This window comes from Motacilla alba, chromosome 17 (genome assembly GCF_015832195.1).
Source record: "Motacilla alba alba isolate MOTALB_02 chromosome 17, Motacilla_alba_V1.0_pri, whole genome shotgun sequence".
NCBI lineage: Eukaryota > Metazoa > Chordata > Aves > Passeriformes > Motacillidae > Motacilla > Motacilla alba.
The window spans coordinates 8,431,431-8,568,177 of NC_052032.1; the positions used below are offsets into that span (position 1 = coordinate 8,431,431).

General features: G+C 55.0%; 6 protein-coding genes, 1 long non-coding RNA gene and 2 other non-coding genes across 12 annotated transcripts; 6 read left to right on the plus strand and 3 right to left on the minus strand.

Moving 5' to 3' along the window:
- Positions 1–49,767: 49,767 nt before the first annotated feature.
- Positions 49,768–59,069, plus strand: PPP1R26 (protein phosphatase 1 regulatory subunit 26). Of its 2 annotated transcripts, none has more exons than XM_038156496.1 (2): positions 49,768–50,286; positions 52,951–59,069. In XM_038156496.1, the coding sequence occupies exon 2, from the start codon at positions 53,012–53,014 to the stop codon at positions 56,957–56,959; it is 3,948 nt and encodes a 1,315-aa protein (XP_038012424.1). In that variant the 5' UTR covers positions 49,768–50,286; positions 52,951–53,011; the 3' UTR covers positions 56,960–59,069. The 2 variants fall into 2 exon arrangements, with proteins under 2 accessions (XP_038012424.1, XP_038012425.1); XM_038156497.1 differs by lacking the exon at positions 49,768–50,286 and adding an exon at positions 51,807–51,945.
- A 2,331-nt stretch (positions 59,070–61,400) lies between these two features.
- C17H9orf116 (chromosome 17 C9orf116 homolog) lies at positions 61,401–62,427 on the minus strand. Its single transcript, XM_038156500.1, has 3 exons — positions 62,225–62,427; positions 62,078–62,156; positions 61,401–61,935 (listed from the first exon to the last, which is right to left on the minus strand). The coding sequence occupies exons 1-3, from the start codon at positions 62,287–62,289 to the stop codon at positions 61,735–61,737; spliced, it is 345 nt and encodes a 114-aa protein (XP_038012428.1). The 5' UTR covers positions 62,290–62,427; the 3' UTR covers positions 61,401–61,734.
- An 89-nt stretch (positions 62,428–62,516) lies between these two features.
- On the plus strand, positions 62,517–64,276 carry MRPS2 (mitochondrial ribosomal protein S2). 2 transcript variants are annotated; one of them, XM_038156498.1, is made up of 4 exons: positions 62,517–62,559; positions 62,639–62,704; positions 62,828–62,957; positions 63,410–64,276. In XM_038156498.1, exons 1-4 carry the CDS (start codon positions 62,532–62,534, stop codon positions 63,951–63,953), a joined length of 768 nt encoding a protein of 255 aa, XP_038012426.1. In that variant the 5' UTR covers positions 62,517–62,531; the 3' UTR covers positions 63,954–64,276. The 2 variants fall into 2 exon arrangements, with proteins under 2 accessions (XP_038012426.1, XP_038012427.1); XM_038156499.1 differs by having other exon boundaries at positions 62,642–62,704.
- A 457-nt stretch (positions 64,277–64,733) lies between these two features.
- Positions 64,734–68,079, plus strand: LOC119709167. The gene is made up of 4 exons (XR_005259290.1): positions 64,734–65,027; positions 65,283–65,391; positions 66,064–66,184; positions 67,906–68,079. It is a non-coding gene; the product is annotated as an uncharacterized LOC119709167 (long non-coding RNA).
- On the plus strand, positions 65,627–65,760 carry LOC119709251. The gene has a single exon (XR_005259309.1). It is a non-coding gene; the product is annotated as a small nucleolar RNA SNORA17 (small nucleolar RNA).
- On the plus strand, positions 66,535–66,664 carry LOC119709252. The gene has a single exon (XR_005259310.1). It is a non-coding gene; the product is annotated as a small nucleolar RNA SNORA17 (small nucleolar RNA).
- A 1,262-nt stretch (positions 68,080–69,341) lies between the features above and the next one.
- On the minus strand, positions 69,342–75,874 carry DIPK1B (divergent protein kinase domain 1B). The gene is made up of 5 exons (XM_038156577.1): positions 75,652–75,874; positions 73,229–73,363; positions 71,917–72,024; positions 71,613–71,789; positions 69,342–71,104 (listed from the first exon to the last, which is right to left on the minus strand). The coding sequence occupies exons 1-5, from the start codon at positions 75,712–75,714 to the stop codon at positions 70,292–70,294; spliced, it is 1,296 nt and encodes a 431-aa protein (XP_038012505.1). The 5' UTR covers positions 75,715–75,874; the 3' UTR covers positions 69,342–70,291.
- Positions 75,875–86,288: 10,414 nt separating this feature from the next.
- Positions 86,289–94,660, plus strand: AGPAT2 (1-acylglycerol-3-phosphate O-acyltransferase 2). The gene is made up of 6 exons (XM_038156353.1): positions 86,289–86,513; positions 89,995–90,128; positions 90,542–90,717; positions 90,861–90,956; positions 92,446–92,518; positions 92,976–94,660. Exons 1-6 carry the CDS (start codon positions 86,326–86,328, stop codon positions 93,125–93,127), a joined length of 819 nt encoding a protein of 272 aa, XP_038012281.1. The 5' UTR covers positions 86,289–86,325; the 3' UTR covers positions 93,128–94,660.
- A 482-nt stretch (positions 94,661–95,142) lies between these two features.
- EGFL7 (EGF like domain multiple 7) lies at positions 95,143–113,583 on the minus strand. 2 transcript variants are annotated; one of them, XM_038156354.1, is made up of 11 exons: positions 111,716–111,881; positions 110,414–110,717; positions 107,276–107,344; positions 102,255–102,420; positions 100,635–100,751; positions 100,399–100,511; positions 99,714–99,809; positions 98,331–98,495; positions 97,487–97,551; positions 97,057–97,213; positions 95,143–95,414 (listed from the first exon to the last, which is right to left on the minus strand). In XM_038156354.1, exons 4-11 carry the CDS (start codon positions 102,332–102,334, stop codon positions 95,392–95,394), a joined length of 816 nt encoding a protein of 271 aa, XP_038012282.1. In that variant the 5' UTR covers positions 102,335–102,420; positions 107,276–107,344; positions 110,414–110,717; positions 111,716–111,881; the 3' UTR covers positions 95,143–95,391. The 2 variants fall into 2 exon arrangements, with proteins under 2 accessions (XP_038012282.1, XP_038012283.1); XM_038156355.1 differs by lacking the exons at positions 95,143–95,414; positions 97,057–97,213; positions 97,487–97,551; ... (2 more) ...; positions 100,399–100,511; positions 100,635–100,751 and adding exons at positions 113,141–113,241; positions 113,518–113,583 and having other exon boundaries at positions 102,341–102,420; positions 111,716–111,909.
- Positions 113,584–136,747: the final 23,164 nt, after the last annotated feature.

Consider the following 136,747-nt stretch of genomic DNA (forward strand, 5'->3'; position numbering starts at 1 on the left):
GCTGAACCTGAAAAAATAAAAAGTTTGGGTTAAAAACCTTCAAAATGGCTTCAACTTTTCCTCAGCAGTAAAAAAAAATCTCTGTATTTCTTCCCCTAAAAAAGCAGGTGGTGTTTGCCATGAGGGTGCAGACTGCAGCGATGTTCCCCAGCCTGTGTCTGTGGCAAAAAAAAATATGTTTGCCAAAGACATTTTTATTCTGCTCCCACACAAGCTCCTTCTCTGCTCGGCAAAAGGGAAATTTTCCTATTTTACAGGAGGAAAGAAAAGCTCTCTGCTGTTAAATCACCCCAGCAGCCAGACATAAACACACGAGCCGGCAATTCCCCGGGATGGTCCCTCCAAAGGAGGTGTTGGTGTGACACAGAGTGTTGGCTTCCTCAGCTCCACGTGGAAAGGTAATGAGTTATGTTAATTGAGCTCATCTTTGCAAATTGATATTGCTCCTGCAAACAGACAACAACCACAACAACAAAAAAAAAAAACCCTTAAATATGTTTGCACATCATCCGCGTGGAGCTGGGATGCGGCAGCAGCAGGGTCAGCAATGAGGGGAACGGAGCAGCTCTGCCCTTCATCCCTGCAGGTGATGCAAAACCCCACCAGCATCAGGGACCTGCTGCAGCCTCCACCCCTCCTGCACCTCCCAAACCTGACCACAGCCCCCTCCAGGCTGGATCGAAGAGCTGAAAATGCTCCTCGGGGTGACGAGGGCTGGGTTTGTCCCCCTCGTTCCGCTCCTGCAGCCTCAGCTTTGCGTGGCTCAAAGTGGTTTTGGTGCCCTCCGGAGCTGGGTCACCCCTCTGCCAGCAGAACCACCCCAATTAGGGCGCCTGAGCGCAATTAGCAGCGTGTGAACTTTCCGAGGGTGTTCGATTGAAGGCACTTGAAGGACACACGCCTGACTGGAGCCTGCAGGCAGCGCTGAGCATGGATCATGAATTTTAAGGGCTTTGCCAAGCCAGGAGCCTCCTGCCCCCAGGGCTGCTGCAATCGGGAGATTTTCCTGTGGATGTGAGCCCTGGGAACCTGCCCCAGCCTGCATTTGTGGGGTTTGTTTCTGATATAAACGAGGAAAAGACACACGGCAAAAATTAATATACAATCAGAGGATTATTTGGGTTGGGAGCTGAAAGCTCATCTTCTTCCACCCTCTGCCACGGGCAGGGATATTTTTCTCTATGCCAGGTTGTTCCAAGGCCTGTCCAAGTGGCCTGGAGCACTTCCAGGGGTGGCACAGGGCACTGGGAGGTCACTTTGCAGTGCCTGTGCCCTCCCTGCCCTGTCTCATGACTCCATTCCTTCCTTGGAGCCCCTGGTCCCATCTTTGTGAAGCCATGGAAGTTTGCCATGAAAACTGCTGCTCGCAGATCCTCTCGATCCGAGGGCAGCAGGAGAGGCAGCAGGAAGGACTGAACTGGGGACAAGCGACTTTCTGTGCCTGTGACACCCGATAAACCCCCAGCAGCACCTCAATTCCTGGTCAGAAACAAAATAAAACCAAAAAACCAACCATTTGTTCAATCGGTCATTAATGAAGGCACAAATCATTAGGAGAATAATTCTCCCCAAATTGAATTACTCCTTTCAATTACCTGGCTTCTTTTTCTTTTCCCTCCTTTCCTTTCATGCCTTCATTCCCCAGGGAGCTGAGCAGAGCCGTGAATGGGAATTAGGCTCAGCCAGGCGGGTGCTGCTCCAGCACTTGTTGCCTTCTTTCCCTTTTTCTCCTCACACCGTGGCTTGAGAAAATGAAAACCGTGATGCCAAAGCCCCGTGGCTTCCCAGGAGAATTTGCAGGAAAGGTTTGGGGCTTTATTTACCTTCGCAAGGAACGAGTCCTTCTGGAAAACAAAGGGTCTTTGATTTTATCTTAATGAACATTACTGATCCTGCTCGGAGCCTTTCAAACCCTATCAGTGCCTGAGACAGTGCTAAAGAGACACAGCCAAACGAGATTTCATGGATTTCATCTGCCCAACATTTCTGCACCGCTGCCTCATCCCTGATGGAATCTCTGCTTGTTTGCAGCCTGGCACAAACAAGGAATGTGCAGCAAAAATCTCCTCCCGCTCCTACCCTGCCACTGCTCCCTGGGTTATTCTGAAATTTAAAGGGGAATCCCTGGGGGTTTTTAGGAATTTCCTTTTCTCCATTTCAGGTTTCCCCCTGTAACATGTATCAGCTTCTCCCCAAACCCCTGCAGGTGCTGCAAAGCAGAGACTTGGCCATGACAGATTTTTTTTCCCCACAAATTCCTTTTCCCCCTGACATTCGTGAAGGGATTAAAAGCCGTGTCTCAGTTCCTTTCCTTGCCCTCTGCACTGACCACCACCGGCTCTCCCAAGTTAACTATTAATTAAGCTCTTCCGTTCTGTTTGATATTCATTATTCTTTTCATTACTTCTTAAATCAGCTGAGTTTCTTGCCTTTTTTTTTTTTTTTTAGTGCAACTCAGCCTATTCTCCATTCACTAAACCCTTTGAATCCCTGAATTGCATTTTTGTTATCCTTGCTGTTATTGCTTACATCCTGTCTGGGCCATCGTGGCATTTAGGGTTTGGTTTTTGGGGTTGTTTTTTTCCCCCTGAGGCTTGGATTTGTGTATGTGATGTGTGTATGGATAAATAATCCAGAATTTGCTGAGCAGCATGCAAATTGCAGTCTCTGGGAGAACGACAACCTGCACATTGCCAAAATGAGCATCAGTGAAAGATGGGAAATTCATTTAGCCCCGTGAAGGAGATAATTACTATTTTGCAGATTGAGAAAGTGGGGCATAAAGAGATTAAGGCCTAAGGACCCAATCTAGCCAAAAACCCAATCATATGCTTAATTTAAAGGAGATTAGATAGTTCCCTCAAAGCCAGCAGGAGCAGCCACTGCCTCGTGTCAGGCACTCCTGGAATGTTCTGCTGAGCTGGGATGAGGGAGGCAGGGCCAGGGCTCAGGTCACACCCAGGGCTGGAATTGGCAGCCCAAACCCTGGCCTGAGCTGCTGCTGATTTCCCAGATTAATTGCTATTACCTCCTAATGTGTGTTAAACGCGTGGAGGTGCTGAGTTAAGCAGCTTTAGGAAATTGTACAAGAGTTGATATATTACAGACTGCTGCTCGCCCGGGTTAATCCAGCCGCGGCCGTGCTGCCCCTGAAACAGCAGGGAAATGTGATTTTCCCATTTTCCCTCCTCCCAGAGCCCTGGGGGACAGGGAAGCTCCCTCCTCTCCATCCTGCCTGCTGTAGCTCGGGGCTGGGCTGGTTTCCCTGCCTCCTTTCCAGGAGGAAGCTGCAGGAAGCAGGAGCCCTGGTGGCTGGTCCCCTTTTGCCACGAGCCACCACAGGGACAGAGGGGGCTGAACGTGGCACATCCAGGAGGGAAACCCTGCTGGGACCAGGGATGGAGAGGGTCTGAGCAGCCTGGCCAGGAGGATGGAGGGGGAGGATGCAGGGATGAGGATGATCCCACTGAGCCAGAACGCTCAAATGCCAAACCTGACACGCCGCTGACACATTTGGTGGCCTCTCCCTGAAGTTTCACCTCAGCTTTGTCAGGAGCTGGCCTGACATTTTAATGCTGATTTTTTTTTTTTTTTTTAACACTTTGAGAACAGCTGAAAGCACAGAAAGGACATCTCCTCCTCCTCCTCCTCCTCCTCCTCTGGGTGCACATCCCAAGGAATCCACGTGTTCCACCTCGCCCTCTCCACACGCTGCTCCTCGAGCTGCAGCCCTGGCCAAGGCTGCTGTGGTCCATCCAACTTGCCATAAATCTTCCAAACTAATGTGCAAATACAGGTTTCCATAAAACACCAGCACAGGAGAGTTACGCCAGTCTTGTGGGAAAGTAATACCCATCTAAATAAAGTGTGTAAATACATATTTATTTGCTAGACTGGAACCAAAGAAGCTGTTCTGGTCTGCTGGAGAAAAGAAATACACATTTTAAGACTGTCTAGGTACATAATTACCTCAGAGAGAGAGCAAAATAAATCATCAATGTCATCCTGCACTCTGGGAAGGAGCTGCCCTGAGCTCTCCTTTCCCAGCAAGGAGCATCCCCCGGAACTGAGCAATCCCACCCAGCGCTGGTGAGTGGAAAATCCGTGTACAAAGGGGTAGGGCAGACCCCTCCTTGCCTGAGCTCTGGAAAGCCCCCAGCACAGGATGTATTTATTGCTGCTGACAGGAGGAGATCCCAGCCCTGTGGAGACAAAGTGAAGCGAAGGAGAATTGATTTGGGAAGGATATCCTGGCTTTACCAGGCTGCCCATGGCGCCTGGGAGGGAACTGGAGGCTCCAGATCCCAGCTTGGAGACAGAGTTTGGGGCGTATTGTCCAAACCCCCCTCCATCCATCCATCCATCCATCCATCCATCCATCCATCCATCCATCCATCCATCCATCCATCCTCCCTCTGCTCCCACTCAAAACATAACCCTGAGTGTGAAAAGCAAAGCTCAGCTTTATCCTTTTTTATATGAAATCCTGCTCGCTGTCCATGAGGACTTGATGAATAGGTGGAATCACAGCCTTAATGTGAGGCCTGCGAGCTGCTCCAGGCCACCTGCAGCAGGAGCTGCCCGTGTCTGCAATATGCTTAGAACCACTATTCATTATTTATCAGCCTTTTAGAGAACGTTTCCAAGCGGGTCCCAGAATAAAAGGCTGCTGGCTCCTCTTCCCTGTCTCCTTTCTCCCCCTCTGCCCCTCCAGGGATGAGCTGAATCACCCCAAACCCCAAAGCTGGGGCCAGCCAGCGATGGGGCAGAGGGACAGAGCCTTGAACGAGCACTCATCCCTATTTTTGTCATTTTTCAAAGCCCTTGGCTCCTTGCTGAGCTGCTGGAAGCCGGCTCTGCACGGGAGATTCACAAGGAAAGGCTGGAGAGAGGGGGATGTGCGGGGAGGACCAGGGATAAACTTAGCACAGCCCTCGCCAGACTGTCACAGCCACGGGAACGCCGAGGGGCCAAGCTCCCTGCTCACCCAGATGCCCAAAAAGTTGCTTTTTCCGAAGAGCTGGGAGGTGCCAGACTGGGCTGGGTTCTCAAGAAACATGAATTATGCATCACGGCCCAGCCTGGGGATCCTGGGTGATAAATAATTCTAAGTAGGAGCTTGCTGCATGCCTCAGCTGCAGCCTGCCCCTAAAAGAGCCGGGGTTTTCTAATTTTATAAATTTTTTTTTAGGAGTAATATGGATTAGGGAGCTCAGTTTGACGGGATAAGTAGTTTTTGCAGTGGCTCTTTAGGCTGGAAGTTGCACCTCGTTCTGCAAGGCTGCTGGGAGTGACATCCTTCAGTCCTTGCTACGAGCTGTGGGTCAAAGCACAGCCCACAGGATCCAGACCCTGGGATTTGTTCAAACCAACGAATTTGGTGTTGTTTTGATGGCAAAAGAGGATTGAGCTTTCCTCCAGCTCTCCCCTGCCTCTCCATCCCACAGCTCAGGGGAGCTCAGCCCTGGCTGTGCAGCCCCAGGTGCTCAGAGATGCCTGCAAAGGGTTAAAAAGCATCGATTTTAATTAATCCCCCCTAATGACCACTTGGCAAATGAAGGCACAGACGGTGCCCCCCGTGCCCAAGCTCTGGCAATGCCCCAGGAGCCCAAACCAGGTGATATAAACCCTGCGTTTGCTCAAAAGGAATTTCTGCAGAGCTGTGGAGGTGCAGCCCTTGCCTGGGCGAGGCTCTGCTGTCCCTGCGGCCTCTGCCATTTGTGGTTGACAAATGAGCCCATTTCCCGAGCTCTGCCCCCACTTCTGCCAGCAGAAAAGCCCAAAGGGGCGAGCAGGGCAGAGCTCAGGGCAGCTGTAATTCCTCTCGCTTAGAGAGAGCCCCAGGGCTGCAGCCCCAGGCTCGGGAGCTGCTCCTGCCCGAGGGTTTCCAAACCAGCGGGGTCTGGCAGGAGCGGCTGGAGGGACGAGCTGGGTTTTCTCCAAGGGGAAGGGCAGCTGGGCAGGGAGGGGCTGGAATTGCACCTCCTGCCTGTCACAGAAACATTTTATGAAAATCCTTTCGCCAGGATTTTCTTCTCCTGAGAAGCTGAGGAGCCTCAGGGAAGAAATGTAACCAATAACTCTCTGCTGCTGTGGAATGCAACAGATGCTTCCTTGATTGGTCCACATGAAGTATTTTTATTTAAGGATCCAGCTGTATCGACTTTCTGAGCAGTCACAAAACTTTGTTATTTATTTTATTCTATTCCTGTCCAGCCTTCTGATGAGTCCTTTCTCTCTATTCCTTTAGTACAGTTTTAGTTTAGCATTTTTAATAGAATACATATGATAATATAATAAATCAGCCTTCTGAAACGTGGAGTCAAGATTCTCATCTCTTCCCTCGTCCTGGCTGCCCTGCAAAGACCACACCTGCCTGCTCTCCATCGCTGCTGGTGGAGCAGTTACCTGCTCCTTGTGGGGGCAATTGGGAACAAAGAGGAAATGCCACCTGCCAGCCTGTTAGACAGGGCCAGCATGCTTATGGGGACGGGGCTGTGCCTTCCCTGCACTCCCCAAAGCCACCAAATCACAAATCCCAAACTCTTGCAGGTTCAGCAAGCCCCGAGGCCATGGGGACAGCAAGAGTGTGGCACACCGGGGCTGTTCCTGCAGCTGTGGATAAGGTTTGGACCTTGGCAGTGCCCTGCTGGGGTGAGGGCAGCATCTCCCTCATTTCAGAATTATTCTGAATCGCTGAATTCCCTTTTATTCACCATCCCAGCCAACCAGAGGAACCCAGCGGGCTCCTTCCCACAAATCTGAATAAATTCCTCCCCAGCACCGGGCAGCAGAGCTGTGCATGCAGGAAAATGAGGCAGAGGATGCTTTCCAGGCTGTGTCTCCAGCTGGACCTGTTGTCCCCGCTGACGTCAGAGAGAATTTGGAGCCTGCACCGGCTCTGAGCATTTAATCAGAAGTGACCTCTCTGAAAAAACAGCAAATTAGGGGCAGAGTCAAGAGCAGAGCCCAGGAGTGCTGATCCCCACCTCCCTCCTTTAATCACAAGGCCAAGCTGTGTCCTGGTGGAGAGCGAACAGAGGAGGGCAGGAACAGAGCTTTGGTGAATTGGAAATGCTCTGCCCTTTGCTCGGGTTTGAGCTGCTCATCCCAGGTCCTCTTCACTCGTTCCCACACAGATCTGGCTCTGCAGGAGTTCCTGGGTGTTGCGACCCTCAGCATGGAGGATTTTGGAGGATTTTGGAAGCCCAGTCTCAGCCATCCCCTCCCTGCCATGTGAGTTTCTTTCCCCTCGAGCAGGATGTGCTGCTTGCTGGGACTGGGGCATCTTCACCCCCACAGATTTTAAATGCAGCTTCACCTGCTCCTGCCAGAGGAGCTGGGCCTGTCCAGAAGGGTCCCTTGACCCTGGGGTTCCCCTGCAGCCCCAAACCAGCTCCATAACCCAGAATTAATCTGGGACATCCCACTGTGGCACTCACAGAGAATCACAAAATATCCTGAGCAGGAAGGGAGCCACAAGGATCGAGTTCCTGCCCAGGACACCCCCAAAAATCCCATCCTGGCTGGTTTGTAAGAAAACTCCCCCGGCCTGTGGGTCACCAGATTTGGCACTGGGATAAACCCCTGACCCTTTGGGGATGACTCTGTGTCCTGATGTGCTAAAACATGAAACAGGACACATTTTCCTGGAGGAATCTCCACCCTGGGTCAGAGCCGGGGTTGAGGAGGCTCAGAGCACCCCACACAGGCACAGCCTCCCTTCAGGAGATGCGTCCCTGCCGTGGTTTGTCTTGAAGAAGAAGCACTTGGCTTTTCTCTGCATTTCTGTGCTGCAAAGCAGGGAACTGACGCCGCTTCAGCTGCTTTAATTAAACGGAGTTGAAATCCATCGGTGCAAAAGTTTCCTGCCATGCCTACACAAAATCTGTTCCACGAGAAAGCAAAAATACAATGGCTCTTACTTCTTACTTTCTGTCAAGTTCTACAGGATTTTCTTTTTTTTTTTTTTTTTTTTTTAAGAGAGGCTGAACAGCTCATCCTGCAGCAGTTAAATTCCGGCTGCTGCTGCTAAACGTTTTATTTCCGATGGATATATCTTTGTTAAACAAGCCAGGCTGAAATCCTGCCTTCCCCATCCATCCTCTTGAGGAGCTTGAGGGGTGGAACTGCACCAGCACAGCCCAGGGAGAGGGATGGAGGGAGAGGGAACGGGGCAGCAGGGGGTGGGAGGGGAGGCAGGAATCCTCCCAGGCTCAAATTGAAGCAGCCCAAAATCCTGAGCATGCCTGCAAACCCCCAGGAGGGCTCCCTGTGCTCCCTGCACAGTCCCCCAGCACTGGTGCCTCACCTTTCCGGAAGAAAGGCAGGAGCAGCCCCATCCCTCAGGGCCCTCAGCTGGCAAGGAAGGCTCTGCTGGCCTTTCCCAGGGATGTGGCTGCCCGAGGACATGGAGCTGCAGCAGGACACGAGTGGGAACAACAACAGCCTGGGAGTCTTCTGGAGAAGCTGATGACCAGCCAAGGCCTCGCTGCCACACTTCTGGCAGCGATGAGCGATGGAATGAGCGATGGAATCCCCCCTTTCCCAGCAGAATGGGGGCTCCGTGTGTCACTGTGCACCCAGAGCAGGGCACTGTTGGTCCCCAGCACCATTTAATGCCTTCTCCGAGTGACAACATCACTCCCAAGTGACTGATCCATGGATGCAGAACGGGAAGCTGCTCTTGCCGCGCTCAATTTTTATTTTTTTGTCTCTTTTTCCTCCAAAGAAAGGCTCATTTATACACCCCAAGCTGTACGCGGGGATGGAGGAGGTGTGATGGGGGCAGCTGCACTCTCTGAATCCCCATGGAATGCCCTGGGAGCCGTGCAGGGAAAACCTCTTCCAGGCATTAAGCTCCATTTGCTGCTCTCGGCGTGAAAGGTGCCATTTCCAGAGGGGGAAAGGGCAGCTCCTTCATGCAAAAAAGAAGCACGTGGGGCTTCAGATACGCCAAGCACTGTTGCTGAGCATCTCTCGGCATCATCTTCCACCAGCAAGCCCTGATGGGGAGATTTCCAGGAGGATTAAACTGCAAAAACCCTTTTCCAGCATCTGCTGCTCCAGGAGAGGGGGTTGCTACGGCAACCACATCTGGCCTATTCGCACGAGTTTCATAAGGAGAGAAACAAATAAAAAACAAAGCGAAAACAACACTGGGAGAGGTGACTTTGTCTGCCTGCATCAAAGGGACAATCAGAGCCGCGAGGAATCCTCCAGCCTGGCTGTTTGTTTGTGTCCCTGTTTGCCACCAGCGCTCCTGCCTTCCCTCGAAAGCCAGGGGCTGGGACGTGGGGAGTTTGGCAAGGGGAGGAGGATCCAGGGCTGGAATTGGGGTGTCTGTGTGTGCTGTGGGTGCCTGGGGGTTCTCTGGGGATTCCCTGGGGGTTCCCTGATTCCCAGAGGAGGACCCAGGGCTGGAATTGGGGTGTCTGTGTGTGCTGTGGGTGCCTGGGGGTTCCCTGGCTCCCAGAGGAGGATCCAGGGCTGGAATTGGGGTGTCTGTGTGTGCTGTGTGTGCCTGGGGGTTCCCTGGCTCCCAGAGGAGGATCCAGGGCTGGAATTGGGATGTTTGTGTGTGCTGTGGGTGCCTGGGGGTTCTCTGGGGATTCCCTGGGGGTTCCCTGGTTCCCAGAGGAGGATCCACAGCTGGAATCAGGGTGTCTGTGGGTGCCTGGGGGTTCTCTGGGGATTCCCTGGGGGTTCCCTGATTCCCAGAGGAGGATCCACAGCTGGAATTGGGGTGTCTGTGTGTGCTGTGGGTGCCTGGGGGTTCTCTGGGGATTCTCCAGGGGTTCCCTGATTCCCAGAGGAGGATCCAGGGCTGGAATCGGGGTGTCTGTGTGTGCTGTGGGTGCCTGGGGGTTCCCTGGCTCCCAGAGGAGGATCCAGGGCTGGAATTGGGATGTTTGTGTGTGCTGTGGGTGCCTGGGGGTTCTCTGGGGATTCCCTGGGGGTTCCCTGGTTCCCAGAGGAGGATCCAGGGCTGGAATCGGGGTGTCTGTGTGTGCTGTGGGTTCTCTGGGGATTCCCTGGGGGTTCCCTGATTCCCAGAGGAGGATCCACAGCTGGAATTGGGGTGTCTGTGTGTGCTGTGGGTTCCAGGGGGTCCCTGGGGATTCCCAGGGGGTTCCCTGATTCCCAGGGCATCCCTGGCTACACTGGGGTCTCCCAGTTCCAGCCACGGGGTCCCTCCATCCCCTGCATCCCCCAAATCTGACCTGTGGTGAGGCCTGTGGCTTCTCTCCAGGGCTGGGGCTAACAGAGCCCAGGGGCTGCCAAAGTGATGAAGTTTTCCCAGGCAAAAGAGCTGATCTAGATGGGAGGATCCCAGGTGTTCCCAGGCTGTTGGAAGCCTGGTTACTGTGAATTTTAGACTTTCTGTGCTGCCCCCCAGGAGGACACTGCACTGACCTGAGGCCGTGGAGAAGCTCCCAAAATGGAATGACAGCACTGGGATTGGGGGTGTGGAGTTTGACTAGAAGTGTGTGACATCACAGGGGGGAAAAATTAGAGCTTTAGAGTTTAGAATATAATAATATATATAAAACAAGATGGAGGTTTTAGGGCAGAGGCTGGTCTCTCTTTTTCACCTTCTTCTCCATGGCTTAGGGCGGCATTGTGTAATCGGATTAAAAAGTCCTCACCAAACCAGAGTGAACTCTGGCGTTCCACACACGTTAAGGAGCATTTCCTGCTCCAGCACAGCCAACACGGGGCTGGGCCATCCCTCCTCCCACCCCAGGGCTGATGGGTTCAGGGGATGGGTCTGCCCTGGCTCAGGCTCCTGCTCTTCCCACCTTTGGGAGTGGTCTCACTTTTGTTTTTTTAACTGGACAAATTGTGCTGGGCGCTCTTGGAGCCAATCTTTCCTCAGCTTCATTTGCATTTCAGGGCAGAGCTGCAGGTATCTGTGATGGTTCCGAGGCAGCACATTTGGAGCAGGGGCTGGAGAAGCTCCATGGTGGAGAGAGGCACGTGTGAACCTCTGGCACGGCTCTTCATCATGGCAAGGCACTGGGGACAGGCTGAGCTTCTCCAGGACACACAGGAGGTGCCTGGAAGGGCAGGATTTTCGTGCCAGGGGCTCAGAGAAGCCGAATCCCAAATCCTGGCAGCCCTGCTGCGGGTCTGCTCCACACTGGGCACAGTGGTGGGACACAGCAGGGCAGTCATTTACTCAAGGACATAAAATACAACTGGATCAGGGGATTGATCCCCGCTGGATGAACATTCCTGGGGGGCTGCTCCGCCTCCACATCCAAAGGCAGATCCAGAACCCTTTGCCATGAGGCACCAGGGCTTGTTCCCAAGGCCGGGCAGGCAGGGTCATCCCCAAGACCCCCCAGACCACCCCAGCCCCATCCAAACACAGAATATTCCTGTCATTTTCAGGAACACACACACACACACACACAATTTACCATCTGGCCTGGAATTCTTTATGCTCTGAGCTCGATGCAAATCAGCCCAGCTCCACTAATTGCTGGGATGTTAATGATGCCCACAGCGAGGCAGGGCTGGCTGAGCAGGGCAGCGCCAGCTCTGCACCACGCTGTCCTGCAGCCTGCCAGATGCCCTGCTCCCCGCCCTGCCAGGCAGGAATCACACGCCTTGGGATGCTCACGGAGCCCGAAATGTAAAGGTGACGACAAAAAGAGCTGGGGAAAGGACAGAAGAATGGTGATGTGAAGCAGGAATTGAGCCCTGCAGATAAGCTGACCTATAAATGCCTCGGAGTGGAGAGGGTAGGTGCGGAGAGACCAGTGCTGGGGGAGTGTTCTCTGCAGCAGATGGGCTGAAATCCTCATCAGCAGATGCAGACAGGGAAATTATGGGAGTCAGGGCAGGGAAAAAGCTGCTGCCTGTGCAGGGAGGCTGCACAATCAGCATCAGGCAGGATGGACCCTGACCCTCGTGCCTGATCCAGCTCCCAGCATCTGCTCAGCTTCACGGGATCTGGCCTCTCACCAGGCTCCTGCTCCTCCAGGGCTCATCCCTGCAGCCAGGAGGGTGCCACCAGCCAGGCTCCACCAAACCCCAGCCAGCTCCACGCAGGAATGATCCCAGGAAGAGCTCTGGGCTGGCACCAAGCCGGTGCCCGGCTCTGGTGAGCCCTGCCCAGCCCACAGCTGTACAAGTGGCTCTAAATTTCCTGTTCTGCTCTTCGCCTCCTTTTATTATTCCTGATTCATCAGCAGTGGCAGGAAATCCTTGAGGAGTCTTCCCCAGATCCCCTCGGAGGATGAGGCAAGGCCAGCGGGCTCTGGCACTGCCCTGGTGTTTGCCCAGCCCTGATTTACACCTTCCCAGAGAGCGCAGAGCGTGGAGCAGGGCCAGGCTCGTGCTGCTGACCACTGCAGCATTTCTCCCCTTTCCCTGAACCCTGTCCTATTTTGGAGCTAGCAAATCCTCCCAGCAGCCTGCCAGCTCCTTCTGCTCAACCCCAAAGAGTGGCAAAGGGAAGAGGGGAAAAAAAAAAACCAAAACAGGGGGAAAAAAAACCCCAAAACAACCCTGGCATCACCATGGCAACCTGCTCTATCTTGGAGCTGCAAACCCTGAAATTCCCACTCCCCATTTTTCCCTTGGATTGGCTGGGGCAGGGATGGCAGTTGGCATCACTCTCTGTGTGGTGTCAGATGGAGCTGTGCTTCAGAGCAGGTTGGCTTTGGACATCCTCCCTTTAGGAAGGCTGCACCAGGTCTCTCCAGGACCCTCCCGGGGTGTCTGTGTGCTGTGGGGCAGCAGGACCCTTCCCGGGGCAGGGAGTGCCTTGCCAAGCCTTGTGCCAGCTGGGCTGTGCCCCTTTGGCCCCAGTTCTCCTCCCCAGTGGATGCTGCTGCAAAAAGGTTTGGTTTTCAACCCCGTCCCCCCTTGCCATGCTCCTCGTTTACCCCCTCTTGTCCAGGGACAGGCCTCTCCAGCTCCACGGGCTGTTTGTCCTTCCCACACCCACTCAGCCCAGGGCTGGAGGGGCAGGATGATCCCAAAACCCTGCAAAAGCTCCCAGCCAGCACAGCAGGGGCTTGTGAGCCCTGTGACATCCTGTGTGGGGCTGGAGCTGCCCCACTGCTGTCCCTGTGCCCTTGAGCTCCAGCAGAGGGGACACGGCAGGCAGGGATTGCTGCAGGAATGGGCTCTCCAGAGGGCAGTCGGCCCTCGTTTTGTCTCATTTATTGCTTATCACGGGCCCTGCTGTGCTGGGAAAAGTAGCCAGAGGTGTAAAGGAGTTGGCTGTGCCCTCTGGCAGAGCGGTGGGATGCTGGATTGCTCCAAACCATCCCGGCCTGGGAGCAGGAGCAGGGCCGGCTCATCCCGATGGATCTCAAAGGATGAGTGGTCCCAGAGGATCTTCACCCTCAGAAGCTTCCCCTTCCTCACTCAGGGTCACTCACCGGGGCACTGCCACCACCCTGAGCCATCTTTCATCCCCACAGGAGGAGATGTTGCTCTGGGAGCTCAGCAGATGGGCCCGAGCAGAGAGAAAATTGCTTTTGCTTTATAGCTCAGGCAGCAGGGCTTTATTTCTCCATTTATATCCCATTTATATCCCACCCCCATCACCTGCAAACCCGTTCCCCTCTCGGGCAGCACAAAGGCAGGCAAGTGTCACCAGCTGGCCCCCGCTGTGCCCGCAGCCAGCTGCCCACCACGGGCCCAGGATTTGGGGTGCATGGAGCTGGAGCCCCATCTTCATTTGGGGAAACGAGATGCTGGGTGTGCCCCGCTCCTCCAGCAGCCTGGCAGGGGCTGCTTGTGCTGCAGGTTTGCTGAGCCCTCCTGGGCAGGGCGCAGATGCTGCAGGTGCCCCTCCAAGGTGGGTGGGTGTGGGAAGCAGCCCCGGAGCCGTGCAGGAGATTGCAGCTCTTTAACTGCTGGTTTGAGTGAGGGCAGAGCCTCGCTGCCTCCTGGCACGGGCTCTGCAATGAAGGCGTTGGGAACAGCCCCAAAATGAGCTGGGTTTGCAGCGTGTCAGGGGGCTGGGACAGGTGACCACAGGGCTGTGGAAAACCTGGCAAAGGGCAGCTCTGAGGAGAGAAATATTGCATTGTTTTCTCCTGGGAGTTGTCTGGTCCAACATTTCGTGGAATAAACTCTTCGGTAATGCCCAGGTGGGGCAACACCTTCTCCCTGGAGCTGCTGCTTCCATCAGGCCTCAGCACCTCTGGATAAATCAGCCCACAGCTGGAACTCCCAGTTTGGCTTCTAGGTTTGTTAAACCCCCAGTTTGACTTCTTCCACAGTCCTGCAGGTCAGAATTCGCTCCCAGTCCCCTTCTGCATGGAATAGTTGAGCTGTCCTTTGCCAGCAGGGAAACTGAGGCAAGGCTGGACCTTCCCCTCTTGTGAATGACGCCACAGAGCAGCCCCTTCCCATCTGTTCCCCCCACTGTGGAGAGCAGAGGCTCCAGCCCATCCCGTCCTGCCCCAGCAGCCACCACATCTCCCTCAGGATTTGCTTGATGAAGATTAAAGAAGTGCTGCTGCCAATGCATCAGTCATAAAATCACCGGAAATAACACAAGGAGCAAAGCGCCGTGGCTATCAGCCCGAGTGGAAGCCTCAGTTAGCAAATATATCAATCACTGGTGACATCTCCAGTAGCATTTGCAGGGAGAGCATTACAGAAATGATCTGCAATCACAGAGCTGCTGGGAGCAGAACTTCCTGGGAAGTGGGGCTGGATTCAGGGTGATGCCCTGGGAAGGCTGGCCTGGAACAGAGGCTGGGCAGAGTTACAGAATAAAGCAGGGGTTTATTCAAAGCATCTCCTCCATGGATCCACCTTGGGCAGCACAAGAGCCCAGCCAGGGCTGCACCCAAGATGAACCCAAATGGTCCCAAAATGCACGAGCGCTCCCGGGGTCTCTCCCTTGGCTCAGCTCTGCTCCATTTGCACCTTGCAGTTCATTGTCCAGTTCCAGCTTTAGCCCAGGCACTCCCACCCTGCTTGTTTGTCTCTCTCCAGCCCACGGTGTTTGTGCTCCTGGGCTGAGCTTTGGATCATTTGTCCTTGGTCCCCAGCTGGAGCAGGAATTGTTTTGTCTCCCTGCTCTGTGCAGAGAGCTCAGCATCCCTGATGTGAAGCTCAGAACTGCACACCAAAGCAGCACAGAACCTGAAACATATAAAAGATACAACCTGAGGCATCAAGGGAAGCACCATCCAGGCTCCCAGGGGATATTTGAGGGTGTCTGCCACCCCAAGAATCACTGTGACCTTATCACTCTCCACAGCTCCCTGAGAGGTGGCTGTGCCAGGTGGGGCTGGGCTCTTTCTCCAGGAGCTGACAGAGGCCGAGGACACAGCCTCAAGGGAACCACGGGAAATACAGGTTGGATATTAGGAAAAAGTTTTTCATGGAAAGAGTGACGAAGTTCTGGAATGGTCTGCCCAGTCCCCACCCCTGGGTGTGTTTCACAAAGCCTGGGTGTGGCACTGGGTGCCAGGGTTCAGTTGAGGTGTTGGGGCTGGGCTGGACTCCAAGATGTTGAAGGTCTCTTCCAACCCCGCGGTTCTGTGAGCTCTGTGTGAATTGCTGTGTTTAGATTTGCCAGGACAGAGCTGTGCAGGATGTCCTGGCTGCTGTGGCACAGCTCCATGGAAAAGGAACATCTGCTCCTGCCTGGGGCTGGGCTGGTGCTGCAGCCTGGGCTGGGGACAGCACTGCTGGGTCACCCACCAGGGCTTGGCTGTGCAAAGCCTCCAAAAAGCCACGTGGGCAGGTCCCATCTGCCACAGAGCCCTGTGGCACTGAGAGCAAGGAGGGGATAGTGGTGCAGCAACCCTGGCCAGCGTCACCCCGCTGGTGGCCACCAGCTGGCCGTGCCCAGGCCTCTGGGGACAGAGCCAGAGCTGATTTACAAGGCCCGGGATAAAGAGGGATTGGGAAAGAGCTGGGACATGCACAGGGAGTTATGAATATTACTGGATTACAGCAGTTTACAGGCTCCAGCTGGGAGCACAGAGGTGAAGGTGCAGGAGGAGCAAAGTCGCTGCCAAAGCTCCTCCAGCCCTGGGATGTGCTTCTGTACACACACACACACACACTCAAAACAACAGCCACGACAAAAAAAAATAACAAAAACCTCACTGCTTGTTTGTTTTAAAGGTGTAGGATTGGTGTAGGATTGATGTCACCCCTTGAAGGTGGCATTCCTGAGCTGACAGCACCTCTGCAGCCTGCCCAGGCTCCCCAAAAGTCCCTCAACACCTATAAAAGAGATTTCTTGGTCCCAGCTGCATCTGTGCATCCCACAAACTCCCCAAAACCGCAGGGCTCCCATCCCACGTCGCTGCTGGGGCTGATTTGATTTCCAGGCCTGAGGAACACTTGTCTTGTTCGGGCTGGTGAATAATTTATAATTTGCTTATGAGCAAAGGCGATGGGGAGCGTGGGGAAGGGGAGGGAGAATAAATATATATTTATAAAATATGGAAAAAGCTAAAAAAAAAATCATAATAATGCCCAAACCAGCCCTGTAAACTGTTCCTTTGATCTAATCCAGAATAAATTATACATAATGGAGCTGGATAGGTTTGCTTGCCGCCAGCATGAATAAAAAACCAGAAAGCAAGAGAGCAAGCCAAATCATCTGAGCTAATAACAATGTGCTCGCTGTAGATGCTTCATCTGGGATTATTTTGCAGCAGCCAGCACAGATTTCCATGGAAAAGAAAGTCATTTTTTAACTGGGAGGTGCTGCGCAGGCAATGAGCTGTGGTAATGCTCCAGGATGCCTGGAGCAGCCGAGGAGATTTTTCTTTCTCGTTCCCTGATTTCTTCCACTAAGGGATCTGGAGTCACCGGATCTTTCCAGCTTTGCTCCGGGCCGTGGGGCAGATGCATCTTCCAAACTTCTGGAATTCCATTGATCCAACAAAAAAACACTCGTGTTTTTATTTACAAAGCAGATGCACAGGAAAGTGTTGAGAACCCCAGATAATTTTCCCAATGCCTTCACCCTTGCTCCTCTCTCCTCCTTCCCTCTCTCATGGAGTGAGGCAGCTCCTCAGGACTGCTGTGTCCTGCAGAGCTCAGCTGATGGCTCCGGGACGCAGATCCATCAGGAAACACAATCTGTAAAGAACCCCCAGCCAGCTCAGGAGCCAATTCCCATCCAGAGGCTCAGGGAAAATCACTCCCATTCACAAATCCTGCTGCACGCCTGCACTGACTTCCTCAGGAGGAGGAAGGTATTGACCCAATGGCCGATACTCCAAAAATAAAACGATTCCCTCAGGCCTTGGCTTCAGCATCCAATTAAAATTCCTGCCAGAACTCCCAGCCCTGGGGAAGGCGCGATTCCAGAGGCAGGGAATGAGCCGGGTGCTGCTGTGGCACAGCCAGGTCAGCCACCGACCACAAATGCCTCCTCAAATTGACACTTTTCTCATTCAATAAGAGACAAATGGCCAATGGGAATGAGTTTGGGAAGAACAGAAGGTCCCTGAAGGGCTGAACTTGGGCCTCTCCCAGCAGGGCCAAGGCCGAGGCCTTCGAGGCCCAGAAGAAATCATCAAAAAACCCTTTTTTTTCTTTCTGTTTCTGAAGCAGTTTTCCTTTTGGCCGGTTATTTTGGGAGCAGGGAGAATCCCATCATCCGGCGGACGGCCCCATTGCTGTGGGGACAAGCTCAGGGTCACCCCCTGCTCTGGGAGCTCCCCACAAGCTCCTCTGCCCTGATCACCTTCCAGAAAATTCACACCCACGCGGAAACCCGGCAGCAGAGGGGGCGGGCAGGGTGTTTGGGATGTTTGGCTGTGAAGTGGCGCTGCCCATCAGCACTCTGCACATCTGCACGAGGGGAATGTGCTGCTTCGCAGCTCGTTCAGCTGTGACCCCCTTCTCTCCTCTGTTTGTTTATTTGTTCACAGTTCTCTGCGAAATCCACCTGGAGGGAATTCTCCTCCCTCCTCCCATCCCAGATCCAGCAGCGAGGCTGAGTCAGAGGAAAATGGGAGTCGCTGCCTCCATCCCTGCTCTCTCTGGAGCATCCAGAGGGCAGGAATGCTCAGCTTCTCCCCAAAAGTGCTCCACCATGCAGGAGGGGGGAAAACCATTTGGAATAATGCTTAATTCCTTATTCAGATTCCTTATTCAGAAGGAATCTGAGCTATTCTCATCATTTTATAGCGGGCAACCAGGGTGTGAGGGGGTTTGGAGCTCATGACTAATGGAAGTGGAGCGATTTAGGAAAAATGAGTAGGAATAATGCAGGGAAAATAGCTTTAAACTGCCAGAGGTCAGGGATAGGTGGGATATTGGGAAGAAATATCCCTGTGAGGGTGGGGAGGCCCTGGCACAGGGTGTCCAGAGAAGCTGTGGCTGCCCCTGGATGTATCCGAGGTTGAACAAAGCTTGGAGCAACCTGGGATAAGGGAAGGTGACCCTGCCCATGGCAGGGGGTGGCACTGGGTGGATTTTAAGTCCTTCCAAATCCAAGTCATGATTCTTTAACAAGCTTTGTCCCATCATCACCACACCACAACCTCAGAGCTGCCCAGGAAGGACCAGATCAAAGCAGTGCCCAAAACCTCCATGGGTACGAGCCAGGGAGGGCTGGCTGTGCTCCAGGACCATCCAACTGTGTGTTTGCCCAGCTAAAACACCCTTGGAGCCACCCAGGGAATTTCCACTCCCTTCAGGCTGAGGGGTCCTGCTCTGGAGCCAGAGACGTGTCACTAATTGGTACCCGAGAGTGCTCAAAGGAAATTTCAGCTCTGAAGTCAGGGCTGGAGGGGGAAAAAACCTCCCCTGGATGGAGTGGAGCTGTGGAAGGAGGTGAGCAGAGCTGCAGAGCCTCGGAGATCAATCACAATTATAAAACCAGTTAGAAGGAGAGGGCTGCTCTGAGAGGTCACTTCAGGGTGCTCTTATTAGGGAAGTCTATTAGGGAAAAGGCTGATAATGGATGGGAGGCTGCCACGCGGGCTAATTATAACCACCACAGGGTGGCTCAGGCTCAGCACTGCCTGCCAGGGCCTTGCTCTGCTCCAGACTCCAGCTCCTGGCTGCAGGTGCCACATTTTCCTGGAGAAGCTGCAGATATTCCTGCAGCATCCGTGGGTCGAGTTGTGCCCGTCCTTTGTCATGTGCGACCTAATGAGCAGGAGATTGGCTTCCAAAATAGTGAGGGGTGAGAGCTTCTCACTGCTTGTGGTGTGGCCTCCAGGATCCATTTAGCCCCATTTGGGGTTTGGCTTTCTTTGAAGCTCTGCTTTTGCTTTTTGACTTTGTAACAGCCTTGGTTTGGATTAAATGCAGTTTTCTCCAAATTCCTTGATCCGTTGGGAAAATGTGCCCCAGCAGCAGGCTGGCAGCAGCCAGCTCTGCTCTTTTGTGCCCTCACAGCCCTCCATGCCCATGCAGCATTGAGATGGCTCCAGCCTGGAAAAGCAGGGTGGATCAAGAGCTTTGGCCGAGTTCTTCACACGAGGAAGCTCCAGGGTGAAGCTGAGCTGGCTGCAGAGATCAGTTTAACTCCCACACTGTCCTCAGAGCAGGGAGCACGGGGCAGAAATGATTTCTAGGCTGAATTTTTGCCTTATCGTGAGCTGCACTTGCTCTGTGTGCCTGGCACGGGCTCAGCACGGGAACAGCACGGGAGCCACGGCCCGGGTTCCTGAGGACAAGGAATTGCATAACTCCCACCCCAGCCAGGGCTGGATCAGCTCCCCAGCTGGAATAAATCAGGAGAGATCCATCGAGGTCAATCCTGGCCAATTGTATCCACTTAATCTTCTCTCGGGAAGCACCACTCAATCGATGTGCAGAGCTCCTGCCTCCTCCAGGGCCACTCCAAACCTCTTCCCAAAAGTACTGGAACAGAAACCCCTCGTGCAGTGGCTCCTCTCTGAGTGCCTGAGCCACAGCCCAGCTGGGGCAGAGCCAAGCTGCCCCAAAAAACACATCTGGGATGGGCATCCAGTGGGAAACCGAGCTGGCTGCCCTGAGAAACATCCATTTATTCCAGAGGGACACAGGGTTTATTTCCCATTGTATTTGCCTGAAGTGGCTGGGGGCTGGGGTGGAAAGAATGGACATCTGGGAAGAAGGGTTCTTGATAATTCATATTCCAGGATGGTCCTGCTCCCAGCCCCAGCAGGGTTGTCATATTTAATTAAAAACTGTGAAATATTTATCTCTGTTAAGTGCTCTCCTTCCTCAGCCCCTCTCCCCATTTGAGAGCGAGGGGGATGGAGCAGGGCAGGGATATTTGTGTGGATCCTTCACAAGCAGTGAAATAATCAACAAATCTGAAGTTTAAGGCTGGGTTCTTTTTTTTCTTGGGATGTTTCCACACCTGTACCTGCTGCAGCAGCTCCCAAACTTACAGCAGAGCACAAAACCAAGTGGTGGGGAGTCTCGGGGTGTCCCTGGGGCAGAGGGGTGACCACAGGCACCACTCCCATCCCTTTCCCTGCCATCAGCCCCCAGCCCTGCTTCCACCAGAGGCTGGCCCCAGTGCTTTGATGGAGACATCTTTCAAAGAATCCTAACCAGCTTTGTTAGATGTTTTATTCAGTTTTTATAAATGTTCCTTGCTCTAAAAGAGTAAATGAGGAGTTTGGGGCAGTGCCAAGGGGTCTCTTTTCTGTTTCTCTTGGCAGTAAATCAGCTTTCAAATTATTATTGCCATAAGGAAACACAATATTCCAATGCGAGCCTCTCTCCCTTTTATCTCCCCCTCCCCTCTCCTCTTCCTTCTGCTGATTGTCCCTCTTTTAAATGCAGATCAGCCCCGGCCCTTCTCATCACTCCCTCCCAGTTTTGGGGAGGTGACACTTGGATTCTCCATCACTCCCTCCCAGTTTTGGGGAGGTGACACTTGGATTCTCCATCACTCCCTCCCAGTTTTGGGGAGGTGACACTTGGATTCTCCATCACTCCCTCCCGGTTTTGGGGAGGTGACACTTGGATTCTCCATCACTCCCAGTTTTGGGGAGGTGACACTTGGATTCTCCATCACTCCCGGTTTTGGGGAGGTGACACTTGGATTCTCCATCACTCCCAGTTTTGGGGAGGTGACACTTGGATTCTCCATCACTCCCAGTTTTGGGGAGGTGACACTTGGATTCTCCATCACTCTCTCCCAGTTTTGGGGAGGTCACACTTGGATTCTCCATCACTCCCAGTTTTGGGGAGGTCACACTTGGATTCTCCATCACTCTCTCCCAGTTTTGGGGAGGTCACACTTGGATTCTCCATCACTCCCAGTTTTGGGGAGGTGACACTTGGATTCTCCCTTCCTGTGGAGGATGGAGGGGTCCTTCTTCCTGCCCTTGCTTTTCCTGTTTCAGGGCAGAGAAAAGGCAGAGAAGGAGCAGATGAAGGCCCTGGAGCATCACCTCGTGTGCTTGGCTCCGCACACCTGCCCGAGCTGCTGCAGAGCAGAGCTCACAGCAACAGGAGAGGAAAAAACCAGGTGGCACGGCCAGGCAAGGAGTGCTAAATCCCAGGGGCTGGAATTGCAGCAGGTGAGGATCCGACAGCAATCCTGGGGCTGAATCACGGCTAAAAACAGACAAGGTTGCTCTGAGGAGCATTTTTAGACGATTCACCAGGGGCTGGGGGTCACGTTCCCAGGGGACATCAATTGACAGTGGTGGCATTAAATCCCAGGCAGCTCCTCGCGCCCCGGAGCGCTGACCCGCTCACCCCCAGCTCCCAGGCTTTATTAAACCCAGCTCCCAGCCTTTATTAAACCCAGCCTCGGGAGATGTGGCTGGCATGCCAAAGCACTGGAGATTTGCATGTATAAAATTGCCTGAAACAAATGGCGTTGCTGGGGCAAAAGTTCACGTCAGAACGGCCCAGGGGTGACTCGGGGGAGGTTTCAGCACCGTCAGCACTGTGCTCTGCTGCTCCCAGGGATGAGGCAGGAGCAGAGCTGGGCTGATGACAACGGGAACAGCCTCTCCTGGGAGCCCAGGCTGCTGGGGGCCAGCTGGGCTGGCAGGATTTGCCATGGGGCTCACACCAAAGGGAGCAAAGAGGGAATGTTTCCACCTGCCTCAGCCCTCTGGGGCTGCAAAAGGCTTTGCTGGCCACTCCAAGTGGCTGTTCGTGGCCTGTCAGCCTGGGGGGCATCCAGAGAAGCCTTCCCCAGGCTGATTCCAGCCCGGCTCCCTCTGGAGCTGGTGGGATTTAGAGTTTGTCCAGCAGGATCAGAGCGAGCTCCCAGCTCCTGGAGATAGCTCCTCCAGCAGCCCTCCATCGATGGCATCCCCTGCACAGCCAGTTGCTCTTTGTGTTTCCTCCCAGCGCACTGCAGCACGTGTACATACACAGAAAAACACAAACGGGGATAAATTACCTTCCAGGCAAAGCCTGAGGACTTCGAAATTGCTGAAAAATCAAAGCACATTCCAGGGGGGAAACGCTGTAAATCGGAAAGGGGAAAATGCTCAGAGAGGTTTTTAATAAAAGCAGAGCCAGAGAGGGAGCTCGGAGCCCTTTCAAGATGTTCATGAAGTGAGTGCCAGCACAGCCCTGGGGGGCACAGAGGAGTTAATGCCCCCAACCATGTTCCAGATGGATTTGGATGTCAGAGCCAGCTGAAATCGCCCATCCCACGGAAGGACAGCATTTGGGGTGCCCTCCTGGGGTGCTGGAGAAGCAGAGATTCCTCAGCTCTGCTGTTCTCTGAGCAAGGCAGGAGTCAGCACTGAATGTAGCTGAGCAAGCCAAGGATGCCTCATCCGGGTGAAGGAACAACAAAAAAGGTGTTTTCTAAATGAAAAATATAAATCTAAAGTGCAACCTCAGCCTTCTCCATGTCAGAGTGATGAGGTTTTAATGTTGGGAGCTGGAAGACAACCAGCAGGTGATGGAGAGGAGGAGGCTCAGGCTGAATTCCCTGCTGGGACCACAGAGCCTTTCCTGCTGCCCTGACACCAGGACTGGGATCAATACCCCCAACCCTGCAGCCAGGGTGGCTGGAAAACGCTTGCTTTAATTACTCACAGCCAGCAGCACAGCAGCCAGCCCGGATTAAAGACCTGCAGCCTCCCAGGGTTGAGGTGGGACTTTGGGAAAGGACCTGGTGGCTTTGTCCCTGCCTACCCTGACAGGGTCACCAGGCACATGGACCTGCCCGGGGCCACCACGGCTCTCAGAGCAGCGTGACCGTGTTTTCACTCCAGACCCAGCCTGCTGCTGCATTCCCCAGCCAGCCACAATATTTTCCTGGGTGATTTTAGCCAAGTTGGAGTTGGGATGGAGATGGATGCGTGGAATGGAATATGTTGAGATATATTCCGCACGCGTTGCCGGGAGCGTTTCGCGGCGGGAAGGCAGCAGTGACTCCAGCAGTGCTTTTCCCCAGCCTCAATCTTGGCACACTTTGGCTTTTCCTCCCAAGGACCCATTAGTCACTGCCCTGAATATAAACCAGCCCAGGCAGCCAGATCCTTCAGTCTTGCAAAGATCCCCCACACTGTAATTCCAAAATAACACCACGCTCCTTTAATGATCAATAGCAATTACTAAGTCATTTATACCCAATAAAGGCTCCAGCAGGAGGTCTGGGTGATATATTACTGTATAAATTCACACTATGAAGCAGATTAACAAAGCATTATGAAAAGCAAGCTTATTATTTGCATGAACATGAGGCTCAAGAGCTAATTGAAGCAATCCAGCAAAATGTCAATGACTCCTTTTGTATATGAAATATTCATTAAAGGCGAGCACTTACTCGTGAGCGATTGTTTATTTATACCTTTTCATTTGCATTCTGCTATAAAACTGGCTGCCTTTCCATTAGGCCACAGCCAGCATCACTTTTCTTGGGGATGGCTGGGACTTGGAAATTGCCTGCTGTCTGCAGGGAGCAGTGGGGGATTTTTCTTAGGCAGGGGATGCATCCCGTGGATCAGGGCTGATGGGGAGGGAAGTGATGAAGATCCTCGTGCTTCCTCATCCTCCCGCTGCTCTCTGCCCCTGTGCTCCTGAATGGGGGTGGCTTTGGAGGAGCCTCACTTGGACATTCCAAATCCTTACAGCGAGACCTGGGGGAATTGCCAGCCTTGGCAATTTTTTCCTGGGCATTAATTTGATGGTCTCGTATTTATTTTATTACGCTTTTATTTCTGTATTTTACATTTATTAATGCTAACAAGCAGCATTTTCCCTGCTCTGGGGTGAGGGACCCCTCTGCTCCCTCCTGACCCTCTCTGGGCACAGCCCACAGGGATGGATCCACAGTTTTCCCTGGATTTATGTCCGCTGAGGATGCTGTGGGTGACACCACGAGGTGCCACCCCTCTCTTGGCACCTCCCCGTGGGGTGAGCCTGAAGCACAGCCCTGAGAAGGAGCCATTCCCATTCCCTCTCCTCAAACCCACTGGATGTGACTGGAAATGGGTTTGGTTTCAGTTGGCATTGTGTCCAAACACCAGGGCAAGCAGTGATGGGGGTGCACAGGGACAGCAAAGATGCCACAGATCCACAGGGAAAAGCACCCCAAAAAAAAGGGAAGAGCCCCTCGTGCCCAGGGAGGAGGCACAGTGTGATCCAAAGCTCTGGGCACCCTTTGCCTGCTGCTTTCTCCAATTTAAGCCCCAAATGAAGTTTTTCCCAGCCCATCCATTTGCCAGGACAGCTCCTGGGCTACAAATCAATGCAACACCGCATCTTATTTGCTCTGCAGCCAGCTGAGCAAAACAATGTAGCACCAACAGAGACATGAATCTCCCTCATTTGTCTTCCACTAGAAAAATTTCAAGGCTGGAGCTTTTTTTCTGGCTCTCTGGCAGCACTGTCAGGAGGGTGACGTGTTGGGAATGGCTGGATGGGGGCTCAGGATTTGTTTTCTCTGTGATTCCCTCAGTCTAAATTGCAGCTTTACTCACACACCTCCCCAGGTGCCAGAGACAAATGTTTGACCAACTGCTTAGGGCAGGACGTGAGGATCAATCCTGGATCCTGCTCCCAGGGAGGCTGCAGGGGAGATGGAATTATAATTACACCGAGGGGAAATGCCTCTGAAAGACCCCATGGGTGAGGATTGGCTCTCGGGACTCGGGATTTGTTCCTCCACAGCATTAGAAGACGCAGGGATGAATTTCCCTGGGGGAATAAGGCCCATTCCCTGCTCCTGAGCAGAGTTCTCCCTCTGCCTGCTGTACCTCACCCCCAAATCCCGCTGGACAATCCCTTTGCCACAGCCCCTTTTGGGGACTGCAGCCGCAGGCATTTCTGGGAGTATTTTGCTGTTCCCCTGAGCTCTGTTCCCAGACCCCATCCCACCCCTCCGCCAGCCGCAGAGCCCATCAGCCTCTCAGCTGAGCCTTCCCAAAGGCAGGGAATGCAAGCCCAAAGCAGCCCATCAGGGAGCCCAGAGTCCTCACAGGTGGGAGCAGAGCCTCCGGGGTCCCAGGAAACCCCAAACACCGCAACCCCCGCACCTCCACCCTGCCCTCACAGCCGCTGCTGCTGTCGCTGCCCCTTTCCCAGCAGGGATCCCCAGCAGCGGAGGCTTCGCTGCGTTTCTGGGAGCCCCCAGCGAGCTCTGTGCAGAAATGGAACCGGGCAGGGCAGAGCACGATGGAAAAAAATCCCTGTTCCTGCCGTGGGAGCCAAGCCCTGAGCAGCAGCCAGCAGCAGGATGCTCGGGATGAGCCTGAGAGGATGTGCCAGGGAAAGCGGGGGCTGAGCTGCCCAAGGATGCCCAAACCCGGGGATTTGGGGCACCACGCTGTCCCCTGCACCGCCAGCCCACCTCACCCCCGGCCCCTGGCAGCTCCCGATGCTGTTGGGGGCACAGGCGTGGGAAGGGAAGGATGGGAGAGCCGCCGAGCAGCAGGAAAGCGCTGACAAAGCGCTGGCTGCGCCCTTAATGGCTTTTAAATCACCGAGGTTCAACAGGAAAAAAAAAAACCAAAACAACAACCCCTAATGTTTACTCACACTTGCGCAGCTTCTTATTTGCATGGAATTGCTTCCTGTCACAACATTCCAGCCAGAGGCTCTTAATCCCGGCGATCAGAGGAGCCCTGCGCAGGGAATGCCAGGAATAAATCCTGGGGTGCCTCAGGAGCACCCCGGGATGTGCTGGGGCAGAGCAGGAGCGACAGGGACATGCCAGCACGGGATTCACTAGAGAGAGGAACGCGGGCAGAAAGAAATGAGGCAGGTGAAAGCACTGCTTTCCCTTGGGATTTGGATGGTTTCATTTATTTTTTTGGTATTTATCAATCCTGGGAATGCTGGGGACCCTCACTGAGCGCAGCTCCCTCCCGCAGCCCTTTTTTTGTCCCTGGAACTCACAAACCCCCGTCGTTCGTCTTCCAGAGGAAATGAAAAGATCCCGATAATCCCAGAATGGTTTGGGAGAAAGAACCCCTGCCCAGAGCCGGGTTTGAGGTGGGCCGTGGATGGCACGGGATGGCTCCGGGGATCCAGGGTGTCCCCACAGCCCCAGGTGCCCGGGGCAGCAGGAAGGAAGCGCTGGCACTGCCCGTGCCTGTCCTACTTTCCTGCTCATCCGATGATGCACTCGCCATGCATTTTTTAAAAACCTCCGTCTGTCTGGAGGATTTAACTCCAGGGACAATTCCTGAGGATGATGCTAGGGATGTTGGAAAACATGATTTCCAGGGAGGGCTGAGAACCAGCTGAAACCAGCCCTCTGTGGATCTCCGGAGCTGTTAATTAGACAAGAATTAACACCCTGGGAAACATTTGATTCCTAACAAGGGCACAGCTCCCTTTCACTGGGATTAGCCTCCCTTGGACTCCTCAAGCTTTACATCATCCTCCAGTACACAGATCTGCTTCCCCACTTGTCCTGGCATCACCTGCCTGTGCAAAAAGTCCCTCCCCATCTTTTTTAATCAGCTTTTTGTAAGTTCTAAAAGGCCCCAATGAGGTTTTTTAGAGCGTTGCTTGAGTCAAGCTTTGAAGGCATGAGGTTCTCTGCGTGCCATCTCTTCCAGCATTCCTCCAGTTCGGGGGAGGCTCCTCATTCCCCAGGCTCCAGCATTTTTCCTGACAGGCCACCGGATATGCAGAGACCATGAAATTTTAACAGAGTTCTGTGTTTTCCACACTCCAGTTCAGCAGAGCAGGAGCAGGGCACGGTGGATGGGCTGAGGAGACACAAAAAAAGGGAGCAGATTTCAGCTGCCACGCTAGAGGAGGTTGAGAAGAGCTAATTAAGCTCTTGGGGGGGGAAAGTGCCAGATATTTTGTTTTATTCCCCTTTATTTCCCCCCTCCCCAGTCCCACGCTGTCCCCTCACAGACGTCACTGCGGGCGAGCACACGTGTCGGCTCCGATGATTTATTCAGGAGCCACATCGGCTCTGCCTTCCACTCCAGCGAGCACAAATTTCAATATTTCATATGGAAATCTCCAGCTCTCTGTCCCTGTTTCTGCCTAAAGCTGCTGCTCCTCTCTGGGGCGCAGACACGGGGTGGGTGCAGAGCTCTGCTGCTGCTCCAAAGTTTTTCCCTCAGAAAACCAAAACTTTCCCGAGTTTTCTGGATGCTGTTGAGTCTGTTCCTCTGTGCAGCAGTGCGGCAGAGCATGTGACAAAGCCGGGGTGGCACCGGGTCCCCTGCCACTGCCACCAGCTCTGGCTGTGCCCGTGGTTCAACCATGAGCCTGGAATTCACCTGTTAGTGAGCCTTTTGTTGAGTCCCTGCGTAAAGGAATTATTTCCTGAAGAATGAGGAGTTCCTGCCTGGAATTCACCAGGATTTACCTGTTAATGTCCCTTTTTTTTGAGTCCCTGGGTAAAGGAATTCCATCGGTGGAGAATGAGGAGTTCCTGCCTGGAATTCACCAGGATTTACCTGTTAATGACCCTTTTGTTCATTAGAGAAATTCCTTCAGAGCAGGTGCAAGGGACAAGGTTTTTTCTTTCCCTGCAAGGATTTGCTTTGTGCCTGGAAAACCACGCCTGGGATTTGGGGGATGCCAAAGGTTCTGCACTCCCAGAGCTTCCAGAGGCTGAGCCTGACTGCCCCAGCCTGGCTGGCACCCGGGACACCGAGCTGGGCTCTGGTGGCACCTCCAGTGACACTTCTCTGGGCTGGTTTGGGATTGAAAACTGCTCTGAGGAACACGGCAGAGCAGCACGTCCAGCCTGATTCCTCCCAGGGAGAGGGCAAGAGTGTTAATTAATATTATTCTCCATCCAATTAATATCATTCTCCATGACTGGCTTTAATCAGCCTTGCAGAAACACTTGGCAGCAGTGCTGCATTTGCAGGGATGAGCTGCCCTAAATCCACCCAAACTTTGGGAGGAGAAATGGGATGGAGGGGTCAAGGGGTGCTGGGATGAGCTGCTTTCTACCCCCAAAACCAGCCCAGAGCCTGGCCCTGCTGCTGCTGCTCCAGATGGAGCAGAGGGGCTGAGACAGCTCCCTTCTTAGGCTGAAATCTGGGGGCTTTTTAATTTTGAGATCTGCAATACTCAGAAAATAAATAAATTTCTTTTCCAAGCCCGCCCCAAATCCTACCTTGCTCCAGCTTTTGAGCTGCTTGGCACTTTTTAAACTTTTTGAACCCAAATCTGGGGTTTGGTTGGAATGAGGGATGTCAACCAGCTCGATCAGAGCAGGAGGCTCATCCTGCTGCTGTTATCCCATGGAATGTCTCCGGGATAAGGGGGAGCAGCACGTGCAGGGGGTGAGGATGCTCTGGCAGCTGATTCCTGCTCTGCACTGCCATCCCACTGCATCCCACAGCATCCATATGGAACAGGGCCCACGGAGAGGGAGATGAGAGCCACCAGAAAGTGATGGCTCAATTGGAGAGAATAAAGGAAACAACCGAGATGATAAATGCATTCCAAGAGGGGGGGAAAAATTCATGTCTTTTATTGCTCTCCCAACAAAAACATGAAACACAAACAAATCAAAGGGCTGGAAGTGCTTCCAGTCTGCGACATGACCTGACTGAACAAGAGGCTTTAATGTGGAGGGAGCTCCCAGGAGGATTAAACTGCTGATAATAAATTATTGAGAAATATTAGGTGGCGAATGGGCCCGACGCCAGATTGATTCACAGCGACATCCGCGAGGAACAAATGGGAAAATGCAAAAAAAAAACCTCAAAGCAAAGCAAAGCTGAGAGCTTGAGCTGAGAAAAACAGAGTGAAGGCATCTCCCAAAGGCTGTTTCAGGGTGCAGAAGGGAGAGGTTTGCGTGGATCCGTAAATCCATCGATTTTCCTCTGGGTTCTCAATTTGGCTGGAAAACTTCTTGGGTGCCAGTGGTGCCTTGCACGTCCTGGAGGCAGGAATATCCTGGGACTGACCCTGCCTGCTGGAACGAAGGGAACAAAGGAGCCAGACACAGCCATTAAAGGCAGCTCAATGGCTTTAATTTAATATTTTTTTCTGTTAATGCTATTAATCACCATAGGCACACGTCAGGAGCTGCTGCATATTTAAACTGGGCCAGGAGCCAGTGATTTCTCCTGTGCGATTTCCTAATGTTAATAATGTTTCCATTAACCATATTCTGGGAATCTGCCATTTTTTGTCCTCTTCTGGCCCCTACTTTTTGCTTTTAATTATGACCCGGTGTCAGCTATTGAATAGGTCGTCGCATTTGAAGCATCTGCAAAGATTTCTTTTTAATAATGCAATTTCTTGGCTGTAATAGCCCTGTAACAGGAGTAATTAATGAACCGCAGCGTGCTCTCCGAGGCTGCCCATCCATCCGCAGGAAATTCTGCTGGTGGGAAAGGTGCCTCAAAGCAGGAGAGAGCCAGGAAAAATCCAGCAGGGACTGCTGCTACCCCTTTCTGCAGAGGAGCAGAGCTGGGGGCCACGGGAGCTCCCTGCAGCTGCAAAGGAGGGGTCTGAGGCCACTTCCACAACCCCCAAACACTCCAGAAATGAAGTGTCAAGGAAAAGTGGTGGCAGGAAGAGTTCAGGAAGTGACTCCTCAGAGCAGGATTTATCCCTTCTTTTGTGAGGACGGGGCAGCTCATTGCACTGATGGGACACGAGGAATTCCACCTGCTTCTTTGCTGCTGGGAGAAATACCCAGGAAAACAAGGAAGGTGCCAAGGGAAAGCTCTGGGGAGTTGGAGGGTGTGGGAGTTTGGGAGATGGGAGTTGCCAGCACCAAATTCCCTGTAGGATCAACCCTCCTTTCCCCTTTTCTCTCCCACCAGCTCATGTGTGTGAGCCAGCTCATCAGAGCAGCTGAGGTCTGAGCAGAGGAGATGATCAGGTTGTGTGGGAGAAGAAATAAAGTGCCCAAAGAGGCTGGTTTGGGTTCACAGCTCTCCCTGGCGTTGACACCACAATCCCAGCCTGAGCTCCCACTGGAGACTTTGCCCACGGAGCTGCAGGAGCAGCTCGGGGGGGTGACAACCCCTGGGGAGTCAGCCAAGGCTGCTGCTGTCGTTGCCACCAAAGTCACCAGCCAGGGTGACACCAGCACACCTGAGCTGCTGCTTTCCCCAGCTCCGAGCCCACGGTGGTGCCCGGAAATGCTGCCATCCCTCCTGCCAGCCCTGATCCCACTGCTGGGTGGGAAAACTCTGATAAACAACCCGATCAAACACATCAGCTGTGGGGACAGGCCAGCAGAGAGGCAGAGCATCCCGCTGCGTGCCACATCCCACTGGTCCCTGCATCCCACCAGGTGCCTGCATCCCACCGTGCCCAGCACCCAGCCTCCTCCCGTGGGGCTGATGGAACACGACAGCAAGCACAAAATTAGGCTTTGGGGAGCTAAACGGGGCTTTTTGCAGCAAAGAGCCATGAATCAGCCTCCTTGTTGGGAGCTATTAGTGTCTCCCTTGCCCTACTTTCCCCTGCTCCACGCAGAATTCCACGGCTGGATGTGTGTTACTAAACCAAAAAGGACATTAATAAATGAGGAACCATGCAGTCCCCCTGCCTGGCTTAAAAAGGAGCCGGGTTTGCAGGGCTGAGGTGTTCAATAAAATCCATCCCCTCCCCCTTGTCCTTCCCCCGCTGTCCCCTGAGCCACAGCCCTGTCCTCAGCAGGGCCAGGGCTCCTCTTGATGAGGAATTGGGATGAAGCAGGCAATTAGCTCCAGCAGTGCCTGGGAGATGCCAGCGCTCTGCTGCTGCCCCAATGCTCTCAGCTAATAAATGTTTGCAGGAATTTAATGTCACCGGCAGCAGTGACAGCGTGGGGACAGCTGGGGAGGTGCTGCAGGAAGCTGCTGCCTCTCCCAGTGCCACAGTGGGGACAGGGGGGAAGTCTGCCCTGCCAGGGAGGATGGAGAGGCTGATTCTGGGTGGCACAGGGGACATCCCAATTATCCCATTCCGTCCCGTGGTATCCCGTTTATCCAAAACACAGGAAAAGGCTCGGGCGCTCTCTTCCTCCTAGAAACCGAAATTCCAAGGAGAAATGTTGGACCACGAGATAAAAAATGCCCACATTGCACGGTGCCCACGGAGCTGCCCACACCCCCGAGGGCCCTCCTTCACCCTGGCAGCATCCAAAGCACGGGATGAGGAGAGGAGGGGGAAAAGAATCCCACCCTCACCCAGCATCCGCCTCTGCTCGCGGCTGATACTGAAAAGAGAGTGAGAAGGGAAATGAAGAGAGCCCTGAGAAGCTTGAAAGGTAATTAAGGTAAAACTCGTTAATATTTCAAGGCAGAGCTGTGCCTATTACAGCAAAAGGCCTGGCTGGAGCCGGGGAAGTGACGGGAAGAGCTTGTCTCATTGCATAACTGCACTTTATGGGATCAAAGCAATAAAACTTGAGCAACCTGCTGAAAAGCCTGGCAGGGCGAGGGGGGAAAAGCCTCTGGAAAAGCCTGGGAGAGCAGAAAATAAAAATGCTTCCAGTTCTTGCTAGACATGAGTGATCAGGGAGAAAAATCCCCTGCAATCCTCTCAGAACTTTGCTAAATCTCCTGGCCTGGGATGGTTTTGGGGGTCAGGGGAAGGAGCTCAGCCCTGGAGGGTGCAGGGGGTGGGCAGGCCGTGGGAACAGGCCAGCGGCTCCTTGGGATCCCCCTGGGTGAGGATGGGGCAGCACAGCCCTGGCAGGGTTGGAGGAGCTGGGCTGAACACCAGCCTGGGAGGGGCTCAGGTGTTGAGCAGGGTTGGAGGGGCTGGGCTGATTATTGGGGATGGAGGAACTCCGTTAATTGTCGAGGTTGGAGGGGCTCAAGTTAATACTCGGGGTTGGAGGGGTTCGGTTAATTGTCAGGAGCAGAGAAGCTCTGCTGATTATCTCTCACAGCCATTGTTGCTCCGGCGGCAGCGGGGAGGGCTGGGCTCTCCGGAGAGGCTCCATCTCCGGTTTCATCTCCGGGAGGGCAGGGAAAATGGAGCTTTTTCTTCTGCTCGAAAATTTTCCAGGCACGAGCTGATTGCTGCTCTAAAACCCTCAGGAGGGGAGGTGGCAGCAAGTCCTGGGGGTCCCCAGTCCCTGCCTGAGCCCACCCTGTCCCTCCCCAGGGGTGGCAGGAAATCCCAGGAATGCTCAGTGCCTTGGGCTTCCCTGGACCACAGCTGGAGCTGAGGGCAGCAGAAGGTCCCACAGAAGAACCGGGGCTGGAAACAGAGCCTGGAACCTCCAGGGATGTGGATTCCCAAAGCTCCATCAGCTCCTTGGACGTGGGCTGTGCTCCAATAGTGGATTAGGAGATGTGAGAGCAGGGACCTGGCAAGGTGAGGAGTGGATTCCAGCACTCCAGTGCTCTGCTCCCAGTAATTCACATCCCACATTTGCCGGGAGCGCAGCAGCAAACGTTTGCCTCTTCAGCAAACAAACCAAATAAACACGAATGCCCCAAATTTCCCAGCTCTGTGCCAGGTCCTGCTGCAGATGGGCCGAGGGATGCCCACACCCACCCTGCCACAGCCACGCCGCGTGCAGAGCTGTCGATTCCCAACACGCCGAGATTTATCAGTGCCACGGATCCCCGCTCTCCTCCCCTGCAGTTTCTCCAGGCAGAATGATTCCCAAATTAAATTGCAGCATTTTTCCCAAGCACCCGCTCCCTTGAATACACTAGGCAAGGGAAAGAACAGAGCAGAGGAATTACAGGATGGGGAGTTTATTTGTGTTTATTTGTGCTTTAAAACATGAAGCTGGGCTCTCCCTGCTCAGGAAAGCAGCACAGAGCTGTGAGGAAAGAAATTTGGGAGGAAACCAACCAACCAAATCCCCTTGGAAGGGGCTGTGGACAAGAGAACTTCTCAGAGAGCTTTTAGGAATGGAAATAAATTTAAAAGACATTAAAAAGATACAACACAGCTTTAAGGGCTGGCAAAAGGGAGCATGAAAGAATTGAGGGAACAAGCAGCAGTCCAGGAGGGGAGGCTTTTCAGGATCTCCTTTCTAAGAGGGTGAAGGATCCAGCCTGTTTGGCCCTGCCAAAAGCAGGAAGCTCATCTTCCTGCTGCACTGGAGATGACACCCGGAATATTCTACTTGGATCCCTCCAGCCTCTGCAAAAACCAATTTCCCTCACGCCAGCAAAACTGTGTTTTATTAACAGCAATTTGAGCTCTCCAATAAATCCCAGCCAGGCATAATTCCCTGGAAAATGGCACGTCTGCATTGTTACTGCCTCCCTGCTCCTTGCTCAGAACCATTTAGGACAATACTGACTTGACGGAGTCTATTAAGCAGGATATTCTGGGATGTGCCACAACTGCTGGTGCTAAACCCTCTGGGGCTGCTCATTTCCTGGGCAATGATCCCGAGCAGCAGGAGCAGCCAAGAGGATTCCCATCCATCCGTCCATCCCTCATCCATCCATCCATCCCTCATCCAGCCATCCATCCCTCATCCATCCATCCATCCATCCATCCCTCATCCATCCCTCCATCCATCCATCCATCCATCCATCCCTCATCCATCATCCATCCATCATCCATCCATCATCCATCCATCCATCATCCATCCATCCATCATCCATCCATCCATCCCTCATCCATCCCTCATCCATCCATCCATCCATCCATCCATCCATCCATCCATCCATCCAGAAGTGAAGATTTCCCCTTGTTGCTTTGCAAGCTGGAAGCTCAGGGCAGGAGAACACAGCTGGAGCAGGACTCTCACTCCTACTCCACATCCCGAGAGTTCCCCCTGCCCTTCCTGGGATGGATGTGAGCCCCTGGGTGAGTCCAGGCTCGTGGGATGGATGTGAGCCCCTGGATAAATTCAGGTTCCTGGGATGGGTGTGAGCCCCTGGGTGAGTCCAGGCTCGTGGGATGGATGTTAGCCCCTGGATAAATCCAGGTTCATGGGATGAGTGTGAATCCAGGCTGGTGGGATGGCTGTGAGCCCCTGGGTGAGTCCAGGCTGGTGGGGGGCTCCTGCTGCTGCCCAGCCCCTCCCCAGGCACGGCAGCGCTGCCAGGACGCACCAGCCGCGCCCGTAGATCTTTTTTTAATTTGAAGAACGAACAGTTTCCAGGAACTGCTCCAAAGTTAGAAACAATATGATGCTGCTGGTGAATAAGTCATGAGGGCTGGAGCCTAAATCTACATATTTATGTGCACACTGCCTCATGCAGGGGGATGATTTATATAATTTATACAAGTGAGAACACTCCCATGGCCCAGTGCAGCTCTCCCCAGGCTGGGCTGTGACCCACAAAAGCCAAGCTGCCACCCCAAACTCCTGCTGGAGGCTGGCACTGACCCCCCTAGCCTCCACCCACTGCCCAGCTGGCTTTTGGGACACCCAATCCTGCCCTCAAATCCATGTTTTCCACCTGCCAGTGCTGCCAAAGCCACCGACAGGATCTCTGCTGTTAGAGAAACAGAAAATATTGCCAGTCAATGACATCTCAGAGCAGGGAAGTCAGCAGAGATCTATTTTCATACACTTTCCATACCAACACTTATTAATTTTTTTTTCCCCTTTTTTCGCTTTTTTAATTATTGAAAGTTTCTGCTTCAAGAAGCTCCCCCGTTCTCGGGGGGTGGGAAAATTACATTAAAATGGGCCTTTTGCTAATCTCTGCCTTTTAATGTGCACAGTTATCCTGGGGAAAGCTGGATCCCAGAAACATCAGAAAGTCTCGTGTGCCCCCAGGGTCTGCCTGCCACCTCCCCACCACGAGAGCAAGCGAGCCTAATTAAATTGTAAAATTGCAACCAGCACTTTTCCTTTATTTCTCCCTTTTTTCACTCAGCGCTCGGCTGTGCCTTTAATTACCACCTTCAATTATGTGTCACTTCAAGGCCCGAGTCCTGCTTTTGAAAACCCTTTTTTGCTTCAGTCAGGGGGAAAAAAAACAAAAAAACTGTGGAAAACACAGGGGGATGGCTCAGGTGTGGAAGCCCAGGCTCCAGCTTAACTTTAATATGAGCTTAAGCACTTTGGAAGGCTCAGAGCTTCTCTGTGCCTCAGTTTCCCCAATCACCCCTCTGCCCCTGGGGCTGGCTTGGTCCTTTTCTTTAGGGTGTCCTTTGCTTTAGCATGGTCCTTTTCTTTAGGGTGTCCTTTGCTTTAGGATGTCCTTTTCTTTAGGGTGGTCCTTTTCTTTAGGATGTCCTTTTCTTTAGGATGGTCCTTTTCTTTAGGGTGTCCTTTGCTTTAGGGTGTTCTTTTCTTCAGGATGTCCTTTTCTTTAGCATGTTCTTTTTTTTAGGATGGTCCTTTCCTTTAGGATGTCCTTTTCTTTAGGATGTCCTTTTCTTTAGGATGGTCCTTTGCTTTAGGATGGTCCTTTCCTTTAGGATGGTCCTTTTCTTTGGGATGTTCTTTTCTTTAGGGTGTCCTTTGCTTTAGGATGTCCTTTCCTTTAGGATATCCTTTCCTTTTAGGATGTCCTTTGCTTTAGGATGTTCTTTTCTTTAGCATGTCCTTTTTTTTTAGGATGGTCCTTTTCTTTAGGGTGTTCTTTTCTTCAGGATGTCCTTTTCTTTAGGATGTCCTTTCCTTTAGGATGGCATCATCACTGCCCTGCCAGGACATGGCCAGACCCTCTCAGTGCCCCGCAGGGACCTGCAGCAGCACAAGTTTGGGGGCACACAGAGCCCCCAGCCCCTCCTGCTGGGGAGGAGGAGATCCTCTGTCCAGCAGGAAAAATGCCCCCAAATGCTTTTCCCCCTCCCCAGGACCCCCCTGCGAAGGAGTTTAAAGCCTTTTCCCGAGGAAGGGCTTCCCGAGAGGCGGCTCCCCGGGCAGGAGAGCTCTCACCCCGATCACAGAGACACCGAGGGCTCGGCCGGAGATCAAACGCCTCCTCTGGCCGCGTTCAAAGGCGGCCGGGGCAGCGCTAAGAGCCGGGGCTGCCTCTGCCTCCTCCTCTCCTCCTTCCCTCTGAAGCGCCTCCGGCCTTTCATGTCTCCGGCACTGCCCCTTCCCTGGCCAGGAAAATCCAAAAACGGAGTTAAAACCACTCTGAGACGCCCGTGCTGGTGAGGCAGAGCTGCCTGTCCCTGCACGGAGGAGGGGATGGGGAAAAGGACATTTCTGGTGGCTCTCAGCGCTTCCCTCCATGGGATGCCGAGCAGCAAAGGTTCGGGGACCATCCCAAGGGAATTCCCACGAGCTCCTGGGAGAGGTGTGCCTGTCCCCTGTGCTGGCAGAGGGGTGAGCACAGCAGGGAATCTGCCCCTGGTGCCCCTGAAGTCTCCTTGGCTCCCTCTCAGCTGCAGCCCCTGTGGGAGATGGGCTCTCCATCCCAAACTCCTCCCTGGGCTTCCTCTGGAAAGCTCGACCCTGCCGACCTAACCCCCTGGTTTGGGCACTGCAGGCGGGCAGGTTCTACCCACTCTCTCTCTTTCTGTGAGATCTGGGGAGAAACAGAGGGAAAAAACTTGTGCAAGGAGCCCGAGGAAGAGGAGGGGGATCCTGGGAATGAGTCCTTTGTGGCAGAAGAGGAAGGGGGGCTACAAGGATTAGCACGGACATGAAAATCAGGAGCCAGGAGTAATTAAAAGAGCCTGGATCGCCTCTTAGACCCCTGATAATGGTCTGGGTGCTCATTAAAGAGATATAATTAGGACTCTGAAGCCACTGATGAGCCACTGCACATCCCCAGCACCGCAGTGTCCACACGGGCAGCTCCTGCTCCGCTCTCCTCTGGCAGGCACACGGCAAATCCCTGCACAGCCCAAACCCTGACAGCCCTGCCCAGCCCCTCAAAACCAGAGGAGGGTTAGATACTGGGGAGAAATCCTTCCCTGTGAGGTGGGCAGGCCCTGGCACAGGGTGCCCCGAGCAGCTCTGGCTGCCCCTGGATCCCTGGAAGTGCCCCAGGCCAGCTTGGAGGGGCTTGGAGGCACCTGGGGGGCCTCTATAGGGGGTGGAATGAGATTAATTTTAAGGTTCCTTCCAACACAAACCCCTCCAAAATTCCATGATTAGCCCTGAGGGCAGCCCAGCCCTGCCAGGAGCAGGTCACACGTGCCAGAAATAATTGCTCACCCCCAGCTCCATGTGACCCTCGAGCAGCCAAAAACCAGCCCCACAAAATGGGAGGAATTGTTTGAACACACGATGAAAACCCTTGGGTGAGCTTGAACCCAACAGGGTGTTGTGATGCCTAATTAATTTCTGTCCAAAAGCACTTTGAGGGCATCAGATGAAAGAGATTATTATAGGATTGCACAGAGATCCTTTATCCCACAAGCTGGAAGTGGGAACAGCCCCGGCCACGCTCCCACTTTAAAGGGCACGGGCAATTAGCACAGAGCCCACTGATGAATAGCAGCTATTTTATTTTTTCATGTTCTGGAAATGGTGCTGCATCTTCTGGTGATGACACATTGTCCTGGCACAAGAGGACAGGGAGGAGGAGAAGCTCCTGGTGAAAAACAAGGAGCTAATTATTCCCTCCTAGAAGCCTGCAGTGAGTTTGGACCCAAATCCCCCTTTCCCTGCAATGCCCCTGGGAGAGTTTTCCCCTGCTCCAGCCCCACTGAGCTGATTTAGGGTGTCTGGGGCTCTCCTAACACTGCAGTTGTTTGAGGAGGAATGAAAGGATTAATCAAAAGTTGAGGGGAGGTTGGAGGAGTTCTGCCTCACCAGACTGGGCAGCCCAAGGGAGCCAGGCTCTCATCCCACCCCACAGAGTCCCAGGACGCCCTGAGCTCCCCTGTCCCTCTCTGCTCCACTGAGGGCCCCATGCCCATCTCCTCCTTTGGGGTTTGGGAGCAGGGAGCTATTTTGGGTACCCTGGGACAGTGGGTGCCAGCACACAGGAGATCTCAGTGAATTCAGAAATCAGGATTTTCCTGCTGGGACAGGAAAATGGGTTAGAAATCAGTCCCAGCCCCAGGTGCTGAGTTGTTTCTTCTCCGCCTCCTCCCTCGAGCCAGTGAGGGCAGGATTAAGCCCTTGCTGTAGATTTAGGGAATTACCACCTGCAGGATAAATTCCTTCCCAGCCACCCTCAGAAAACCCCCTGGAGAATGAAACACAGCCCGCAGCAGCCCCAAGCATGCACAGCCCCCCTTGCTGTGCTTGGAGGGGTCAGCAGCACCCTCCTGGAGGGGGAACGAAGAGTTTGAGTACAGGGGAGCTGCCCAGGGACAGGAGGCATGGAGGGCTGGGAGCTGCTCAGGTTTCCCCGCCGTTCCTCTGCTCTGCTGGTGGCAGGGTTTGTTTAATTGCGGCTCCACGGCAGAGATAATTTGTAGGTATGAAACTCGTCCTGGTGGGCGTTCGTTTTTGTTGGCTGTTTGTGCGAACAGGCTGAGTTCCTCCTCCCAGGCTGCTGCTTCCCAGCTGCAGAGACACCACAGGGAAGGCACCCATCCAGCTGGGAACAGCCCTGCCCCACAGAGCCCAGCGAGGCACAGGGGCTCAGGGATGGATCCTGCTGCTCCCCCTCTGCCAGCAGGAAAAGTTTCCCCGATGGTACAACTTGCTGGTGCCCACTTTGGTTTGTAGGATGGAGGATTTGGCTGCCTGGGGCCCCCCAGCACCCCACAGCGTGGGTTTCTTGAGTGGGGAGGTGTCGTGGATGCAGTTGCTATGGAAAATTAAAACCCCCATCAGGATGCAGAGGGAGCTAATGAAATAATTAACAAGCAGCAAAAACTAAAGAGGAGCATCGTGGTGGGGCTTCTGCTCTGCTGTCCAAGCTGTGGAGGAAAACTGACCCTGATGGGAAAAGCAGGGAAATAAAGCCCACTAAATCCCAGCTGAGGCTGGGATTGTCCGAGTTTTGTTCTGCTTTCTGTCCGAAAAGCAGAAATGATAACTGCAGGACACAGAGCACAGCTCCCCTGTGAGCCGGCTTACAGGGCAGGTGGTGAGGGACAGGCAGCCCTTGCTCCTCCAGGATGGGCCCACGGGATGGAGAGTCCTTGTGGCTCCACAGGACCTTCAGCCACAACTGGGATGGGGCATCTGAAAACTGGGGGAGCACTGCATGACTCTGAGACTCTGTCACAGAAGGACCAGCTTTCGGAAATTACCAACATCCCCACGGCAAAAAGGCACCCAGAGGAGCACCCCGTGCCTCTGTGGGGCCTCACAGGCAGCCCTGAGCAGGGCTCTGGCTGGACACCCCACTCCCCTGTGAGCAGAAGGCTCCTTCCCACCCTGCCACGAAGCACAGCACCAGATATATCTCTGCACCAATTTATGCAGCACGGCGAGGCGCTCCCTCCGTCTCCCCGAGACACCAGTTGGCAGATCTGTGCTGTGAATGTCACGGCAGTCTTTCATAACAACTTCTCCCACCATCCCATCAAGTGCAGGGAGACAGAGGAACCATCTGCCAGGAGCTGAGCGCATCCCTCCCTCGCCAGAGAAACCCTGACACCCTTCCCTGGGCCCACTCAGCCTCTCCCGGGGTGGAACAGCCACGCTTGAGTCTCCCAAGTCTCTCCTTGGGGGGCAAACAGGTCCTTTTTGTCCCCACCCGTGTCTGCAGTGATGTGCTGGGGGTGCCGGGGGTTAAAGCAGCTCCTGATGGGTGTTTTGAGCCCTCAGCCCTAAGATCACGCGCAGGGAAAAGCATCAAAGGATTGTCTCCGTGTGCAAGATTCCTTCCCGAAAACAAGGAGGCAGCCCTTGGAGCCTCAGGGGTAAAAGGCACTGTAATCTGATTTTCTCAGCAGGAGAGGGGCACTGCCCAGGGGACACAGGTCTGATCTCTGCCCAGAGCCACGGGAGAGACGGGGGAGCCACAGCCAGGCAGTGCCAGGGAGAGCTGGATCACCTGCAGAGGATCCCAGCCCCGAGCCTGTAGCTGCTTGGGCTGCTCCTCCAGCCTGTGTCACCTCCCAGGCCATGTCCCCAGGGAGGGAGGGAAGGGTCTGAACCAGCACTAACTCAAGTTTTATCCCAGCTTGGAAAGGCAGAGAGAAAGCAGCAAGAGGAACAGGATATCTGAATCCACACTGTTGATGCGAGGAAAACCAGGCTTCCAAATGCTTTTCAAAGCTGATTCAAAAGTGTTTCTTAGAGAAACCACTCAAACAGGAGCAGGGATCTTTGCAGGAGCACTGGGCGTCGCTGGGGTGGCAAAGCAGCAGCAGCAAGGCAGTTTATACCTGTGTTTGCACAGGGGGTGGGGGGAGCCAGGGCTGGAGTGGCAATTAGTGCAGGAGAGAAAAATCTCAGGGCGCTCCAACACAATTTATCAATGCTATTGTGCTCAGTGTGAGCTGGGAAAGGCCAGTGTGGTCCTTGCCCCTGAGGAGTGAACAGTTTCAGCACTTGGATAATGAGAAAAAGTGTTTTCTGAGGGAAAAGAAGTGGAATGCTTTTCCTCTCGTGAGGCACTTGCTTTCTTTAAGCTGCTTGCAACACTTTTCATAATTAAAATACCCCCGTAACGTCACACAGTGCTTTTTGATGCTTGCTCTTTGATTTGGATCAATGAAAATGTCCTGGGAGCTTATGGCAACAGCCTCGCTCAGCATTTTCTCCACTTGAAAGAAACCCAAGAGGAAAAAAACATTTGTGGCTCTGCAAGAAGGATTTTCCAAAAGGGCTATTCCACACCATGGAAAAAAGGAGAGTGATAATAACCTCACTCCTGAGTTTTCTTCAAGGCTGATTTGCATAATTAACACTAAAATTAGTCGTTCTGTCTTTTAGGGTGTACTGCAATGGGAACCTGGTGAGAGTAGAGCTTTGCCCGAGGCAAGCTGGGTCCCCCCAGGGATGTCCCCAGGTCCCCAGTATGCAGCCACAGGTCCCTGGCAGAGCCAGGACTGACTTCATGCCTTGAGATGTCCAACCCTGAACGCAGCCAAAGCCTGGCATGCCCGGGCACTCCCACAGTGCCCAGAGCAATGAGAAGAACCGCTAGATTTGGATTTGCCTTAAACACACTCAAGAAATCAAACCTTATGGGATTAGCACCGAAAGCTGAGCGCTGCTGGAACAGGGAGCTGCCACCTCCAAGCCCTCCTGGCTTTCCAGCTGGGTTCTCTTTGGAATGTGCCCGTCTCCCAGCTGCAGAAATTGTGCTCAGGAGTGAATAATTATGAAAAGGGACTTTGGAGGCAAAGCAAAAAAGAAAATAACTCAACCCCAGCTCCCAAACCTGCGAAGCCGGAGCCGTGCTCACGCTCTGGCACGCTCGGCTACACGAGGATTTTAATTTCCCCCCCCCCCAAACCCTCAACAAACTGTCAGAAATGTACTTAATGAGAAGTTCTCCTGTTACAAATGAAGCAGTAATCTGTCAGAAGGGAAAATCTGCTGTGAAGTTAGAGCTCATCCCCTGACTGGGTGCCAGCAGCAGCGCGGCGCTGGCAGCCGGGCGGGCGGCGGGGCCGGAGTGCCACCTACAGCGGCCGGGGGGAACTGAGCCATCGCAGAGCCTGCTGCCCTCGGGGCTGCTTGGCCAAAAACAGCCTGGTGCTGCAGCTGGAACAGTGGTGGGAACCGTGGCAGGGATGCAGGGCAGGTCATCATTCAATTAATCAGATCTCCAACAAAAATAAGAGTTGCTTTTGGAGCTCGTGCTTGTGGTGGAGACTTCCAGAAACTCGCGTTGTGGGGTGTGGAGAGTCCCTCGTGTGGCTTCTTCATGAGGAAGAGTCGGGGCACAGGGCTCTGGTCCTGCTTCCATGGGCAGCACATGGCAAAACCCACCCTGGCACCAGGAGGAGGGGATCCAGCGAGAGCCACGCCAAGGCAGCTCCCAGAAAGATCTGCGGGAGAACATATGGTGTGTTTCTAAATGCACCCATAACATTTATTTAAAATACAGGCTCTAAAGCTTGCCAGCAAAGCTTAATGGCAGGAAAGCTTTCTTTATGCTGGAATGGCTGCTATTGTTTCACTCAAATCATTAGGCTGGTATTTATTTGGGTTTAGGCTAAACAAGTGGGGAGTATTGCAGGCAGAGCTGCCTAGGATTCCCCTGCCTGCAGGATCCCAAACCCAACCCGCCCGGCTCAGCGATGTCCTCCTGGCTCAGAGGGGCTGCCAAACCCAGCCGAGCTCACTCTGCCCTGGCGCAATCCCCAAGCCAGAAATGTCCCTCTGCAGCGAGGAGATGGCTCCGACAGGGAGCAGGTCCTGGAGGAGAGGAGCATCCCAGCGTGTGCCCTCCCGGCTGCCGTGGGGTGAGGAGAGGCTGAACCGCAGGTGGGAGCCGAGGTTCTGTGCGTGCCCGCTGTCCTGCCAGCCCCGCGGCTCTGGCAGCCGCATCGCTCCCGTCCTGGGCATGAGTCAGGGATGGCAGGCGGGCGGGGGCTCCAACAGAAGATAACGGTGGCATTTCGGCTCCTCCGGCCGGCCCGGTGTGATCGGAAGCAGCCGGATTGCCGCAAGGCACGGGGGCACCCCCGGGATCTGTCCCCTCTCCTCCGCCTTCCGCCGCGCTCTGCCAGCATCTCCCGCGGGCACTGCCAGGACGCGCTCTGCCAAGGACAGAGAGGCCAGGAATAGCAGGAGACGGATTTCTCATCCCCCCGGTGCCGCGGTGCCACGGCTGGCACGGCGCTGCTGCTCCACAGGTAGCTGGCGCACAGCCTCGGGCAGGTGACACGTGGCGAGCTGCGGTCCCTCAGCTTTGTCCCGTCCTGCCAAGACGCTGGGAAGGGACCCACGGGGAGAGCCCAGGGCTGGCTGCGCCCCCAGCTCTGCCGCAGGGTCGGGGTCTGGCTGCACCCAAAGGCAGCTGCACCATCTAGAGGAGAAACGGGCCCCGAGCTGAGCCCACACCCAGCAGGCACAGGGCTGCAGGAAAAGGGTAACCAGGGCAGCCTGGTCATGAGTGAGCTGTAAATCCTTCACGGAGGCGCTGTGTGAGTGATTTCAGGGTCTCATGAGTGAGCCCAGATGGCCCATCTATCCCAGAGAATGGGAACAGGGGGATAGGATTCACAGATCCTGCCTCTGCCTGCTTTACACGCTACTGATCTCTGCTGGCTGCGAGGAACAGGGCAAAGGAGAGGGGAAAAAATAAATTAAAAATCCCCAGCTTGCAGTTAGGCTGACCACACACCCCCAAGCTGGGAATCAAACAGCCCTGAAAGCAATTTCATCGCTCAGCTGGACCCGTATTATTGCTCTCCCTCTGAACAGATGTGCCAGTGACACTCATGAATTATCACAACAGAGATTCGAGGGGGTGAGGAAAAGCCCCTCCCTTTTCCCATTCTGTGTTCCAGCTCCCCCTTCCCCACGGTGCTGAGGCCAAGCCACTGCCCAGCATCCAAACAAGTGGCAGATTTCTGATTCCTTGAGCTGGGGATGTCTCCAGGCAGAGATTTTGGGGACCAAACCCTCAGGGCCATAGCCACAGGTATCCAGAGGAAAAGGAGGCTGCGCTCCATGCTGGCAGCACCCACCAGTCATGGATGGCCCGGCTCCCTGGAGCAGGGGAGTGCCCCGTGCCACCCACCAGCTCGCCCACCTCCTGCCCTCTGGCAGCTGGATGAGCCCGTGCCTGGATTTACAAGGCGTGTGAGAGCCTCACCCTCCCCTGCAGCACAAGGGGACGTGGGAGCTCCATTCCCACTGATTCCACATTTTCTATTTGCACCACTCAGGCCCCTGCCGGCTGTGCAAGTCACAAGGGAGCGTTGATCACATCCCAAACACAACCACTAACACGTCTCAGCTCTCAATCTGCCTCGTTTGCTGACACCGTTTTCTCCTCCTCCTCCTCCCACCAGCTCCTCGCAGCCGGTTCCTTCCTCCCAGCACGTAGGGCTCAAGCTGCTCCGGCTTTCCCGTCCCACGCAGGCACACACAGCCCGAGGCGCTGCCCCCGCATCTTCCCTTCCCTGCCCGCGGCTCTCCTGAGCCCCAGGCAAGCAGGGGAGCCTGGCTAAGGGTCAGATCCAACCCCTGCACAGTGTGGGATGCAGCCAGGAGAGGGCAAAATGAAAAGCACCTCAGGTATGGGAATGGGGTTTTTTCCCTCTCTGATTCTTCCTGGCCAGTTGGGCAGTGGCAAGGATTGGTGTGTTGTTGAGCCACATTTTGGGTGAGGATTTGTAGCCCCACAGTGTCCTCTCAGCATCTCAGTGGCCTGAGGGGTGCTGGAAGGATCAGAGAGGGTTTGGGTCATCCTCCAAGGAGCCCAGACACTGCCAGGGGATTCAAGATGAGGATGAGGAAACACTTTAAAAGGATCATCAATGCCAGCAGCACAAGCCCCATCCAGGAGAAAGCACACCACATTTTTCTTAATGCTTACTAGGACAGGATTTGATGCCCTGCTCTGTCTCCAAAGCTGTTATGGATCTGCTGTACTCAAGGCATCTGCAGTGCCCAGTCAACATTTCTCCATCACTGACAGCTCTGCAGGATGGGAGGGTGAATCTGACACTGCACTTAGCCCAAAATTCCCGTCACTGGCCATATGTCATGGCCCTAAAAGACCCAGGAACAGCAGGAGGAACGTGGAGTGGGAGCAGCTGCACCTTGCATGAAGCTGGGGTGCTCCTGCCCTGCACCTCTCCGGGCTGGGCCACTGGGAGAGCAGAACGAAGACTGGGGGGAAAGAAATACCTCAAATAACTATCAGCCTGCTCTCCAAGCACTGCTCCAGCCAGCCTGGAGCTGCTCCTGGGAGCTCTCCTCACCCTGCAGAGCAGCAGGAGGCTTTGGCTGTGCACGGCTGCTCTGCTGAGGCCGATTCACTCTGCGCTGCTCTGCTGGATTAGAACCCGAGTCAAAGCGTTGCACAAAGCCCCAGCTCAGCGTGTTTTTCCAGCCTGATGAAAATTCAAAACAGCGGTGATCTCTGGCTTGATCCAAAACTTATTTAAGGAAGCGTTTTAAGCACCGAACCAAACAGGAGCTGTGTGCAAATCCTTAATCAAAGCTGCTTGCGCAAAGAGCACTTGGCAAGTGCAAAGGCATCTCTGGATGAGGCTGTGCACCCTGGCCCTGGTGGGACTGGACAGGCAGCATCCCGTGGTGGCTCCGTGGGCTCAGCCTGCTCCTCAGGGACCTCGGGGACAACTCATTTGCATCGTGCTGCACTTCACACAGAGACTCTGAACCCCTGCCAGCTGCCCTGTTGTGAATTCACCGCAGAGAGGTTTCACTTGTTTGCAGCCAAGAGAGTCCAAGGATGCTAAAAATAGAGCACTCCTTGAAGGTGATCTGAAAAGCTGAAGATGCCTCTTAAAAAAACGCCAGTTTAGAGCTAATGGGGGCTGGGACAGTGCTCAGGGTGGCCCTGCTGGGAATCAGGAGTTGCTCCACTGAAGGAATCCAGCAGCCTTTGCCTCAGAGGGGGCTGCAGGGATGCTCCTGGGCGAGCAGCAGGTCAGGAAAGGCACTCTGTAAATGCAGGACCTGGTAATTGCAGGTGGGCAAGTCCATGGCTGTGCTGGGATTCCTCAGCAGAGAGGCAGAGAAGCAGTAATGAGGGCAGCTGGAGCATGTTGTGTTTTCTTTCCCTCCCCCTGCCCCATTAAAGCTCTCAGCAACTGCAGCACAAAGTCAAAGCAGTTTCCTTTTGAAATATAAAGTGAGCACAGCATCTCTGGCTTTTCTTCACGTAGCAGGGCAGGTATCTATCCCAAGGTACATCTTTGATCCTGCCCTTTAAATAAACCATTTCAAGGCTCACAGACCCCTTTTCATCACCAGCAACCTCGGCTCATGGCACCAAATGCCCGTGTTTATATCCTGCCTCGTGGCTGGAATCAAAGTATTGCTATGGGAAACTGCACATAGTTCATTAAAAAGTAAAAAAAAAAACAAAAAAAACCCAAAAAAAAACCCCAAACCCCTGACTTTCTGTCCCTGAATGAATCCCCACGTGTCCAGCCCTGCTCCCAAGCCCTGAGTTGCAGGAAATATCTGACCGCTCGTGGTGCTGGCCGGGCTTGGCACCGGGCATCAGCACCCAGTTCCATGTGCTCATCCCAAAAGGATGATGGACAAGGTGGGAAGAGGATGATCACTGCTCTGACAGCACCTCAGTGACCCCACAGACACCAGAGCAGTGTGAGGAGCTGTTGCAACAGGAAGAGCTGACCTCAGGAATGCAGTGAGAGGTGGCCTGAACACAAAGCCAGCAGGTTTGGGGCAGGAGCTGCTGCCTGTGGATGCTCGTTCTGCAGCCCGGGGATGAGCAGTGGCTCTGGAGGGATCCCAGCTGGAAAAAACCTGGGACAAAAGCAGCACAGAGTCCCCGTTTGGTGTCCCAATGAGCACCACAGAACCCAGTTTGCCCTTTTTGGGTAGAACCCACAGGCAAGGGAGCATCCCAGAAAAGCCACAGCAGCTCTGGTTTCTCATATTCTCCTGTTCTCGTGGAACTGGAGACTGAGCCGATAAGAGTCTGACACCTAATGGGCACAAGCAGAACTGTGACAAGCACAGGAGCCAGCTGGAAGCGTCCTTGCGGGAATACTGACAGCATTGCCCCCCAGCAAAGCCCGAGGAGATGGACAGAAAGGAGGGATTGTGGAAAGAAAACTCTTAAAAGCCCACGCGGCCCATGTCCAGGATTGTAAACATGAAATATTTATCATTTAACCTAGATAGGAATGAGTCATACAAAGCCCATTAAAGGTTCCAGGTGCAGAATATGAGAGAGGGGATGTCATTTCCTTTGATATTTTAGGGGTCTCTGCCACATGGTAGCAAGGAAAGGTCAGAGTTACAGTTAAAACTCTTGGCACTAAGTTGTGTTTTCCACTTTGTGTTCTTATGCCAGATACACTCGCAATCAACAAGGAAAAGGGACATCTTCCAAAGCAATGAGCTGTGCCCCACAGAGGCCTTCAGCTGCACTTGGTATAATGGTCAGTGATGGAAGCCCACAGGTTTGACTCAAAAACGTTACATGCATTCTGTAACCTGCTTCTGTGCTATGATTACACTTTCATTTGCTTCATGGACTTGGTTGGTTTCTTCCCTTAAAAATTTCTGTCAACCAAAGGTGATTTACAGCAGCGACGTCTTCCAAGGCAAGACAAAGCAAAGCTTCCAGGACTGGGCTCCACCAAAAACTGCCCTTGAACCTCCTCCTGCCTCAGGTGCTGCTTCCCTGGGCAGCATCCAGCCCTGCTGAAAGAAAGTTCAAACCACCTCTGTTCCATTCAGAGGGTAAATAGAAATGTTCAATACCCAGCACTGCTTCCTGGCAGCTTTCACAGGCATCTCTCTTCCCTCTTTTTTTTTTTTTTTTCCTAAATTAGATCTTTCTATTATAACTTCAAGGCCTCATGAGTCTCCTTGGCATTTATTAAATAACAACTAAAGTCTTCAATTTGCCATGTTACTGCATGATCCAGTTGTTCTCTATCTAATAAATCATCTGAGATCAGACTGAAGGAGCTGACCAGGGCAGGGAGATGTTGGAGCAGGGCCAGCACTGAGTGTCCTGAGGATCAGTGCAGCCATGTGAAAAACAGACCCAAAACACTGAGGGTGAGGGAAAATCAGATTAGGCTCCATCCACCTCCTTTCTCTGCTGCTTTTTCCCCCAAAACCTCAATGGTCATGGCAGGATTGTGCTGTTGCAAATCAGTTTTGCCCCAAAAGCCAAAGAGGTGCTTGGGGAATGCAAAACTGCCCCCAACAGAGGAAAGGGTTTGTGGAATCCCATCCCTCCTGTCCTAGACACGGATGTGCCCTCAGCCAGCATCAGCTGTGACCCATATTCCCAAAAAACAGCAGCACAGCAGACGTGGCTGGTGTTTTAACATAGCTCCATGTAGGAATATTAATTGGCCCCGAAGCCACAGGTTACCCAACAACAAAATCTGCCCAGCGAGTCCTTTTATTCCTGCTAATTTGGTTTTAATCTTGTCCTTTCTCTTGCTGGGAACAAAATAATAAAAGCCATCGGCTGAGCTCTGATTTCAGGCTCTGAGGTATCCAGAGGCACCTGTAATGAGCACCTATCCCTGCAAACAGGAGCAGCAGATCCGGAGGTCGGGGGAGATGTTTCATTTTGGAAATGTGAACGTTCCCCTGCCATTCCAGCCATTCTAACGAGGGGTCCAATTAGTGATTGTGACTTTGTCATCCGTCCAGCAGGAACGGGGACCACTGCTCTCATTTCTGCCAGGATCAGGGATCAGGCAGGCAAATCACCCCTAATGGCACCTCTGCTCTTCATTCAAGTAAAAGTGGCACACAGAGGCACAAATGTCACCTCGGCTGGGGACAGCAGAGCTCTGCAGCAGCAGCAGCCTCCCCCCTCCCAAGCAACTGCATGTGCACAAAAACATTTATCAGGCTTCTGGCCACAGCTTTGACTTTAATTTTATTTTAAAAGTGCATTCACATGTAAATTGACTTGGCCCGGGAGGATACATGAACACAAGAGCCCTTTCTTCCCTCTGCCGTGGCATTAGGGAGGAATATGGTGAGCGAAGCAAAGTTTCCTCACCTCCAGGCTGCAATTCTGCAGTGAAGGAAAAGCAAGCCCATTGTTTCCTCCTGCACACAGATGCTGGCTGTGCTGTTTTCAGCAGTCTCGTTCAAGCGAGCCAGATCAGAACATAAAAGCATGTTACATATCCCAGGGACAAGAACACACAGGCAAATGTCTAATCGGCTCTGTTTTATCTGTTGTAAGAGCAGGAGATAAATTAATACGAGTTTGTTACTGTGTCTGATGGTTTGAAACACGGTCCTGCCCCACATTCCCAGGGTCAGAGCTGGTTTGGTAGTAGAGGATTCCTGGGGGTGAGGAAAAAAATTAAAATGTGAAACTGGAGATGAGGAAAGGGCACAAAAATTCAGGTGCTCCCCAAAACAAGAATCTCTGGGATAAAAGCAGGTGGAAGTCTGTTCCTCGCCGTATCTTGTGATGTGTTGCCACAGAGTGAGCACAAAAAGAGTGCAACACTCTCAGCCACCCTATTTCCAGCCTGGGACCCTCCTTAGCTGCTGTTCCCCACTTGCTATCACCCAGCCTGAGCTTTTTCCCTGTTATTTTGACGACAACCAGCCAAAAGATGCTGATTTCCTCTGCAGCATCGCAGGTGTTCCAGCCCCACAGGGAAACAAAACGCACTGACAAAGTGAAAGCAGGCATCACTTTGGGTTGAGGCACCGGGGTTTCGTTTGCCAGAGACAAGGAATGGAAATGCTTGTGCAGATTTACAGACTGAGAGCTGTGACTCATTCTGTGTGTTTTAGGAATCAGCAGGTTTAAACGGGTGTCCCAAAAGGAAACATCCCACAGCTTGGTTCTGCTCTGGAAGCACAGGGTTGGCAGTGTATCCTCGGGGAAAACCCGCTTGCCAACAAAACAGGGATGAATTAGAGCACTAAAACTTTGCTGTTTCGCTGTGTGAAACCTCCAACAACTCAACAGCTCCAGGAGCCCAGCACCGACCGCTTCAGCTGCTGAAAGCAGAGGCCTTGGCTCTCTGCACCTCAATTCTCATTCTGCACCCCAAACTTTGCAGCTGGGACAGCCAAGTGTTGCTGCATCCCGCCGATATTTTGAGTTTTCCCCAGTCTGGCACCCCGAAGGGAGCGGATGGATCATCCCCCGCTCTGCGCATAGTTCTGAGACAAGAGCCGAGTACAATCTCCTTCTTTCCGCTGCTGTTTTCCCCGTCCGCGCCCGGACCGCGGTTTGGAGCCCGGCCCTGGCCGCGGGGCTGCTGCAGGAAGCCGCGGTGCCCCTTCCCCCGGCGGCCCTTCCGTTACGATCGTTACCGGGCTCCCGCCGCCCGCCCTCCGCTGCGCTCCGCTCCGCGCCGGCTCTCGGGGCCAGCGGCCGCCGCCGCCTTTGTGCCCCGGCCCGGTGCGGTCCCTCCCCGCCTCCCCGCCGGAGCCCTGCGGCGCATGCCTCCCGCTCCCCGGGGGCAGGGAAGGAAGCGCCGCCCGCCCCTGCACCAGCGCGGCGGGCAGCGGCGGAGCGGAGCCCGGCGGAGCCGACAGCCCGGCCCGGCCGCCGCCGACCCCCGTCGCCCCTGTCGGCCTCCTCTCGGCAGGTGAGCGGCGGGCGGGGGGCGCGGCCGGGCCCCGCCGCGCCGGCGGCCGAGGGAGAGGCCCGGGCCCGGGTCCGGGGCGGCGGAAGGCGGGAAGGGGGAGCCATGGCGGCGCGGGCAGGGCCCGGCCGGCCGCGGGCAGTGGGCGCGGCGCCCCGCGGGGGTCCCGCGGGCGGCGGCTGCGAGCGGCCCCCGAGGGTAGGGGCCCGTCACAGCCCCTCCGGGATGCCCCCCGAGCTGGGGGTACCCTCCTGTCCCCTCACGGAGCCTCTCTGGGTGCCCCCGGCGTTGGTGTCGCTTCATGTCCCCTCACGGAGCCACTATGGGTGCCCCCGGCGTTGGTGTCGCTTCATGTCCCCTCACGGAGCCACTATGGGTGCCCCCGGCGTTGGTGTCGCTTCATGTCCCCTCATGGAGCCACTATGGGTGCCCCCCGGGTTGATGTCGCTTCATGTCCCCTCACGGAGCCACTATGGGTGCCCTCCGGGTTGGTGTCGCTTCATGTCCCCTCACGGAGCCACTGTGGTTGCCCCCGGGGTTGATGTCGCTTCATGTCCCCTCATGCAGCTTCTGGGGGTGCCCCCCGGTTGGTGTCACTTCATGTCCCCTCACGGAGCCACTATGGATGCCCTCCGGGTTGGTGTCGCTTCATGTCCCCTCACAGAGCCACTATGGGTGCCCCCCGGGTTGATGTCACTTCACGTGCCCTCATGGAGCCTCTCTGGGTGTGCACCGGGGTGGTGTCCCCTCACACATCCCCTCTGACTTAGTGTCCCTTCATGCAGCCTCTGTGGGTGTCCCCTCATTTCCCCTCCCAGAGTTACACAGGGCACCCCCCTCCTTCTGCGTGTGTCCCCTCATTTTCCCTCAGATCCTGTCTGGGTACTGACCCTCATGTCCCCTCACAGCCTCAGTGTGTGTCCCCTCATGTCCCCTCACGCCTTCTGTGAATATCCCCTGGGTGAGCATCCCCTCACGTCCCCCCTCAGACAGCACCCAGGTGTCCCCTCCTGGTCTCCGTGGGTGCCCTGTGTGGGTGCTGGGACACAAAACTTCACCCCAATCCCATCTAATTCATGCAGGACCCCCAGTCCGGGTGTGGGATAGTGAAGGCACCTGCCCCTTCCCTGAAAACTGTGGAAATAGGTTAATAGGAAAAATGTTGGGGTTTTATTTTTTAATGAAGCTGGGAGCTAAAGTGTGTTAATTGCGTTGCTTCAAGGTAATGAGGTATCCTAATTTCTGTCTTTTTGATCCTTAGCTGCTTGTTACCAGGAAAAATGTTTTTAATTTGTATGTGCCCAAGCAAAGATGAAGAATCGTCTTCCCTGGTTGTCTGTTACCTTACTCCCAGTAAATAAATACAAGTTTCAAAGACTTTAGAGTCATTAATCCTTTAAAATATTTAATACCACTGATTAATTTGAAACCAGAACTAGAGAATAATTGACAAGTGCAAGGTCAGGGAGGTTTCAGAGGGAAAACTGTGTCTCTGTATGTTGGCAGAGTCCAGTGCCACTGCAGTTGGGTCTCACTGTGTTTGTGTGGAGCTGGGCTTGAAGAGCCACCCAACTGTCATAGTTTTTGGGAATTACTGTCACCCTCAATCCTACCAAATGATGCTGCAGGTGAAGCCTTCGACCCTCATGGGACCATGTGGAGGTGATGAACTCTTTGGGATGCTAACTGGAGTTTTGTGGGTGGCTTTTTCCACTCTTCCACAAACCAAAGCTTCGTTCTGTCTGCGGTTTCTACTGCAGCACAAAGAACAGTTCCTAATCTTCATCCTGCTTTTGTGCCCTCCCCAAGATCTGTGTTTGCCAAGAGCTTTTATCCTGCAGTGAGGCTGGATGACTGATGTCTCAGGGTTATTGCTGTAGAGTGTGTTTCAGGAAGAAATAAGTTCCTTTTCCTTCTCTCTCAGCTGCCCCAAGTCCCTCAGCTGTGCGTGTTTAATGCCAAGTCAGATCTAGTAAAAGCTGTTTTGGGATGCTGTGTGATCCTCTGCTCTCTGAGGAGGAGTTTGTTTGTGTCCCACCATCCCAGATGATGGTCCAGGTTTCTCCACATCCACCCATCCTGCACCATGTGGACACAGCCAGTGCTGCTTTCGTTGGAAAACTGGAAAGCTGAGCTGCATGATCCTTGAAAAGGGCAGTTATGCCAAAGGAAACAATGAGCAGAGTATTTTGCTGAGTTCTCCACTCCCACTATGAAAGAATTCCTTAAAATTGTTCTTTCTCTCCTGCCACAAAGTTTTCTGTGAAAGTGTTCAGACGCCCTCAGTGCAGAGGGGATTGCACACACCAGTGCACTGAATGCCATCACAGTGGCTCTTTGTGGGTCTGGGCAGTGCATCATTATTTGGGAGCACATGCAAAAAGGACTGGAAAGCACAGGAAGAGTTTCACAAGTGAATTACCTGAGCTGGGTTATGATTTTGCCACAAAATACTGCAAACCACAAGTGATGAGTGCTCTGCCTTATCCCCAGTGGCAGTAGTGACTGATCTGCCTGTTCAAGTGATGTTGAGGAGTAATTCCTGTGATTATCTGGCACAGTAGTTCTGAGTGTTAATAATTTACAATTTATGTTACCAGAATTATTACATGGAATTTCTAGAAGGCACATGCTTAATAAATATTTTCCTTTTTTAATTTGTTTCAGGATGGAGGAGAGACCAGTCTGAGAATCTGTTCCATTGTGGACTTTGCTGTGGTCTGCTAGAATGTTCCTTATGGATGCTCCTCCTCTGGTAGCTCTTCAGACAAAATGGGAGTCCTTTGGGCCAGCAAGGAATTGTAGATACCCCGTTTGCTTCCCTGAATCCGACAGCAGAACCTCCGTGAGCACCAAAGTTCAGATGATCATAAACAACCTGCAAAGCCAAGAGCCTGCCCTGGGCATGAACAATGAGTGTGGCTGTGTTGTGCAGAAGAAACAGAAGGGAGAAAAAGGCACGAGTACCAGAGTCACATCCAGCGCCACGCTGCTGCAGAAGCACCCTCAGTACACCCAGTGTGGGTGCCCTGAGGATTCTGATGGCAGCGAAGTGGAAAGGAATGTAGAGTTTGAGACTCTGCTGCTGGATTCTGACAGCGACGATTCTGTGGACCGAGGTATAGAGGAAGCCATCCAAGAGTACTTGAAAACAAAAAGCAAAAGTGGCCAGTTGTTGCCAAGGAATGCAGAGCGTTCTGAGAATGTGAGCAGAGACAAAAGGTTTAAGAGAGAGTTCTCCCAAAACAAAGTGGCTAGTAACCTCCTGCCTGTGAAATTTAAAGCCGAGATGCTCTCTGAAGAGTACCTGTCTGACCACCTGGGGATTGGGAAAAGGCTCCAGCCTGCTTCCCCTCAGAGCATCAGCAGCGATGACTCCTTTGAACAGAGCATACAAGCTGAAATAGTGCAGTTCTTGAATGAGAAGAAGCAGCAAGAAATTAGTAAATGTGTTACCGAGGAGGGTAAAAAAGATTCCCGTGTGAGATCTGTCCTGAAATGCAGCAAAGAAGCAACAAACAGAACAAACTGTGGTGCTATAAAGCAAGGTTGTAATGCGCTGCTCCTGAGACACCATCCCAAGGTGCAGAAATCCAGCGCCCAGTCCAAGTGTTTGCAGTCAAAAATCCAAGCAGAGCCCAGTGATTTCAGCCAGGTGAACCAAGCATACCTAGAAATGGGCACTGCCAGCCAGCCCTGGCTCGTGGAGCAGGATGAGGGAAGGGGAGCTCGTTACTGGGAGCCGAGGGAAGCACTTAGCAAGGAGAGCGTGCACACATCTGACTCGAGCAGCGATGATGGCATCGAAGAAGCCATTCAGCTTTACCAGCTGGAAAAAATCAGGAAAGAGGCAGGTCATGCAGCAAACTGTGTCCCTTTGCAGAGGGAATCATTTGATCCAAAGGGTATGGCAGACATTTCTGCCAGCCTGACAATTAGCTCCACAAAAAGTGCCTCACCCGAAATCCATAAAAACCCTACAAGCAACAAGAGAAAAGAAGTTAATTCCAAGTCAACGGGATTAGAAAGCACCAGCAATGACTTTAATAAGCTGTTTAAACCACTGAAAAAAGCCAGACATTTTGCACTTCCAGAAAACAAGATTACTGCTTGTGAGCTCACATTGCAGGCCTCTTGCAGAGCAGACACATCTGCAGAACTCATGTGTGCAGAAGCTATCCTGGATATTTCCAAAACAATCATGCCATCCCAAATGGGAAGTGACAACAAATCCCTCACTGCAGACTCCTTCTTTTCTCCCCAGCTTCTCTCGTCCTCTCGTTGTGAAAGTGACAGCAGCCTTGTGGACAGTGATGACAGCATAGAGCAAGAAATCAGGGCTTTTTTGGCTCTGAAAGCACAGTCAGAAAACCTTGGAACAAAACCTCCCAGCCTGTCACGCTCCATCCAGATGCCTTTGCCTTCTGATCCAAACAGCCTCACCGGGACCCTTGAGCCTGCTCTGCCCAAAACACTGAAATTATCCCTGAGTCAGAAAAGGAGACTTAAAAGGGAAGGCAGAACAGCGAAACAAGGGGGATCAAAACTACCTGAACAGCTGGAGACAGGACTTTTCCAGCCAGGTCACTATTCCAAATTCCCTGTGCTCCAAGAGGAGCGTGCCCTGAGCAACCCCACAGAACTCCGGGATGCTCAGAGTGATAAAGACCCGAGGCAGCAGCAGCTGATGTCTCCCAAATTGGCTGGCTCTGATGGCAGCAGATGTGTGCCCTCAGACGCTGTAAACCCTTTCCTGCAGGTTCAGAGTAGCGCAAAAAAACCTGTAAAAAACCCCATCCAAACCCCAGAGAGGGAGGGGTCAGGTGATGAGAGCAGCTCTCTGGACAGTGATGAGGACCTGGATAGTGCCATCAAGGACCTGTTACAGTCTAAAAGGAAGTTAAAGAAGAAATCCAAGGACCAGAAAGCTCAGTGCAAGAAGAAAGTCAGATTCAGTGAGACAGAAACTCAGCTGCTGGATGAGTTCAGTAGCCTCCAACAAAACGAGTGGAAATGTAAAAATCCCTCACTGCTAAAAAGCTGCCTCTCAAAACCTCGGAAAGCTGTGAGGGAGAATGCAGGCAGGAACCCTCCAGACAACATCAAACTTCCCAATGACAAGCCAGAAACCATGAAAAACCTGGAGTCTAACTTACAGCTTAAAAAAGGCAATAAACCTAAACCAGTTTCAAACCAGCGGGGGGCTAAAAATAAAAAATGTGCTTTCCCAGCTGTGTCAGACGCCAGTGACAGCAGCTCAGTGGACAGTGATGACAGCATCGAGCTGGAAATCAGGAGGTTTTTGGCAGAAAAGGCTAAAGACTCTGCAAGCAATTCAGAGATGCAAAAAGGTGATGCAAGTGTGGACCTACTTAGAGCGACCAAACAAAGTGGTAACAAAGGAAAAGCAAAGCAGCAGCCGGTGGAAAATGAGATGGAGCTGGTGCTGGGTCAGAGTAAAAAGACTGAGGTAGCTCAGCAAACTGAGGAGGTGAAGAACTCTCAGAGAACAGAAGGGAAAAGTGCAATGTTAGCTGGCAGTGGAAAATGTGCTTCCTCTGCAGAGAATGTTCCTACTACTGGTCAGTCAAAAGCTAAGCAAGGACTGGGGGGGGTCAAGGGTGGTGCTGCTGAGGAGTTACCTGGGAATGCAACAGGCAAAAGGAACGTCCGTAACACAGAGCCCCCAAAAGCCAGCAGAAATGAAGGGTGTAAAGTGAGAAAAGTCATGAATGCAAAGCCCAGATCTAAAAGGAAGAATACCTTCCAACTAAAAATCTCAAGTAAATTTATTGCAGGTCTGAAATACGCCCGGGACAGGAAGAAATCGATGCTTCTGAACAAAAAGCAGAAAGCAGAGTGTGTGCTCAGCCAGAGCAGTGCCTTGGGAATGGAGGCAGCTTCCCAGGACACTGATGTGCTTAACCCCTTGCCAAAAGGTGAATTTAGTGGGGAAATCACACCAGCAATAAAAGAACCCAGTTCTTCTCAGAAGCTCATTGTGGGAGGGGCGAGTGCCCATGTAGCAGAAACCTGTGCAGGAGCTGGGTGTCTCCAAGAGGCAGCTGAGGGTTGCAGGAAGGCTGATGCTCCAGGGGATCAGTCCCAGTCCAGCCTTCCCTCACAGGAACTGAGTGTGGCAGCAGGAAAAGCTGATAAGGTTTGCAGAGGAACCTCCAGAGCTGAGAACACCCAGATGTGGATGAAAGAAGGAGATACCCACCGAGGCGGCTGGGCTGACTCCACTGCAGATCCCCCACACCCTGAGTGCAGTGTGGGAAAAGCAGATAAAGGCAGCAGAGAGCCAGCTCAGCAGAGTGCTCAGGTGGACAGTAAGGGAGGGAATAACCAGCTGGACAAGAGGCCAGATCCAAGTGTAGCTTGCCCAAGGCAGGAATTCAATGTGACAGCAGCAGCAGTGTATAACAGTGGAGGAGCATGTGCAGATAACAGCGTGCAGATGTGCATTAAGGAAGAAAAAGATGACAGGCAGGGAGAAATTCAGGTATCCAGCTCCAAAATGGAAGGAAAAATACCTGTCCTGCAGAACAGGGAAGCTGCTAGTGAAGTACACCAAGGGCAGGAATTTTTAACCAAAACCTGTGCAAAATTTACTGACCTACCTGCAGGGGACTACCCAGGTTCCCTCTTGGAAAAAAAGGTTTCAAATATGTAAGTAACATTTTTTTTGGTTTTGTTTTTACACTAGCAGTCTTTTATAAAATAACTGTGATTGTAATTACCTTGATAAAGCTTGAGAGAGGAAAGGAGAGGCCGTGGGAGATGCTGATAGCTGTATATCATACACACACTAATGTGAAAATAATTCTATTTAACAGGGATATCACTGGTAGGCGTTCATAGCTTTTGTAGAATTTTGTAAATTATTTAAAGCGCTCTAAGGAAATATTTTTTATAACGATTTTTAGGGCTTGCATTCCTACAGGATGCTGTAGTTACTGTAGATAAGATATTGGCTAATCACACTTTAAATTATGAGGCCTCTAATTGTCTCTCAAAGGGAAACCTGTTTGCGCACAGAATTTGTTTGGGAGCCTGTTCAGAGATCCTAGGGAAGCACAGCCTCGGATGGCAATGCAGATGTGACACTGGCCACATCCCAGCTGCCTCAGGACAATCCTGTGGGGTGGGGGTTTGCTGGAGCTCAGTTTTCCCCCCCTGAGGACTGTGGGATGAGGTCCCTGAGCCGAGCTCAGCTGTGGGTGTGGAGATCCGGCCTGCAAGACACAAATGCAAATTGAGGTGAATCAAGTGGATGGCTCTGGCTGCACCTCCTGTGCAAAGAGATCTCAGCAGCTGCTCCAAGTCCTTACACACACCCAGAACCTCCTGCTAGCAGATGATTCCAAGCACAACTGCAGTCCAAGACAAGTGAAGGAGTGAGTCTGTTCAGACAAACACGATTTCCCTGGATTTCCCTGGATTTCTGTACTGTCGGGCCTGCAGGGCTCAAACAATTGCTGTTATTCTCAGCTCTCTCCTTTTGATGCCCTGCAGTTACCCAGAGATGGCTTTTGGTTGCCTGAATGAACTTTCTGGAACTGAGTGCCCTTAACTTTCCTTTTTCAGAAGTGGTTTTTAAAATGTTACATTTCTGTGAACTTTTCACTGACAATTTTGGTGCAATAAGGCAAAGCTGGGTTTGCTGTAGGAAGTCACAACACAAACGGATTTTTTCAGCCACGGATATTTTCAGCACTGTTCTCTTCAGGCTCTTTCTCTGCCTCCGTTTCCAGCAGCCAGAATAAAGCAATTTTTTCACTACTATCTTTTTATTTGTACTGACTTTCAACGGGATTGAAGTAGCACATTCACATCACACACACAGAAAAAGTGCCCTCACACTGGTTTCGCTGCAAATTCAAAAGGTGTAAATTGGAGCTGTTGGCTCTTTCATTTTCATTTTTGTGTTGTGAAGTCCTTGGAGGAGTTTGTTCTCACATCTTGTCCCTGTGAATTGATCTGATATTCTCTTTGTCTGCTCTTCAGCAGAGCTCCTCAGCCAAACCACCGCTTAGCATCACTTTGTTTCTCAGTCACTTCAGGAGTCTTCCTCCAGGCTGGCCTTAAACTTGCAAACCGGAGCAAAAGCAGCCAAGACTGGATCCAGAATCCCGTGGTGTCCCTGGTGTGGTGCAGAATGTGGGCAAAATACTGGTGTAGCATAGAGTAGTGACTGTGGCATGTAGAGAAAAATAAACATCCTTGGTGTGTTCATGCTGTCGTGCAGCTGCGTTTGAAACACGTTCCTAGTGCTCACTTGGCATTTCTGACTGTCCAGCCACCTTTCTGTAGCCCTGGGGTTGGTTGGCCGGGTTGTTTAAAGGTCAGTGTGTTAACTCATCTCCATTTTGTGGTAGGATTCCTTGGAAAAGTGGTTTTTCCTTAGCTCAGTGCCTGCACTCCCTCTTCACAGGTTTGTCTTTTGCTCTGCCTTGATTCCGTTGCAGGATTTGAGCCTTTTGTTTGGACTAGGTCAATAGGCTGGTATTTTAAACTAGAAGTTTTCCGAGTACCTTGCTTTAAAAGGATTAAACTGTATACTTAATTTTCCTAGAGATGTTGGAAGCGCTCTGTACTGTTTGTATAAAAAGCTGAATGTTTCTTCTCAAAAAGTTTTCAGTAAATCCACATTAAGACTTCAAAGGTGTCTCGTGCCCCTGTTGCTGTGTCTGTGTCCTCAGTACCACTCGTGACCTGATCCACTCCCACTTAAAATGCAATTCCAGTTACCTTGTGCTTTAAATAAAACCCGATTTCAAACAGCACTTTTTTAATTTTAATTGCTGAACTTGATTTGTATATAGGAACTGGTGTACATTGCTGAGTTTCTAATGTTTAATAAACGGGGTTGTGCCCACGGACCGTGCAACTGGAGTGTTCCTATGGTTTGTGTCATCATCTTGAGTGAGTAATCATTTCTGTGTTCCCTCTTCTTCCCTCCTCACTGAGGACGTCATCAATTCTTTGTAACAAAAAATGAGGAGAATTTACAAAACACAGAGGGGTGGCTTTTGGGAGGCGAGAATGGTGCTCGTGGTGGCAGAACCCCAAGAGATTTCTTTGCTGGTGTTTGTAGTCAAGAAGCGGAATCTTTGCTTGTGGAACTGATTGTGTGTCAAGGAGCATCTCTGGGATTGCCCAGCCAGGCTGCAGTGTCCTCCTGCTGGCCCAGTTCTCAGCACTGGTTCAGAAAAGAGAGGTCTGGTGGTTGGCAGCAGCACGAAATCCCTCTCACACATGACCAAAGGCTGAGCAGTAACAGAGATTATCCCCAGTGCCAGTGAATTCCCACACGTGGTACCGAGGTTGGGCTGCAGCACGAGTCTCTCAAGGCTGAATCTTGATAAAAGCAGTTCCAAAAGCAGATTTTAGTTCCTGTTCACAGTGGCCATGAGAGCCCCAGGGAGGGCACAGAGTGGGCACAGACTGCACAGCCCTGCCACTCCAGTGCCAGCTCTGGGGAGTGTCCAGGAAACTCCTTTTCCCATTACTCCCACCCTCCTGGGACACCAATTAATTATAATTACTGCAGCAGGTACACGGAGCCATAAACCCAGCTCTTCTAAAGCTCATTAAGTTACCTTTTTTTAATGAGTGCTGGCTCATATTTTTAAAAAATGCACAATGCTAATTTTTGTTCCCAGTCAGAGCACAAAACTTGTTAATTTAGATATTAAGTGCTTAAACCACTTGGTCTTTTTTATTGTGGCTCTGGTGAGTTACAGGTCCTGGCTGCAGTACCACAGCTGTCAGATAAATCTGAAAAGAGCTTTATTGCTCCATTTTTTACCCCCGTGACTGGTTTTGGGTGCTCTGGGAACAATCTTCAAGGATCCTCAAGGGACAGTAAGGACTCCCTTAATTTTTTTATTCCTTAATTTTTTTATTCCCAGGTATTTGCTGCTGTTTTAGGAACACATGTTTTGACATGAAGCTGCTCTTTATACAAGGCAGGAGCATCCCTGCCCCAAATTCTTTTATTAGTGTAAAAGCTTTTCAATTTTTCATCCCTTCAGTTGGTGATAGTTCAGCCTCACATAATTTTATCTGCAAATGTGAAAATCTTCCTTTCAAAAGACAGAGTAGAAAGAGATTGTTTCAGGTAGATGCTTTGTGGTAAAATGAGTCATTTTTAGGAGGGTATTTTGAATTTGTACAGGTATTTTCTTTTTTAAAAAAGTGTATTTGGTGTAACCTGTGAACACTTAGAGACACTGCATGCCAAACTCTTCCAAGGAACTGGTTTCAAGAATAAAATTCAAAAGGAAGAAATGGAGGCAAGAAAGAAGAGGTGCGTGTTTTCAGATGCACTGGGAAAACGTGTGACAGAATCCACTCTGTTCATAGTTTTAAGAGGCAGCCTTATCCCTAAATTATGCCACCTGCAGAACAATCAGTGGATAAAAATACATGTAACATTGTCACAACTATTTCTATTGATGCAGCACTTTGTCGTTTCTCATTTCAGGAGAAGAAAGGGAAGTTCTAAAGAAGCTCCAGGTATTGTCTAGACTCTGACGCGAGGATCACAACAAATGGAAGAGGGCTGCCGATTTATTTTCAGCTGTTAAATCTTTGCAATGTTAACTTTTCACGCCCTTTTCTGCTCAGTTTATTTACCTGTTCCACTTTATTATTTTTGGTGTGTTTGCAGCTGGGGGGATCTTCCCAGCTGTCACCACATGCCACACACAGGGAATGTTTCTGACATGTGAAGAGCATCACTTGCAGTGCTGTTTGGACATAATGTTCCACTCATTATTTATATTTTTAGCAAACAGTTTGAATAATATTATGCTCATTTTGACTGTTGTGTTACACCTGTGAGGTGGGACTGTTTCTCATCCATAAACAGGCAGAGTAGTTTCTCTTAAAAACTCATTTTAAAGCCAAAAATGTTCAGGCGTTCTTTCAGTGCAGTCACTGTCCAAGTGATGCAGTTTCTTTGCCTGTACCTACAGTTGTTCCAATAAAACTTTAAAAAAAATCTTCTTTTTGATTATTTGTCATTATTTGAATAATTTCTTAAAACTTTGTAGTTTGGAGAGAGAAGAAACCCGAACTTTCTACAAGAAACCCAAAGAGTTAATGAATAACTCTGGAAAACTTAGAAATTTATTATTCATTAAACAGTAGAGAAGCAGTTTAAAACTTAATTTTAAGGATATATAGTACATAAGGCAAGAGTGTAAGGGATCACTAGTGACAGAGAAGGGGATAAGGGGATAAAAACGGAATTTATGTTGTCCTAGTATTTATATGCTGCTGACAAATGAGGTAAAAAGCTTCCCATGAGCTACCTAACTGACACTTAACCGCATTAAATCTTCACTACGTTACTCCTAATAACATTCCCTCTGCAATCCAGCGGCTCCCTTTAGGATCAAGGCTGGCTGTGGGCGTTTTCCCGAGGCGGACACAAGCTGCCTACAGCGGCTGGTCCCTGCAGTGCGAGGGGCCGCTGGGGTTGTAGCTGGGGTGGAAGTCCAGGTGCTCGTAGGCGGTGATGAAGGTGTCGGAGCCGGTGCAGTGGCTCTTCTCCAGCGACGTGTTCAGGCTCTCGTTCCTGCACATGCCAATCCTGCCCAGGTGATCCGAAAACTTGTGCGGGAGGGTGTGGAAGGAGCTCTGCGGGGGCGACAAAGGGAGAGGGGAGAGGGGGGTAGGGATGTTTTAAACGCCGACATCGGCAGCACCGGCAAATCCCGGCCGGCTGTGGGGATGGATGCGGCTTTGGGCCGCGTCTCCCATCCTCCCGGGGCGCCCGTACCGGCAGCTCGTGCACCGTGGGGGCCCGGCTGCCGTAGCTCTGGTTGGCGGTGCGGAAGCGGGGGTGAGCCGGCGGCTGCCTGCGGGGGAGAGCAGAGCTAGCGCGGGCGGCGGGCGGGCAGCGGGGCCGGCCCGGGCCGCCGCTCACCCGTAGCCGCGGTACAAGGTCAGCTCCTCGAAGCGGCGGGGCACGCCCGGGCTGCGCTGGGCCATGGCGGAGCCGCCGGGCCGGGCCGGGCCGGGCCGCGGGGAGCGAGCGTTACCCGGCGACCGAAGGCGGAGGGCGGGGAGCGACCGCGACAGCGACAGCGACAGCAACCGCCCCGAGGGTGCGCCCGCCCCGCCCCGCCCCGCCCCGCCCCGCCCCGCAGGAAGCGGAAAGCGCCGCTGACCTTCCCCCCTCTCTCCTCCTCCTTCTCCTCCTCCGTCTCCGTGCCCTGCGGCGGGCTCGGAGCATGGCGGTGCCGCGGCTCCTGCGGGCAGGTGAGCGGCGCGGCCCGGCCCCGTCCCGCCCGGAGCGCCCCGGCCACCCCCGTGTGACCCTCGTGTTTGTGTCCCGCAGCAGCCCCGCGGCTCTACAGCACCGTCCCGGCCCCGGCCCCGGCCCCGGCAGGCAGCCGGCCCCGCGGTGAGTGCTGCCGGGCTCCCCTGGCACCCCCAGCCCCTGAGCGATGCCCGGGCGGTGTCAGCGCCTCTCCGATTCCCGGCTCGTTCCCCCAAGCACAGTGAGTATTTGTTTCCCCTCTCTCAGCTGACGATGATAAGCTGCTGACAGAGCCTCTCAGCCACCCCGACTTCTTCAGCGTGAAGGAGCTTTTCACCCTGAAAGATCTCTTCAATGCTCGGGTGCACCTGGGCCACAAAAAGGGATGTCGGCACAGGTGAGTGATGCTTTTCGTGATCCAGCGCTTGTTGACATCAGGAATGCTTCCCCAGACCACAATCTGCTGGATTGGTCTGAGCCTGGAGCTGCCCACACAGGGCAGGGTACAGGGATCCCCCAATGTGGGCACTGGGAGGGACAGACATGGGGCAGGGTACAGGGATGCCCCCGGTGTGGGCACTGGGAAGGACAGACATGGGGCAGGGTACAGGGATGCCCCCGGTGTGGGCACTGGGAGGGACAGACACGGGGCAGGGTACAGGGATCCCCCAGTGTGGGTACTGGGAGGGACACAGGGCACGAGGGCTCTCAGCAGGGCACTCCTGTGCTATCAGCCAGGAGCAGGAGCATGGCGTGGTCCCTGTGGAGCCCCCACATCCAGAAACGCTCCATGCCTGCACACCCCATCCCCGTGTCCCCCTCTGTGCCGCCCTCCCGCCACCCCCGCAGGTTCATGGAGCCCTACATCTTCGGCTGCCGCCTGGACCAGGACATCATCGACCTGGACCAGACCGTGCAGCACCTGCAGCTGGCCCTCAACTTCACGGCGCACGTGGCTTACCGAGGGGGCATCATCCTGTTCGTCAGCCGCCGGCGCCAGTTCTGCCACCTGGTCGAGAGCACGGCGCGGGCGTGCGGGGAGTACGCGCACACCCGCTACTGGCAGGGCGGGCTCCTCACCAACGCCCGCATCCAGTTCGGCCCCGGCGTGCGCCTGCCCGACCTCCTGGTGTTCCTCAGCACCCTCAACAACGTCTTCGAGCCGCACGTGGCCATCCGCGACGCGGCCAAGATGAACATCCCCACGGTCGGCGTGGTGGACACGAACTGCAACCCGTGCTTGATCACCTACCCCATCCCCGGGAATGACGACAGCCCCGCGGCCGTGGAGCTCTACTGCAAGCTCTTCAGGATGACCATCATCCGCGCCAAGGACAAGAGGCGGCAGAGCGAGGCCATCGAGGAGCTGAGGAGCAAAGCCGAGGGCAAGTAGAGGCCCAGGGATGGGCTCGGTGCCTCTGCTCCAGCTCCACGGGACTGGCTCTGCTTCCAGCCCTGCCTTTTGGCACAGCTGGCTGGGAAGGGACCCCCAGCCCTGTGCACGGGGGTCCCACAGCGGTCACAGCCACAGAGGGTCTCGAGCCCCAAAAATTGTCCAGAGCAATGCAAGGGAAAATGGAGCCAGGCTCCTGCCCTTGTGTTTGTCACTGTTGCAGGGAGGTGCCACTGTCCTGTGGCTTTCCTGAGCTCATGATCTCACCTGAAACCACTTGTATCTTGTGTCTGTTCTTAGAATAAAGGGATTTATCCCTGTGATCCTCTTTTGGGTTTTTCCCTCGTGGAATGGGATGGCGAGTCTGGCCAGGGCAGTCAAGGCAATGGGACGGAAGGGATGTCCCCAAGCTGGGGATATTTCCAGGTGGCTGATGCAGGGTGAGAGGGTCTCCACTTTGTCCCAGGACACGCTGGGACCCCAACCTTTGCCACCGCGGGAGGTGAGGGACTCCAGGAGCAGCTGAGAAAAGGAATAGCCATCCTTTAGTATCCTCGTGTCTCCGTGGGAGGCCCTAGAGCAGTCCTGGGCAGGGCTCTGTGTCCCGTCCGGTGTCCCATGTCCCCTCCCGTGTCCCCTCCGTGTCCCCGGCCGCGCTCCCAGCCCCGCCCTCTCCCGGTTCTTGGTCCTCCCGCCCGGCAGGGAGCGCTCGCAGGCGGGAGAGCGAGTGCGCACGCGCGCATGTTCCCGCACTATATAAGGGGGAGGTGAGGGGACCCCCGTCCTTTTCCTTTCGGCGAGCGCGGGGCGGCGGGAGCGGAGCGGCGGCGGGAGCGGAGCGGCGGCGGCGCCTCAGAGGGACCGGGATCGGGACTGGGATCGGGATAGGCACCGGCCTCGGCCTCTCCCGGCGGGGCCAGCGGGAAGCCCTGCGTCCCTCAGGTGCAGGAAGCCGGTGCTGGTAGAGGCGGCTCCACAGCTGCGCCTTCCCCGCCATGTTGTGGCGAGGCTCCCTCAGGGCCGGGACCGCTTCCCGCCGGCCCCGGCGCTGAGCGGCTGCGGAACACGAGCGAGGTGAGGCGGGGGAGCGGCCCCGGGGGGCTAGATGTGTATTTTTTAATATACTCCACTGAAAAAAAGGAAAAAAATTCGGCTTTCAGGTTTTCAGGAAAATATTTTCAGTTATTTCAGTAGCTAGCATGAATTTCAGTGGATACCCTCATTTTGACTGTTGTAATTATCTGGTTTCCATTTAAGTTGCATGCTTAGCTAAAAAAAGGCTGTTAGGCGATTATTCACACAATTTTTCCTTTGTTTTTCATTCTTCAGCCTGGCAGTGGACAAAAAAATAAAATGACCAGAATGGTGTGACTTCAGAAATGGAGGGTGATCCTTCAGGAGAAGGCTGCCCCAGCAAGCTTCAGCCGCCTTGCTGACTGTAAGTGGAGTGTTACACGTGGCACTGCACGTGCAGCAAATACCTCGGTAGCACTGCTTTTAAACAGGGATAAAATCTTCTTTTAAACACAACAGAATCAGGGAATGGTTTGGGTTGGAAAGCACTCCTTCCGCTCTCCCAGGCTGCTCAGAGCTGCATCCAGCCTGGCCCTGAACACTTCCAGGCATGGACATCCACCCATAATTACATTTTTTGGGGTGATTTGTTCCCCCAGGCTGCCACTGGCGTTGCAGAGATGGCTGCTGTGGCATCTTTGTGTCAAAGAGTGGCAAGAGAGACCCAGGCTATGTTCTACGCTCGTGTGTTCTGCACCCCGTGAGCACTCAGAGTGATTGATAGCCTGACATCCTTATCAGCCTGAACGGAGACAGGGAAAACCAGCTCTGAGCTGCTTGGAGTGTGAGATCAGGGTGTTCCAGAAGGTTCTGTTCTGTGCAGCACGTGGGTTTCTGATCCTGTGTTAGAGAAAACAAGTGGAAGTGATCTGTAAAACCACATGGCAACACTGGGAGTTCATCCTGTCAGAAAATCAAAACATTCCTGTGCTGTTCATTCATTCCTTTTAAATTCCCGCTGCCAGTGGAACAGCAGCTGTGTAACCAAGCTTTGGGGTGTCTCTAAAGGCTGTCCCTGTCTTTCCCCCTTCTCCAGAGGCAGCCCTGAGCCGAGGCAGACCCGGAGGAGCCCAGCCCAGGTGAGCTGCACTGCTGGGAGGTGCCCCACTCGTGTTGCAGGTGTGGCTGCGCTGCTGGAAGCTGCCAGCCCTGCCCAGGTGAGCTGCAGTACTGGGAGCTGCCCCACTCGTGTTGCAGGAGTGGCTGCGCTGCTGGGAGCTGCCAGCCCTGCCCCAGTGTTGCAGGAGTGGCTGCACTGCTGGGAGCTGCCAGCCCTGCCCCAGTGTTGCAGGCGTGGCTGCAGTGCTGGGAGCTGCCAGCCCTGCCCCAGTGTTGCAGGAGTGGCTGCGCTGCTGGGAGCTGCCAGCCCTTCCCCAGCTCATGTTGCAGGCCTAGCTGCACTGCTGGGAGCTGCCCCAGCTCGTGTTGCAGGAGTGGCTGCGCTGCTGGGAGCTGCCAGCCCTGCCCCAGTGTTGCAGGCGTGGCTGCAGTGCTGGGAGCTGCCGGCCCTGCCCCAGTGTTGCAGGCGTGGCTGCAGTGCCGCGGCTGTGTCATTCGGTGGCACACAGCAACAGGCGAGGTCTTCCCTGGTGCTCCGAGCCCTGTGAGCTCTCAGGATTGCTCAACAGCCTGACATTCCTGCTCTGCTCCTGCTCTCTTGCCTTTATGGGGAATGGTGGGGGTGGACGCTGTCCTTGAGTCCTTCTCTTCCTCGGGGACGCCTTTTGCCGTGCCAAACCCTGTGCACAGGTGTCCCTGTATCTGTGTGTCACTGTCCCTTCTTGAGGGACCCCAGAAACGGTGAGAACAGCTCTGGGCACGCAGAGATTGTGACCCTGAGTGTGACAGTGAGTGACTCTGGCTCTGCTAAATGGGAAACCTCCTGACAGGGCCAGAGGGGCCTCAGTGGCACAAAGTGAGCCCTTCCATTGGCAAAGTCACTGGCTTTGGAGAAGAATGTTAATGAGGTTGTGGGGATGTGGTAGTGCTTGAGGATGCAGCTCTTTATTTAAATTTCTTGACTTCTTTTAACCCTGCAATCTTCTTTTGACCCTGCAAGCTGTGTTTGGGGTTTTTCACCAGGCTTTCCTCACCCCGGGGGTCCCGTGTGGGCACTGAGTGCTAATGAGTGCCTCTTTAGAACTCCCGCAGCAGAACCATGAACATTTTCCTGATGCCTTTTACCGGAGCTGCCCTTCCCCAGGCAGCTCTCCCAGGCCGTGGATGGATATTGCTTTGCTGAAGGAAAAGCTGGCTCTCAGCTGTGGAAAACGTGAATGTTTTACATGAAGTGGTTTAGAGAGAAATTAAAAATCTCTCTGCGCATAGCACAGCCCTCCACCATCAAGGACTGGTTTATGTCATGGCTTTAAAGGCTGGAATGAGCCCAGGGTTTTTTCCCTGCACTATTAATAGCTTGGCTCTGCACCAGGGTTGGCAAACTCACCTTGGATTTTAGGGAGTGATGGAATAACCCAGAGCAGGCTCCAGCTATCCTGCTCTTCAGTTATCCCTTTCCTGAACTCCCCCAGCCAGATACTTTTCCCAAACCCTTCTGATGTCACGCCAGAGAGCTTCTCCTAAATTTGTGCCGTGTCCTTCCGGACTGAAGGAAATCCCTGTCTCAAGGTTTCCTTGTGAACCCTGATGACAGAGCATTAAAATGTGATTTCATTCTGTATTTCATCTTTATTTCCTCTGGGGTGTGAAAACTCTGGGGAGAATCCCAAGACAGTGAGGGCAGCAGAGTCTGCATGGCAAGGGTTCATCAGCTCATCAGCATTGACCTTCTTGCTCCTTTTCTTGCCTCTTCCTCAACTTTTCTCACATCCTGGGCCTTATTTTTATTTTTATTTTTATTTTTATTTTTTATTTGCAGATTATGCCTTGAGCTGCAGAATGTCTGACAAACTGAGAACTGCTTGGCAGCATCCACGTCTGATGGCTTGGAGATTCCTGAAACTTTGATCAGCTGTGTTTTCTCTACATGGTTAAGAAGGATTTAAATAAAAAATAAACCTAAATAAAGATGCCACCTACAAGACTGAAAGCATTCTGCTGTGCGTTTGTAGCACCCCAAGTAATGCTATTTTTAACCATTCTAGGATGTAAGACTTTGTGGTGTGAGAATTTAGGATTGTTTTGAAGCAATTTAAGGTTTTACCTCCATCCCTTGGAGCACAAAGGGGATCCAGTGAGATCGGATTATCAGTTTTTGAGGGACCTGGCTTTTTTAGCATCTCCTGTGGGGAATCTGGAGGAATTTGAGTGTTTAACAGCTTTGCCTTGACTCATTTCTCTCCTCCTTGACTCCTTTCTCTCCTGTATCCCAAAGTGGTTTGTAAACTGCACTCGCTTTTGTGTTTTTTATTGGTGATGAGCACAATTCCTGGGAGTGTCCAGGGCCACGGGGGCGTGCATTAATGAACAATTGCTGTCACGAGTGTCTTTATTTCTATTAAACTCTCGGGGCCTGGTCTCTCAGTTACAGGGGCCACCTCTTCATGAACATTTAGAGGTTCTGACGTTGGGGAAATTGTTTTCCTCCACTTCTCCGGGTGCTTTGAGGGAAGGGAACAGCAGGGATTTGGTGGGAGTAAACAATGGAGGGAAGGATGGTTTATCTGCCACCCTGAGGAGGGGATCCTGGCAGGGCCTTGGATTCCTCTGCTGCTGGCAGGAGGAGATGGATTTGTCTGGGGAGCTGTTGCCATGGGGATGCAGGACACAAGGGATGAGGAGCCTGGTGCTTTGTGCTGAATTCCAGGGAATCCCAGCCCTGCCTTTCCCTCCCCTGCACCTGCAGACGGGACCTTGGCAGTGCCCCTGCCCAATCCAGGCTGAGGAGCCCTTAAAAACAAAATCCTGGGGATAAATCCCATCTCACGGGCCACTCCTCAGCAGGGACCGAGCTCTGGTGGCTTGGCTGGACACTGAGCACCCCTGACACCAAAACGAGCCCAGTGAGAGGTGATGAGGATCCTAAAGAACCAACAGAAGGAAAATCCTCATCTTTCTCCCCAAAGGGCTCCTAAATTTGCACTGGTGCTGCCGTCTCAGGTGTATTTTTATTTTTGGATTGCACATCAGCTGCACGCTCGCTTCCCTATGGGATTGTTGGCAGGAGAAGCAGCACGTGCTCCAGCAGCAGGAATATGGCTGTGCTGGGAACTGAGCAACCTTGGGGGAGTTTCTCCAGCTCTTCCTCCCTGCCCAGAGCTGTACGATTGCTATAATTGAGCATTTCAAGGCAACAGCCGTAGTTGGAGCCCTGGGAGCTCAGACACAGCCAAAAAAGAATGTCTGGAGACCTGCTAAAAGCTTTGCCTGGAAATTCATTTTAATAATGAGAGAAGCACTGGATTATTCTGGTATTAACCTTCAACCTCTGCAGGGCAAGCCCAGCTTAGTTTTTGGAGAATTAAACGGAGGGGTTGGCTTATCCCTGCTCCGAGCGCGGTGGGCAGTGACACCCGAGCAGAGGGGTCACAACGGTTCGTGTTTAGCCCTTTGCCTTTAAGCCATCCTTGGCCTCGGCCGCTTCCAGAGCGGCCACGTGAGGGAATGGCTTCTGCTGCCAATTCCAGACTGGGGCAGGAGCAGCCGGGGGGAGCCTCTCGCAAGCCACGGCATCACCGTCAGGGTCAGGCACTTAAAAACGGAACCAAGGAACTGCCAGGATTCTCCGCGGTGCAACAGACAGCTGATCTGCTTCCTGTGTGACAGCTGGAGCTGATGGCAGATGATTCAGACACTTAAGGAGAGACTTTTGAAAGGGGAAATCTACCTTTTCCTCCTTTTTAGATCACAAACAAGCTGGTATGAACAGGCTGCTGTTTGGCTATTGATGGACGGGTGTGATTCACGTAAAAGCTGTTTATTTACATCAGAGCCGTTCCTCAAAAGGAGATGTGACAAGTACAGCATGAATGATTCACTCCCAACGCTTTGCTCTGCTTTCCTGCTCATCAAGGAACAGTTTGATGCATCCAGCTGGGCTCTGCTTCCTTATCCCTTTCCGTGTCTCCTTCCTCCCCCAGGCCTGCTCAGCCCAGCTCCGCTCCTGCCGACCCATCCCTGATCCTGCTGGGTGGTGCAAGTCATGACGCTTGGTTTTCCATGAAGGAGAAGGGGCCGCAGCTCTGCTGAACTCCCTGTGCAGGGTGTGTTTATCCTGGGGGGGAGAGGATGGAGAAACAGGCCTTCAGCCCTTGGACCTCACTCCAAGCTCGCAGATTGGAAACTGCAGGGCCGTGCTTCCCCCGTTAGGAATATTTGGTGTTGGAAATCTTCTTCCAGAGCAAGGTCTTGAGGTTGTTGAGCACGAGGGAATGGTGCACTTCCATCTGGCTGGCCAGGCCACTGAGGGTCATGCAAGTTCGGAGCTGCTTCTGCAGCTCTTCCTTCAGCTCCAGGGGAGCTCCATAGAGCAGATAGTCCTGCAGCAGCCCGCACACCTTGGCCAGGTTGGGCTGCACCACGTCACTCTTGCACTGCTTCAGGAGCTTGTCACACGTGGCCGTGCAGTCCCGCCCGTAGGTGCAGTCCCCGTTCTGCTCACAGTGCCGGCCCTTGAGGAAGCCTCTGATTGTCATCTCCGTCGCCACCTTGCGCAGGTTGACCATCTTGAAGTCGTACTTGTCGTTGTAGCCCACGTTCCTGAGGCTGCTCTCGCAGATGTAGAAGTTCCCGTAGGTCCCGTGGAAGATTTCCTCCACGAACTCCAGGAGGCCGATGGCGATCTTGGCGCGCCGGGGCCAGGCCGGCGCAAACCACTGGTGGATGAGCTGGTGGGCGAGGGAAGGCAGCAGGGACTGCAGGAAAGGGGGGACGTCCACCCCGTAGAGGGAGGTGTGGGGGATCTTCTCGGTGACATAAAGGTCCCCGCAGTGCCCCAGCAGCTTGGCCGTGTGCTCCTTCTCGTGCAAGGAGAACATGAGGAGGAACTCGTTGAGCTGAAGCAGCGCCCAGATGGATTTGGCCTCTGCCAGGGACACCTTCCTGTCACGGTTCACGTCTGCCATGGTGATGATCCGGCTCACCAGGGCAGGAAGAGATGGCTGATCCCCCAGCTTGGACTGCAAACAGCACGAGAAGTGGCATCAGAGCCTCACAGCTCTCCGTGTTTGGGTATCACATCACAAAACCAAACGGGGAGCAAAGAATGAGCTGGGGAGAGGAGGAAATGGTGACACTCCAGAAAAAGCCACACCATGTGTGGGCATCCAGCTCCAGCAGAATTCTACCAGCCTCAGGGCTGCTCTAGAGCCTCCTGCCAGAGCTGCTACCCCACCACTGCTGCAGAAGCCCCAACGGGGTAACTACCAGGGCCACCAAATCAGCTCTGCCCAGCACAGATGCCACCCACAGCCGTGGCACAGCCACCTGCAGGGATGCTGCCACTGAAATCTCACAGGGAAGAACTCACTTCCTCCACGAATCAGCACATGGCACGGGCACCCAGCAGTGGGTGGGGGGCACGGGAAGGAGGAGCTCTCGTTCAAAGGGAAGGAAAAACACAATCGGCGTTTCTGACTCGCAGGAGCCACCCCAGGCCTGTGGGACCCCACAGGGCCCTGCACTGACCTTCAGGAAGTTGAGGAGCATTTCCTTGAACTCGTCCATGGAGGTTCCCCGGGTGGGTTTGTCGAAGAGCACCACGTCCCTCCTGGGCACAGCGTCCGGGCGGCTGTCGGCCCTCAGGGCTTCCCCGATGCCACATTTGATGATCACCTCCCTGTCCCTCCAGAGCCCTCTGTAAACCTGGAGCACAGGGAGGGGGACAGCAGGTGGAAGGAGCTGGCTTCTGGTTTGGGATGGGCAGAGGGGGAGATGTGCAGGGTTTGGTGCTGGTGCCCAGCCCTGGCACGGGTGGGGGGCACAGACCTACCTGCTGGCTGGGGGAGGAGGAGAGGCAGTGCTGGAACAGGAGGCTGCGCTCCTCACACAGGTCCTTGCACGTGGAGCCAGAAATGATCCCTTTCTTGTACTGGTCACACTGGGGAGGGCAAGGAGAGAGAGGAGCTCAGCAGGGACAGATTTCTACTGGCCCTTAGGGATGGCTCAGTGCCTTGGGCGTGGTGGGGCTGAGCTGGCAGGGACTCCTGTGCTGCTGGAGGAATCTCAGGGATTTGTTCCTGGATGCTGCTGCTGCAAATCCAGGGGTTTGGGAGAACTTCCTGGCTGGACGAGAGGGCAGCGCAGAGTTGGGTGAGGATGCACAGGCTGCTCAGCAGAGCACCAGTCCCTGCTGTGGAGCAGGCTGGCCCCAGTCCCGGGGGTAGCAGGGACAGGGACAGACAGTGGCTCTGATCCGCAGCCAGGCTGGAGCTGGAGACTTCCCTGGGCAGGAGAGGCTGCAGCTCTGCAGCTCCTCAGCGAGGCCACGGCAGCCTCAGGGCTGGAAGCTGGAGCTGCAGACATTCACTGCATCTTTTCCTTTTTTTTCTGCTGTGGATGGGAATTAACCCTTGGACCTGCTCGCAGGGGACACGGCCAGACACGGTGCCTGGAAGCCCCAGCTCCGAGCAGGAATTAGTACCCGAGACCCCGCGGTCGGAGTCAGGCAGAAAATCAAATTAAACGATCGTCGCTGTTGTTATGGCAATTCCTGCCTCCCTTCTCTGCTGAGGGATTGATCAACGAGGCTTGTTCTGACACAGCCCAGCTCCCCTTCCTCCCCTGGGCTGGGCTGAGACCCACACCCATGCCAGAGGCACACACAGCACTCCTGGGGACATCCCACGGGGAACACGGAACACACACCACACTGCAAACCCCAAACGGGGCAAAACACAGAGCCAGGCTGCCACACGGAGCTCTGCTGCTTTCCTTGGGGCTCCTCAGCAGTCACAGACAGGTACCATGGACTGAGTGCTCCCTTTTTCCTCCCGCTCTGCAGAGCCCAGAGGGGACTGGTGTGATGCTGTCCCTGCCCACAGATCCTGCTCCCTGCCCTGACATTCCAGCTTCACCTGCACAGACACGGATCTGCCCACGCCTGCCCCGGCTGCTTCCCTCTGACACCTCATGGAACTGTTTCACCCTGGCAGGGTAAGGTCACCCCTGCTGCTCCGAGCTCCGTGCCGTGTCGGGGACAGCACCAGGGCAGCGGCTGCCAGGAGGGCTCCTCCTCCCAGCTTTGGGGCTCCCTCAGCCCCACCCAGCCCGAAGAGGAGCCACGGGGCTGCGCTGCCACTCACGATGATCATCCGGCAGACGTGGCCGCGGCACAGCTCCGAGTAGGACGAGTAGTGCATGTAGGCCACCCAGCTGCCCACAAAGATGCCCAGCCACACCACCAGCAGGTACTTCACCTTGATGCCCGGGAGGCGGCCCTGCAAGGCAAAGGAAAAACTGTTGAAACCCTTTTGGGAGGGCAGGGCTTTGCCCAGGGCAGCAGCAGCTGGCCGAGGATGGCTTCTGCCACACAAACCGACCTGAGCGCTGGGGAAACCTTCAGCCTTTTTTATATATATTCATCAGTCTCTTATGCAACTCCTGCTGCAAGTAGGTCACTTAAAATTCCCTAAAAGCAGGGGGATTACTGGGCCGGGCTGCAAGGAGCTGGATGCTGTGCGTGCCTGGGAGCTGTGGCCACATCCTCCCGCTCTGCAGCCCTGTGAAAGCCTGGGGCACCCCTGTGGGGCTGCAGGAGCTCTGCTCCTGTTTGGGGGGACCCCTCTCAGGAGAATCCCCCTTTTACAAAGCCCCACGGGCAGGGGAAGCTCCCGACAGCAGTTCCCGTGTGGGAGTGGGTGAGTAACAAACCTGGGAGCTCACGGGTGATGCTCTGTGCGAACAACTCAGAGGCTCTCGGCAGGATTTTGGTTTTTTGGCTTTGTTTCCTCCCCCCTGACCCTGGCACAGCAGCACTGCTGCCATCTGGCCTCCTGCAAGAGAGCTGCTCACCTGGCTTGTGTAACAGAGCAAAAGGGCAGGGAATGAATCCTTGCACTAAACAAACCCTTCCATCCCTTTTCTATAGGTAATTCTACAGAACCCTCAGCCTTTGGCCACCTCCAAACCCTCCTCCCTCCTCACGACCTGCTGCCAGGATAGGGCTGGGTCTGAGTGGGTGCAGCACCTTTAAAACCTGCCAGGGATCCTCGCTTGGGTCTTGTAGCCCAAAACCACTCCCCACCTCCAAAATGCTCCTCCTCAGCCCCTTCCCAGGAGCTGTCAGGGCTCTGGGAGCCACAGCACGGGCAGTGAGGGTGAGAGCAGGCAGGTCTGCCTCAAGATCATGACATTTCTCCCATTAATTAGAAACCCCAAAGTGTGAAGAGGGCCAGGGTGCCCAGCTTGCCTGTGAAGCAATGGCACCGCTAATTAACGTGAAATTAAATTAAAGGGAAGCCAAGCACAGCCAGGACTTGGCAAAGACAAAGTGTGGGGTGGCTGCTCCTGTGAGCTGAGAACCAGCTCATGGCCCAGAAGTCAGACACACTGAGACCTGAGATCCCCCCAGCACAGCAGCCCCCCAAAACTGCCCCAGGTGGGTGCATGAGGCCCCCTGCCCTCAGCAAAGGGGCTTTTCCAGGGACTTCCCACTAGAGATATGTCTTGGAGAGCCCTGGAATAGCCAAAATGTCACTTTTAACTTATTCTGACTTAGAATCCATCACGTTCCTGGGGCACAAGGGGAGTCAGGACTGCTGCCTGGGCATGGCATGGGGAGCTCGTGGCTTCGTCATCCCCTAAAGAGTGGAAAGAAACGTGGGAGTGGGGGATGCATTTCAATGAGAGGTTCCCCTGAGCTTTGCTTGGATTTTGAGGGTTCCTCCAGTGCCTCAGTCTCAAGGCACAGGGGTTTCTCTCCCCATTGCCTTCCCTGCAGGGGAATAACACTGAAGGGTGTTATCCTGTGAGAGTTGCTGTGTTTAGTTTTAGAGTGACTCTGGAGGATATGAAAGTGACTTTGGGCTGGGGCTGACTTCAAAGGCAAAATGGATGCATCATCAACAAAATCCATCCCTGTGGCTCCCCTGGGAACACGGGGGTTGTTTCACAGCACTCCCAGCTCTGCACCCACCTCCTGCCAGCACCCTCTGCCCACCGGGTATCCCTTGCCGTGTCCCCTCATCCCCTCCGCTCCAGGATCTTTGCCACAGTCAGGCTTTCTCATCCCACAGCTGCAGAGAAAACCCCCATTCCAGCATCCCTGACATCCCTGGCCCCAGCATCCCTGGAGATCCGAGGGAGGTGCCCGGCCCCTCGGAAGCTCAGGGATGGGAAGAGGAGGGAAAATAAAGAAAGAAAGAGAAGGAAGGAGCCGTCCCTGCCCTTCTGCATCGGCGGCTTCACCCAGCGCTGCGGGCTGCCCCGGTGCTCCCCGGCTCCGGCACGGCGGAGCGCGGCGCGGGTTATGCAACCGCTGCGGCCCCGGCTGCCGCTCCAGACCCCCGGTGCCGCTCCAGAGCCCCGCGGTGCCGGTGCCCGGCCCCCAGCTCCTCGCACCGGCGTCGGGGGAACCGAGGCGGAGCGTCCCTTTGTGCACGGCCGGTGCCAGCATGCGGAGACGGGCATCCCCGAGCCCGCATCCCCCATCCCGGCGCATCCCCGCGGCGCGGCGCATCCCCGAGCCCGCATCCTCCATCCCGGCGCATCCTCCTTCTGCCGGTACCTGCAGGCCCTTGGAGAAGGGGCAGAACAGCACCAGATGCACCAGCCGCCGGATCCTCCGCATGCTGCGGGCGCCCCTCGGCCGCGGGCCTCAGGCTCCGGGGGGCATGGCCGGGGCGGCCGCGGCCCCCGCACCGCCGCCGGGGCCGGGGGGGGCCGGGCTCCCGGGGAAGGGGGGCCCAGCCGCGCCGCCCGCCCGCTCGCTCCGCCGCAGCGCCCGGCCCGGCCCGCGGGGCTCGGCGGCTCCGCCCGGCGCGGGGCGGTGCGGGAGGCGGGGGCGGCGCTCGCAGCTCCGCCGCAGCCCGGGGAGCCGGGGGGCTGCTGCCCGGCTCGGCCCCGCCGGGTCAAGGCCAATCCGGCGGTCCGCATCTGGGTATCCCACCCGCGGGTCTCATGCCACAGCCCGGGGGTCCCATCCGCGCCCGCATCCCGCTTGAGGATCGCATCCCCGTGCCCGTCCCACATTCCCGGGTTCCACCCACTCGGGGATCCCGTCCCCAGGCTCACCCCACCACACAGGGCTGTCCCAGCCCTGGTTGATGATCCTGGCAGAGCAGGGAGGGGTTTGTGGAGGTGGTGATCCCACCTGGCCCCCAGCACTCACAGCAGCTCCAGGTTTATTCAAAGCCATTTTGGGTGGCAGATGGCCAGACTCCCTCCTTGTTGCCCACAGCAGGTAACCTGCGAGCACAGCCCGGGGGCTGCACCCCTCTGGCCTGAGCCCTGGCATCACTGGCACTCCTTCTCCTCCTCGCTGGGTCTTCTCCCCAGCCTGAAGCCCAGCAGCAGCACTGGTTCTCTCTGTTTGCACTGCAGCCGGGCAGGGAAACCTCACAGCAAGACTTTGTGTCCGACAGGCCAGGGACAGCCCCATGCAGGGGGATCCTGTGTGCACAGGTAAGTTAGAGCAAGGGGGACAGGGAGCCAATAATGTGATGGGAAATGATCTGGGAGACTCAGTCATGAGGACACTGTTAAGAAAATTCCCTGCTGGCTATCAGCAAATCTTCAGATTATCTGTTTGCCCCCTTTTCATGGCTCAGGTTGCTCCTTCCTTCTAAATTTGGCTCAAAATGACCTTTGAAAACAAACCGGTCACTTAGAGCCCAGATCCCCCTCAGTGTGAGTGCCAAGCACCGAGTAATCAGGGCCTAATGAGCAAAAGCCTTGGCTGGACTAATCCAAATCATGGTGATGAATAAGAAGCATCACACAAAACTGCCTGAAACCTCTCAAATCCTGTAGCGTGTTTGCCGCCTGCTTTTAACCCCGAGGAGGTCTCTGCTGCTCCAGGGCTGTGCCCTGACCTCTGTGTGGGCTGGGCTGACATTGCCCGCAGCGGTGACAGGAACGGGGACAGTGAACGTCACCTCGGCCACCCACAGCCCCTGTCAAGGAAGGTTTTGCCATCCCACTGAAGCCAGGATGGTTCTGCAGCAGGTTCTTATTTTTAGTGTTAATTAAGACAGGAAAGAAGAAGAGCCTCTGAAATTTATTTTTGATGGTGGGGTTGGTAATTTGGGAAACAGCAGGGACAGGAAGGTGCATTGCTGGATGCATTCCACACTCCCTGCTCACCCTGCTCTGGCAGCTCCTTCTGACTTGAGCCCTGATTTTGGAGGCCAAGGGTGGGGGAAGAATCCCCGATGGAGATGGGAGATTACACACCCAGGCCAGGGCTGAGGATGGCTTGAAATCCACAGAATTCTGCTGTGGGGCTCTGCAAAATTCAGGGGTGGATTGTCCAGCAAATCTAATTAGGAATGAGCAGACCATCCCAAGCTGCAATATGCCGAGTAATTAAGTGATTAGTATTGATTGTTAGAATGCCTAATGAGCAGTTATCACTGAATGATTAATTAATCCAATGAAAAAGAGTAATAAAAATTCTGCAGGTGTGATGATTCCTTATATTCAACGCAGAAGGGAAGTGAGATCTCTCCCCACGGTGCCCATCTCTGGTTTCTATCCCAGGCACCTGGCACCAGGGATGCACTACCTGGGCTGCTGCCCCTGTGCAAGGGCTGTCTCCCCTCCCCAAAATTCCCCTGGCACTGGCAGGATGGGCTGCAGCATCAGGCGGGCTCCCAGAGCTGTGTAGCTCGAAGGTGGGGGAAATGCTCCCGCAGGCGCTGTCAGCATCCACAAGATGCCGGGATCAGCCAATGCTCAGCTCCTCCCTGGGAATTCTTTCGCTCGCTGCTTTGATTAAGTCGCTTCAGTTTCTCCTGGTCAAAGCCCTGCTAATCCCAGCTAAGCCCGCAGCGTGCCGCACGCTGGCCTCTGATCACTTCGCTGCCAGGCGGTGGCTCTGCGGGCACGTCCCCAAGAGCACTGTGCCCTCGGGACATGGCAGCTCGCGGGCAGCCACAGCCCTGCAGCGGTCATTTGTAATATTTGCCTGACTAAACGATAATGAGTAAACGATCTCCAGCCAGAGCCAACAGCAGTGCAGGGCAGCCCTGACTCGTGAGCCCAAGCCACCCATCCCCTCATCCCCTCCAGAGCACCCTGAGCTGCCCAGCTTCCTCTGGATGGGATGTCAGAGTTGGGTGACAGCTGGGGACAGCCCAATGCCATCACCCGCAGCGCTGCTGCCAGCAGGGGGGTGCAGGACCCCAAACCAAAATAGGGGCACATGCTCTCCCCCCTCTCCTCTGCCATCAGGATCAGCCCCACGGCCACAAACCAGAGGGATCTCTGCCCCGGGTGGGCTGCGATGGCACCCGGCATTCCCAGGCAGCGCCGCAGCTCCGGAGATGATGGATCCAGGCTTTAATGCTCTTTTCTGTGCATCTTTGAAGGATTTGAGCTGATCGCCCGCGCTTCCTGCGTGGCATCCACAGCTGGCTCTGCACAGCCTGTCAGCTGCCTCTGCTGCCTGCCGGCCCTGCCGGGCTCAGCGCAGCGGTTATAATTAGAAATGCTAATCAGCTCTTGTGTTTCTGGCTTGACAGCCCCGCCACCCCCAGCACAATCTTCCCTCCAATCTGTCCTGTGCTCGCCCCCTCCGCTTCCTCTCCGAATCCCTGCTACTTGTAATTAAGCACTACGAAGTTAAGGGGGGTTGAATGGGGGTGCTGGGGCTCGTTGGATGCTTTGGGCGAGGATTGCAGCCCCCACAGAGCTTCTGGCTTGCTGGGAACAGTTTGAGGGTCTCACCCTTCATTCACCACCATCCCCTTGGGCTGGGGACATCCCAACAATGTCCCTGGCCCTGAGCTATGAGGGGGAAGAGAGGGAAGCTCGAGAGCTCTGCAGGCAGTGCTGGGGTTAAAGGCAAAGGGTGGTGGCTGTGGCTGGGAGCCCTGCGGTGCTGGCTCTGGAAGGGGAGCTTCTCTCATTGGGATTTCCATCATGTGCCAACCGTGGGCGCTTCCCAGCCAAGGAGGAAAGGGAGCTTGCAAAGGAGCTCGGGGAAGGGGGCTGAGCAAGCAGATCCCTGCACTGGCTTAGATTATGGAGTTATTCATCATCAGGTAGACACAGCCCAGGGGTTCCTCCCTCACCAGTGCCCATGGTCAGCCCCTGCCAGCCCCCAGCTGCTCCACACCAGAGCCAGGGCACAGCTTTCACCCTGGGCATTTGGCTCCCGAAGTCAGGCTTGGCCAGGGAGACATTCCTTGGAGCAGGTATGGGGCTCAGCTGGCCTCCGAAGAGACAGAGATGCACAGGTGGGATGAGCAGCTCTGGACACAGTTTTTAAGTCAACATTCATCTTCCAGGCATTCCCTGCGTATCAGTTTCAGTGAGAAGAGAGGCTGCAGTTTGGAGGGTTGATGTGCAGAAGGTTTTCAAGAAGGCAGTGGCTGTGTGAGCAAAGGAGAACGTCCCTCACCTCCTCTGTGCCATGCTCCACCTGGGACACATCTGCTCGCTGCAACATCTCCCAGCGGGTGAATCAATAAAGGGCTCTCCCTCCCCAGCACAATTTCTCCCTGGAGAAAGGGTAATAAGAGAAACAAGGAGGTATCACAAAAAGAGCATGGGAGGGACAGGGCATGGTGGCTTCCATGACGATGCACTCATGAAAAGGCACCAGCAGCACAGCCAAGTGACTGGGAAAGCTCTGGGGGAGAAGTCGGATTGGATTTGTCATGACTAATTGACTCCCTCCAGCACTGTGGTCCAGCCTTCACGCATGGCATGAGCAGGGTCCCAGGCATCAGGAATTAATGAGGGTCTGACCCTGTCTGCTCAGCCACTTGAGTTTTGCCAGTGCAGACAGCTGGCTTAAGAGGCCCTTTTATCCCTTACAGATCAGATCAATTTGGATAGTTATAATCTAGTCCTGGTGAAAGCTCAGAGCAGACTTTATTGCCCAACCAGCTCAAGGAGAAAAAAAGCAAGCAAGAGGGAGAGGTCATGCTGAACTATTGATTGTGCTGCTCCCAGATTGGCCCCGGCAGAGAGCTCACCTGGGACAGTTTGCCTCTATCTCCTGCTAATGCTGCTTCATTGATCTCCTGTGACAGCGGCAACTACAAGATTTTTTGAGGTCAGAGTCATTAAGAGGCATTAATCAATAACAGAGGAAACCGAGAGAGAGCGACTGTTTGTTTCATGCAGACATATTCCCCGTGTGGATTTTAGCCCGCTGAGGTGTGCGTGGTTTATTTCCAGGGAGGTCTGCCAGGAACAGAATTCACCTTGTGCTGGACTCTGGCACTTGGAGGAGGTCCTGAGCCAGTTGCAACACACTGGCAGCTCCAGCAGGGCTGTGCAATGAGAGGGCAGCACCTGGGGAGCTTGTGGCATCCAATTCCAGGTACCCTAGCATCCCACCCAGCAACTGCCCAGCCCCTCTGTTCCCACACAGGCACCCCTGGAAGAGATGGACACTGATTTCACATGCTCAGAGACCTGGGTGCTGGTTTCACGTTGTGCCTCTACTAAACAAAGCTGCTGCCTGGCCATGGTGCAGCCAATCCCAGCAGCCTGTTCCAGGATCCAGCCCTGTGTGAGCTCAGCCCCAGCCCAAATTCATTCCTGTGGCAAGACTGGAGCTGTTCACAAGAAAAACGGTCTTTGTGCTGAAAGCACCCCGGGCTGCTCAGCTCCCTCCCGCCCTGCCCAGCGGCGTCAGTACATTTCCACTGCTCCGTGGTGGCAACACGCCTTTTTCTTCTCCAGCAGCTCCTGTGCTCAGCCCCAGCAAGCATCTGTGCAGGTGCTGGAGCCCATTTTCCCTTGGAGAGGCAGAGAAGGGGGCAGGAGACCTGCTCAGGAGCAGGAGGATGGGATCATCTTCAAAGACGGTGGTTCTGGCACCAGCAGAGCCACCAGCGGCCTCGGGGTGATCTGGGGCTGGGGAGGTGCTGGTGCTGAGCTCAGCTGCAGAAGCAGCCCCGTGATGCACACCAGTGGCACACCTGGCCTTAGCCCAAAGGCCCTTCAGTCCTGCTGAGTGCCACAGAGCTGGCACACCCTGTGGCACAGTGCTGGCAGGTCTGGCAACCCAGGAATGCCACACTCAGCCTGGGGAGAGAGCAGGGCTCAGCCAACAGGGCCTGCACCCAGAAGGTGCCATGGAAAGCTTCAGAGTAAGGGAAATGTCCTTTGGGAGGCAGGGAAGGAGATTCCAGTGGAGAGCAGTGTCCCTTTCTGGGCACACCTGGCCTCGACTCCCAGAGCCCCAGTGTCCCACTTTGCAGTGGTCAGTACTGCAGATCCCCAGGGAAACAGGATCTTCCTCGGTCCTGTAATTACAGCCACACATCCGCAGCACAGGGATCAAGGGCTGCAGGAGAGGAAGGGATGAGATTGCGGCTCACGTTGCACAGGTGGGGCACACACAGCCCATAAACACCTGGCAGTCCAACTCTGGAGACACACCCAGAGCTCAGCACCACCAGCTGAATCCAGACCAGGTGGACTCTCTATGGGAATCCGACCTGGGTGGACTCTTTATAGGACTCCAGCCTAGGTGGACTCCTTATGGGAATCCAGCTCAGGTGGGACACATGATGCTGATGATGAGCAGGGGCTCCCTGAGCTCAGAACCCCTGACCAGGAAGATGCAACAAACCCCTCTCCAGTCCCAGGCTGTCCACCAAGAGAAGCCCTTGGCTCACAGCTCTGCCTTCCCTGCTCAGTCCATCAGTCTCCAGGTCAACCACCCAGTCCCTTCCACCGGCACAAAATCCATCAGAAACAATTTGATTTCCTTTATTTACACATGGCATTTGGGAGAAAGTCTAATCGTATTGCAACTTGGAAAAAAAAAAAAAAAGGCGATTCCAATTTTACAACCTTGTGGCTGAAAGAGCTCGAGATCTGCAGCCAGACAAGATGTCCTGTACTGGGCACACCCTCATTTACGAGCATGGTGCAGAGACTGTGAGGTGCAGGGGGATTTCCAGCCTGTGGTTACAAATGTAAATGCAACAGTAAGATCTGAAAGTCTTGTGCTTTTGCTACCTCCTGTTTTTGGCAAAGTCTACCAGAAGCAAAAAAAACCAAAAGTCAGTGCTGAGGGGCTTGGTGGTGTGTTAACCCCAGCTGCAACACTTGCCTGATGTGCACTGGCTCTGCAAACACCAATCTTCAGCCTCACTGATAGCCCTGGCACTCTGTGGGGTGCTGGCATGGCATTCCTCTGTGGATCAGCATCCTCCCTTGTGTCCCGCGTGGATTTCCTCTGTGGATCAGCATCCTCCCTTATGTCCCGCGTGGATTCAAATCTACGCCTGGCTGCTGTGAACATCCCAGCAGATGATGTCTTACTTTTCCAAGAGAGTTACTTGTAGGTGAGTAAAGGTTACAGGAAGGAAGGTTGCGATTATTTAATAGCCTTTTAAAACACGTTTCTCTCTTAATTGCATGTTCCCAGAGTCAAAGTCCTTTGGGCTCTTTGCCTTTCCAGAGGCCAGTGGAGGCTGTGCCTGCGGGGCAGTTTAGCAATCTCATGCTTCTGGTTCTTGTGCAAGGCTCTGTTGTGAGCAGGGAACTGCAGCGCTCACGTTGAAGCCACGCTGAGTCACAGCCGGTTCCTCCCCAGTGTTTACTCTGCTGTCACCAGAGCGCTGACGTGTGATTACAGAGGAGCCCAGCAACCACGGGGAGTGTGGCCATGGAGCAGCAGGAGCCAGCGTGGAGGCTGAGGGTCAGGCTGAAGCTCTGCCCCTGCGACTGTGGGCTCACCGTGAGCTTCCCTGCTGCCCACACAAGGAGCGGCAGCAAAATTTCACCTCCCATGTGCCCTTTTAGGTGACAGAGTAATGAGATTCACCCACATCCTTTGCACAAACTGCTCTTAGCACCATCCTCACCAAGCAGACTGTGGTGTTCCCAACCAGGGAAAACCTCTGTCTTGGCCAGGGCAACACTTCCAGGATAATTGATGCCAGCCAGTGATGTCAGCCCTTGGGGCAGCCTTGCTTATGGATTCAAACAAGGTCCAGGTTGCCAGCCTGCAGCCCTGCCCGTGTGGGAGAGTTACACAGGGTAAACACGTCAGTGCTGTGATGCTGGACTGTCCTGTGTACCCTGAGCTACACAGAGGTGACACATGGTGACACCAGGCTTTGACACATTACCCAAAGCCAGCTGCTAATTCAGACAGGTGAAGAGGGAAGAGGATAGACCAGTGGATGCATGGATGGACAGACTGACAGAGGTCTGGAAGGAGTTATAGCAGACGTGAGGATCACCTCACTGTCCCCAAGCCCCTGGCAATGGAGGCTGCTGTGCAGCACCCAGCACGAGGTGCCAGGGAGTTTGCACAGCTTCGTGCTGTCAGCCCTTCTTGCGAGGGCTCCCAGCCTCACACATGCGTGCCACGAAAAGGCCACGAACGAGGATGTTTGGCTGGTTGCTGCCTCCTCCCCCCCACTTTAATGTCACCAAACCCAGCTGCTGCTTTCAACACACGGCCCTTGGCAGGAGGCAAAGGGAAGCAGGCCGATGGGTAGAGCTGCCAGGACACCGTGAGAAGCCAAGGGCAGAGGCAGGGCGAGGCAGCACAAGTGAGATTCTCCACAAATCCAGCCTTCCTTCAGCACAGCCGGCATCTCCAGAGGGTCCTGCTGAGCACCCACCCAGCCTCAAGCCTCCTGCTGCTCTGCAACCTGCTCAGCCAGAAAACGAACACATCCCTCCTTCCTTCCTACCCCTCTGAGGGCTTTCCCTCTCTTCCCTTCTCCATATGTGGGAGACGTTCTCCCTGGCTCTGTTTCTTTTCCAGTCAGAAGCTAGTCATCCACAGGGAGGTCACATGCTGTTGCCAAGGGAAGCAATAAATTTAGGCAAATAAAAGATAAAAGAACACAGCCAGATTATGCTAAGACAAGGGTAATGCTTTGAGCTTCATGGCTCTTCATGGACTCAGACACAGAAATGCCAGCAGCACTGATGCTGCGTGGACCCTTCTGCTTGGCACTTGATGTGTTCTTGCTCCTGCCAAGGATTCTCGGCCCTGCTCAGCTACACTACCTGCAGGGTACCCTTCTACCAAGTTTAAATAATCCAGTCAGTAGTTTAAATACGCAAAACACACAGCACAATCTAGCAAAGCAGGGGTTTTTTGAGAATTTGGAACTGCTTCATCCTGCCTGCTGCAGCTTGGGAGGACAGCGATGGGGTCACCTTTGCCTCTACCCCAAAATGGCCATGTTTCAGGGTGAGGAGGTGATGCTTGTGTTTCACAGCGGGCAGAGGCTCTCGGGCCTCTTCCATCAGGCAGTTTGTTATGAAAATGTTAACGCACAGGCTGTCGTCATCTGGCAGCACCACCGCCTGCCTTATGAAATAACTCAGCATGACAGCTCTGCTTGCTTGCAGGCAGGCCCATGTCTGGCTTCTAATCTGGCATCAGAAAGCGCTCCCCTTCCTTGAGCTGCAGACTAATACTAAATGTTTCATTTGCATTACTCCAGATAACGCGCTGGAGAGCGTGGGGAGAAGGGGATGGCAGCCAAGCTCCTCCAGGAGCCCACACGTGGAGCGTTGCACCAAGCCCGCCACGCCGGATCTGCTCACTCCGCTTGCCGCCGGCACCGCGGCCCTGCCGCGATTTACATTTCAGATTCCCAACATCAGCCAGCGTTTATGAGCTCCGCGGATCGGCCCGTGCGACGCCCCAGTGACAGATCACCAGGGACTTTCTTCCCTTGTCATCAAAAGCAAAAAGTCACGAGGATAACACAGAATCGCTCCGGGCCCAGCGTCTGCTCAGCTGCAAAGGTCTCGGTGACTTCCCAGGCATATGTTGGCTGGCACAGCACGGGAGCAAGGCTCCCCGAACAGCCCACACGACACAGGCAGAGGGGATTAATCTAATGCTGTGTGGAGATGTTAATACAATGAGGGTTCTTTGTGGCATTAGCTGGAATCATGAGACCAGCTCTGAGATGTCATTGCCTGGCAGCCGTAGGGAGTGCCAGCCAGGAGCTCTCTGTAGAGAAGGACGCTGTCTCCAGCTCTCAGCCCTAAAGCTGCTGTGGGGTAGGGAAAGTGCAGTGAGCTCTCCTTTTTCTGGTGACAGCTCGTTTGGGAACAGCATGCAACCTCTGTTGGTGAATCCAAGGACGGCTGAGGGAACAATGGTTATTTTAACAGAGCTAACACTTTTTCTTGATTTATCCAGGAGCTGCAAAGCTGTGGATGCCAAGGGGATGCTCAGAACCACAGGGTCACATCTTACCCCAGTAGAGTCTCCATGGAGACTCGCAGGACTTGGGTTTTGCTATAAAAAGTGTTGCAAAACCAGCCGAGCTCAATGAACGGTTTGTGTCGGTTCCAGCAGACACTTTCAACTCCCATATCAGCTTTGTACCCACAGAGCTTCAGGGCCTGATCCTATCCTAACCCCAGCGCCAGCAGGGAAAGCTCCATCCTGCTCAGCACATTTGTGCCGCTGGAAAACCAGCATCAAGCACCAGCGGAGAGGGTGGGTGAGGGTCCATGAAGGTCCCCAAACCCCACACGGTGCCCTGAGGCACACAAACTCCCTCACAGCATGGAAGACCCCAGTGCCTTTCCATGGCACCACAGAGGCAGTGAAAACCCCCCACAGGGCACCATGAGGGTCCCAAAGGCCCCCAGGGCTCCATGAGGGGACCAAACCCCCCACATGGCACCATGAGGGTCCCAAAGGCCCCCAGGGCTCCATGAGGGGACCAAGCCCCCTGCAGGGCTTCATGAGGAGACAAAACACCCCCAGGGCTCCATGGGGGTCCCAAAACTCCACGATTCCATGAGGGTCCCAAATTTCTACAACCACTGATGTGAGGACAGAACCCCCACAGGGCTTCATGAGGAGACAAAGCGTCCTCAGAACTCCATAAGGGGACCAAACCCCCCACAGGGCTTTATGAGGAGACAAAACGCCCCCAGGAATCCATGGGGAAGGGTCTCAAAACTCCTCATGGTTCCATGAGGGTCCCAAACTTCCACAACCATTAATGTGAGGACAGAACCCCCACAGTGCTCTATGAGGAGACCAAATCCCCGCAGGAGCCCGTGAGGGAACCAACCGCCCTCCTCCCCTCGCCATGGCCACCGCGGCCCGCCCAGCAGCCTGAGGAATGCCGGCTCCACAGGGAACATTCCCCGCTCGCCCGTCCCGCCCAGCCGAGGGAGCGGCGGGGCGGGCCGGGCCGCCCACATAAGGCGGGCTCAGCGCGGGCTGCCCGGGGAGGAGGCGGCAGTAGCGGCTGGTCCGGGTGGAGCCGTCATGGAGATGGGGTGGCTGCTATGGGGCACGGCCGTGCTGCTGCTGCTCCACGTCCTCATGCAGCTGAGCCCCAGCGTCAACTTCGCGCTGCGCGTCGGTTTCTACTGCCTGATGTGCCTGGTGGCCTCGGCGCTGGCGGCCGTAGCCTGCCTGCTGGTCAACGGCGGCCGCACCGTCAAGAACATGAGGTGAGGGGAGAACGGCGGGAACGGGCGCTGGGGACAGCGGTGTCACCTCCCGCCGCTGCCCCGGAGCCCCTGGGGCGGTGGCGGCCTCTGTCACATCGGTGGCAGCGCAGCCCCGGGGTCCCCTCTAGGCTCAGGAGGCTGTCCTGAGCTGTCCTGGCCCGTGGCAGAGCCCTCGGCAAGGCATGTTGGGGATGAAGCGCCTGGAAGGTGGCGGTGGTGGCTTTTTTAGGGAAAGCTGCCGGAGAGCAGTGTCTGTTGAGAGTGGCAGAGCACTGGAGCAGGCTGTCCAGAGAGTGTGGGGAATCTACCTGTCTGGAGACATTGCAAACACACCTGTGTCACTGGGTGACCCTGCCGTGGCAGATGGAGCCGATCTCTAGAAGGTTCCTTTTGATCCTGGCAGTTGGGTGGTTGTGTTTGGGGTGTTTCCTGCCCCAGCAGCAGAGGCTGGCAGGCTGTGTGCCATGTGCTGCTGGGGCACAGCTCTCTTGCAGCTGTTGTCTGGCCCTGTGTCCCCTGACAGGACACCTGTGACAAGGGCCAAGGGGCTGCTGTCATCCAGCACCTCCTCTCCATGCCAAGGTACAAGGCAGAGCTGGTGCTTCTGCTGGCAGCACAGGACAGCTTATTTCCTGGTTTTGCTCTCCCCTAGGCAGCTTTTTACCTCTGCTGAGCATGTCACGTGGATGCAGCGGAAAGGAGAGCCTTAACATCCTTTAGGATCAAAGGTTGGCAGCATCTGAGCAGGTGGAGCTGGACTTTGCTTTGCAGTGTGGCTTTCACATGTAGGACTCGGGGCGGAAGGAGCCAGCACAGGGCACTGATGTGCTGCCTTGAGGGCTGTGCCCTGTGGTCCCAGCTGGTGCCATGGCCCCAGGCAGTCTGCTCTGCCATCTCCAGCCTGGCTCTCTCTCCAGCTTTGGTTGCCTTGGCTCACTCAGGAGCAGCTTTCCAATGTTCAGCTAGCTCTGCAGCTGGGAGAATTTATGATGTCAGTGATGGAGACACTATCCTTTTATTTCTCCCCAAAAATAAACCCTCTAAATTTTCTGTAAACTTGAAGGAATTATTTGGGAACAAGAACTTGCATTGGATAACTCCTTGTGTTGAAACCCAGGGCTGAATTTTGGCCAGAACCACCCTTTTCCTGTAACTTAAGCCTGTTGTTTCCTTGTAGTGGCACTGGCTGAAGATCCTGGTGATGTATCCCAGCCCCTGGGAGGTCTGTGGCTGAGGTGATCCAGTGAGTCCCTTATTTCTCCAACATCCCAGGCTGCTTATTCCAGCTTGGGAAAGGAGGCTGGAGCAGAGCACGTGCTGGTGGACGGACAGTGATAATGGTGTTGTTGCCTGGCGCAGAACACCCCGTTCTTGCTGTGCTGCTGGCTCCAGTGTCAAGCTGGTGTGACTTGGAAGAGGTTAGCCAGGGTGTCTGATAGAGATAGAACTGTTTATCTGTGGTAAAACATCTTGCACGAGCTTCCAATCTGGTAAGCAGATTTCAGTAGTCCTTGAAAATCAGAGTATCCTAAACAAGCCTCTGTGACTGGCTGTGGAGCAGAGCACGTGAATCTGGGGGCTGCTGGCTTTCATACTCAGACTGTTAGGGATGCACTGAACAGTCCCATTCCCTGTCATTTTTGTGCTCCTTGTCTCTGGCAATAAGTGCACTGGTTGTACAGCTCTCTGCAGCTGTGGCTGCACCACGTCTGAGTCGATGATTCCAGCAGAGAGATCTCTTGTGGTGTTGTAGGGGACTCAGATCCATCCTTTAACCCTGTGGGTGACGTGGCCACCCCTGCTCTTTGGCTGCTCTGAGCTCTGCCCCTTTGCCTCTTTCAGTAGCTCACGCCACATCTTGTGCAAGGAAAGTCTGTCCCCGGGCTGGCAGGAGGAAGCTGGATGGCTGCTCTTGAGTAATGTGTAACCAGCCTCTCCCGGCAGCCACTGAGCATTGTGACTTCCAGAGCTGTGACCTCTTTTTTGGTTGGCAGTCAGAAGGGAGGAGAAGTGTGATTTAGGTCACCCTGGTGGCCTGGCATCCCCCATGACCTCTGTGGTTCGTGTCACCCTGCCTCGTCTGACCTGTAACCCCATCTCTTCACCTGGACTGCAGCCCTGTGACCTTGGAGCAGACTGCACCCCTGTAACCTTGGAGCGGGCTCTGGAGCTCAGGAGCTCTGCCTTCCTCCCTGTGTCCTTTCCCTGGGTGTGGCTCTTTGCAGCGAGTTGAAATGAGGACTGATAGCAGTGTCACCTCGGGGCATTGGCCTGGCCTGAACTCCAGTGTCCCAGCCAGCTCGGGTGGCCTGCATGGGGGGACACCCCACGGAGATGTGAACCCTGCTGTGGGTAGGAGCAAGCTGGAGGAAGTGCTGTGGCTCAAGAGTTTATGGAGACTTTTGGAGAGCAGATGCTGGGAGCTGCTGCCAAGCCAGGATGAGATGCTGTCCAGGTGTTCACCTCCCACCTGAGTGACAAGGATGCTTCTCAGCAAGATGGTGCTGCACGGTTCCCTAGCTGGACCCTGTGGTGGGGACAAAGCTGGCTGTCCCTCAGTCTCCTGCTGCAGGAAGGAAAGCTCCATACTGTGTCTGAGAAGGTGGCCCTGAGGCAGGACATCCAGGTGCTTGCTGGAGGTCAGGTCAGCTTGAATCAGCTCTAGGGGAGAGCAGATCCAAGCTGGTGGCTGTTCCTGGGAGCCTTGTTCACGTGCAGGCTCCTCTGCCACCTGTCCTGGTAAATGGCTGTTCCCTTGCCCAAAATAGCCCCTGTGTTCTGCCAGCTTCTGCCTGTGTCCTTTGGCCTAGCTGGAGAGTCCCCAAGTCCCCTGGTCAGGGGGTGGCATAGATGGGCCCTGCTCCTATGGGCTGACAAGGAAATGTGCTCCAGTGCTGGCATGGCTGAGTGTCCCAGCTGGGAGCTCTGTCAGACCTGTAGATCCACTGGGGAAGGGCAAAAGCTTCAGCATGGGTTTGCTTGGGGGCACCCAGCCTCTGCCAAGCCGTGTGGGGAGCATCCTGTTTGCTGCCTGCATCCTTGCCTTGTGCGGGGAAGTGTTTCTGACCTTCACTCCCCTCCTTCCTCGGGCACCCCAGGTTTGTTTATATCACTGAGCCCCATCTTCCAGCGCTGCAAGGGGCAGACCTGGCAGAGCCTTCCTTGGATGTCGGGTGTGCTGGGGAGTGGCAGCTCCTGGGAGAATTGTTTGAACAACTTGTGGGGCCCTGCTGCTTGCAGGAAGAAGAGCCTGGTAGCACCAGGGCAGCCCAGAACCATGGCACTGAACAGGGCAAGTGAACAGCACTCCTGCAGCACGTGGGACTGTGCAGGGCAGACCCCTGGCTGGACCATAGCACAAATGAGACTGGAGATTCTCTGTCCTAGATCTCTTCTTGTCTCCTTCCACCCCCACTGGGTATAGAAGCCCCTGCCCTCCCTGCTGTGCTGCTGACTGCTTTTTTTTTTTTTATTTCTGCAGAATCATCAGAGCTGTTGTCAGAACCTTCAAGTATTTCTTCGGCCTGAGGTTTGAGGTGAAGGGACTGGAGAACTTCAAGGTGGAGGGCCCTGCTCTCATTGTGTCCAACCACCAGAGCGTCCTCGACATGATGGGTGAGGAGCTGGTGGGAGGGAAGAGAACATTTCTCCTGCTCACCACTGGGAGAAGTCCTGCTTGTACCTCCTGGACAAGCAGCCCCTGGCGCAGCTTCCCCATCAGTGCTGGTTGTGGGAAGGGTCTCCTGTCACTCTGAGCAATCCCACACCTGTGCAGCACCCCAGGTTCTGCTGTCCTTGAGGTGCTGGCCCAGCACGTGTGCCAGTGGCCCTGCTGGACTGGGGCTGGGGAATCAGCTGCCTCTGGGGGTGTCCTGCTGTCACCTGCAGCCACCCTGCAGTGTGCCAAGCCTCCTGCTCTCAGAAGCCAGGAGAGAAGCAAGGCACCAGCCTGTCCCTGGTGCCCCTGTCCTTGTTCTGTCCTTGTCCCAGGGGTGACTTCTGGGTCTTGCCCTCTGCCATCCCATTAGGGCTGATGGAGATCCTGCCCGACAACTGTGTCCAGGTGGGCAAGAAGGAGCTGATGTACATGGGCAGCGTGGGGCTCATCATGTACCTTGGTGGCGTCATCTTCATCAACAGGAAGAGCACCAGCAGTGCCAAGATGGTGATGTCAGAGGTGGCCAAGACCATGGTGGCTGAGAATGTGAGTGTCACTGGAGCTGGGTGGGGTGGCGTGGGGGCATTGTGGCACTCCTGGTGCTCCTGGCTCAGCTTGGCAGAGCTGGCTGGTGTCTCCCACCACTGCAAGTGCATTTCTGGAGCAGAGCCTTGTCTCTCCGTGTGCAGGTGAAGGTGTGGGTATATCCAGAGGGCACGAGGAACTGCACTGGGGATTTGCTGCCATTCAAGAAAGGAGCCTTTCACCTCGCTGTCCAGGCACAGGTAACAGTGCTTTGCCCCTGCATGGGAACCCTGAGTGCTTTTGCAGTGGCACTGCACACCGATCATGCAGTCTGTGGTTCATTTGCTCTCAGATGAGCTGTGTTGCCAGGTAACACCTACTCAGGTAAACCACTGGTGTCAGAAGTGCTGCCCTGCAGCAGCCAAGGGCCTTTTCCATCCCCTCTGGGAATGAGCTGACCCTGGGCATGCCTGGCTGTTGACAGTGGAGAATTGCCCTGTCCTCTGTCCTGCCTGCCTCGGTGCTGGTGTCCCCTCTGGAGGGAGGAGTGTGAGGGGCAGGCACGCTTCATCCCTGTCTCCAGGCTTTCCTGGCAGCGTGGCAGGGCAATGCCAGTGCCCAGGGGTTGCTGGGGGCATGGCTGGGGCCCAGAGCTCGCTCCTGGCAGGGAGCCCAGTGGGTTCTTTTCTGGGGAAGCCCAAAGCTGACGATTCATTTCTCAATCCCCCAGGTCCCAGTCGTGTAGTGATGATTCAGGATTGTTAATTCTTGAGCTTTAGAGCAACATCTGGGCTTGCTCTGTGTGAAAATAGCTGCTGCCTCCCTGGCAGCCATATGGCAGTTCTTGATATGTCTTTTCTCTCCAAAATGACAGCATCCGTGAGCAGTTAGTGGGGGAGCAGGCAAACAGCTTCAGCCAGCCAGAGCTGTCTCAGGAGCAGGGTGTTTGCCTGGGCACAGTGCTGGGGCAGTGTGCCAGAGACTGGGATGACTCGAGGCCTCAGGGGAAACTGGTTTCCCTGGGAGAGGTGTTACAGCAGGGATTTTGGGAAAGGGAAGAGATGCCAGCCCTCTGACTGGGTTCGTTTGGCCAAACCCAAGGTGTAGCCTGTGTTGTACCATCCCCATTCCTGCCTGGCTGATGCAGCCAAGGCAGAGCCTGGCAGCTGCTGGAGGAAAGGATGACATGGAACTGGTCCCTGCCTCTGCTACACCCCCCTGAGTCACCAACTGTAGATCCTGGCTGTGTTACCAGCACTGGAACAACAGCTCTGCCTGCCCTCCTGGCCCTGTGTCTGAAGCTTCCCCGGGAGCAATTGATAACAACTGATGACTCCTTTTCTTAGAAACTGAAAGCAGAGCAGCCCTGCCCCAGACACGTGCCTGTACAGCAGGCAAGGCCTGTCAGAACAGGCAGCCTGCAGTGTTTGATTGCAGGACAGAAAATACCTGGGGTTTGGAGCCTCACTTGGGTTGAGGAGCCCTAAAAGCCAGTGCTGAGCTGAGGCTGGAGTGGAACTTGGCCCTGGTTCCTTGAGTATCCCTGTGCCTTGAGTCTTTGGGGAGTGGTTTTGATTCCATTTGACTGCTGATTGTTCTACCCTTTGGAAGTGGGTGTTGCTCGTGGGGCTGTGTGTGCCCTGTGTGTCTGAGAGCCAGGCCAGGTCAGCTCTGCACTGTGGGATTTGCTGCCTGTGTCTGGCCTGCCCTGAGGTGCCAGTAACTCCTCTTTTTCCTCCCTTTCCCAAGGTCCCAGTGATCCCTGTGGTGTATTCCTCCTTCACCACCTTCTATAACCCAAAGACGAAACTGTTTACATCAGGTAACAAAGAGTCACTTGGAGACAGGGTGGCTGCTGTCCCGTGTGGGGATCCGGCTCACAAGGGTGTGGGAGGGAAGCAGAGCTGGGGTGAACAGGAGGAGCCCCGCTGGGAGATGTTTGGAGGCAGTTCAAAGCACTTGGCACCAGAGCCTGGGCTGGGTTAACTCAGGAAGGGCTGTAATTAAATACACTGAGGGATGTTTTCATTAAAAATTGGTTGCCACCTCCTGCTCTGGGCAGGCTCTGGCTGGGATGGCAGTTTGGGGCACAGGGGGATCATTCTGGGTGGCACAGCTGTTGGAGCTGGGTACTAACTCTGCCTGTGCTCCAGGGGTGGATGCCTGGAGCCCTGGGAGGGGTGGAGGGCTGTGCTGGGGCTGTCCAGGGTGGGGAACAGGGCAGAGAGCAGAGCTCCTCTGCCGTGTGGGTTTCTCACAGGCTCCTCTCTTGTCCCCAGGCAAAATCAAGGTTGAGGTTCTGCCTCCAATAGAGACCAAAGGGCTGACGTCAGACGATGTCACCGACCTCTGTGACAGATGCTTCAGCACCATGAGGGAGACCCTCTTCAAGCTGTCAGGCCATCCAGGCAAGGCAAAGGACTCATCCTAGAGGCTTCTCCAGTGGTGTCACCGTGTGGTGGTGGCTGAAGGGACCTGTCTGTCCTTGCCAAATACTGAAGGATCTTCTTCTCCTCTGCAGTGATTTCTAACTCTGGGAGCGCCACAGACTGGCACGCACAGGGTGTCAAGCCAGCACTAAGGTTCCCCTCTGAGTGGATTTCTCTTATGGGTTCATTTTCTCACTTTGAAATATCTCCTTTTTCTGAATTTCTCAGGCATCAAACTTGTGCTACCAAAGGGCTCAGTGACTAGAGAGGTGAGTTCCCCCAGCTCTTGCAGCTAGCTTGGGGTGACAGCAAAAAACCTGCCTGGAGCCTGAGCGCTGCCTCGTGTGACTGTCCCTGCACCTGTGTTCCTGCAGGCTCAGCTCGTGAGGTGGCCCTGTGATGTCCCAGGTGGAAACCACCAGGCAGCAGTTTGTATCAGCACAACCTTGATGCTCAAACAGGGCTGAGAACTGGGGTGAAAAGCCAGATTTTGGCTTTTCAGCAGTGCTAGGAGCGTGGTGTCCTCCCTGGACAGCCCAGAGCACTCCCACCCACCAGTGGGACACACAGGCCTGTCCCCTTGAGATGCCCTTTTTGTCACAACAGCATCACGTTGGGAAACTGCTGCCAGCTCCCCGCCGTGGTGGTGGCTCAGCCTGGTCACATCCCGGTGCCTGCAATGCCCCTTACGGAGGCAAAGGGCTCTTGTCGTGCTCGTTTTGTCACTTGTCATGGTCAGCACTGGCCGAAAGATGGTGCCTGTCCCGCGTCTCTGCTGATCTGCGGGGCGGAGCTGCTGCTCTCCGGGGCCTGGAAAACCCCTGCAGAGCCACAGGGTGGGTGAGCTGCAGCTGGAACAGGGCTGGGAAGGCTTGGAAGGCTTCAGCTCCCCCTTTGGGGGATGTAAACCGCTTTCCCAGTCAGATAAAAGGGGTTCCCCTGTGCCTTGGGATGATGGACCAACAGAGCTGGATCCCTCACCGGGAGCTGTGGAATGTTGATGCCCTTGGAGGCTGGGTCAGGTCCATGGTCCCTTAGCTTTAGCTCTTCTGTTCATGGCACAGGGGACCTCGGGGTAAGCCAGCTGGGGCTACTCAGGTAACCAGCACAGCCTGGTAACCACACAGCTCCTGCAGCCTGCGCTGGTGGAGTTGTGTTTATCTGGCCTCAGCTGGGAAAGGCAGGGAGCTCCGTGGAAGGAGCCCTTGGGCCGAGCTGGTGCTGCCGGGGGCTTCATTGGAGGGGCCTTACAGTACAGACTCAGGGGATGGGAAGGGTCGGGGTGGGAGGATGGGAACCAAACCAGCACTTTGTGAGAGTGGCAGATAAAGGGCTGTCATGGAGGGTCAACCCAGGAGAGCCCTCAGAGGGCTCCTGGGGAGGGGAACCATGTCTGACTCCTCCTGGGAGGAGGGAGCAGTGCCTCTATGTGCAGTTGTCTGCTGTTCACTTTTAATTGGGCTGAGAATGTTATGTGCTTTACAAAAAAATCAACAACAACAACAAAAAATTACACCTTTGGTTATTTAAATAAAGGAGCCTCCTTGTCTTGTGTGGGGCCTGAGGGAGGAGGATGTGGGGTGCTGAGCCCTGAGCTCTTGCAGGGGGTGGGTTTGGTGATGGAAGGGCAGCGGGGGAGTCCTTGTCCCTTCCCTGTGCCCCCCAGGCAGGAGGGCTGTACTTCACCCAGCCTCACTGGTGAGGCACCATCCCAACTCCAGGGCTCCTGGAGAGCAGAACAGGAGCTGCAGGATGGGCACCCACTCCTGTACCCAGCTCTGCAGGCACCAGGGGCTCCTGTCCCCTGCTGACACCTGGCTTGGGGCTGCAGGGACTTGTCCCCACCTTCTCCCTGTGACAGCAAGCAGGGGGAGTGTGGGGAGGCAGCTGCCCTGCCTGGGCCAGGTCTGTGCCTGCTGCTCCCTGGGAGCTGTTATCCCAGGATAATGCTGAGGAAAAGCCAGGGGCAGCTAAACACCCCCCCAGGTGACACACAGCCAGTGTGGCACAGCCAGGCTCTCATGGCACGAGGTAAGGCATTTATTTGCTGCCTCTCCAGCAGGGAGAGGGCTCAGAGTCCACTTTGGAAGGAACTTTGGTGGGGTGAGCTGGAAAAGAGAACGATGGAGATGCTGATGGGAGCCCAGCCTTCTCCTGCCACCCTGTGCCTTCCTGGGATGGTGTGGCTTCATCCCCAGCCTGGGGCTGGAGAGGGAGATAAGAGCTGTGGATGCATTCAGCTTGCTCCAGGTCCCCAGGCACTCTGCTAGAGTTCGTTCTTGCAGGAACCTGGGAAGATTGGGGAAAAAAAAATAAATTCAGCAAGATAAATTCAGTCATTAGCCTGGCTTTGGTTGGTGTCTTTCCCAGGCAGAATGAGACTGGCCTGAACCTCTGGGAATGTCACCCACACTTGCTGCTGGTTGTTCTTTTGGCAAACAACCCCAGGCTGGCTTCATGCCCCCACCCTCACGAGTGTCACTGTCACCTCCCTGGCATGTCACAGTCCTCGCCTGGGTGCTGTGCACAATGTCCCCAAATCCAGTGACAGTAACAGTCTGTGCTGATCAGGGGCCAAAAATGTTATGGCTTACAGAGCTCTGACCTGGTGCCTCTGCTGGTGGTTTAAAGAAGAGAAAATGGGTTTTTTGGTCATTGCACACATCCCACTGAGCAGTAAACTGGGGAGTGCAGTTGCAGGGTAGCATTCGTTTGGGAATGCTCCACCAGGCACGGAACAGGGATGGCTGAGTAACTCCATGGGATGCCCTGTGAGCTCCAGAGCTTGCTGGAGTATGACAGGACACCTTTGTGTCCTACGGGAGCCATGAAAACAGACAAAAACAGGTTTTGCTTGCTGAGACAGACTTGGCAGGAATTAATTTCGAGACTTTGGAGTCATCCCTTGGAATGAATCCATGTTACCTTGTGATACTGCTCACATTCCTCTGTGCTGTCACTAATAATATGTGCAGAGCACTACTAGAAAACCCAGCCTGCTGGAACACTCAGTGGTTCTGGTAATTACCCCTTTCTGAGATGGTTTTTAAGTGTCTATTTGCAGCTACTTTGTCTTCAGACAAGTTCTTTGGATTCTTTTTCTCTCTCAGCCATTACTGCAAGCACTGAACTGGGACTGAATATGCCCTGAACCAGTTTCTCCTGAGTCTTTCCAGGACTCAGCAAGCTGCTGTTGCACACCCCAGCCATGCCTAGTTTCTGGAATTATTTAATGGGAAAATGAGCTGCAAAGAGCTGCCTATCAAAATAATAGAGTTCAGATGGTTGTGTTCTGCTTGGAGTCCAGGTGAGCACCATGGGGACCCGAGGGGATGCTGTCCCTCTGCGTGGTGGGGACACCAGGCAGGACCCCCCATCTCCAGCCATTTCACACACGACAGCTCTCACTGGGGTCCCTTCCTCAGTTTGCTACTTCAGAGACCCTCTCTGGTGCCCTTACTGGTCTGTAAACTTCCAAAAGAAATGCCTGAAACTTCCCAGGCTCATAAATCTGCCAACTTCTGCACGCTCCCTAAACCTCCCTGATTGACTTTTTGGACTGTTAATTTCCTAAGAGTTGGGGGTTCTTTCCTAAGGACCGAGTCACCAGGAAGGGACAGCAGTTGTGAGGTGCTGCCAGCCACAGGTGCCCCACTGCTCCCAGTGCCTCCCTCAGCCATGTTTCCATGTGCCAATCCTACAACTTTTGGCTGCTACAAGGGCAGTCAGATGGTAGAAACAGCAAACAGCTTTGAAATGAAGCTAATGGGCTGTTTGTGTTCATCCTTTATTAATTACAGGCTGCTGAGCTTGAGGCAGATCCAGATTAACAGTGGCATATGTGTTACTGATCTCGCTGGCCCACATCTGCTGCCCGTGGCCGGCGTGGCTGGAGGGAGATCCTCCCCCTCTGCTTTTTCCAGGCACTTACAGGTCTCCAGCCGCTCCTCCAGGAACGAGATCTGCTCGCTCAGGGAGTCGATCCTGTCCAGCTGCTGGAGGGAGTGGGACAGGCGGCTGATGGGGTCTGCACCGACATCCTCTGGCGGCATCAGGTTGTGGAAGGGGGCCAGCACCAGCTGGAGCTTCTGCAGGGAGAAGGGGAGCTGTGAGTTCGTCCCCCCACCCCGGCCAGCAGGACCACCCGGGGGGATGCAGAACCCATCACGGAGGGCTCAAGGGGCTGTGGTTGTGTTCAAAGGGCTGGAAAAGCTGTGGCGTGGGCGCTGCGGGGAGCACAGCTGGGATTGCTGCTGGGATGTTAAAAATAGAGCCGGGGAGGAGGGAAACCCTGGCTGCAAACAGCCCCGGCTGGGAGCTGGCCGAGCAGGAACAGGGCAGGGGGATGTGCTGCAACTCACCTGCTCCAGTGCTTCCACTCTGCTCCTCAGATCCTTCATTTCTTCCTTCATTTCACTGGAGGGACCTGAAAAAGTGACCGAGGGAATGGCAGTGAGTAAAAGCCCACTGCCAAGGTGAGGTGGAAGCTGCTGGGGAGAAAGACATGGCTGCAGGGCTCTGGCCAAGCCCTGCTGCTTTCCACCCCCAGGGTCTGCCCCGCTGGGATCATCCCCCAGAGCATCAGCTGGACCTGCTGGCACCTAGTCCAGGCTGCTCCTGCTGCTGCAGCACCTGCAACAAAGTGGGGAGGCTTTCAGGCAGTGGGGCGATGCTTAAAGGACAAGAGATCTGGTGGCTCCTGGCCTTTTGTGCCCGTGTCGCCACGAAACACCCAGCTCTGCCCTGTGCTGCGGTGGGCACAGGGGATTGTCCCTCCCTCAGGGGTACAGGCAGGTGGGGCACGTGCAGGCCGTCCCAGATGTTTGCTGGCGATGCCCGTGCTGGCCACAGCGCATTATTACTCACGGTACGAGTTTGAAGTGTCACAGCGCGTACCAAAAGTAATAATGGGCCGTCACCAGCGGCGCCCGCCGCTCCTCGTGGCTCCGGACCTGCCCTGTGGGAACGAGCACGATGAGGGAGAGAACAGACACATCCCAGACACCTCCAGCCACAGCCAGGCCCTGTCGGCCTCACAGAGGGATTTGTGCTCAGGGGAAGTTGTTGAAGCGCTCCTGGGTCAGCGAGAATAAAGCTGAGGGGCTCTGGCTGCTGTCCCCTCTCCCATCTCCTGCCATGCTGAGTGTTCCCTCAGCTCTCACTGCAGGCCCCCAGCAGCTGGGGCTCAATGTGGGGACAGGATACCTGCTTGGCTGGAGGTGTCTGTCCCGGGCGCTGGCACCAGGGGCTGGCAGCCCTTGTCATCGGCAGCCAGGCTGAAGCCGTCCCGGCAGGCGCAGCGGAAGCTCCCGGCTGTGTTGATGCAGAGCTGGCTGCACCCGTGGCTCTGGCTGGCACATTCATCCACGTCTGGAACACAGGAACAGCCCAGTGAGGAGGGGACAGGGTGAGGGACACGGGTGGCTGAGGCACAGGGGGGCTGCAATGGAACCCCAGGGAGGGCCCCCCGAGTGAGCTGGCGTTTGGCCAGGGCACAGCTCTGGGTGTCTCAGCACCACCAGCGCCTGGGACAGCCCAGGATAAACCTGGGCTAAGCTAGAGGGGGTCTGGCCTCCTCCCCTCCTCATGCTTCCCCCACAACACAGCCAGAAGGAGAAGCTGTGGTCAGAAATGTCCCAGCTCTGGCCAGGCGGGCGCAGGCAGCGCTCGGCTCTCATCCCGGATTCACGGCCGGGGTTTTGGTTCCAGCCAGCTGTGGCGAGGAGCTATCAGCCTTTCAAGTGTGTACAGAACCCAGTAACCTCTCCTCACACGGGGGAGTTATTAAAGCTGTTCCCACAAAGCAGAAAGAGCTGAAGCTCTTCCCACGCCCGGGCAAATCTGTTTTAGGCAGTGGGAAAATCCTTTCCCTCAGAGCTGGAGCTGTCAGCGATGGGCTCAGCCCTGCCTGGCCCAGCATGGGTCAATGCCACACGCTCCTCCTGTGCTTTACAGGAGGCTGGAAAGCTGGGAAAAGCTGGGAAATGCCGTGGCAGGGGTTTGCAGCACTGGTGTGCACCACACCGCCTGATTTCTCCATGCTGTGAGGAGTACTGGGGATGTTCCTGTGCTGGAGAGGAGCCTGGACACCACCAGGCTTCTCCTCCACCCCCAGATATTTTTAGTCTCTGCAGTAAAAGGGCATTTTAGTTTACAGCAAGAGTTTACAAAGCCTGGGAGGGATGATCACAAACACACAATCCCAGGCCGGCCCCAAAAGGGCTCTGTGCTGCAGAGAGGCTCACAGCTCTGCTCACTCTGACCCAGCACAGAGCAGCGGGCAGAGAAAATGGGGGTGCCAGAGCTGCACAGGAGGGAGCACTGAGGCAGCCAGAGGGAGGCCAGACCTCCCCTGGCAGCCACACTTCCCATCCCTTCCTGGAGCAAGTGTCATGTGTGTGCAGAGGGACAGAATCAGATGTGGCCAAGACCTGATAAGGGATAAGGTCTCACGAGGTCCCTGTCCCCCCCGAGGGCTTGCTGTGGGGCAAAGGACACCCAGAGCCCCATGGCAGCTGGCATGCTCCCAGCAGCAGCAGCAGGGCAGGTATGACACAGGCAGCAGGGACAGGGGGACACGGCCGGTACCTGTCTGGCAGGCTCGCCCCGTCCAGCCGGGGGGGCAGGAGCATCTCCCGGGGAAGGAGCAGCTCCCTCCGTTCTGGCACGGCTCCCAGCACACAGCTGTGAGAGGAACACCAGCACAGCATCACCCAGCTGCTCCGGGGGTCCCCAGCTCCCTCCCTCCCCCCTGGAGGTGTGCACACCCCAAAACACACCGGCACCACACAGCAGGGTTGAGCTGCCCAGAAGGAACAGGGCTCAGGATGGGTGGGAGGAAGAGGAGCTGGAAAGAAGCTGAGGGGTCTGCAGGCAGCAAAGATGGGAAGGAGGAGGGCAGCAGGCAGCAGCAGCCCCTGTGCCACGCTCTGAGCTCACTGGGGACAGGCTGGCTGCTGCTGTGGTTTGTATTTGTTGCCTCCCGAAAGCTTTTCTCATCCATTTCTGCTGATTTAGATGGGAAGGAATTGTTTAATTTATCCTCGGGTAACTATAAAGGTAATAAGTGCTCCCAAAGGGAAAAGGCCCAAGAGGCAGCAGAGAAACGCTGGGAATTAATCAGATATTGAACCACATTTGGCTGCGATGCTGAAAATTTAATTCAGGGAGAATCCACCGACAGGCAGAGGGTTGGTAAATGAGAGATGTGGTCCAGGGACACGAGGGGTCTGGGGACGGGCAGTGGCACCGGGGTGACCCAGCAGCTCCTTACCTCTGTTACAGCCCAGCGTGTGGCCGTTTGCTCTGCTCCATCCAGGACAGCACGAGGCCACGGGCTGGGGCAGCTGCCTGTACCTCTGCCTGTAGGCAACCCTGTAGATGGTCCTGCGAGGCAAGGCGGGGCTGAGCGGGGGACCCCAAACCCCTGTCCTGCTCCCAGGGGCTGGGATCCCCATCCCTGCGGGTGGAGCAGGATCTGCTGCCCGTGGCGCAGGCAGGTGAGCTCACCTGTAGGTGCTGCAGAGGCGGTGGCCCTGGCAGGTGGTGAGGTAGGGCTGGTACACGGGCTGCACGTGGGACTCGGCGTGGGCGCTCGGCGGCCCCGCGGCTGAGCACACCCTGCGCCTGGGCACGGAGAGCTCGGTCAGTCCTGCGGCCGGGACACGGCCTGAGCTCCCCTCTCTGCTCTGGGCTGGTGGACAGCAGAGGCTGGTGGCCCCAGTGACCTGGGAAGCCACTTCAAGCTGTTTGGGGTCAGTGACACAGCTCTGAGCTCTGTGAGCGGCGCGGGCGCTTCCTGTCCCCCATCCCGAGGGAGCGCTTGGGACCCGGCTTTAGGGATGATTTACTCATTGCATTCATTGTCTCCCTTCCCTTAAAATCACTAACTTTCTGGGCGGATTTTTCCTTTCTGAGACTTTTGGATTCCTGAAACAGATGCCCCTGTGGTCACCAAGAAATTAATGATTTCACAGGAAGGGTCAGGCTCACCGCAAAAAAAAACAGAGGCTGGATAAAAGGCACTCCCCAGCCTTCCTAAGATAAGTGTTATCCAGGCAAAAACTTTCCCAAGGTTAACAGCCAAAGTGGTCTTGGTTAAACATCCTTTTTTCAACAATTTCCAGCCCAAGCAGGTCAGTCCCACTGAGGAACCCATCTACTTGTCTCAGCCTCCCAGTTCAATTAGAAACTAAAATAAAAAAGCCTGGGAATTAGCATGGACATCAGATGGTTTCCATTAACTCCAGAAAACTCCTCTCAGCCTCATGATTAATGTTATAGAAGATGTAATTTTTAAATGGCAATTGTTTGCTTTGTAGAATTCAGAACAAAGTTTTAGCTGCAGCCTGTGCGTGTGAGCAAGGAATTCAGCTGTGGTTTCAGTCCTGGACAGAATGTGAAAGGTTTGACACTGGAGGAGCATTTCAGTGTAAAAACAAACTTTGTACAAAATGTGAGCTGTGTCTGGGGGAGGGTTTTGAGCTCCAGCTCCTCTCGGCTGGGGAAGAAACTGGGGCACTGAGCTTCCTCAGACCCAGCAGGAGCTGAGCTGTGCTGGGAGCCAGGGAGTTCTCCCAGACCCATTTCCCAGAAAGGGAAGGGGAATTGCTGGAGCTGCCACTGCTGGGCTGGCAGGAGCATGGCCCCCAGCAGCATCCTGGGGGGCACAAAGCCCAGCCCAGGGCTTTCCACACCTGTGTCCCTGGGTGTCCATCAGAGCTGGGAGCTGCAGCCTCCTCTGACGGGAGCTGCATCCTTCAGTGACAGCTTGTTCAGCTTGATTTGTGTGCCAGCAGGATTTCACACATATTTTCATGAAGGATGTGCTTGAAAGAGACTGTAATAATTCCTGAACAGCTCAGGGCCTGATGAGCTTTTGACTCTCCTGGACAAAAAGCCCCGAGTGTCTTTGTGTCCCTGCATGGAGTTAAACATTTCCTCTGAGAGATGTTTTAGCTCCAGTGAGAAAGCAAACAACCAGCAACAGGCTGCTGAGCCCTAGGAGAGCTTTTTCCACCTCCTCACCAGCCCGGAGAGCCACACAGGGCTGTTCCCCCCAGAGAGGATGTGCCTCACCCTGATGGGTGGAGAACACACCTGAGAGCTGCGGACAAAACAGGCCCTTACCCTGCCTGGGCAAAGCCCTCCGTGCTGGTGGTGCTGAGGATGAGGAGGAGTCCCCAGAGGAGGCAGCTGAGGCTCCACATGTCCTGTCCCTCCTGCAGCACGGGGTCCTGCTCTTCCGTGGGATGTGCTGGCTCCTACTGCATGGCTCGTCCTTCAGCGGGGATCCCTGCAAGCAGGAGGGCAGCACTGTGAGTGGGAGGGCATTTCAGGAGGAAATTCGGAATGGAAAGAGAGACTGGGCACTGGAATGGTCTAAATCTGAACGGAAAGAGAGTTTGGGCACTGGAATGGTCTGCCCAGGGAGGCAGTGGAGTCACCACCACCCCTGGATGCGTTTAGAAAATGACTGCACGTGGCACTCAGAGCCATGGTGTAGTTGATAAGGAGGTGTTAGGTCAAAGGACTTGATCTCAAAGGTCTTTTCCAGCCAAGCTCATTCTGTGATTCTGTCCCTGCCCAGCTGGTGACACCCGGCAGAGCCGTGGGGACAAACCTGGCAAGGTGGGAGCTGCTCCAGGCACAAACTCACCTTGCCCCGCTCATCTCATCACTGTGCACAACACTAATCCTTGATTTACCCCGGGAGATGCCTGGAGATGCTCTCAGGGCACCAGGGGCTGTGCAGCTGTGTGTTGAGGGCCAGGGAAGGGATGTGTTTTGCCTCCAACTCGCTGCCAGTTCCAGGGGGCAAAACAATGGCCTGTCATTTCTTAATGCACACAGCATTGTAAAGCTGTGTTTTCCCACCACATTAAACACTGAAATCTGATCTTCTTCTCTTTAAAACACAAATTCGTGACAGAGAAAAGTGCTGCAAGGGCCTTATGTACCATCTGCAGAGTCGGCTCTGCACAAACCCAGAGGTTTTGATTTTCTAGCAGAGGACAAATATGAAACAAGGCTGAAGAGGGTCAGTAACAATATCCAGTTGAAACAATATCTCCTTTAAACAAACCACTTGGCCTCCGGATGGCAGCAGCTGAAGGAGGAAGAAATAAAGAAACCCACCTTAAATATGCACCAATTAAAGAGAGAATCTTCTGATTAAACTTTCTGAAAGGGGAGAATGCACAACAAGAAACCTCCTTCTGAGGCTGCAGACATGGTGATCTGCAAATCAGCTTTCTAAAATCCCCACATGCTGTGGGGCAGGATTGGACTGGAAAATTGCAGTTTGATCCCCAAACTCCACTGGGAAATCCCAGCTCTGGGACAGGTTGTTACAAATAACCACGGCAAATCTGCAGACCTGCAGGTCCCCAAGCCCTTCTCCAAGGCTCTCAGCATCGTCCTTTCCTTGGTGCAGGAGAAGAATCTGAGGCAGGGAGAAATGCAGATTCACATCTGGAGAGAGACCAGCCTGGTGCCTTCCTGCCCCTTAATATCAAATGTCAAATATCAAATATCCCAGCAGCCCAGGCAAGCCCAGCCCTGAGGATGGAAGCTTTAAATCCTGCAGTCCTCCATTCTTCTTCAAACACTGCAATTAGTTTCATTTCCTAATGAAGAATTTATGGTACCTGCACCATCAGAAAAGCAAATCTCACTTGTCCTGCAGGAAAGTTTGGGTTTTTTTAAATAGTGAAGGAGCTTTCCCTGTCCCCAGTCCTCCTGGAGACATTCCAAGGACACTGGTGCATGCACACACACAGCTCCCCTTTGCTCCATCAGCCAGCTTTTCCCAGGGCTACGCTGGGACACAAAACCTCTCCACAATGCCAGATCCTGAAGTCTGGAAGTCAAACTCTGCCAACCATCTCCATCCTCCCACAGGATTCCCGTGGCTGCCATGGGAATGGCAGGGATGGCAGGAAACACAGGGCACGAGCCTAAAATACAGAGTTTGTTTTTTCACTTTGAACTGGAGCAGCGCTGCCCTACCTCAAGGATCCCACTGGGCCATAAAATTATGGTTGCTTCCTACCAGAAAAAGCTGTAAAAGTAGAAAATATTATAGTCTAGACTTGTCTTTTTTATGGGTTTACAAAAATCCACCTCTCTAAAGCTGCTGAAGATCCTCCAGCCTGTCGCCACCATCTATCCCACGCTTTTTTAGAGCACAGAACTTAAGGAAGAAAAAAATTATGCTCAAAAAAGTAAATACTTCTTTTGTCTCTGCCCTTTAAGCCTCTCAAATGAAGAGGTGAAGCCCTGAGGTCTGACAAGTGAAATTATGTCTTAGGGGTCAGCAAATTCTCGTTGGCTGACCACGTGCTCCTGCGAGTCTGGGGGTCCCTGTCCCACCAGCCAGAACTGTTCCCAAAACTCTCCTAAATTCCCAAAATTCTGCTCTTGCCTCACCTGCCACAGAGACCGAGGGGACACACAACCCAGGGCGCAGGTGAGCAGCACTTTCTGCAGCTCTGCCCGCGGAACCACGACCAGAACTCCAGCTGAGGGCAGCAGGAGGAATCGCGCTCTGGCTGCGGAGGGATGAGAGAATCCAGCCCCTGGCGAGGATGCGATGGATCTCCCGGGACCAGAAGCTGCGCTTTTCCAGACAGCCCGGCCTGGTTCTGCAGGTGATCCCGCGGCTCCAGCCCTGCCCGGCGCTCTCCCAGGCAAACCCCGCCGGAGAGGGACAGGGGCAGCCGCAGGGCATGGACTGTCCCCCGCAGACACCTCCAGCCGCTCCCCCGCGGGATGGAGCGGGACACGGCCATGGTGACACCGCCAAGGGGGCTGTGGCACTGTCCGGCGGGGCACGGGGACACGGGGGCTGCGGGGACAGCGTCACCATGCAGGGAGCCCGTACCGCCGGGGGCTGCGGATGGCCCGGGGGGCTGCAGGTTCTGCAGAGACCCGGTACCGCGGGGGCTGCGGGTGTCACGGGGGATTTTAGGGACACGGGTGTCCTCGGGGGGCTGTAGGGACACGGGTGTCCCGGGGAGCTGTAGGGACACGGATGTCCTCGGGGGCCTGTAGGACACGGGTGTCCCGGGAGCTGTAGGGACACGGGTGTCCGGGGAGCTGTAGGGACACGGGTGTCCTCGGGGGCCTGTAGGACACGGGTGTCCCGGGAGCTGTAGGGACACGGGTGTCCCCAGGGGGCTGTAGGGACACGGGTGTCCCCAGGGGGCTGTAGGGACACGGGTGTCCCGGGGGGAGGCGGGGACGCGGATGTCCCGGGGATGCTCCCGCGGCCGCAGCAGCCCGAGCCCCGAGCCCTCCCGCCGGCCCAGGATCCCCGGCCGCTCCCCGCGCTGCGGTACCGAGCCCGCTCCGCCGGCACCCCCGTCCCCCGCCCGTCCCCGCCGGGGATGCGGCCGTGCCGAGCCCCCCCGGCCGTGCCGAGCCCCGGGCGGCGCCCGCCGGGACTCACCGGTGCCGGTGGCGGAGCCGCGGAGTCGCCGCCGCGCCGCGGCCCCCCGCGCATTTCCTCCCCCGGCCCGAGCCGGTCCCTCCGCCCCGGCCCAATGAGCTCCCGGCGGGGAGGAAAGCGGAGCCTCCCGGCCGGGGGGAAGCGCCGGGGCCCGGGGATCTCCGCCTGCCCCCGCCCCGCCGGCCGCCACCTGCCCCCGGCTCCCCGGGACGCGGCAGCAGCGCCGGGAGTCATGGGGGGACAGGGCAGGACCCCCAGACACCCCGCCCGGGGTGAGCGGACACGCTGCTGTGGCGTCCCGAATGTTGTCGCTGATGGGGACAGGACTGCGGGGACCCCTGGCCCGGGGGGATGCGGAGCCGTACCTGTAAGCCCAGGGCGGGAGGAGCCCCCGGCCCCGCAGGCTGGCCCCCCGTGCCCCACGCTGCGGGGACACGCGGCCCCTGAGCCCCCCAACGGCCCAGCCGGGCTGGGTGGGCAGGGGATTAACAGCGAGAGATCGCGGCTCAGCCCCGGCCCCCCAGACTCCCCGGGGGATGGTCCATCACCCGTGCTGGGGTCAGGGCAAATTGAATTTTCTTTACTAAAAATGACTGTCCTGGTCCGCACCAAAAAAGAGGATTTTAAGGGGAGGCATCGGGTTAGAGACCTGCTCCAGACCCTCCCGCCGTGCTCCTAATCCCCCTGAGCTCATCCCGAAGTCCTGCAGGAGCCGGTGATGAGCCGCCAGGTTTCCAGCAAATCATAAAGGATGCTTAGGGAACTCCTTGGAAGCCCCCCAGCTGCAGAGGGACTCTCCAGGGTGACACCCAGGGCTCAGCCCCGGCTGCCCAACACCTGCCCCGGGACAGCCCCAGCCCAGCTGCCTACAGGCTTCTCCTCTTAAATGCCCAGTTATTTATCAGAGCGGCTCGCTTTGTGCCAAATTGCCACTTGTTTTGTCTACATTTTTGTCTGGAAAATTAGAGCACAGAGGGTTATTGTTTCTCAGATGACTTAGGCACCTGCCCATGCACAGAACCATTCTTAAAGATAGCAGGGATCTGATGTGCAAATGAATGGCAGGATACAGCCCCCCGGGAATATTTGTTCCCATTAAGCCCTGTAAAGTTTTTTGAAAGCATGTAAGCATTTAAAGGAAATATTTACCAGTTCAACAATAATGGCTCCAAGAGAACAACTGAGATCACTGGCCCATCCCCTCTGCTTCCTCAGGGATACGCTGGGGCTGCTGATGGAACTGGAGCTGCCTCGGGCCGTGCTGCACCCTCTGGGGAAGCTGATGGGTGCTTGGGGATCTCCATGTGAAAGGAGCTTTGGGGAATCCTCTCTGGAAGCGCTGGTGGAGATGGAGATCCCTCCCAGCAGCAGGGAAAGGTTTGCTGGTGCTGGTAGAAGTGCAGCTCCGTGTTGTAAAGCATCTCACACGGGTTTGTTCACCCTCTGGAGCCATCCTACCTCTGGGGAATGATTTCAGCTCCCTTAATTTCATCAGCACGGGCAACTTCTCCCAAGAGCCTTGGAAGCACGGTAATTATCTTCTTATGAGAGAGCGTTATTGTTTTTTTCTGGTGTACGGGGGAATTGAACAGAGCCTGAATTATTGTCTAATAATTGCAAAATGCACGTGGAAGCCAGAGCTTCTCTGTGTGGCCATACTGAAAACACAGGATCTCATGTTGCAGCTGAGACAACTCACCTCACCCACGGTGCTCCATCAGGTGTTCTGGGCAGGGATCCTTTGCTTATGGAGCATCTTGGTTTCTTTCTGTGAGGACAGAAAAAGCCCAGTGTCACACTCCCCTCGTCAGGCAGGCAGAGAGCAGTGACCCAGCCCTCACCCAGCACGGACCTGCTGTTCCCTGGACACTCCCAAAGAGCCCTGCAGGGTGGTGGCCACAGAGCCCCTGTGGCACTGAGCTCACGCCGCTGGTGTGCCAGAGAGGCACAGACACTGTCACACCCGTGGCAGGGCACGAGGAAATCCATCCCCATCCCACAGAGGGGGTTTAGGAGCAGCCCAGAGCCCTGATCCTCCCTCACCTTGCTGTGATCCCAGTGGGAATCCAGGCAGAGCCACGGTGCCTTTGCACCTTTTAGGGCTGAGCAGGCCGGGGGACGAGCAGGGGCTGATGAGCAGAAGGGATTTGCTGAGCGGGAACTATCCCCTCCAGCAGCTTTGCCAGTGCTCAAGGCTGGGATTTTCCGAGGACCCAGGAGGACAGGAGTGCGCCTGGCACACTCTCCCAGGGGTGTCCCAGCTCAGCTCCCTGATTTGTGATCCCATCTGCCGCTCCCCAGCACGCTGTTTTACCATTACACTCTATTTTACCATTTACCCTCTTTTAAGGACAAGCATCCCTCACTGCCCAGGAAACCTCTGCATGAATCCCTGGGATTCCAAGTGCAAATTTGATGGTGAGGAGAAGGATGGACTCATCCTTCAGCTCCTCACAGGACACCACCACACAGCACAGGACCAAGCACGCTCCTTCCAGGGACCCCTCTGGAGCCTTCTCACCCCAGGCAGCCACTCCCAAAGCACACCGAGCATTTTAAAATTCTGCAAGTATTTTAACTGCAGAAAGTTTCCTTTCCAGTTCCATTTATTGGGTCAAATCTTTGCTCAAGCAAGTGCCCGTGTCAGCTGCTAAAGAGCTGCACGCAGCCCACTGAAAGAGCATTTAATCCTCCGCTCTCAGGGAAGGTTCTGTGTCTTCTGTGCTAATATTCATTATGCTGGGAGGGAAATCCCCCAGGACAAGGCCTGGCAAAGTTCCCTTGGAAGCAGAGGAGTTATGCCAGTTCAGAGTGGGGGAAGATCAGATCTGCTGGCACGGTTAATGTCAGTGTGATGAGCTCCTGACAAAGGCAGCAGGGGATTTTGGCTCCTGCCTGCATGGCCGCCCAAATTCAAAGTCCTCCCTTGCCCCATGTTTTACATTTTTCCCCCACAGCTTTCTCCCTTGCACACCAGAAGTGTACTCCCACGACATCTAATATTAATGCTTGTCTCCAGGCCAGCAAAGAAATGTTTCTGCCCAGCCTCCCTCTTGGATTCGAGAACATCAAAACCTCCTTGTCTCCCACTGGTTTTACCACCAGCGTGAGCTGGGAGGGACAGCGAGTGCTGGCCCTGAGCAGAGCTCAGGCTGAGCACCAGGCTGGATGTGCAGGTGACATGTTCACCCACCTCCCAATTTCCTACAGCCTGCAAAGCCCACTGCACCTGCCCGGGCATCCAGCATCCCCCTGAGAGCATCCGTGGGGGATTGAGGGCATCCGTGGGGGACTGAGGGCATCCGTGGGGGATTGAGGGCATCCGTGGGGGACTGAGGGCATCCGTGGGGGACTGAGGGCTCTCCCTGTTTGGTAGGAAAGTTGGAGGCTGGCAGGTATCTGGGGCGTGAAGAAGGAAGGATTAACAGCAGAGAATTAAAGTCCCACATGGGGAACCTGCTCTTTAGAGAGGAGCACTTCCAGCCCCTCACAGAAAATGGGACGTGCCCAGGCACACGAGCTGTCCCCAGCCTGGAGTGACAGATGGATGGGGACACGGGCAGGACAGTGACACACATAGAGATGCAAAACCTTTCAGCCCCCACAAGCCGTGGCTGGCCCCATACCTGCAGGGCACAATGGGCTCCCACTGGTCTCCACGGGGGGCTGGCACAGAGCTGCAGGCACTTGCTAAAGCAAAAGGGAATTTTTTGGTGCTTCTCAAAAATAGAAAAAAGGAGGAATGGCTTTTGCTGTTCTAGGACAAATTCTTCTGCCCAGGGCTTCACGAGGCTGTTTGTAAACTTTGCACTCTGGTTGAAGCTTTGGAGCAGCCCCTGCTCTGCAGAGCTCTGTGAGGAAAATGACCTCTCACTATTCTACCGTGGCCCATATTGTTCTCAGCTGCGTCAGCTGCACTCCAGCTATCTCAGTGGAAATCTAGGAGTCCACTGATGGCAGTGGGATAAAACCAGGTCAAACCAAGAAAAGGACTTGACCCATAACTCTCACTCTCGTCACCAGCGGCTCAGGACTCTGCATGTTAAAACTGAGCCCTGAGCCCCACAAAGTGATTTTTTTTGGCCTGAGTAAGGATTCACAAGCATTAGTTGTCTCAGGACCAGTGTGTTATAACTTAAGGTGCCCATGGGGACAACCAGCAGCTGAGCTGGAGCTGTGCAAAAACAAATGCAGGAACAGGGCACTCTCCCATAGCCAGCTTTATTCTCCCTCACATGCACACTTGAATTTTTATTTACATTTAGAGGAGCAGCAATGGCTGCAGTGTAAAAGCTGGGAAATGATTCACCCCACCCAAGAATAAACTGAATTTTGCGGCTGTCTAAAATTTCCCTGGCAAAACCTGGCAGTGGTGTCCTGCCCCACTTCCCCAGTGAATCAGCACGTGGGAACTGTGGTGGGATAGCTGGGAGCTGCAGGATGGCTCAGCCCCTTCGCCATCCCAGGGAACAGCTCAGCAGAGAGCCTTTCCCACAAGAAATTCTTGCTCTGATTATCTTTCTCTTCCAGGGGAAAGTTTCCAGCTGCAGGAACCTGCCCTAGGCAGGACAGGGATCCCGGAGCTCACTTTGGGACAGAGGAGAGAACAGTTCTGATCCCCCCTTCTGTTTGCAGAGACATTTTTGTTTCCCTGCCTGGTGTGGGACCTCTCTCCCGGTGTTTCTCCCAGCCCTCCTGCTGCTGCTGCTGGGACAGTGGGGCGGGCTCGTTTACCCCGATTTGCTGCAGTTTGTAAATCTGCCTCCCCATCTGCAGCAGCAGAGCCTGGGAAAGGCTCGAACGAGCCTCCGGACCGGATTCAATTTCTCGTCCTTACCTCCAGGGAAGCTCGGGGGAGCTGCTGGTGGAACGGCAGAGAGGGGGAGTAGCTCCATCGGCACATCCCAGGGAAGGGCAGTGAGAATCTGCCGGGGCAGATCCGTGTTTCCCACTGCTGCCCAGAGGTGAGGTGGATTTTTGAGGACGCTCCAGCTCCAGCCACAACGGCCTTCCACAGCCTCCCAAGCACGGCCAGACCTTCCCAATCCAGCTTGAAATTAATTGAATCACTGGCAAAGGCTTGTTGTTTCTCTCTGCGTTTGAGTCTCTGCTCGGGGAGTTGGTTCCATGAATGTTGGACCCTGGGGGAAAATGTGCTAGGTTATTTCTACCAAGAGCCCTTCACTGGCGTGGTTCTGCTCCGTATTCCTGCACAGCCAGGCAGTGCCTGGGTATCCCAGCTGCTCCTTTATCCCAAAATACCCTGGGTGCCTCACTGGAAGCCTCCTGCCTGCACTGTGCAATGTCACAGGTGAGGACAGCAGGACCCACAGGTGGCTGCAGACAGCATGAAAACCACCCAGCTCCGTGCTCATACATCTGGGAGGCTCTGCTGAGCTCCCAGTCACACCCAGCGGGATCCAGGCTCGGCTGTTAGCCAGGACAAGCCTTGGTGGGAGAGCCAGGACAGTCCTGCCCACATCCCTGTCCTGCCCCACATCCCACCCGGGCCTGGGGTGAGCTCAGCAGCACTCAGAGGAGAGCAGAGGGCAGGGAGCAGCGCGGGGAGGATGGACAGCCTGGGGATGCACCAGAGGTATCCAGAGAGCCGGCAGAGGGAAAAGGGAGGGAGTTACAGAAAGAAAAGAGATTAGCCAAGAATTTCCAGCTATCTCACGGGAATTTGTGCAAGGGTTTGCAGCCTCTACATGCACAGGAGGTAAAATTTATCCACTGGCTTCCCCTCCCCGTGAAAACAGCCTGGATGCCAGTGGGGTGACTTAAAAACAGCAGTGCTGGAGGCTGTGCTCAGAGCAAAGCCGTGCTCAGCACGTGGCTGCCAGCAGATCCAGCCTGGCCGGGAGCAGGTGGAGGCTGCCTCACACACCCGTGTGCTCCAAGGGATGCTTTGCACACCTGCTCACTCCGTGCTGGCTGTTCAACCATCCCCAAGGCTCCCAGCACCACGAGCAGGGCCAAAACCCACGCAGAGCTCACAAGGACACACTCATCCCATCCCACCCCAATCCCATCCCATCCCATCCCAATCCCATCCCATCCCATCCCACCCCAATCCCATCCCATCCCATCCCACCCCATCCCACCCCATCCCTCCATCCCCGCTGGGGCTCTGTGGTACCTTGGGTGCCCCCCTGTCCCCCGCTGTGCTCCCTGGTGGCTCTTGGTGGCCATCCCTGCCCGGCCACCCCGGGTGCAGCGGCCCCGTCCCGGTGTCCCCGGTGTCCCCGGTGTCCCCGGCATGGCCGGCTGCTGGCTGTGCACAGGCAGGAGGTGGCTGCCGAGGTGGAAGGGCGGCTTTTTATGCTTTTCTTCCTGTATAAATCAGGCCGGGGATGGACAATCCCAGACAGGACTTCCTGTGTGTGTTGTGAGCTGATAACGGCGCCGCGAGGAGAACAAACACGGCCGCCCCGAGGGGGAGAGGGGCACGGGGCGGGACCCCCACGCCGAGCCCACCACGGAGAGGAGGCAGCCACGAGTCCCTGGGGACACGGGGAGGGACAGGGCTGCTGGCCCAGGCTGCTCCTGAGCCTCACACCAGCCCTGAGATGGGTGGGACCCATCCTAGTGGGACCCATCCCACCCCACTGGGGCACATTTTGGCAGCTCCCACTCCCATTCCCCCTCAGAGGGGGACTCTGGGGACCCCCACAGCGCCAGGGACCCGTGCCAAGCATGGCAGGGTTGGTGGGCACCTCCTCAAGAGGGGACCGTGTCAATGTCGATCGCCATTGGAGCACCTTCTGTGGTATTTGTGACCCCCTGAAATTTGGGATACAAGGCTGTGCTCAGGTTGTTGTCACCCTGTCACACTGCCTGGGTTGGGAAAGAGAGAGGTGTGTGGTTTGGGCCACCAAACCTGCAGGACGTCACCTGACAGAGGCGTTCTCTTCAGGGCCAGGCAGCAGAGAAGTGTGGAAACAGCCGCCCCGATGCCCTCATTTTCAAGCCCATTCGTGTGCAAAACTGAGTGTATCCCAAATTTAATCTGTGACCTCAGTCCTGGGCAGCCAAAGGAGCAACAATACAGTTCATCACAGGATTTGGGAACTTCCATCCAGACTAAAACCAGAGGCGTTTTGGAGCATGAGGGCTGTGGCAATTATTTCTCTAATCTCCAGACCCCCACAGCAGCCTGTGGGCTCTGCTCCTGTCCCAGCAGAGCGCCTGGCATGGATTTAGGGCCAGCCACGTGCCACCTGGTGTCCCCTGCGTCCCCAGCTCGTGCCGGCAGCTCCCGCGCAGGCTCACGGGGAGCACGGAGTTACTCCCACCCTGATTCAGCAGAACAGAGCTCTGGGCGAATCCCCTGGGAGCTGCAAAATATTCCTGTGTTTATTTATATAAATGCATGGCTAAAGAAAGCCCCCTCTTGTTTTCCTTGGCAGAAAGGGTTTCAGGGCTGCCCATCACCCTCCCAGCTCCAGGTGATTGTGTGCCCCGTGTGTGAGGGCTCCCGGGGTGCAGCGTTCCCAGCTGAGGGAATCTTTGGGAGCACAGCTGTCCCCGAGGAAAAAAATGAGTGCCTGGGTGTTCACATTACCTGCAGGGAGGCTCAATCTCCTTCTTTTCCTCCCAGTGATGGGTTTTAAGCATCAGCTCCCCATGGAAAGGCTCTGGGGTCACGTGGATGGCTTGTGCCACCTGTGGGATGAGGGATCTCAGATCCAGGGCTGAGAGCTCTCCCCACCATCAGCGCACACCCAGGCTCAGCCCTGCAATGCTGAACACCTCCAGAGCTCTCCCGAAAACTCTACACCCAAATTTTACCATCTGCAAGCAGCCCTGCCTGGCGCTGTGCCATCCGTGCTGGGATGAGTGCGGGTCACAGGGCACCACGGGGACACCACCGCCCACCCCCCTGAGCCCACACAGACTGCAGGAGTGAAACGGGACGCGTGGAGAACCCTTCCTGCTTACCCAGGCTTCGGAGCCACAAGCAGTGGCTGCTGCAGTCAGCAGGGGCCACATGAGTGGAGGGGATCCAATCTGAGACTGGGACACTCCACCTTGTCCTCCCAGGGAATTCGGGGCTGGGGGAAAACCTGGGAGGCAGCCAAGGCTCAGTTATGGTGGGAGGGAGCCTGGGGGGGTTGGTGCCACGTACCTGGCCATGCCAGCTGTGCACCTCCCATTGCTCCCAAGGCCTCCTGCTGGCATCTCCAGTGCCCTGGCATCTCCAGCCCACCCCAGGGTGACCTCCTGTGTCGCCCACAGGGGCAGGGGGTAGCGGGACCCCCCAGAGCGGAACAGCCACTCTCCTTGTGCAGGTCTCTCATTCCTCCTGGAAGTCTCCCCTTCTGCAATAAAGACGTTTTCCAAAGCCTCTGACACCCACAAGGCCTCCTCTCCAAGTAGCTGCTCGTTAACACCACAAGCTAATTGCTAGCCAGTTGTTAATTAGATATTTGACATCACATTGCACAAGGAGTTGGTCCTGACCCCATTTTCCAGCAGGGGGTACAGGCGTGGGGGCTTCAGCAGTGTCGTGGCACAGCTCTGGTGGGACAGAGAGGGCAGGTCCTGTAGGACCAGGGTGGGCAGAGTGACCCACAGAACTTTTGGGGGGCTCCACCTGCCCTCTGAGGGCTCAGCCGCCCTTCTGTCCTGACAGACAGCTCAAGGGAAGCCTGGTAAGAGAAGAGTGAGGGAGACGGGGAGCGGAGATTTAATAGTGTGAGAGTCTTGAATAGCAGCAGAGGCTGGGGGTGAAACTGCCCTGCCCTGCAGGACTGGGAGCCCAGGCCGGGGCCGTGGCCGTGCCCTGCTGCTGCTGTGGCTGCAGGGAGCACAGAGGGGCGAGCCCAGAGCCCCCCGGGCCCAGCCAGCGTGGTGAAGGGCTCTGTAATCTGCCTTGGTGGGGGATCACAGAATCACAGAATCACAGAATCACAGAATATCCAGGCTGGAAGAGACCTTTAAGATCATCGAGTCCAACCCATGTTCCAGCACCTCAACCAGATCATGGCACCCAGTGCCACATCCAGGCTTTTTAAAAACACATCCAGGGATGGTGACTCCACCACCTCCCTGGGCAGATGATTCCAGTATTTGCCCACTCTTTCTGTGAAAAACTTCCTCCTCAATTCCAGCCTGGATCTCCCTTGGCGCAGCCTGAGATGAGGCGTCAGGGCTGTCCTGGGGGAGCAGCTTGTGTCCCTCACGGACACTGCCCAGGCTGCAGAGAGCATCCAGGCTCTGGGAGCACAGCTGAGCAAGGCCCTGTCTTGGAGGAAGCTGTGTGTGTGATGGAAAGGCTCAGGGGATGGATCAGCTCTGCCCTGCAGGGGTGCAGTGTCTGCTGGCCTGAGCACGTCCCCTCAGCCTGTCAGACTGCAGGGAGCCTCCCCTTGCAAATCCCGGTGGAGAAAAATCATCACAGACCAAAAAAAGGTACCTGGGCTGGGAATCCTGCCCAAATTCCCCCCAAATTCCCTGGGGTATGAGGCAGTGTGGTCCTTGCACACCCCTGGTGCTGCCTTGGAGCCAGCTCCCACCACCACAGAAAGATGGGGAAATGTTTGCCACTGCAGAAATTGCACTCTGTTAATCCAGCTGCCCCTGTCTTACGGCAGAAACACCCCTGTGGATGCATTAACAATAATTAATGTATTCTTGCTGTTGTTTGACAACGGAGTCCAAACCCCAAATGCAGAGCCTTGCTTTCAGCAAAGATGAAAAACAACATTTTGAATTCTCTGCCAAAAGTAACACAAATTATGGATCAGATAAGGATTCCCAGAGACCTGCCATCGATTTCATGGGATCCCAGACTGATTTGGGTTGGAAAGGAATTTAAATCTCATCCCATTCCGACCCTGCCATGGGCAGGGACACCTTCCCCTATCCCAGGCTGCTCCAAGCCCCATCCAACCTGGCCTTGGACTCTTCCAGGGATCCAGGGTCAGCCACAGCTGCTCTGGGCACCCTCACAGGGAAAAATTTCTTCCTAATATCTAATAAAAATCTACATTCTTTCAGTTTAAAGCTATGCCTCCTCATCCTATCCCTCCATGTCCTTGGAAAAGTGACTTCTGGGCTATTCCATCCCCAGCAGAGTCCTGAAGGCTGAGCCCTCCTCTTCCTCTTCCCTGCCTGCAGCCAACCATCTCTTTCCCAGCAACTCTCGCTGGTCACTGTAGATGACAAAAATCGACATTTTAAACCTTCCCAGCCGCAGAACAAAACACCTGCAGCTGATTAAAAAGTTTTCCACCTCGAAAAAAAATTCCTGTGCGTGGGAAAAATGCACTCCAAGGGCTGGTTCTGATCTGGTTGTGTGGGACAAAGCCCAGGAGAAGACCTGAAGAATGGACAGGACGTTTCACTAATGGTGTGGCACAGGAATGATCCAGCCAAACAACCCCCAGCCGAACAGAGCTCCGCAGCCTTTTTATAAAATTAATAAGGAGTGTAAGAGATAAGTGTCTCCCATTAGTGGATTTAGTACCTTGGCTTGAAAGTCCTACCCAGGAAACTTCCATGGCTTTTCTGCTGACTTCGCTGGATTTCAGAGCGCAAGAGAGAAGTGGAATTCAGCCTAAGAGTCAGACAGTGAATGCAGAAGTCAGGACTTGGGAAAAAGATTAAAAAAAAAAAAAAAAAAAAAAGAGCTGTTGATGTTTCTCCTCTCTGACACGTCGCAGTCTGTCAAAATGGCCACTGCCTTTATTTTGTTTAATCACTTATCTCCATGGAGGGAAGAGGAAATTCCCAAGAACGCGCGGTCGTTAAAAATATTAGCCAGGGCCTGGTGATTATTTTTGGTAGCTAAAAACTTCCTGGCTGAGGGGTCTGGGTTTGCATTGGACTCGAGTAAATGTTTTAGGATAACTTTCATAAATACCCATTATGCTCAAACCAGTGGGCAGTTTACAATTCAGCTGGGAAGGGCGGGGACATGTTTCTCTTTCTTTTGTTCTGCCTGGCCGCATGCTAAAGTGCATAGATCCACACTGAATTAGCATTTAGCTATTTTCTTGTATCCTTAAATAAAGGACCAGTTCACACAGTCAGAAATCTCTGTTTCCTTTCGGGCAGGAAAAAGGAAGTGAATGCGAGGGGCAGATTTGGAGTTTGCTTGCAAGAACAATTGAACTCCCATCCAGAGGGGAAGGGGATCTGCGTCAAGAGGAATTCACTTTTTTTTCTCTCTCTTTTTTATTTCCCCCCCCCCCCCCCCCACCTCTGGAAGGGAAGAGAAAAATGACCTTTAGTTTAAAAGCCTGAAAGAATAAAGGTCTGAGCCTTCAAGCTGCCTGCACAAATATAGTCATGAAGGGTTTTTTCCTGAGCAAAGCTCCCGGGGCCCGTCCTGCCGCGACTGCGACACGGCTCCGGCTGCTCCCCTCTTCTTATCCCAGGTGAAGGGCGTCTCCCAGACCTGTCAGCAGCTCCTGCCCACCAGGGACAGGCCCTGGGTGTTTCTGAATAATATCTGCCATTTTTCTCCCTCTCCCTCCCCAGTGCTGCCCATGCTGGTGGGGCGGATGGGTCCTGGTGGATGGAATTGAGAGGATCCCCTTGCCTTGCTCACCCAAAATCTTATTTATAGATGTGTGTGCAAGCAGGCAGGGCATTGATTCAAACTGTGTATGTGGGAGCACCTCACACTGCCCCCATTTTGGTCCTTTTACTGTACACCACAAACCCCTTCCCAGCTTCTCTGGGCAGGGGGTGTGCACTGAGCTTTGAGGGGCTTGAGTGCCAAACCCTTTTCCGTGTGTTCCCATCTCCAAGGTCTCCCCCAAACCATTTCAGTCCTCGGCACTACTCTCCATTTAGGCCTTAAAGCCAGATTTCCAGGACAAGCTTCTGAGGAAGGCCCAGAGCTGGAGAGCACAGAGGTTGAACCTTGTTAGGGTGCCTGAGCATCTCCAAGGGCATTAAGGATGAAGGTGAGCACCACAGGCCGGGGTGCCCCATGGTTCCCAGCTCTTGCCAGAGCAATCCTGGCAAAAGAGGGACTCATCACCCTTCCCTCCTCTCCACACACCACCAGACCTGCTCCAAACCCCGGCTCAGACCTGCCTGAGGGGTTTCTGCCCCAGAGCAGAGCCAGCCCAGCAGCTCCTGCATCCTGCCGAGCATCCCTTCCCCAGGCCTGCTGCCCTGCAGGTAATCCCCGGAGCCCGAGGGAGCACAGGGGATCCAGCTCCACTCTGGCTTCCCACACACTCACAGCAGCTCCTCGGAGCAGTTTTCCTCCCATCCAAGGAAAATATTTGCTGGGAGTGTGGAGCTGTGGCTGGGCAGTGTCAGCAGCAAGTGTCAGCGAGCGCCGGCAGGAGAGGAACCCGTCAGGCAAAATGGCCAAATCCCTCCCGGGAGGAGCTGCTCTGTGACCACTGCAGCAAGGATGGACGTGCCTGATGGTTCCATGGATCGTTTTGTGCTCTCTCCTTGCCCCTCTCCTGGTTTTAGCTCAGCCCAGGGGTCCGGGGAGCTGGTGACCCTTCTGACAGCACATCACAGACACCTCCCAGCTGAGCTGGGCTGAAATCACCTCTCAGTGCTAAAGCTCTGGCTCTCCAAGTATATTCTGGCAGGTTTCCACTTTTCTCCTCAGGGTTGTCCATCCTCAGCGAGTGCAGCTGCAGGGATGCCCCCAGCAGCACTCGGAGGCACAAACCAGAGCCAACAGAGACCCAGAGGGACAAACACAGCCGGCCCCAAAGCAGCCAGGCATCGCCTCTGCCAAGGTCAGATGTCTGCAGAGCCTGGCACCAGGCAAAGGTGCATCTGGGAATGCTGGGATGACTCAGTCCGTGAGGAAATGGTGTCACCTCCAGCCCCGTGCAGCAGTCCCACTCCCTTACTCTGTTTCCAGCTCCACACACAGTTTTACCCTTTACTACCAAAACTTCCTGACCAAACCCCCCCAGCTGAAGCTTGAGTGAGGTTTCAGGTCCTGCTTACGGGTCTGGTACATCGAGGGAGCCCAGCTGGGAGCTCATCCCCACACCCAGCCCGGGATGGGAACAGAGCAGCAGTGGGAGAAAGGCAGGATCCCACAGAACACGTGGGAATCTGCCAGCCCCAAGGATTTCTGACCTTATTCCTGTTCCTCCTGAGCTCCCAGCGTGCAGGGGCTGCACCTCCTGCCTTGGTGCATAAAGGTAATTCATTAACCTGCAGGAATGAGGAGCCTCAACTTTCCCCCAGTCCCTGTGACAGCAGCAGCTCCCCGTGCTGCTGCCAGGCTGGGGACAGTCCCCCGCGGTGGGGACAGGCTCCTGGGGCATGCCAGCCAGGCAGGACATGTGCCCCCAGCTCCTCAGGAATGCACCCTCCCAGCAGGAGCTGCAGAGCTGCAGTGGAAGGCACCGAGGCCAGGAGAGCCCAGCCGGGGGCGAGGGGCTGGCAGCAGGAGGGGTTTTGTTCCCCCCAGGGCAAGGTTGGGTTTAGCAGGGCAGCAGCACCAGGTTTGGGATTCCAGGGGGCTGCAGCGGGACCAGGCAGGTTCTCCCCAAGGTAGGGCAGATTGTGACAGGGTTCTGAGCGCTTGTGCAAGGCCAGGGACAGTGGCAGAGCTGGAACTGTGACCCCACAGCAGCTGCAGGGCTGCCAAGTCCCCTGTGGGGCTGGAATAAGCTCATTGCCTCCCCAGCCCTTGATTTACCCACCAGAAGCAGCAGAACCAGTCCCAAAGGAGGCTGGGCAGACATTGGGATTACTGCCCCCAATGTCACCCGAGCACCCCAACAAAGAGGATTAACCTTTCTAAAAGGAACACTGGCATGACCTAACTTTAACTTACAGCAAAAGAACACTTTCCTTCTGCTCCTGGAGGACCCCCAGGGCTCAGGGCTGTTGCTGGAGGCTGTGCCAGCCCAGGGGGAGCCTTCAGCTGTTTAATTCATAGAAATGCAGAGCAGCCCTGGAGCTGGCAGCAGCCCAGAGAGGGTCTGTGCTCCGAGGAAACGGGCAGGGCAGCCCAGGGCCAGTGTCCCAGCAGGAGAGATAACATCTGGATCAGCCACAGATGGAGCCAGGCCAGTGTCCCAGCAGGAGAGATAACATCTGGATCAGCCACAGATGGAGCCAGGCCAGTGTCCCAGCAGGAGAGATAACATCTGGATCAGCCACAGATGGAGCCAGGCCAGTGTCCCAGCAGGAGAGATAACATCTGGATCAGCCAGAGACAGAGCCATTGGAGCAGGACCCCGTCACGTGCCCTGCTCCTCCTGCTGCACACATGAACAGTCCAGGTCGGATCATCTTATTTTCCATAAACACGCCAGGTTTTTAATCCTGGATTTGCAGGACAGCGCTGCTGGGACGGTGCTTTGAGCTCAAGTGTCAGCCTTAAACCCGGGCTTTGCTGAGATTAGCCCCAGGTACAAAGCCAGCAGCACTCAGCAGGTTCTGTTTGAGCACAGAAATTGGCTGGATCAGGATTCCTGTGGCATACAGTGAGCGAAATCACTGGCCTGTTACTTCTGAATTCCTTTTCTTTCCTTTTCTTCTTTGCTCTGTTTTGATTTTTGATTTCTTTTTCTCCCGTAGGAAGCAGCTCAGAGATTGGTTGTGACACAGCCCAGGTCACAAAAGCCTGTTTTCCAAAGGAAACATTTGCCATCTCGCTCCCAGCTTTGATTTGCCTGTCCCTGCTCCCTTGCCAGAGCTCGTTCTGCAGCGTTAATGGGAAAGTTTCTTTGCACAGAGCCAATGGTGCCCGAGTGATTTTGTTCAAGGGACAAAAAAAGCACATTCGCTCGGTGTTTGAGGTGACATTTATTTGGTGGGAGAGCTGGAGAGCTCGGTGGGGCAGAGAGAAAAAACACCCTTGTCAGGAGCTCTTTCAAAAGCAAAGGAACAAGAGCCCGGGAGAGATAAGAAAATGAACGTTTGCAGAATCTGGGAAAGCCTCGTGCAGAGGGACAGAGACAAAGCACGAGAATGCACTTTATTTGTGACAAGCTTTCCATCCTGGGCAGCCAAACAGGACATCCTGCTTCAGTTCTCCTTCCTCTCTTTAATTAGAGCTGCGTTCAGGACACTGCCATTAATGTCATCTCAGCATTTCCATGCCAAAGCCCTGTTTTTGCTGGACTTTAGGAACTTGGCCCTAGAAAAGCCTGTTATTAGCGCAGAACTGTCCAGCACAGAGGCTGGAGCAGGTTTGCAGCCAGCTGCTGTGACATTTCCATCACAGGGAGCTGCCACCAGCTCGGGGAGAGGTGTTTCCATGCAGGATGTGGGGGCAGTGAAGGAAATCAGAGCCCCTCTCTGGCCACAGTGGGATTAGGGCTGTTTGTGCTCCAGGAATCTCAGTTTCAGCTCGGAATTGTGGCACCTCTGACATCTGAAAGTCACTGAAAGCACACCACCCACATTTTCCAGTCTGTGAGTCACTGTGGAAGCCTCGGTGGCTGCAAGTAACTAAAGAAGAATTCTGAAGAGAAAAGTGGATTCTCCAGCAATGGTGTTTTCACTGCCTGAGAACAGGCCTGGCTACAGCCCCCCAGAAAGGAGCCCCTGAAAGCCCTGTCAGCTGCAGAACACCCGTGTTTGAAAGAAGCTGAAACGCACCTCAAACGCCAGCAGAGCCTGGCAGAGCTCAGCCAGCTCTGCTGATAAACCAGATTCCTGTTGTGCTTGTTGTGCTGTAGAAACTCCTTCCTTTGGGTCTCCAGGGCAGGACCTGGGGTTTGTGCACAGCTCTGAGCACACGGGCAGGAGAAATCCTCGTTCCCATCCCACTGAGAGCCCTGATCCACCAGACTGTGCATCCCTGAGCAGGAGAAGCCAGAGCTCAGGCCAGCCAACTCCTCTGGGTCTGGTTTTGGCTCGAGAAGTGCTAAATATTATTAGCAAAATGAAAACCACTTTTTTTTTTTTTTTTTTCCATGCTGGAAAAACGAGTCCTTCCAACCCAAAATATTAGAGAGGTTCTTCCACTCCGAAAGGGAGGGCAGACAGATTCCTTTGTTCCTGCTGCAGTCCCAGGTGCAATGCTGGCATCCAGAGCTGGGCAGGCTCTGGAAGAAGCTGGAAAAGCAACATTTCATCACAGGATACTCCAAAGCAGACAGGGTTAAGCCAAACATCCTTTTACTGCTGCTCTTTCACTTCCCATTTGAGGGGGGAGCACACAATGGCCCTGCACCCTGAGCTAGGGCTGTGCCGGGGGATGCCCTCCCCGGGATGAAGGAGTGGAGCTGCATTTTCTCCCTGCTTCCTGCAGGGCCAGGCTGCTGTCCCCTGCCCCAAGTCCCACCAGGAATTCCCTGCCTTTCCCACCCGTGCTGCCACCCCACAGCTCCCCTCACTTGCTGGGATGTGCTCTCCAGGCTCCCTGAGCCAAATCAGAGAACTCAAACGGACTAACAGAGCGAGGAAACAGTGCAAAGGGGCTGTTTGGGGGCTCCCCAAGCTGTTTGGAGCTGTTTCCCCAGTTTCCCACCTGCTGGAACAAACTGCTTTGCGTACAAGGCACCGATGCTCCGATGCCACCACACGCCCCAATCCCACCTCCTTGGGGGCTTTGGCTGAGGATGTGCTGGCACAGGGCTCCTCAGCAGTGCCCCCCGATGCTGGGCACCCCCGGGGGGGCTCAGGGCTCCGTCCCCCTGCCCTGGCCCGCAGCAGAGCAGGGCAGGGCAGGAAGGGAGCAGCAGAGCTGAGGAGATGAGTGTTTCCTGCCCCTCGGCAGCCGCACTCAGCAGCGCTGTCACTCAGCGGCCCCCGCAAGTGCAGCAGCAAGATAACTCCAGACACAGCCACCATCACTTCCCCCCTTTGTCCCTGGCTTTTTTCAGGCCTTCCTGAGCGCAAACGTCCCATCTCCAAAGGAATGTCCCCGCTGCTGGCCGGCCCCGGGATGCCGCACTGCCCGCGGGGATGTGAGTGCTGCAGCAGCCCGGGGTGTGGAGCAGCTGGCAGCCCCGAGCCGGGCACTGCCAGGGCAGGACAAGGAAGGCGTCCTGACGTGGAACTGAACGGCCACATGTCCCAGTTTCCTGGCTCGGGTCACTCCCGAGTGCAGGAGATGGAGGAGCTCACAGAAAACAAGGCACTCAGGAGCTCAGGGCAGTGTGCCACACATTCCTCAGGCTCCTGGGATGGCACAATTCCCCTCCAGCCCCACCAGACGCTCCAGGAAGGTGCCCACTGGACGTTTCATGGCTGTGGCAGCCCCTGCTCCTTGCCTGTCCCCGTGTGGTGCCCACTGAGCCAGCCTGGGGCAGCACCCAGGCACTGCTGGCACAAACCCCTCTGATGTGAAAGCAGCGAGCACTGCCAGCCCTTAAATTAGGCTGTGTTTTTCCCCAGATTCCTTCCCAAAGGAGGGCTCTGGGTTTGGCTCTTGGGGTGCTGTCACCCTGTGACTGTGCTCAGCGCAGACCCTTCGGCGCACACAGCCCCACAGGAGATGTCCCCACTCCCACAGCACTGTGGGGCAACGCGGGGCTTGGCAGGAGCAAAGGGGAGATGTGGCACCCCCAGAGAGGGCCCGTGGCCAGCACAGCACCAGCGTCCCCAAAAAGCCAAGGCTGGAATGCAGCGAGGCTGTTCCGTTATCTCCTCCCCTGCCTCCCAAGGACAAAATAATCTAACGGCTGTAGGAGCACATTTTTCACCACGGGATTCTTCATCAGTGCTTGTTTCCTCCCCCGGCCGTTTCCTGGAAGCAGTTTGGTGCTGCAGGAGCTGCACGAGTGCGTGAGGGAGCACACGCATTGCTGCCAGGCTCTGCGGGCCAGGTGACACCCGGGCACTCTGCAACGCCACTGCCACCAGCTCTCCCTGCCTGCAAACACAGGCAGGCAGGGACAGAGCAAGGCGGGTGGTGTTAAACTGAAACAGGAGAGATTCGGTTCAATATCAGGAGGAAATTCTTCCCTGGGAGGGTGGGGATGCACAGAGCAGCTGCGGCTGCCCCTGGATCCCTGGAAGTGTCCAAGGCCAGCAAGCTGGCATGGTGGAAGGTGTCCCTGCCTATGGCAGGGGCGGGATGGATGATCTTTAAGATCCTTCCAAGCCAAACCAGCCCATGATTCTGTAATTGTAAGCACCTCACAGACAGGTCCTGGTGTTCCCAGCCCCATGGACGGCCCATGGCTCCTGCTACAAAACCTCCTTGTTTGTGGATCAACCATAAATATTTGCTCCTGGCTGCAGTTTTCCCAGGATAGATTTCAATCCAGGAGCCATTCCTCCCTGAGGCAGCTCTTCCCTGGCTGTTTACTTCTGGAGTCCCTCGGAGTTAAACACACCTTTATTTCTAGAACGACTGAAACGCAACATCCATCACCTGCATCAGTTATAACCAACCAGTTACAGATCCTGCAGCAGCCCAACAACAAAAAAACCATCATGAAACCAACCAAAAAAAAAAAAAAATAAATCAGCCACCAAACTGCAGCCCCAGGGAGGGAGGGAGGGAGGGAGGAAAAGGATATGGTGCTTCTGGGAGCTGTGGTCGTTTGAAGGCTGTGAGGGGAAGCAGGCCAGAGGGTTATCCAATCTCTCAGAGCAGACATTTCCTCCTGGCACGCCCAGCAGCGCCGTGCTGGGTCATTCATCAATCACCCATCCTGCCCCGGGAGGAAACAGGAGCCAGGGGGGCAGCGGGTGCCCCGTGCCCGTGTGGGCATTGCAGAGGGGGCACCTCACAACCAGCAGCCCCCAAAATCCTGCACGGCCTTTCGCAGCTCACCTGGAGCTGGCAAAAGGAGCTGCAGTGCCCGTGGCCCAGCACAAGCTGGATATGGACAGAACTCTTCCTTCTAGCAAGTTCCATTCCCCCTTCCCAGCTGTGGCAGCAGCTCTCTGGCCACGGAGAGCAGCAGATAACTGTCCCAGGGAACAGATAACTGTCCCTTTCCATCGTTCTTGAAAAGGCTCCGAGAAGGTCAGAAAAAAGAATGAGAAACAATTCCTATCTTCGCTTGCTGCACCTGGCATTGTGAGCGTGTGGAATGTGCTGTGGAGGTTTGTTTACCACGGGGTGGTTTCTTAATTAGCCAGTGATGGTGGTGTTTGGATTGGAGGACTAATTAGGTCCACTTCTATCGTAACTGTTCCATAAAAGAGCAATGGGTTTCTTCATAAAGACTATTATTGATCAGCCTTCTGTCAATCATGGGGTTAATGAAAATTATCACCCAGCCAGGGGCCTGTTCCAGCAGCACCCAGCTGCCTGTCTGTGTTTGTAGCAACCCTGAGCTTTCCAGGGGCTCCCAGGCTCTCCAGGATGCTCTTTCAGCCCCAAACCATGCGAGCAGAATTGTTTCCCTGTGAACACAAGCACGGTTTATACCTGGTTCATTTTTGGCAGATGGCTTTGAGCAGGTTTTGGCAGCTGTTTGAGCACAGGAACACGGGCTGTCCTGCTGGATCCAGCCACGTGCTGCTCCCCGTCACAGCAGCACCCTAACCCCTTCTCTGGTGGCCCCCACAGTGCCCTGACCCCCTGGGGATGGATGCAGGGATGCCAGGGGGGTGGCACGCCTCGTGTCACCCTGTCCTTGCAAAGACACCCTGGCTGGAGCAGGAGGGACAGGGACAGCCAGCGTGTGGTGGTGCAGCCACCCCCAGCCCCACACCTCCCTGGGGCTGTAAATGACACAGATCCCTGCCACCAGAGCTTCCTGTTTTCCTACTGCAGCAGCTCACACTTCCCTGCAGTCCTTGACCCCGGGGCTGTGCTAGAAAGGATGTGAAATCCCTCTCCTGCAGCCCGAGGCTGGGCTTGGGACTGCCCCTGGAGCCCTGAGCCCGCGGCTGCTCCGTCTGTGTGTCCGTCTGTGTGTCTGTCTGTGTGTCAGCGTGTCCATCTGTGCAGACACAATGGTCACACCGTGCCTCCCGAGCTGGCACAGCCGCCAGCACCCTCGGGGGACAGGATCCCATAGCTCAGGGGGGGAAAGCAGAGCCACAGGACAAAGCAAAGCCACCAAAGCTCTGATTACCCTTTTCTTTTACCCTTGATTACCTTACCTTTTTTACCCTTTGAAACCCCTTTTTTTTTCCCCCTCTCTGAGCAAGAAAATACAAAATACAGCTGTTTTCTCACTCGCACTTCCCCCCGATTTCAGGTTGATCAAAGCTCAAGGGATTTGTTTTCCCTGCACAGCTGGAATGATATTCTCAAAATCCCTTCCTGGCGCACGTTCCCTCATGGCACAGGCTGGGCTCCCCAAAATGTCAAGCAGGGGAAGGTGGGGTCTCTGTGAGAGCAGAAACCGCTGCCCCAGGCTGTGCTCACCACCACGGACACACGCTGAAGGAAACGGCCCAGCCTGGGCCATTGTTGCCTGTCAGAGCCACCACCTCTGTGGGAAATGATGCTGCTCATTTCCCAGCATTTCAAGATTCCAACATTTCAAGATTTGGAAGCGTCAAGTAAACGTTGATCGAGCCAGGATGATGGGTGTTTCGCTCTGCTTTTCTTGGGGTGACAAGATACTCAGCTCTGGTTTCGTTTGGTTTTTCTGTTGCGGGAGTGCCAAAAGTCAGAAATCCCTCCACAAACAAACCCAGGCCTCCCCCAGCAGCTGCAGCACAGAAACTCCACACACAGGCCTTATTGCAGTGGGGACAAGAAACACGAGCAGGGCTTTGGGAGGGAGGAAGGACAAGGGCAGAGGGTACCAGTTCAGCCAGTATCGAGCAGATCCAACCTTTGTGATCTTTCTTGCCAAAAGGAGCTGTGATAACCATTTATTTCGAGGCTTTTCCAGCAGAGATCTCCTCATCTAACAGTGCTAGGCCAGACCACCCAGCAGCACCTCGGGGACATCACCACAAGCTCTGCAGAAGGGCTCAGCTCCCAGAAAACAGGCGTGAGGACGCGGTGCCCACAAGAGCTCATCCTCCTGCCCACCCGTGGCTGAGCACAGCTCGGGGAGCTCAGGGCAATCTCAGCCAGACCAATCTCCCCCTCCCAGCCCAGGGCTCCAGTTACACCACACTTAATCCTGGAGCCAGTTGGACACGGCGGCTCGGGGCTGACCCACTTGCGAGGCCCCCTGAGCTCAGAAATGTTAAATACACTGTAATTGGAGCCCCAGTGCCTCCGCTCTCCTTCCGATGGAGAGGCCCTGGGAAGTGAATTTTCCAGAGTGTTCCCGGCCCAGAGCAGCTGATTCTCAGCCCAGCATGGACACACCGGGATCTTCCCCATCTGTGGGGTGGTCTGGGCTGGCCACACCAATGGCAAAGCAAAGGAAACCCAATCCACCCGTTCCTGGTTTATCCCAGAAGGAAAAGGGAGTGGGGCTGGATAAGGAGTGAGCTCCCTGGGGCAGGGAGGGGAGAGCTGTGCACTCCCTGTTCCAACTTTTGCTCTCTGCTGCACCTTTCATATCAAATCTTGCCCAGGCAGGGCTTGGTGAAGGGATGTGGCATCATTGTGACACCCAGCTGTGCCCTGCTGCAGCCAGGAGTGAGCTGCCAGCATGGATCAGCTGCCTGCTGTCACCTGTCCCCTCTCCTTGTCCACCCTGGGGTCTTTGGGATGGCATCAAATTGGGAACGAATCAGCCCTGATGTGCTGGAGGGGCAGCACGGACACTTGTCCCCACTGTCACCTCTCTCTGCTACTGCCAGGTGAGGCTGGAGGCTCCTTGGGGCAGGGCTGTGTCCACGGCCATGGGGCAATGCTCCCAGGTGCTATTTTAACATGAAAAACAGCATTTCCCCCAGCTTTGAAACACTTTTCCTCCCTTCCACTGCAGGTGAGTGCTCCTCTGGCAGCTGCTGCTCTCTCCAGAGGGAGTTTGAAGGCCGTGGTCACAAAATCAGCAAACTGGGGCAAAAGACTCTGCCAGACACACAGGCAAAGGAAACAGATGCAAGGGGAGCTCTGTAACAGCCTCCCTTTGCTACCAAGCACTCCAAAACCTCGTGAGGACAAGCCCAGCAGGAGCGTGGAACTTCTTCTCCGCCTCTTGGGGACTTCAAAAAAAGCCACCTGGTTCTCCTGGAGTTTGCAGACTCACAGGTCACAGCCAGCGGAGAAAGCGGCAGCCAGAAGCTGCTCCCTGGGGTGTTGGGGCAGAGCTGGGGGCACAGAAAGTCCAGTGGGCACTGGGGAGCACCCACATGGGAGGCAGGCAAGCTCCAGTGCTGTTCCCATGGCTGTTGTGGGCTAGACCTCAGATTTGGTAGCAGGAAGAGTTTGGATGCCCCCAGAAATCCTTGACAAGGCTCCCAGAGGCTTTCCAGCGGGGAGATGCTCTCGTGGTTTGCCTCCCTTTGAAGTGAGAGGCAGGAATGCCTCCAAACACACTTAATTAATCCAACTTGTCACATTAACGACATCAAACCACAGCAACTGCAGCAGGGTCTGGGCCCCATCTCACACCCAGCAGAGCTGCAGAGCTGCCCCAGAGCTCGGCCAGGACACAGAGGGCTCAGGGCACAAGCTGTGCCTCCACGGGTGCAGGTCCCCAGCCTGAGCCCCCCGAGTGTTCTCTGCTGTCCTGCCCCCTCCAGCTGGCAGCTTTGTCCCCCCTCGGTGTCTCTGTGCCCGCGGGGGTGTGCGTGCCCTTTCCCAGGCTGGGATGAGGTGTCTGTCATGGTAGCTGTCCCCACAGCCCCCTGGGCTCCGGGTGGCTGTGCCTGAGTGTCCCTGAGCCCCCTGTCCTGGCACCCCAGCCTCTCTCTGCCTTCCCCAGGTGATAACCTTGGGCAGCTCCCCATGACCTGGAGGAGCTGGGAAAGGGAAAGATGTTGACTTTTGAACCTCCTGCTGTGTTTCGTCCTCTCCTAAATGGGCTGAGCTCCCCCCTGCTGCTCCCCTCACCCCGAGCCCATCCATCTCCCTGCTGCCACAGCCGGGGGGCCTCCGGGTCTTCCCACGATCCCATCTCAGAATGGGGAGGAAAGAGCTTCCCTTCCCGCTTCCAGCTCACCTGGAGCCACACTCCCTGCTGTCCCTTCCCCCTCGCCTCAGCGGCAGCTCCCAGGCCAGCCTCAGGGAGACCTGAGGGGCACAGAAATTTTGGCAGGGCTGCTCAGTGCCCAGATTTTGGCCAAGTCACCGAGTGAGGCACAGCTGACCCCGTCCCCTCCCAGCCTGGCTGAAAGGAGCCCTGCAGCAGGCGATAAACCCGGGGCTTTGATGTGCAGGGAAAGGGAGCCATCCCTTATCTCCTTTCCCTCTGTGCTGGAACCCTTCCCCAAAGGCATCCCTGGCAGGAGGGGCGGGCAGAGCCTCGGGCAGTGAGGATGTGGCAGCAGAGGCACCCGCAGGCTGGGCAGGAGCTCAGACACACAGCTGGGACATCGGCTGTTGTGAGGTTTGCAGGGGTCCCAGGGTAAGGGAGGAGATGAGAACCTTGACTCCGTGTTTCAGAAGGCTGATTTATTATATTATGAGGTATATTATATTAAACTATACTAAAAGAATGGAGAGAAAGGATTCAGCAGAAGGCTGGACAGGAATAGAAAGGAATGAATCACAAAGGCTGTGACTGACCAGAGTCTGACTGAGTTGCATCCTTGATTGGTTATTGAGCAGAAACACCTCACATGGACTAATCAGAGCTGCACCGGCTGCACTCCACAGCAGCAGAGAGTGATTTGTTTACATTTCTTTCCTGAGGCTCCTCAGCTTCTTAGGAGAAGAAAATCCCGGCAAAAGGATTCATAAAATATCATACCAACACAGACACACAGCTGGGACACACGGGCTGAGCACAGCAGCGATGCTCGCTCCCTCTGCCTCCTTCTGCCCCCCTCTGGTGTCCCTGGGAGCTTTTCCTCGCATCTTCCTCATCCCCTGCTCCGGCTAAATCCCATTCGGAGGCAGAGCTGCGAGGAAGCCCCCAGCGTGGCAGGGGCAATTATAATTATTGGTTATTCATTCCCTGCCCCAAAGACAACCCAGCCCTGAGCCTGGCACTCCTCGGGAGTTGTGCAAAAGGGTTTGGGACGAAATATAGACCATGAGGCGAGGAGGAGGAAGAGGAGGAAGCAAAGGCAAGAGTCGGGAAGGGCAGAAACACCCGAGTGGTTCCTTGGGAGGAGCAGGAGCTGCCTGTCCTCGCTTAGGAAGGGGAAGCACACCCCACTGTGGCTGCTCCCGCACTCAGAAAGGCATCCACGCTCTCCCTGGTGGGGATCTCCCATCCCCAGCCCCCGGTGCCTTCCCCCGAGGGATCACCAGGGTTTTCCAGCTGGGAAAGCCCAAGGAGAGGGATCGCTGGGGCTGGAGGCTGCACCTCGCAGGGCACTGCTGTCCAAAGGGAGAGGCAGCAGGGAGGAAAGGGACAGCTGCTGCTGCTGGGAGGCTTTCCCTCCCTCTGTCACCCCTATCTGCTTTAGAGAGGTGGCAATTCTGGAAAGGGGGAGTGCTCTTCGTTCAAAACAATCCGTGTATCCCTCTGCTGGATAGCACAGGCTCTCCAGAGAATGTCCCCAGCTCGGGGACACACCACAACATCTGCAGCACTGGAGGAGCAGAGGCTTTTTAAAAATTATTATTTATATTTTTTTAAGCCTCAAAAACAAATTTCAGGAAAGCTTTAGATGAGAAAAGATGCAAAGCAAGGAGTAGCAGCAGCTGCAGGCGACAGGAAGGTGGAGTGGGAGAGCCACGCTAGCAGGAGCTGAGCTGTGCAAGAGCAGAGGTTTCTTTGGTTTCACAAATAAGAGCTTCAAAGTTGGAAAACGTGTGAAGCTATCTGCTGGCGTGGCTCAGATTGAGGCAGCAGCTTCACAGGGAAAGAGGAGGAAGGATGGATGCAATAAAAACATTGAAATACTTTGCACCAAGGCTTGCCAGCAACAAGTTTAATTCTTGAGCTGCTAAATGTTTTTTGTCTCATCGTTGTCAGATATGAAACGTGCTTCTGGTGAGCAGCATTTTCCCCGAGAAATTGCTCCCAGCCTCTAAAGAAAGAGAAAAAGCCTTTAAAGGATATTGAACGGCCCCCAAGAAAGAAAGGAAGGTTTTAATTTCGTGTGGAGCACAGCATTTGCACAATGAACCAGAAAAGGAAACACGGCAGAGGTTCTCCCTTTGGGTCCGAGCCTGTCTGACTTTGCCCTTGTGGTTTTCGGTTCAGCCACAGAGCAGAAACCTCTGGTTCCCCCCCAGTTCTCTCTCTGAGCCCTCAAGAGCAGCCTTGCCACGGACACGGGCGTGGGAACTGGCCTGGCAGTGCCCCTGGAGCTGCGCTGGGACGTGACTCACCCCCTTTAGGTGCTGCTGCTTAAAATCCCTCCCCAGATCTGCTTGAAATCCCTCCCCAAAGCAGAGCCCAAGCTGCTGCTCCAGGCTCAGCCATGTGTTTCTGTTTACTCCCTGTGTGTGCCAGCGGAGCCCCGGCCTCCACACACATCGTGTTTGCATATAAGCTGCAAATTTGAGTTTGATTTGGTGGGCTGGAGCCCCCGGGGCCTCTTGGATGCTTTTGAAAGAGCTGCTGGGTCTGAGAGGTCTGCAGTGCGTGGGGATGTGTGGTCCAGGAGAGGGGCCGAGAGGGGGAGTGTGGGAAGAAGAGCGGGAGGAAAGAGAAAGGAGAAGGAGATGAAAAGGATGGGGATAATGGAGGAACTGCAGAGAGGACAGGGGTGGCGCCCAGCACCCAGCCCGTGCCCAGGGCACAGCGCACACAGCCCCATCTTCCCACATCCTGTCCCCAGGGATGTGCTGGGATCTCAGCCGCCCCAGCCCACAGCCAAACTCCCTCCCCTGAGGCAGCCGAGACAGAGCCATCTCCGGCCACCCAAGCCCTCAGTGCCCCCCTGGCCTGGCGTCCCTCTGCAGCCTGGGGGTGGCTGTGCAGAGCCCGTCCCTGTCCCCCCGTGCTCCCCCCACACCCTCCATCCTCAGCACTCCCGTCTGAAACACCCAGCAGGAGGCTGGGAACGTTTGGCTGCTCTCCCGAGGAGATTTTCCTTCATAAAACACAAGGCAGGCGGGGGCTTTTCACAAGCAGTGGGCACGGCTGAATCCCTTTTCTCGGCAGCCAGCGGGAGGAAAATGGGAGAAGGACAAGAGACAGGACGGCCACTGCCTTTGTTTGGGTTTTGAGGCAGAAGGAGGACGGTGTGGGGGGTTTAAAGACGTGATGATGGGCCTGAATGTGCTGAAGGAGCAGCTTGAGGTGGGGAGGCTTCACACTGCCATGGGAGGGGACAGGCAAGGTTTGGTTGTCACTGCCAGTGGCTCACGGGACAGGGGTGAGCCTCACATGGTGGGCATCCAAAGGGTTGGGGTCTCCCTGCTGCACTCAGGGTGGTGTCCAGGTGGGAGCAGGCTGCTTGGGAAGGGTCCTAGAGGTGTGTGGGATGTTGGGGACATGGTGAACAGGTTGGTGTTGGGTACCCATGGTCCTTCAGGGCTTTCCAACCTTAATGGTTCCGGTATTAAATAAATTAATAACCCAACTCTGTTTTGCACTTCAGGGCTTATGCACTGCCTCACCCCAAAAGAGTGAGGAGAAGGAGCCCCAATCCTGCTTCTTCACCTGGCTCTGGCTTTGTCCCCCCAGCCCTGAGGAGCTGGGCATGGTGGGGACAGGGACACGGGGCCAGGGCCACCACTGCCCTGGGGACCTGCTGGGGAGGCCCATCCGTGTGTCACTAGATGGCGGCTCCACCTCAGGAATGGCTGCAGGGACACGCTGGGGGCCAGCCCGGGGTGTCCTGTCCCCCCATGGGGGCCCAGCAGAGCCCCCCATGTCCCCCTGCCACCCGTGTCCCCACAGGCACCAGCGGAAGCCACCACGGCCATGCAGGAGGGTTTTCTCTCTCCGCTCACTGCAGCTTCCCCTTACAGCACCATTCCTGCTGGGAGGACCTCAAGTTGCACCAGAGGAGGTTTAGGTTGGATATCAGGAATCATTTCTCCACTGGATTTGGGATCCCCTGTATCCAGCTCCTTCCCACGGGGCCGCTCCTGAGCCACAGCTCAGCCTGACTGTGGCTGAGGTCAAAGAACTCTGTCCCTCTCTTCCCCCTCGAGGAAACCCAGATGGAGACATGGAAAAGATCTCATCTTGTGGTCTAGGGGCCACTAAACCCTCCTGGGGGCCACCAAACCCTGCCAGGGCCACCAAACCCTGCCCAGGTCACTAAACCCTCCTGGGGGCCACCAAACCCTGCCAGGGCCACCAAACCCTGCTCAGGCCACCAAACACTCCTGGGGGCCACCAACCCCTGCCAGGGCCACCAAACCCACCTAGAGCCCCAGTGCCCAGATGAGATCAATGCCTAGACCAGCCCTGGCTGAGGGTGTGAGCCTCCCGTGGGGCTCTAAAACCCTGCAGCACAAGAGAGAAAGCCCCCGGAGCCCCAGCCTGGCAGATGCAGGCAGGGAGGGAGGGCGTGCATCCCACTGGCATCATCATCCCCGCAAAACCCTCAGGGATTCTCTGGCAGCTTGTCCTGGTTTATGGCAAATTTGGGAGAAAACCTCCAGAAGGGGGGCCCCTCTAGAAAGCAAACCCACACAGTCCCTCCCCACAACTGTTTGGGGAAGGATTCCTCGGAGAGAAGTGGAAAGAACCTGTTTGTTTAACAGGCACGGCACCCAAAAATGAACAATACCGGGTGACAACACTCTTTCACCGCTCTGAAAAGGATGACAAACTCAGAAAGTCGCTCCTGGGAGTGGTCGCTCTGTTGCCGGTCCCTCGGGCGCTGGGGATGGCTGCTGCCCAGAGGAGGCCTCGCTGGGCCACCAGGTGCAAACTCTCGGTGTTTCCTGGTCCCAGCAGGTTCAAGTAGTTCCAAAAAAGGAAAGGAAAAACAGTCCAGGGGAAAAAGAATTCGGACTGCTTAGCTAAGCTAACTAATGAGCAGAAGCAAAAAGCAGGAGCAAAGCAGGAGCAGGAGCAAGAGCAAAGCAAAAAGCCAGGCAAAAAGCAAAAGCCACGCTATGTACTGCCCCTTCTCTGTGTCCCACCAGCCGTGGGGAGCAGGCTGATAACAAAACCAGAACAAAACATTCGCTCTTCAGACCCAGTCTTGAAGGCACAGAACAAAATATCCAGCACAAACAGAACACACCAATGGGGACACAAGAGTCACAACGTCACCCTAGGACACGGGTACAAAAGCCTCGGGAATGGACAGACACCTCTCCCAGCAGCACACGTCCCCCAGCTCGTGTGCTGCCTGGTGCTCACGCTCCCAGTATGACCAGTTCCCCCCAGCCCCGGCTCTGCACAGAGCCGCAGCTCTGAGGCACAGCCAGGCTGGAGCAGGTTCCTCCTCGCAGCCTCCAGCGCCCTGCCAGAGCCAGCTTAGCTGAGAGTAATTAGTGTGGTTATCAAGGGAAGAGGTGGATTAATGTGGGAAAGTCATTGATGAAGGCAGAGAAGGGCAGATGCTTTCCTGGAGTCCCCAATCAATACAGACCTTGGAGGATGAACGAGGGCTTCAAAGAAAAGCAGCAGCCAACAATTGAGTGCTTTTAGCTCCCGGAGGCTGCTCTGCCTGCAGCAAGGAGTGCAGCAATGCCCAGGGCAGGCGCACACCCTGCCCATTATCCCTCCTGTGCCCGGAGCAGCCTCTGCCCACGGCCTGCCCCTGCAGGGAGGAGGCTGATGCTGCTGGGGCGGGGTGGAGATGGGCACCGAGGGTGTGGAGGTGGCCGTGAATCTGTTGAAATCCCAATTCCTGCCCCCTCTCGGCCCTCCGGGTCTGCCTCACACCTCCCCTTCCCGGCAGGGTGAGGGGACACCAGTGGCACCGTTGGTGACCGCCAGGGCTCTCTGGGATAGCCACAGCCTTGATTGTGTTCCTGCAGGGCAGTGGGTGAGAGAAAACCATCCTTGCTAGGCTCCTATCTCGCAGGCTGAGCAGATTCCAGACTCCTGTGCCCTGTGCCACACAGGGGGCTGTGCTCCCTGTCACCCTGTGCCCCTGGCGCTGCCAGCACCCCCTGCCCCGCTCCATTTGCTTTTCCTTTACTGTGCAATGCAAAGACACAAAGCGGGTGAGGAAGAGCCGGGAGGAGCTGCTGGGAGGAGAGGGAGCGATGGAGCTGAAGGCTGTGCTGCAGCCCCTCGGGGCCATGCCCTGCTGACCAGCGACACCAGCCTGCTGGCCACCACGGCTCCCGAATGCCACCACTCCTGGATGTGAGGCACGCACGGAACATGTCCCTGTCCCCACGCTGGTCCCCTCCAAGACGAAGCCCTGCCGGTCGCTAAGGTGCAGAGATGTGCTGTCATTTCTGGGGAAACTGAGTCAGGGAATGGGAAGCAGCTTGCCTTGGCAGTGCCAGCCAGCAGATGGGTGCTGAGCCGCAGGGGTGGCTCCTGGCACACTCCATTGATTGCCAGGGGGCAGAAGGGCCCTGTGGAGCCCCGTGTCCCTGCTGCCGGTCTCGGGGAGCACGGCTGAGGTTGAGAGGGGACAGCAGGGCTGTCCCTGTCCCCGGTGCCCACCCAGGGCTCCCTCCTGCAGCACCCAGCGCTTTACTCGAAAGCCAGGCGGGGCGGGACAGCTCTGCAGAGAGGGAGAAAAAACCAAAACAAATCAGAGCATGTTTTTTTTTCTTTTGCGCTGCCGGCCCAGCTCCCAGCCCCTCCTCTGTCATTCCCGCTGGAATGTGTCTCCAAATTCCTGGCTGGCTCGCTGCGTGCTGCTGCCGGCTCTGCCTGCGATCGTTCGCAGCGATTGCGCTTTTCCCACACTCGGGATCGTGGCTCGGCACCGCCGTGGCTCCGTGCCGGCTCCGCATCACCCCCAGCGCCACGGGGAGCGCAGGCTGGGGCGAAGCGCAGCCCCGGGAGCGGCGTGACTGTGCCCTGAGTCACCCCTGAGTCACCCTGCAGCACCTGCAGCCTCCTGCCCCTCTGCTCACCGGCAGAGAGGAGCGGCTGCTGCCCTCCTCTGGGATGGTTCCTGCAGCCTCCGTCGCTGTTTCACCGTTTTTTGTGCCTCTTCCCTGCTGTGCAGGCCGCAGACTTTGGGATTTCTTCACTCTGGGAGCAGTTTCTGGGCTCTGCTGTGCGCAGCCCGTGGAGGGGCAGGTGGCTGGGTGCAGGGATGTGTTTGTGTCCTGCTCTTTGTTTTTCCTGGCTGGGGAAAAAACAGCCACATCTCCCTGCCTGGTGTCACTTCCCTGTTCCCTGCGCTCAGGGCAGCTGCCGTTTCCATCAGTCTGGAGGCTCTCAGCAGATCCCCAAGCTCCAGGGCTGGGACATCACAGCAGCAGGATGGCCCCAAAATGGGCTGAGAGCAGCTGTGCTCACACAGATCCCGTGTCCATCCCAAGCCTGAACCACCTGCCCTCAGCACGGCATCGCCTGGCAGCCACTTCTCCTTCCAACACCCCAAAACTCCCTTATCTGCACCATAAACCGGGGAAGCAGCCCTCAGGAGAGGTGTTATCTCCTGCAGACACGCTGGAGGAGGTCAGGAAACACCTGGCAGTCCATGGCCTGGCCTGACAGGCCGAATCCAGGCTTCCAAAGCCCAGGCAACCTCGGCTCACTCCCATTAATGGACTGTGTTTTACAGGGACTCCATAAAGCAGTTAATCCTTATCTGTAATTTATAAAAGAATAAACTGCACGTGATTAAAACCATATTGTGTGAGGCAGGCAGCTCCAACAGAGCAGCAGCACAGCTCCTCTGAGGATCTAGCACGCCGTCCCAGGTCCCTCAAGCCCCTCCTGGGACTTCCCAGGGGTCACCCACAGCCCTGAGCACCCTCCAGCTCCTGTCTCCCAGCTCTAATCTCAGGGCTCAGGACTCTGAGCATGAATAAACTCAGCTGTTATTTGCAAACAATTCACCCACAAGTACTCGACAAACAAAAACCTGTAATTAAGCAAATAAGGAGAACCTTCCTCCCCATTAAACAGCTCTGCAGACCGGCTTCTGTTTGAATTGTTTTATTGCAACGGGTTTTAAATCACTCTTTTTTATTTGAGATGAGGTAAAAGCTGAACATAAATTTAAAAAAAATCCGGGGAAGGAGCTGGATGGGTGCCTGCCAGGGCTGTATCACTGCTTTTCCCATAGGAAACCCCCCTAAATCTGCTGAGAACGGGACACCCGCAGCATGGCCTCCTGCTCTGCTGCTATCACAAACCAAACACAGGGGAAGGTGAATGTAAACAGTTCCTTCAGCCCCATCAAATGAACACGGTTAAAGGTTGGCCCTAATTGCTCCTGGAGCAGGGGTGGCACTGCACATCATCCCCCAGCCCTGGGGGGACAAGGACTCCCG

Bases quoted from the DNA above. Each gene is read 5' to 3' on its own strand.
- C17H9orf116 (XM_038156500.1), bottom strand. From the start codon at position 62,289: ATGGCCCAGCGCAGCCCGGGCGTGCCCCGCCGCTTCGAGGAGCTGACC. The intron at 62,157-62,224 runs GTGAGCGGCGGC...TCTCCCCCGCAG, and splicing joins ACCTTGTACCGCGGCTACGG to GCAGCCGCCGGCTCACCCCC. The intron at 61,936-62,077 runs GTACGGGCGCCC...TCGCCCCCGCAG, and splicing joins CCACGGTGCACGAGCTGCCG to AGCTCCTTCCACACCCTCCC.
- AGPAT2 (XM_038156353.1), top strand. From the start codon at position 86,326: ATGGAGATGGGGTGGCTGCTATGGGGCACGGCCGTGCTGCTGCTGCTC. The intron at 86,514-89,994 runs GTGAGGGGAGAA...TTATTTCTGCAG, and splicing joins CGCACCGTCAAGAACATGAG to AATCATCAGAGCTGTTGTCA. The intron at 90,718-90,860 runs GTGAGTGTCACT...CTCCGTGTGCAG, and splicing joins AGACCATGGTGGCTGAGAAT to GTGAAGGTGTGGGTATATCC.
- EGFL7 (XM_038156354.1), bottom strand. From the start codon at position 102,334: ATGTGGAGCCTCAGCTGCCTCCTCTGGGGACTCCTCCTCATCCTCAGC. The intron at 99,810-100,398 runs GTAAGGAGCTGC...TTCCTCTCACAG, and splicing joins CACGCTGGGCTGTAACAGAG to CTGTGTGCTGGGAGCCGTGC. The intron at 97,552-98,330 runs GTATCCTGTCCC...TCACTTTTTCAG, and splicing joins AGACACCTCCAGCCAAGCAG to GTCCCTCCAGTGAAATGAAG.
- PPP1R26 (XM_038156496.1), top strand. From the start codon at position 53,012: ATGTTCCTTATGGATGCTCCTCCTCTGGTAGCTCTTCAGACAAAATGG.
- DIPK1B (XM_038156577.1), bottom strand. From the start codon at position 75,714: ATGCGGAGGATCCGGCGGCTGGTGCATCTGGTGCTGTTCTGCCCCTTC. The intron at 71,790-71,916 runs GTAGGTCTGTGC...CCTGTGCTCCAG, and splicing joins CCTCCTCCCCCAGCCAGCAG to GTTTACAGAGGGCTCTGGAG. The intron at 71,105-71,612 runs GTCAGTGCAGGG...TGCTGTTTGCAG, and splicing joins TGCTCCTCAACTTCCTGAAG to TCCAAGCTGGGGGATCAGCC.
- MRPS2 (XM_038156498.1), top strand. From the start codon at position 62,532: ATGGCGGTGCCGCGGCTCCTGCGGGCAG. The intron at 62,560-62,638 runs GTGAGCGGCGCG...TGTGTCCCGCAG, and splicing joins GCCGCGGCTCCTGCGGGCAG to CAGCCCCGCGGCTCTACAGC. The intron at 62,958-63,409 runs GTGAGTGATGCT...CCACCCCCGCAG, and splicing joins AAAAAGGGATGTCGGCACAG to GTTCATGGAGCCCTACATCT.